This window comes from Stegodyphus dumicola, chromosome 1 (assembly GCF_044657685.1).
Source record: "Stegodyphus dumicola isolate Sdum_Otavi_A_Nest chromosome 1, ASM4465768v1".
NCBI lineage: Eukaryota > Metazoa > Arthropoda > Arachnida > Araneae > Eresidae > Stegodyphus > Stegodyphus dumicola.
The window spans coordinates 90,396,694-90,540,872 of NC_140768.1; the positions used below are offsets into that span (position 1 = coordinate 90,396,694).

Consider the following 144,179-nt stretch of genomic DNA (forward strand, 5'->3'; position numbering starts at 1 on the left):
ATCACAACAAGCGAAGACATAATTCCACTACATTTTATGGTAGAATAAATCAGTTGGAATTTAAAATAGATATAAATGCAGATAATATTTGAGCACTTGCGGGAGACTTTTGGTGTAAAGTTTCGTGTAACTTCCATTGCTTTTAAAGCATAAAAGACTTCATATTAAAGAGACTACTAGGACATCTCTTCGGGGGAAGAAAAGTCCTAGTGTAAATACGAAGTGTAAGATATTTTATATTCTTCTCAATTTAATGTATCTCACTCACAAACTTGGCGGTTTTTAAAGCCATAAACGTGGTTTATTATCTCTTTTATTAATTACTGGCTGTATCCATGAAATTACACTAGCTAAATTTATTAAAAGCATTGCACATATAAATTTTCTTTTTCATTGTAACTATTTTAGGCATTTAGCGATGACAGCAACTTGTTATTTGAAAAGTGAAACAAAAGTATTTTCTAAGGAAAGCTGGCTCGTGTTCGCGTTAACATGGGGAACACCACAAGAACGCTAATGCAGTCAGACCGTTCAACTGGAAACGAACCCACATCGAGCTACCAACGTTCAACGACTTTACCACTCGGCGCCAGTTAGCGATTATTATGAAAAAATTTTACATAACATTAAAAAAGGAACACTGAATCGTAGTAGACGAGTTTGATAAATTTTGTGAAGAAATCAACATCAAAATAACGCGTTTTATGAGGCACATTTATTTTACAACTATTTTATATTCTAAGTATGCATTTTTATAACACATTTTCTCTTTTTTTTATCCTGTAAGGTATATTTTAATTTTATAACAGTTATTTTAATTTTGAAGTCACTTTCCTATCAGTTCTTGTTTTCACTTACAACTCCCTATCCGAATGAGTTTTCTAGAATCTCGTTGCGTGCAACGTAGTATTTAAGGGAGGTTTAACTTACTTCGTGAGAGAGAGCTAGGAATCCTGAGTAGCACATATTTGCCTTTGGGTTAAGTCTCTCTTGAAGCTGTTACGCTCGGCCGTATATCGCATGCCTTTTGATATTGCCGGGGTAGTTTAAATTCAGGGCTAAATATGTTAGATACTTGTGTTAGCTTCGACTAAGTCTCTTTTTATAATCTAGCTCTTATTTTCTTATTCCGAGTTTAAGCCCTAGAAAGGGACCAACTGTTCCTCTTATTTTGAGTGAAATAAAGGGTACTTTATCCCTTCTTTTAGTCTATATCTTTCGTTATTTGAACTCAGCGATAAGTGGCTCGACAGTTCACTAGGTTCCTCAACGTTCATTCTAGTACAAAAAGAGTGAGAAACCCTACAACCCTTAGTAGTTTAGTTTAAAAACTTGGCATTAAAATAAAACCGTTTTATATCGCACTATTAAATGAGTTTAACATTATTTTGTACAGATGTGTATGAAAACTGCATTCTTTACTGAACACTTTATTGTAAACGATTGTTTTCAGTCTTTGGTCCAGTTTAAAATTTTAGCATCAAAATGACTCTGTTTAACATGGCAAATTTATTTTACCACCGTTTTGTATTAATATGTATGTAGATTACATTTTCCATTAGATGGGTTTCTTCTAAACAAGTGTTCTTTAGCTCTTGGTCTAATTTAACATTTCAACAATAAATTACTCCTTGTCTGCGATATTGCAGTTAGCACATTTATTTTAACACTTAAAGTATTGAGTATGAAAACTAGACATTACTTAGACATTTTTCTTAAAAATAAGTGCTTTCTACCCTTCGAACCAATTTAAAATTTCGGCATCAAAATAACACAGTTTAATATAGCAAATTTAGTTTAACATTTTTTTGTAGTGATATGTTTTAAAACTACATTCTTTGTTATATTTTTATTATAAAAAAGTGTGTTTTAACCCTTGGTCTAATTTAAAATTTCCTCATTAAAGTAATACCGCAAATACTGTTTTGTATTGATGTATAAGTAAACATTTCATATTACATATTTTTCTTGTGATCAAGTTCTAAACAAATTCCTCTTAGTCCTTGGTTCAATTTTAAATTTGCGTTTATCTTTATTATATGCGGCTTAAGTGTCTGTTTGTCACCGATAGTTTATTGGTTGCTTGCGTAACTGTACTAGCCAATGGGGGGAAGTTGCCACGGCATTCAAATAGTCCATATACACTGATACCATACATGCAGTTATCATTGTTTTAATTAAATTAACATGGTATTTAAGAACATTTAAATATTTTTAATTAATGCAATTGTTGCTTATTATGCATTTAACTATATTTATACATGAATTACCTAGAAACTTACAAACGTTGAGAAATTAAAGGAGACGAAACCAACTAAAGAGTTGTGCGTATTCCATGTTACCAGGTAGATTTACCCAAACTCCTATGCTAAATATCTTTTCGCGTAAAGAGTTTAAAATTTTGCCCAATTTTATTCCGACATTGTATTTTAAACTGAATTTTCAGCTGAACGCAAATTGAGCGTGTCGGTGGGAACGTGAACATTTGCTTGCATTAGCAATCATCTGTTTTTGAAATGGTTTACAACTGAACGCAAATCATTTTAATTACAATTTATAATATCTAGAATAGCGGCCATTTCGTATGACCGCCGGGTTTTCTAGTTTATTATATATGCGGAGTTAGACCACGACTTAGGCACTTTCCATCAACTCACCTATCATATAACTTCAAGTTATTACTACACTTATTTATATTTAAATATCATTAAATAAAACTCATAACAACAAATTTTGCAGTAATATTTAAAGCTGAAATGATTTTCGGTTAATGTACAGTGCTAACTTTATAATAGTATGTAAATTTTTTAAAGCCTAATTTGTTTACAGATTATCATCATATCAGTTGTAACGATTAAACCGTGATGTGTTAATCAAATTGCTCAACACAAGTAAAAGCGCTCGAGATTAAAATTAATTTCAATAAACTCAGAAAATGTTTTCTCGCACATTATTCTAAATATGTGCTTACAGAATTCAAGCATTAGCGCGATTAAGAAGTCTAAGCGATATCATTTAATGAAAGGATCAAAATAACGTTGCTACTGAAATATAGTACATAATTGTATGTCTGTGCAGAGGTAACATTCCGTACTTCACACGCACCATTAAATTAATCGTAAAAATAACTGTAAAAGAAATGAGATTCGTTACGAAGAAAGTCTTACTTAATATACATTTATTTTACAAGTTCTACTTTTGCAGTTTTATTTAATATTGCGGAAGAGATAGAATAAAAATGATTGAAGGATTTACGTAAATCCTTCAAAGATTAAAATCATTTTTATACGATTTTTATTTTTTAGCGTTTAGTAGTTTGTTTTACTCACATTTCGTGAATCATAGCAAATTTTCTTTTAAGAATTTTAATCTTTTTTCAGGAATTTAGCTCCGTTTCAGATTTTTTTCTCAAATCATTCTTCTTAAATGGTAATTTTAATATTTCGTAGATCATTTTAAATCTCCTCCTCAGAAATCTCTTTTTTATAATTTTTTTCTGAAATTCATCGACTTTTCAAAGTTTTCTTTCATGTTGTTATCAATCTTCGTACTCTCAAGGCCTTTTGGTCTTAGAAATTATATGTGACATGAAATCAATGCAAAAATAGCAACAGTGTTTAAACAAGCTTTGACTAAAGTAAAGCCTCAAAACAGTCGTCACTCATTATAAAGGAAACGAGAGTTTTAGGTTAATCTTAAATCCACCAACTTCCAACCAGCCCCAGTAAGCATGTTTTCAGCATAAAAGTTTAGAATAATGAAGCAAGTAGTAACTAAAAATCGAAAGCAACGAAATTCTAATAACTAAATTTCGATTTCGATACCCATACTCTAGAGTGCTTTGGACAACTCTCGACATGTGATCTATCGCAGAGATATTCTGTATTTCTAGAGGATTGATTAAGATCTTTGTCCATTTAGAGGTAAGCCCTGGAGATAAGTCGGAGTGTTTAGAATGTCAGAATTTCACCGACAAGTTATCCATCTAAAGGGCGATGTGTACCATACCAATGTAGACTGAATACAGAATGTTTAGCTAGTTTGTTATAATGAACCGTTATTATATTCCAGTATTATGGGGATGCGCAGGAAAACTGCGCATTGTTACCGAGCTGAAATGCAAAAAATACAAGAAGAGAGATTGCAAAAAATACAAGAAGAGAGATGATTCCTAAATATATTCGAATCTGAACCCTAAAAAGTGCTCCGATTTCTCGAATCTTTCGTATAAGAATAATAATAAATCAGGAAAAGCAACGTTATTAAAGAATAAATGTGTTTGATTTAAAATCTGCATTTAATGATAAACCAATTTAAACAATACAAATTAATTTTTTTCCTTTTCCTCTTTTTATTACAAATACGGCAACATGTATTAAGGAAATACAATTAAAATTTAGTAAACTCAGTAACTTAATTTAAACTCTTAAATTTTGAAGCTCACTTTCACAATTTATTCTCTCATTCATAATTCATGTGATTCTCATATTCATAATTTAATACGGCATTTTAATTGAATGCTTGGTTCGTATATCCAACTAACGTGGGGAAGAGCCTTAGTTCTAAACTATGTTGACCCCAATAAATTTTTACATTTCTCTCATTCGAAAAATCTAATGACTAATCATATTGTAGTGCCTCAATAAAAACAATATTTGGCAGTTAATTGCTCCCCATATAGATTTATATCAACAGGAATTTATGCCTCTATCCAACTGCCCTTTAATTAGAGAAAACTATAAGGAATTATTGCATTCCTCCGTGGGTTTTTATTATAATATCTAGTACTTTCAGCTGTACAGAACTTGCCTACTTCAATGGTAAATTCTAGTCCATGTAGAAAGTTATTTCACCATCTCAATCTTGGAACGAAATAACACTGGACACAGAAAAACAAACCTTTCTGTCAGTTCTTCAACTTAACGACTTGCACCACTCTTGAAATTTACAGAAAAATTCCCCTCTTCTTACAGGATTTAACGTGAAATGAAAGGCAACGTAAAGCTGATATAATAGGTGAATTAAATTATAGTATAACACAATTAAAACTGAAATTTACATAGCAAAGTCTAGTAAGTCAGTAACGTAAGCTTTGTCTCAAGTCCTCAATCATAAGAATAAAATTATTCAAAGTATAGAATACAGTACTAAGAAGCTAGAGAGAATATAGCTAGGAAAATATAGGTAGGAAAATAGCTATCATGAATACCAATTTAGGTAAATATTATAGTGGCTTTCTCGAATGGAGTGTCAGCGATCGCTGCCAAAAACTTCAAAAACTCAATATGTTAACTAAAGGGTATTCTAATAGGAGCCGGCAAAAGTAAAAGTGACAAAAGAAATTTTTAAAAAAATATGAAAGCTTTCAGATTTTATATTACTCGCAAAGGGGCGTTTTTTATAATGTTTTGTGTGTTACCTTCATTTATTAAATATCATGTTCTTCGCACTTAAACCCCAAAATTCAGTTCAACAGCAATATCATAAAAAAGAAACCTCGCTAATAAACTATCTGTGCTTGAAGATGTACGCGATGTTAATCTTAATGGAACGGTTTGAAATCGTTGAGTTTATGAATCAAAAATTTGTTCAAGATTTACAAAATTTGCAATAAATAATAAAACAAGTTCCAAATTTGGGCTTTCAGATACCCATATTTGCGTGGAGGACTACGTTATTCAAACTTTGATGTCTCTAAGTTTTGTTGTTTTTCCACAATGCGAGAAACATACATACATTCATATAGATTCTTCATTATTTAATTTCTTTAAATATAATGATGCGGGGCTCTAATATTGAGTGGCGACAATTTAAAAAGTGATTCAGAGTTATATAGTGAACCAACATAAAATGCCAAAACGAAATTAATAGCCCTTGTGGGTAAATTGCCTCTTTGGGCTAATACAAAGTTAATAAACATAAAATTCTACACAGCTAACTACTGGAATGTCCGTTGTTCGAATTTCGACAATCTTTGACTTTTCCTGTTCTGTGCTTTTGAATAACCTATTCCTGTCCATAAACTATATTTTTGAATAGAGATTTTTTATCTGAAATACATCCAAATATTTAATAAAAATAGGACGCTTTTAATAGAGTGTCCAGAGCGAAAGAATTTATGGTGTAATTTAGATTAAAAGGAGAAAATTCTTAAGGGAAAAACTTAATAAAAGTTCCTTAGCCCAAAATTCATACGAATTTCTCCCATAAAAATAATAATACCTCATTCTCTTGGATATCTACTAATTACACGCCGAATGAAAGAGGAGAAGTAATTTCCATTCTACCTCTAAAGAAATGGGTTGGCAAGAACCTACTCTACAGTGAGAGCACTCTAGTTTTCTTTCATGTTTTTCTTCCCTTTTTAATGACTGCACTTTTCTACATCAATGGAGCCTTGTTGCACATTTTCCTCTTTTTAATAAATGTTTTTAAAGAGAAGAGATAAAATTACCACTACTTTGTATCTTTTCTTGCTTTAATATCAGAGTTTTTATTTAATATTTAGGAATCTTGTTCTATGAAAAGAAATGTTCATTATGATTATTAACATCAACATTACCGGGAAATCTTCAGCGGAATATTTTACATTTTTTTCATTCAAGATTTTGGTTTCAGGTTTTGATTTCCAAGACAGTAAAAAATATTCTTGTACCTTGAGGTTCCTTCTGGTGGCATTTCGTTTCTATTAAAATTGAGATTTTTATCGGATTATGTAAAACCACATTTTCTTTGCTGTAATAAGAGTAGTTGTCTGTTCTAGAATGGGAATTTTAAGAGGCGTGTGTAAAATAAACAGATATTTTTTTTCAATTGGGTGTTTTTGGCTCAGTTCAAGTAAGAGCTCTTTGCATCCTTACGCGTTGAATATTAGTTCTCTTAAACCCGATTTTTCTTAATTGTAATTCGCGGTTGAGTTACCTCAAGATTTACCTGGGTGTGAATTAATGAAGCCTTCTCTCCATGAAAGTTAAGTCGTTAACTGATGAACTGCTGTCACAAGTCATCATTATCAAGCGAAATTACAAAATAGAGACGAAGTTGCGTGACATGAAAGGTATGAGAGAAAAATATAATAATAGTATTTAACAACTGTTTTTATTCAGAACAGTACGTAATTTGATTGCATATAATTTTATATTTTCTAAATCCATGATACCTCTGATTTTCAATAGATCTAGTTCTACCGAAAGTAGTGACATTACCTAATTTGCCTAAGGTGACATTTTGCCTAGTTTTACTGCATTCGAAATTAATAGACGTCAACTCAAGCAAATCCATGATTGCATATTCCCAATATTAAGGGTACTCGTACACCTTAAAACCCATAAGATCTTCGAATATATGACTATAGCAAGAATTGGGATAACTTATTTATTTTAAAAGCAATTACTTCCATATTTTTACAGCTGACTACATAATATAACTACTTTCTGAAATAGTAATCAGAAAATTTGTATTGCTACAAATATTTTTATAATTTAATCCGCTTTCTGACAAAAATTTTCGTTATGTTGTCAAATTGCGCGCACAGTTTAAAACATTCTGTTGCATAATTTAATCCATATTTAATATATAGCTTTTATAACATTTGGAAACGACTGTGAACCAAAATTTCTAAGAATTTCATGTTAAATTTTTATTTTATTTGGAGTTGAGTTTATAAAATGAATTTTATTAAAAAAATCTGAAATGTTTTCGTGCATAAAATTTTTTAATATTAAAATATTCATCCGATTTTTGGCTCGGTTAGAAAATAGTGCCCATATAAAGAATTCCATCCAATTTCAAGTATGTACGATTAGCCATTTTTAAAATATCATGCGCGCAAGGTGGTAACATGACGAAAAATTTTGTCACAGAGCGGATTAAATTAAAAATATTTGTGGTAACACAAACTTTCTGGTTATTAGTTCCCAAAGCAGCTATATTACGTAGTCAGCTGTAAAAAGTTGGAAGCAATTACTTTTAAAATAAATAAAATATCCCAATTCTTGCAACAGTCACATACTCGAAGATCATAAGGGGTTTAAGGTGTATGAGCCTCCTTAAATAACTAAATTCGAAGTTGATGAAGTTTTATTGAACCTCCATGCGAAATTAAGGTTTCGCTTTAAAACGTTTGAATAATTAAGTTCGAAATTAAGAGCGTTGTGCTGAATAGCCGCGTGAATGTAAAGCTGTACTTTCGGCAAATTTAATAACCAACCTCGAAATCGAGACAGGCGTATTGAAAATAAACGGCCATCTGATATTTTTGTCTAATTTTAATAAATAAATTCAAAATCGATACGGTTTCATTGAAAACCCACATATACCTATATACCTAAGGTTACTTTTCTGCCTTTAATAGCCAAGTTCAACAGATCTTCATTAAGAATCTATACAAATCTAAGGCTGCATCGTTTTCTATAAGAGAGTTTATTAAAAATCTACATAAATGAAAGGTTACATTTTGTCTTATTTTTAGTAACCAAGTTCAGAAATGACAAGGCTTTATTGAAAAGCTACAAACATCTAAGGTTACATCTAGGCCTAATTTTTAATAACCAAGTTCGGAATCGATAAAGTTTTATTGAAAATCCATGTCAATCTAAATTTGCTTTTTTGCTTAATTTTAATAACTAAATTGATCAATAGGCAAAGTTTCAGGTTTTCATATTTCTTTGGGTAAATGTTATAGTCGCTTTCTTGAATTAAACCTTTCTTCTAATGCTCAAAATGTCTAATAGAAATTCGAGACATTCAGCATAGGGTTTTTACAAGAAAAGTTTTTCATTCAAGCTTAAACACCATTAACAGAATTCAAAATGAAAAGAGAAAATGCTTATGAGAAATAAATTTTAAAAAACACCTTAGTCTAAAATTCATAGAAATTCCTTCCATAAAAAAATAATATTGTACCTAATTACGTGTCATGTTACTCTAGATTACCTCTAATTACAGATGAAACGGAGGTGAGCAAATATTTTCCATTCGACCTCTAACGAAACGTGTGTGTACGAATCCACTACTACACTGATAACATTCAAATTTCCTTTTTTTCTTTTGTTTTCCTTTTTCTTTCATAATAATTTCTGCAGTTTTGTACATCAAAGGAATTTTGTTGCAGTTTTTCCTCTTTAAAAAAAAAAATGTTTTTGAAGAGAGGAGATAATAAAATTTCCACTCTTCTCTGATTTTTTTTCTTGCGTTAATACCAGCAATTTTATTTAATAACTAGAAATCTTGTTTCATGTAAAGAAATATTCATTACGACTATTAACAACATACTCGAGAGACCTTTCTTAAAATATTTTAGATTTTACTTTTTTCATTTCAGGTTCTGTTTTAAATTTTGATCTCCATCTTATACATTACAAAATTTAAAAAATATTCTCTTGTTTTGAGCATCTTTATGGTGGTTTGTCGGTTTGCATTAAACTCGAACCTTTTATTAGATTACGGAAAGCCACATTTTTCTTTGTTATAATAAGATTATTTGCTGTTCTAAGATGGAGATTTTAAGAAGCGTGCTTGTAAAATACCAATAAGTAATAGAAGTTATGTTTCAGGTCAGTTTCTTTAGTTTGGAAAGCTCGAGTAAGAGCTCTTTGCATCTTTTATTTCTCTTACATTAGCTCTTAAACGAAGGAATCAGATGAAAATAATGATTTGTTTATTTAAAATGCTTGTAAACAATATATATTAAAATTTTATGTTGATGGCGAATAAAATAATGTATTTATTTATTTTGTTTAAAACGTTTTAATATCTAGAACAGGAAGTAAAAGAATAAACAGATTATCAGGGCTATTCAAATAAATGTGCAAAATTTCACTATCATGACCAGTTAGTTATAAGATCACTAAACATTAAAATGCGTGACAGTTGCCATACATTGACATATTATGAGTACAAAACCCCTTACGAAGTTATTTTACTCCAGTTATTACTGCAATCTAAAGTTCCTTACATACGTCCGTTGCCTAAGTTTAGACCGTAAATGTTTTATGTTCTTTAATCCAATTTGACCGTTCCCGAATCCAATTTGACGATTCTTTTGGCGGTACGTCTGTATAAACAGATAGAATAAAATATTTTTTTTTCTCTAATGGATTGTAAAAGGGGTTTTAAGAGTGGATTCAAAATTAATTTTGGTTCCTAGGTACCAAATGGTTAAATAGTATGTACCTAGGTAGGTATGTATGTATTTATCTCGTATAACTCAAACACGATTAGCCGTAGAATACTGGAATTTAGTACATGAGACTGCTATATCATCCAGTTGTGCAGAAATGAACCTTTATTCTAGCAATCGTTGGTCGCAGTCATACACTTCGAAATACAAATGGAATTGTTTTAAGTGACGTAAACATTCATATTTTGGCCCATTAAAAAGAAAATTGTGATATGGACAACAAACATCAAAATTAAAAAGAAAGATTTAAAAGAAAATTTTGATATGGACACTACATGATTTCCTTGTACGGCCTTATTTATTGTTGCCCTTCATTTAAACTTATTTTCTCGCTTTTCATTAGAAATATATTTTTGATTCGACAGTTTAGTTCTAACTTCACGGTGAGGCAAAAATATGTAAAAACTCAAAAAAACTTCATTAAAAATTGTAAAATACAGAAAACCCTAAGATACCAAATACAGTTAAAATCAGTTAAAACAATTCTTGCAATTAAAATTAGAGTTTCTACTCAAAAACAAGCAATTTGGCTAACGGCAAGAAAGACAAAATTTTCGGTGCACAAAATTTTAAAGTTAAACGTTTGGTCCCACTGGGGAATAAGACACTAAATTTTTGTACCAACTAAATTAAATTCACTGTACTACTAAAAGTTTAAAATCTGAATAGTCAGCATCTACGTTAGGCCAGCCACCACTGATAATTTTAAAGTTTTGATAATTCTACAACTACTGCATGATGATTAACTCATGGCATAAAAATCTTTAACCGGATAAGAAAATAATTCAATCACTTTAAAAAAAATGCACAATTTACGAATCTAAAAGTATAAAAACACAGGTATCACCAAGCCGGGTATGAGGCTTGGTTTGGTTTATTGAATTACGACAAAGCACTAAAGTGATATTTCTCGAAGAGAAGGGATGACTTCTTTGAAGACTTTTTAAGGGGAACTGGCTTGTATACACGTTACACATGGGGAAAACCACGAAAATGCCCATGCAACCAGACCGTTTGCCAGGATTCGAAACCCGGACTAAACAACTAGTTTTCAACGACTTTATCGCTCGGCCGCTGGTGGGCCTTCGATTTCCACATAAAAGGATTTCCACGTAAAAGGAGCCGCACAGTTGCCTGTTATTAGCAATCCCATACACAACATTAAGACGTTCTACAGCCAATCATTTTTAAGTTATGCGAGATACACATATACTTACATATGCTACGCACAGACGTAACGAAAAGATCCCTTTTAAGTCCACTTTTAATCCATTTTGCAATTCGTTTTGGAAAAACAAGTCCTTTATTTTACCTGTGCGTACAGATGTCAAGCAACAAAAATCGTTCAAATGGATTCGAGAGCTGTCAAAATGGACATTTTCGTTGAAATATGATACCCTAAATTGTTCATAATTGCAATACTTTCTTTACAAGAAAGTTAAAAATTTAATTTTGGGCAAATAAAGAAATTTCACTTTTAATGTGGCCTACCGGTTCCTGTACTTGTATTTGAGTAACTTTTATAAGCCATTTTAAAAAATATTATAAAAAAAATTAAAGAAATTTGACTCCCGTACTATTAAAACTGACAGGGATATTTAATTTCAAAATTAGCAATCTTTTGTGTCTGAGGGATCGTGTTAATTAAGTTAGCATATTCCAGGAAAGAGGTTAAAATAAAGTGTAACAAAAATGTATATAATTTAATAGCACGTACAAGGAAGTCATTGTGGCTCCTATACAATTTTTTTTAGTTTCACCGTTCCAACTCTTTATTCCAAGTTGACATTTATCGGCATTTATCGTGTTGATCGTTATTAGCATTTATCGTAATTTTAATTTATTTTTTTTAGAATTTACTTATATATATGCACGTTAACAAACAGGAAATATTTTAAATAAGAAATATTTAGGAAAATATCTGAAGTCACCCCGGAAGCTGTTGTTAGAATTACCAAGGGTAAAGGAGAATGACGGGAAAATTATATGAAATTATTTGGGGATAGTATTACAGACGAGTAAGTTATTAAACCCATAATAAGTTTTTTATAGGTTGATTATTGACATTTACCGTGTTTTTTGGCCATTGTATACTTTATTTGCTTTTTACCATAATAGTGACAAAATTATTTATTATACTCTCATTATGTTCATTTGACATCAATATAGCAAACATTATTTAATTGCTAATTCTTTCAGCCTGAACAAGGGTGAAACATCTTTCGAATATGAAATTTTGCTTTGTTGATCACGTTTCTTTTTAACACGGTTCCTTTGTATTTTGATTGCATCTGTGTTTTTGGTATTAATATGTACTTTATTTTACTTTGTGTGGAACCTGTTACAAGGAAAATGTAAAATTAAGTAAATATTTAAATTCTTCTAATTGCATTAGTGTTTTTGATGCATTGTTGTATTGTTCTGTTAAGTTATTTATTGATTTGGTGCTTAGACTAAAGTATATTTTAGGATACAATGTTTCGGTATTTTAGGTTGTATAATTTAATTTGTGGCTACACATTTTGTTTAAGTAAAATACCGACATATGAACTAAAATGCTCCTAACGGATTTAATTTTTGTTGCAATTCTGGCGGTTTCACACTAACTTGGCGAATTTCTAGATGATTCAGAAAGAAGCATTTTCGAAGCCCTACGACCGATTTTGCCCGAAGCTTCCAAAAAGCTCATTCCAGATTGTTAGCAGAATTACGTCTTAGATTTTCTGTATGAGCGTTTTTCGTAATTAATGACATTCCTCCTTCCCAAACAAGATAATGCTTAACAGCCACGTTTTATTTCTTCAGCTTTTTAAAACTATGTGTTTTCTTGTGCATCATTAATTTTCATAATAAATCGACAGTCTAATAAAAGATATCAACGGACAAGTAGCTACCAACAATATTTTGACTTCCTTGAACTAAGTAAAAAGGAAGCATTGTAATCGCAAAAAATTTCAAGTATAATATTTCAACGAAAATATCCATTTTGACAGCTCTCGAAAGCAATTTAACGATGTTTTTGCGTGTCACCTGTATGCAAGGACAGAATAAAGGACTCTTTTCTCCCAAAAAAATTATAGAACTGATTTAAAATGGATTCTAAAGAGAATTTTTCCTGGCATCTGTAAGTTTGTACGTATGTATGTATCTCGCATAACTTGAAAACGAGTAACCTCAGAACGTGGAAATTTTGGATATAGAACTACTATATACAAAACATGTATACCTCCCATTTTAGTTGCGATCGGCAGCACCAAAAGTATACAAATATATATCCACTCTGTTACTCGGCTCAATGAGCTCAGTTTCTTTATTCTTATATGTTTGTAAATTGTGCATTTTTTTTTTTTTGCTTTAAAAATGATTGAATTATGTTGTTCTTATCGTCCGGTTAAGGATTTTGTGTCTTTAGTTAACCTGCATGTTATAGTTATAGAATTATCAACAATTTAAAAGTTGTTTAAGTGCGGCTAAGCTTAATTGGTTTACCATAGCAGCCATATTTGTTTACATTTGAAACTTGGCAGAATAGTGTATTTGTTGTCAATCTAGAGAAACTAAGCTTCGCAACAACAAAGTAACATCTTTTATTATTGCAAATTAAATTATGCTTAATCCATTCTGGAATTGTCCCTTAAGTTATTAAATTATCCTACATATTGACTCAATATAGCATCCACAGCAAATTAAGTCAGTTTCTACGCCTTCACTGTCATTCTGCCGAGTAAAACGAAAAGTAAACTTTTAGTTTTTTGCACCGAAGAATCTACCTTCTTACACGCTCGTCGAATTGCTTGTTTTTGCATAGAAAATAATTTTAGTTGTAAAAACGTTTTTAATTGTTTTAACTGCATTTGGTGTTTTATGTTTTTCTATATTTTTCATTTTTTAATATAGATATATTGAGTTTTATGTATTTGTGCCTTGTCGCGAAGTGAGAACTGAGTTAATTGAATGATAAATATATCTCTAATGAAATTCGAGGAAATAAGTTTGAATGAAAGGCAGAGAAAATACGCATAATTTAATATTCTGTACAAGGAAGTCATGTGGTGCACACATCAGATATTTTTAATTTTAGCATGAGATTTTTCTTCCATTTTACTCTATTATATTAAGTGGGACAGCTGCTTTTGTTTATTATAGAAAATGCAATGTTAAGTTTTTTAACATATATAAAAATACAAATTTAACACAGGAAAAGTGAAATAGAGAAATCGCAAAATTCAAAAATATGCATTACATCTTGCATTTGTAAGTTAGAGATATGCTAATATATGTTGCAAAAGATGTTTGGAATGATTAAAATGCACTCCAGAGTAATTAGAAGCTTTTAATGAAAAACATTTAATTCCTTTCTACATCTGTCACGTTTATGAGAATTTAATCTTATATTAAGATGATTTGCGATTTCAAATTATAGATGGTCGCAAACTGCGAAGAGATATGTATTATAACATCGTGTCTGCAAAAGTACTCACTCTACTTTTATTTACGCCGCTGTTGGTCGCATACATATACCACCATTTACAAAAATCTTAAAGATGATAAAAGATATATGTTTTCGGATTTTCAAATTTAAAAAAAAAAAAAAAAAAAAAAAAAAAACTTATATAAGCATGAAATTTAATTTTTATACGTTCCCCAGGCTACGATGCTTAAGAAAATTTTGTAATCCCAATAAAAAGTGAAACAGAAAAAATTTGATTTCCATACTATAACGTGACCGAGATATTTGGTATAAAAGTCGCAGATCACATTTAGAGACAGGATCGCACTCAAATTGAAGATCTAAATATGTGCATGTGTATGTAAATAAAGATCAATATCAGTTTAAAAAAGGTTTTTAATATTAAGACACTGAGTGACGAGCAGTTCTATGCGGATTATTGCGAAAACTATCGATCACTATAAATGGTTTTAAAACCTGGAGATCGTAATCGCTAATAGCCAAAGGCTAGATTGAGTATTTAACGCCAAGCTGTTTCATAACGTCACCGGCACGACTTTTAACTACCAGCATTTAAAATGCAAGACCAAAGACAGGAATGTTTAGCCGGAATAGCAAACCTAATAACGTGGCCTACAAAAGGCAGAACACATTTCGACTTAAAAAATTCAAAACCTAACTATAAATACACGCAAATTCATTTGCATTCCGGCAGGAAAACGGAAAGAGAGAAATGAAAGTAAAGACTGCAAGCATAAATCAACTGGTTATTCAAATTAAAGAAACCTCCCGCATTTATACATATATATATATGTATGTCTGTATGCATGGTACTCAGAGCCACCAGTCTTTGAATACATGTCCTCGTCTACCCAAACATCTACATCTCAAAGCCTAAATTTAGAATTTCTGAAGTTTTTCATTTATTTATTTTTATTTTGTGTGTATTTAATTAATTTTTGCTGAACAAACTTAGCCATTTAAAAGCAGCTCAGACTAAAATATTTTTCTACCTCCGCTCAACATTTTTTTTGCTATTCGGTAAAGTGTAAAATATTTATCATTTAAATTTAAAAAGCTATTTTAAATACTACACTCAGCTATCTGAAAGCAATGTGTTGCTACTACCGGGAAATAAAATGATTTTTATCTTTTTCATGCTAGTATGTTACCATTTGACAAAGCATAAACTATTCATTTGACTTGCAAATTTAATCTAATGTCGGTTGATTAATAAATAAAGCCATTTTAAAGCAATAAATACAGAATATTTTTATCTCACTCATTGAAATCAAAATGTGTTTAATTCATGATATATCTAGATAATATCTTTATGGACATTTTTTATAACTTATCAAAGATATTTCTAATATAATACGTATATTACATAATTGGTGTAGAATTCATTTTTACAGGCTCTAAATTTTTAAGATTTTTTTCTAGGTGATGTAATATGAAGGCTTTAGACGCAATTGTCTTGTCTAGTTGGACTCGTACTAATAATTCGTATGGAAATTCTTCTATATTCATTATATTTAGTTTATCCAATCTCTCCTGTATCTTGTGAAAATATAGTTTTTAAATATAGCTTTGTGAAAATATAGCAATGTTGTGAAAATATGCTCTTTTTTTTTTTTTTTTTTTTTTTTTTTTTTTTTTTTTTTCGGGGTACTTTGAGCAAGATTCTCTAGGATTCACTGCGTAGGTAGAAAGAAAAAGATATTTTACTGCAGAAATAATATAACGATGACAGTTTCCGAACGCCATTGTGTTCTCTATCATCTGAAATATTAGCATTAAAATTAATATAAATATATGTAAAAAACGTTTGAAAAAAAAGAAATAAGTTGATAAATATTTCGGAATTCGGAATTAGTTTTTAAATAATGAGCTACTTTAGTGCACTAAAAATTCAAATGCTTTAAAAGTTTCCTTCATTGAAGACTGTTTCGAAGCACAATTAAAATTATTGTCATTATTTAACTTTATAAATGCATCAATAATTAATTATTTAATTTTCCTATTAAAGATCCTTTATAATTTCTATCGCATCTGAGGTTTAGAATCGTTAGACTTGAACGATTGTTTAATTTAGTGTAATAAAAAGGCAATGTATTTGTTTTTGGCTTTAAAAATCATTAAATATTTTTGTCAAATTATAGTAGCTTGACCAGCGAAATTACACTAATTATAGTCATTAAATATTTTGCCTCTTTCAAATTTAACTGTTTTAGGTAGTTGATCGCGCAAACGGCTTTAAAAAAAATACAAACGTTAATATTATCAGGTAATCAAGAAAGTTCGTGCGGTTTTTAAAAACAATTAAATTCATTCTGATGAACGTCATATGTTTACATTAATTTGAAACATTATTCAGTACAGAGTTGTTCAGTGTGTCTCAAGTTTTGTAGGAAGCACACTATTCGAATGAGCGTGTCGTTGGAAAAGGAAATGTTCAAGTCTATTTTGCTTTATGAGTATAAATTAGGAAACAAAGCTGAAGAGAACACTAGAAGAACACGCTCCACGTTTCGAGAGACATCAGTGCGTGCGCGGACTGCTCAAAAGTGGTTTAACTGATTTTCTTTAAAAGACAAAAGCCTTGAAGACAAACCTCGTGACCCTTGTCAATCCACCCTCAGCAAAGTCCAGCCGGCAGAATCAAACATAATCTTTATCAAACTTGCTAGCAACTTGTATACAAGTTTAGAGTATCTCACGAAACCATTCGATCACATTTTCATAACCTTGGTATGATGTCGAAACTAAGCAAATGTATTCCTCATATCCTGACTGAGAAAAAAAAGCTCCACCGGTTGAATATCTGCTTGTTGTTGCTGTCGTTACCAACGTCGTTACCAATGTCGTTATAAAGCCTCGTTACCAACGAGGTTTAATATGGCGAAATCTTGACATGTTACGAAAAATAGGTCATGCATGATAGCCAGAAGAGAAAAAAATCTTTAGTTGACTTCTGGTTCGGTCTCACAGACTGCTAAACCGGACATTCACCAAAAGAAGGTAATGCTGTGTGTTTAGTGGATCAGTGCTAGCATAGCCTACGAGAAATATCTATAAAGTGGAAAAACCTGTAGAGACATTAGGTATTTTTGGAAACAGGCAAGATGAAAAATTAGCAACGCCTTCGTCGAGAATCGAACCGCGGACCTCTCAATTACGCGCTGAGTGTGCTGACCACTACACCATGAAGGTTCGCTAAGAAGGCGTCAGAAATACCTTATATACTCCCCCTTCTAAAGGGCGACTGGGCGTTTTAGGGGACCCAGTCGCCAAATCCTGGGTGAGGAGAATCATCATAGGTAAAGGTAAAAGTATGGGGGACACCAGCGATGTAGTCAACTGGTAATGCCTTCCCATACAAACTCTTTGAGAGAAAAAAAAAGGGGGGTAATTGCAAGTTTTATAAGAATTTGCATAGACTGAAGCTTTTCAAAAGGTCTAAAGTTTGCCTATTATGGTACATCGTGCAATTCCACAGTACGCCTTGCATCCAGTATTTATTAAAAATAATGGTGTAGGGCATAAGTAGATTACAAAATAGTAGGAATACAATTTGAGATTCACAAGATAAATTGAACATATGATTTGGTGTAACAAAAATAGGAGATAAACATAATTAATAAACAAATAAACATAATGAGATAATTATAATTAGTACTGGCAACACAATGTTAAATAACTTGTTATAATAATGCTAAAGAGGTGGGTGTCCACGGGTTATTTCAGATATATTGGTTTATTGCAGTTTATAACGGATCCATTTTGTTCATAATCACAGCATGTAAAAGTTTACTAAGTTTAAACTGTATGTGGACTTACACTTGACAGAGATCTAGGCCGTAGAAAGAGAGTCGTTGCATAATTTTCTGAAACTTTGGATATTGATGTTTATCTTTAATTAAAAACCTTTGGAATGCCAGGAGGTCAGTTCTTGGGGATTTTATGTGAATATCCTCAGTTAAGGGGCATGAGAAAACGTAGTGATCAGGAATCATCATCATACAACATCCTTACTCTTTTAGTTCGTGCGTCTCTGTAGGAGACATTAGGATATTTTGGGAAAAAACTGCGGACCTCTCAATTACGCGCTGAGTGCGCTGACCACGAAAGTTCGCTAATAAGGCGGGAGAAATACCTTATAAACCATAAGAGTCGAGGTCTAGTCGTCAGAGTAGCAAAGAATTATAGCTGCACTGCATTAGACTACCTCCGGTGCAGTGTCTTGGATAACACTGCACCAGAAGCCAGCATTGGTAAACAGAAGAAGAGTCCTCTACGATAATGTCAGATCTCATACGGCAAAAGCGACCAAAGAGGTGATTAGAACAAAGGGCTGGGAAGTTCTACCTCTGCCACCCTATTCTCTCAACATTGCTGCATCGGACTTTTACCTGTTTTTGGCCATTGAAATCCACCTACGGTAACAGCAGTTCCGAAAATGAGACGATGTCGCAAAGGCTGTATCAGAATTTTTGGATTCCAGAAAAAGGATTTTTTCAGAAAGGGCATTTATAAGCTTTTCTCTCGTTGGTAATATGTAATTGAAGCTAGTGGTGATTATTTCGAAAAATAAAATGGGTGTTTATGGTTTTTGTGGGCCGTTTTTGATGAGTGACAGAATGCGGGCGAACCTTTTTGGTTACCTTGTAGTTCCACGGTCAGTTTTATCAGGTGCATAACAACAAAGATCTTCAAAACCATTAAAGACATCTATCACAATTCCAAAAATCTTTTCCATTTTTGAAATATAAATATCAAATCAAAATGCACAGGTGCAAAATTAAAGTTTTTATATTCACAAATTTACCCGTTTAACATGCAACTCGTTAGTCCTCAATTTTTTAATGACTCGAACAATATTTTAAACCAAAATACCTCGATCTTTGTTTTCAATTCCCAATGATCCGTCTCGAATAACTATTTGGTGTGTTGATACTGGCGTTTACTCGTTGAGCGCACGAAGACAATTAAATTTTTCTAAACATATAATATTCGAGTTTTTTATTTAAACGAATTATTTCCGTGTCTTGGTGAACTACAGAGTTTTGGAATGATTTTAAACAGCCTTTTTACTAAACTAAAGCCTCAACATAAGAGCACGTCTTGTGCTTAACAGAACAACCACCACTTTTGGCGATGAAATTAAATAACAGTGAAATTTAAATTAAATTGTAGGCTAGTAGTCCAACAGTAGACAAGTAAATTTAAATGGAAGTTGGCTCACAACTCTCACTGGAGTAAAGGTTTTAATGACGGCAACTATAACGCAAAGCCGAATAACTGCAGAGCTAGCGAAACTATGTAATGTAGCCTAATTTACGAATCACTGCCAGCCACAGTTTCAAAACAAAGAATAATAAACTAAGTAAGTTCATGTCTTCCTGCGTTTCCGAATACTGAGTTAATATTTGTGTTAACAGTTCGCATAGACTTTGTGAATACACATGCCAGAACTGCGAACAAAATTAACCAAAAATTTGGAATCCGGAGCAATTCCAGATAGTTTCATCAATTTCTATTCCAATAAATAGTATAGCGAATATAAAAACATGTGGCGCACTTGCGACTCTGTAAATGTGAATAGCTGAGTGCATTCACAGCACACATATTTTTCTCCCTTCTTTTCTAACATAAGATCATGCCCAGATTCTGTTCACGGTTTTATCGAGCATGTAAATCAAAACATTTGGCACTTTTGAATTCAAGACAAAAACACTTGAAAAGCTTGAAATACATGAATAGAAAATAACGAAAAAAGTAGCGGTTATGTAACGATTTTCGTTTATGTAAAATAGCATTTACCAATAATGCTCATTTTGCAAGAGCTTAAAAAGTATTTTTATTGTTAATATGAATTATCAGTTTATAGCATGGAATGAAATATAGCGAACTGTCTCTAAGTAATAACCTTTATATATTTTAAACTTAGAATATTAAAAATTCGGAACCGTAAGAAAACCATTTAATTCGTAGTCTCAGTTGATTTGGATTTTCACTGGAGGGGTCATATTACAGAAGCTATTTCTGTAGCACACATTTTATTTTTGCTGTCAGAAAAACTGATCTGTTTCAGACATGGACATCTTAAGTAGATAATCGTGATGAAAGAGTTTAATTTAAAATGAAAATAATGGAAACGTTAATAGTGTCTTTTAAAGGTATGCGTTTGAACTTAAGTGGGAAAATGTACACTCCTAAAAAAAATCGGACAGTTCTATATCTTCCGTTCTACTGGGCAGATTGACAAAATTCAAATTGTGTTTTTCATGTCCAGAAAGCACCATTTAGGATATATATTAGATTTATATATAGAACACAGGTATTTTGACACAAAATCCGACATTTTCTAAAATAACATAACACATTTGTTTTCCATATTTTGCAAAATCTACGGAGAAATTCAAAAATTTATCTTGGCACAATTTTCTCAGTTTGCGCCAAGAGTAATTCACTTGGCGAACTTCTTAATATATAGCAATCAATTTTCCTTTCCTTTCCATTATGCTGGACCGGAAAAAAAGGCACCTTGTTCCTATTTCCCCCCACATAGCACATTTTCCCCCCATGTAAAGTCTGAATAATGAAGATTTAAAAAATATTATCTATAATAATAAAAGCAAGTGTAATGTGTCTGTCTGTCTGTCTGTCTGACCGAGCTCTCCAGCCAAATCTATCGCACGCAGGGACCTGGAATTTTTTATACGGAAGCACAAAGGGGCTGGCCACCAGACCTCGAAGCCCGATTTTCGATTTTTGAATTAGAAAAATTTTTAAAAAATTATTTATAATTAATTAATCACGGTTTTTTTGACTCACTGATATTATTATTTGTTTTCAAATAACGTTCGATTGTAACAATTGATTTCTTTATTCTAGCGTTAGTTTGCTGTTTTGACGATACATTAAATCGATTAATTACAATTCATTTCTTTTTTGTAGCTTATTATTTATAATTAATTAATCACGGTTTTTTTGACTCACTGATATTATTATTTGTTTTCAAATAACGTTCGATTGTAACAATCGATTTCTTTATTCTAGCGTTAGTTTGCTGTTTTGACGATACATTAAATCGATTAATTACAATTCATTTCTTTTTTGTAGCTTATTATTTATAATTAATTAATCACGGTTTTTTTTGACTCACTGATATTATTATTTGTTTTCAAATAACGTTCGATTGTAACAATTGATTTCTTTATTCTAGCGTTAGTTTGCTGTTTTGACGATACATTAAATCGATTAATTACAATTCATTTCTTTTTTGTAGCTTGTGGGGGGGGAAGAGAGAGAGACAGTCTACATGTCCTACACTACTATTCCTGCGCTATTCACTTATCTGCATTTTCTAAATGCACGGGCAACGCCGGGCGGGTACAGCTAGTAATAAATAAAACAAAAATCCATTTTTAGGTTTTATCAGTAGTAAACATTTTTAAAAGTTCAGTCAGTTTGGTTATGTATAAAATAAAAATGCATAATATGAAACATTTCTTTCTAAATAATTATTAAACAGTCAGTACTTAAATAATATGGCTTTTGAATTCGTAATTTTTAATCAAATCATCTATCTTACTATTAATTCTTGGAGATGAAAACAAAAATTAGGTGTTTCGGGTGCATATCAGTTAATCTTGAGCAATATTTTGATTTTAATATATTTATAATGAAAAACATTTTTTCATAAACATATTGTTGCATTTCTCTGGGTTCCTGGATTTGGAGTGATTGTTGACAACACTTAATGAAAGAGTCGAAACACAATTTATTAGCCAGTATTACTCGGGACAGTTCCAAAAACACGTTTACAGTAGTCGAAAAACTACTTCAAACACGCTGAAACTATCAGCAACACAGCCATCAGGCGATACAATGTAGACAGCTTCATGGCAAAGCACTAGAGTACAGCTCCCGACTTGGTTTGGCCACTCTTGGAATTCAATATACTCTCAGTGTACTCCACGCTACAACTTGCGATACACTCGATGACCAATTCGACACTAGACTGCTACTCTGCATACAGGCAGGGTTTATATAGCTTTTGGCCTGCCTTCAAGAACATTCTGGGCCAAACCAGTAAGAATTTGTTCCAGAATGTTCTCCATTCGTCCATGGCATACTGCCAATTTTGTCACCTTGTTCCTATTTTTATATTGTGCATGAACGCAAAAAAAATTCACATCGTTCTAACTTTCAAATAATTTTAGCAAAGTACATAAACCGCATTTGATGTTTTATCGCTTTCAACAAATATGCCAAATTGCAAAACGCGCCAGTATATAAATTCACATAAATCTTCGGAAATTTTGAATAAAAAACTGTAATTTTTTGCAGGTATGCTTAGAAATGCGTCTACTTTAAGATAATGGTAAAATGTTTATAAATTATAATTCAAAAATGTTTTTGAAAAATTTATAAAAATTATTTAAGAATAAAAATTGTAAAAATAAATCATAAAAAATGAATGAATTTATTTGGAATGAACCTGAATTTCGAAATGTGAAAGGAAGAATCAAATAAGTTTAATAAGAAAGTGAGATTAATAAATATATAAACCACTACGGAGCTAAAATTTCGAGAGTTATTTTTTAAAACCTACTCATGCGATTTTTACAAAACTTGGTAGTTTTGTTCTACCAAGTCTGTTTGTTTGTCTGCGTAATCTGAGTCGTAGAATCGAAATATGGAAAAATATTGGTATGTTATTTCAGAAAAAGTCCGATTTTGCGTCAAAATACCTATGTTAGAATAGTGTTATATATAAATCTAATACATATCCAAGTCGCCCTTTCGAGACATGAAAAACACAAGTTGAATTTCGTCTATCAATCCAGTAGAACGCGAGGTATAGAAGAGTCCCCCCCCCCCTTTTATTTTTTTAACTGGTAGGTAAGAAAATATTAAATATTAACGAAAGGGGAAAAATTTAGTGCAGTTTGAATTTTAAGTCTGTGTTCTTTTAAACATCATAACTGAATATATCCCTTCTTATTTATACACATGATGCTTAAAAGGAAAATAATCTAAACTGAATGTCTTAAGAAGGTGTATCATCTTCTGCATGTTTATAATTAAATAAAAGAGCAAGTTTAATTGCATTTTTTATTTCTGAAAGAACTACGCAGGAATCTCATTTCAACGTAAAGAATGGAATTACTACAATGAGCATAAACGAATAATTAAATGAAAGAATAATTAAATTTAGAAGCTTCTCCCACTCATTTATAACATTCTTTACTTATTTTATAACATTCTTTTTACTCAGAATTCTCTCGTAAGTGGATTCAATTCCATTATTTATTTACAACAGCTTAACATCAACATTCTTGTAATATTATATTATTTACTGTTCATTGATTTGTCAACGTAATAAGATATCTGGGTGAATGAGATCTAACATGCTGCATAGAAATTTCTAAAAATGTTTTAAATGACATGACAGCATATAGTGTGCAACTGAAAAAAATCCTTTAATTTCAGTAAATTTATATTTTAACCACTTGATCTAAATTCATCACATAACGACAGATACTTTCTTCGATATATTCCAGTGAGGGTCGACAATGCTGAATAGGCTGTAACTGCACAAAGTAAAATAGGGAAAGAGAAAATAAATGTTACAGTTTTTGAACTTATCAGTTTTGCTTTTGCAATAAATCTTTTATTAACTACTAAAGTCCATATATATTTTTGCACCCTACGGTACTTTAATGCCTACGCTAGAAGTGAAAAAAGAAGCTGACACTTTAGAGAACAGAATTATCGTCTGAGGGTCCATCATTTTGACCAAATCACCATGAGCTTTCATTGAACTGTCGTCAATGTAATATTTAATGAATGCTTCTTCTCTTAGACAGTGGTATGAAGCTACCATAACAAAATGTTCAACGACAGCAGAAGAATGCAAAGAAATAATACCAGAATTTTGCATATTCTATATGGAAGCAGACAGCAAGCAAATACGGGTTGATGCAAGGGTCCATATGTTTTATCAATCACTCTGAGTTTTTATGGAATTGTGACAGCCTAAGTAATATCTCATGAATTCTCTTCGTCTCGGAAAGCGATATGAACTTACTATGCCAACGTACTTAACGGTAGCAGAACATGCACTTTGAAAGAAATAGCTTTACATATTGTATAAGACAATAACCAAAACTAGAAACACAGGTTGTTGCAAGACTTGCTGTTTTGACTAATTTTCTGAATTTTGAGTTTTTCTGAATTGTTAATCACTTACTTAATGCTTAACATAAATTCTGAAAACGGAAGATACCGAGAGACCAGGAAAGAGGAATTCTTGAATCTAATAACATCAAGGTTTTACACATCATTGCAAGGCATGGAATGCAGTTTGAAGCACTTTCCACCATTTCGATGAATTTACCCTGAGCTTATATTAAATTGTGATCACATATGCAGTACTTGGCAGATTCCTTTTTCGCCTGATATAGCATGAGCTCGCCAGAACAATGGGGTTAAAGGTAGCAAAATAGGTACATTGTGCAAAGAAAGAACACAAAGGGTTTAAGTATCCTGCAAGGCAAGCGAATAACAAAGGAATAGAAGTTGATGCAAGTTGCAGTTGCCACGGATGATTTTTTTCAAGCTTCCTATAACTATTCAGTTATGCAATGGGCCTAGGACGCTTGACTCCACTCCACATGTTCATGTTGCCAGAATGCTCCGTACGGTATTCTAAGCGGGCTTCTGTATCATCGACCAGCAATCGATCTGAGAAATGCAACCCAGATAAATTTTCATTATCTACTGTATATGACGCTGCTTGACTGCAATCATATTCTACAAAGTGACTAAAATTTTTGGACGTACCTGAAAAGCACATCCAGCTAGCATCCGGTCTGGAATTCGATTCCCTGTGAGGTAATATTTCGTTATCCAAATTTCCTCTAATGACTCTCTAAGTGGCGGCCGAACAAAAAAGTGGCAGATGATAATTCTTCACAGTTAGTATTTGGCAATAGATCTCCTCATCTGTTGCCCTTTAAGTGAAGAGGACTGTAAGGTTCTTCTCCATTCTTACTACGCGTCTTCGTGGTGTAACTGGAAAGCATGTCCGACTAGCATCGGAACGTCCGGAATTCTAGTCCCGTCGAGAGAATAGCTCGTTTTTCATGTTTTCGGCTTTGGCAAACCTAATGACTTTATAATCTCCTTTATGTTGTTGGGTATCTGCTATGTTGCCTTTCAGAGCACTGTTATAGTGGCTTCATGCTATTATCCGAGCAAATGAGAATTTGTCAAATATCATGAAAGAGATTTGTAATTCAGTGAAACCTCTTAATAATTGGTCAAACTAGTGAGCCTTTAAACAACTTGTGTTTTCCGTCTTGTAGAAAGTATAAAGCCTTGACGTCACCTCTTTGCAGAATGCGTCTATCCTGCTGTTTTGTGGCACATTTCTATGGTGGTTTATCCGAGCATAAGATAATTCATCAGATGACACTATACTGGTGATCACAATTCAGTGAAAACTGATAGTTGTTCAAAATAGTATTGCAACAATTTGAGTTTGCTCCTTGTTTACTGTGTTGTAGAATTTGTCAACCTTTGATGTTATTTATTTCTAAAATACACCTGTTGTATTGCTTTTCAAGGAAATGTTATAGTAGGTTCATACTGTTATCCGATCAAAGGGAATTTGTCAAATATTACACTGGTCACAACTCACTTATCAATAAAGAAACATTATTCGGTAACAATCTATTGGTAATAGCACAAATAATTATTACTATATTTCATTTAAATTTTAATTAATTAATCACTGAACATGAGTTTTGGAAATAAAATCGAGAACTGAATGTGTTACTTTGGCTTGAGCAATTCATCCATTCACTGTATAACATACCCTCATATACTTTAAGATAACATATCATGGTGATTGTAAAAATGGTTAAAAATGTACGAGTATTTGTCACGTAACTATCATCTTGTGACATTAAAAATAGCTATCAAGATATTTCATTTTACTTACAATTATTTAAACACTAAAGTTTTGACCTAAAATCGAAATTGGAAAAAAATAAGATTTCCACTTTGGCTCCACAACGTTTCATTCTGCAACAATCCTGCATATATATTTAGCAGACATCGCGTTAATTTAGTTCTTTACTTGAAGGTTCATGTTTCCAGTACCTTTACCAAGAACTTCTGCTACCGTATCCTATTAGAGGGTTTTAAGCACAGAAAATGGCTCTTGATACTGCAGATTGAGATAAATGGTAGATTCCGTAGCCGTTAAAGCCAGAATCTAATTATAAGTGAGTCTTCCTTGAGGTAAAACTTTAGCTCCCCTAAAGATTTCTTCAGGTTGGACAAACTTGAAGAGAACTTAATAGGAATTTTTAGATCTATGAATTAGCTCTAATTAGTAAATGAACTTTAGTTCTGTTATAACAAAATGTGTGTATTAACACATTAGCTGCCACATTAGTTATAACCGACTATCCGGATTAAAAATCTGCCGTTTTTTCACGATGATCATATAATGATGTTTTTCATGACAGTTAAAAAACGAAATATGGAATCGAGACTTTAATTTACTTTTAACCTCTCGCATCCTGTATAGCAATTTCAAATAAAAAAAGTTTCACTTAAATTTAGATAAAAATGTGTCCAAAAAAGAATATTTTAAACCTGTAAATAGTAGAGCGGATCGCTCTACTATTTACAGGTTTAATCGATAAATAAACAATCCCTTTTGTTAAATTTAAATTGATAAAATTAAATTCCGTTTTTTAAAATTAACAAAGAGTTACAAACCAAATGTACACACAGTAAAATTGTAAGCAATAATTGTATTTAATACAAAGCACTTGTGACATCTTTTTCCATCATAACACCAATTTTAGTATACCTGTAAAGATTATTTTTATGTTAGTGCTTTAATGTAATTTCTATTTCTTTCCACAGCAACGTGCTAAGAATTTAATATTTCCTGAGCCACCCATCTATTAGCTTATTTGGATATGGTAAATGATATCATCTATTTACAGGAGCTTACGCTTATAACTCGCGAATATCTGGACATGAGTTATTTAAACATTAATCTCTTTGTTATGGTGTATGTATTTATTTAAGCATTTATACTATTTCTAAGGCCTTACAAGGAAAGATTTATAATTTTCCCTGTATAATGTACCTACAACTTGTAGTTGAATACAATTTTAATTATGTTTAATTTTTGTCTATGTACCTAAGTATTTTAATTGCGTTTACCTTTTGTATTTACTAAGTTTTTAGAGTTCTAGATCAGCTATTCTCAACCGTTTGAACGCATACCACTGGTGGTACGCAAGAGAAAAATAGGTAGTACAAAAAACGATTACGGATTTTATATTTAGTTAGCTACTTTTACTATAAATATACCTGAAATTGCTTTATTTCCCCGTGCAATGCAGCGCGAAACGAGTTCTAAGAGAAAGCTATGCCGGAAAATTAAAAAGATAAGAGCACGTGCAATTAACATTTAATAAATAAATAATTCTTTTATTTGTATTTAATATGAGTTAATGTAATTGACTACTATGTTAGCTGTAACCGTAATTTTACACTTTTGGTTTCCAGAAATCTCGAGAAGCAAATGAAATTACTAGAATTCTCTCGGGACCGACTGAAAGCTTTAAAAGGCCGGAGAGAAACATCTTACCACAGTAAGACCAATAATGACTTATGCCTGCCCTGCCTGGGCCGCTGCAATGGAAACAAACATTAACCAGCCACAAATCCTACAGTCTAAAATCCTAAGATGCATGACAAATGCGCAGTACTTTGTGAGAAACGAACAACTTCATCACGATCTGAAAATTGAATATGTAAAAGACTATCTCCTTTTAACAAATAGGAAATTCTTCAATTCTGCCAAACAATGCGATTTCCATACTTATTTTGAAACCTTCCGTTATGAGTTAATGAATGAGGCTAGATATCTCCGACCTCTTGCAGCTCATATGTTTGCTGAAAATCAGAATTTTCCCACCTAACTGAATTTATCGGGTATTTTCCGGATTAGATATGTCGTCACTGCCTACCATCAGTTTATTATTCCCACTCCAGGACGTGCTCCCATGTTTTATTATTTCTCAGACCTGTACTGTCTTGCGGTCTCCCCTTCTCATCATGAAACCTCGCTTCAGCGGCACTTGTGTGTCTTACCTCAGTTGTTTAGTTAGCTGTTGTTTGTTATTGTTGATCGATTTAGCTTTCTTTGCGCAGTGGAATTCGTTCTGTATAACGTTTTAGTAGTTTGAAAGATAACAACTGATTATTACTACCTGATATTGTGAACACTTGTATAAATATTTCTGAGAAAATTCCAGCCTTTTGTTATGTTTCTTTCTATAAGAATGAATTTATTCTAAACAACAGTTTCTATCTGTTAACCTGACTTGAGCACAATCTTTTAACCTGACTTGAGCACAATCTTTTAACCTGACTTGAGCATTCAATCTATTACGAATCCGTACGCACTCAACACCGTGAAGAAAAAAGAACAATTGACATAAATTTCCTGTGATCGAACTCTAACTGAAGATTTAAAAAATAACGCATTTGTTAACTTTTGGCTGAACCGAGAAAAAGAATTTAAAGGATTTTCAAGTGAAGATATAAAATTTTTATTTCGTTTTGCACAACCTGTTTGTGTGAACAAGAATTTTCTTCCAATTTATATTTAAAAAATAAATGCAGAACAAAATAGAAGTGAATTCTAATTTACAATTAAAACTAAGTGAAATAAGACCAGACATAAAGAAATCGATCTCTCTTAAAGAGGGCCAAATTTCACACTAAATTTTAGAATTGAATAACTTAAATTTTGATAATTAAAATGGTAACCAATTTTTAATATAATATTTTTATGTGTGATATTTAGTACAAATAACTAATAGGTTGCGCAAATAGCAAAATATGTTTTTTTAATATTTCTATTACGAAACTGAAAAATAAACATTGTAAAATGTAGTGGTGATGCTAAAGTTTTTCAATTTATGTTTAGATGGTACGCGTTAGTCAAAAGGTTGAGAACTGTTGTTTTAGACTATTAATTAATTCCGAAGGTGATAAATCATCCAACACACGGAGAGGATAAGATGATTTGTTATCTATATATTCATTAAAATATCGACGTTTTTTAATTTGCTTAAATTTCTGTTGCAATGTTTCTAAAATATAGAGAGGAAACCTAAAAAGTGCACATTCACTAGATCAAAACTCCTTTAGTTTTTATATCCATTGGCAGAAATTTAACGAAACAACCTCTCTGAATGGTTGCCATTTGCTAGTGTCATAGCTTGATGGAATATTAAATTATTTTATTTCTTATTATCTAAACGCGTGAATGAAGGGAAGTGATTACTGAAGTGAAGCGAAATTTAGACCGGTGACTGAAAACTAGTAAATTGCAGAACTGAAAACTAAAGTAATTTTCCCCAATGTAAGTAATTTCCTTTCTCCTGCGCTAGCTTTTTGCGCTGCCAGTCGCTTGAAATATTTACCTTAAAAATATTTATGTAATGATTTTAACGCGACTAGAAAGCGTAATCATCTTGGTAGAGCTAATAATTAATAAAAACTATCCTCGTTTTTATAAGCTTTTACTGAACTCTCTCAAGTGTTTGTCACTGCCATCAAAACATTCTAATTCATTTTTAAAGTATTCTTTGATAATTTTCAAGTTCAAATTTTGCACATACATACAATCGGGATTAAAATACAATGTGGCGCAGAAATTGTTTCAAAACATAGCTTAGATTTTCTTAATTATTTTTTTAATTTAATGTTGAAACAACTATTTGCACGTGTCTTCGTTTAACGAACAAACTAAAACCATCAAAATTTTAATCTTTGCACCATCAGAGAGAGCAGAAGAAATTTTTTAAATCATATGAGATTTCATAAAGTTCATATGAGATTTTCATATGTTTCTTAATTTATTATTTTAACCAATTGAAATAGCATTAATTGTTAGAGTAAATGATTGATTATTTATTGCTCAAAAATGATTTTTCAGCTGCATTATTTGATTATTATTTTTAAAACGCTTAGATTCTTAATCAATAATAAAGAGATTAAATTTAAGAAAAAAATCAAATATCTTAATGCTTTTCTGAACTTTAGCATACTGTTACGATGATGATAAAAATATTTTATATCCGGCAGTAGCAACACATTTCTGTTAAATAACTAAGTTTGTTGATTGAAATTCAAAGACAAATATCTTACGCTTTTACAAGCGGCAACACACTGCTTTTAACAATATCTGCTGTTAAACAATATCTCATTAAATTCGTACAAAACTTAAAATAAATTTTTAAAAAATTTTTAATTCGCCCTTAGATGTGCACATGTTAAAGAGAATGAAGAAAAATTCAGAATCGGATACTTGTACTTATCGCGATATTTTCACAGAGTGAGGATGCATACAGATTCTTCGTTATCTAATAACAGAGATGAAAAACTGCATTTATTGCTTTTAAATCGCTTAATTTGATAATCAATAAAATGCATATTAAATCTGGAAGAAAAAATCAAGTATCTCCTGCTTTGCTAAATGACAACACAATGGCTGTCAGAATTTTAAATATTTTATTTCGGGTTGTAGAAAAACATTTCATTGAAATCGATGAGTTTGTTGATCAAATTTGAAAGACAAATATCTTAAGCTTTGCAAAGTGGCAGTATGTTTAAATAATTCAGATTTCCGATTAAATTGGAAGTATAAAAACCTTACTTTTTGTAAATGGCAATAAATTTCATTTAAACCGCTCAGTCCATTATGTTCACCCAAAAGTAAATTTTAAAAAATACATGTTCGGGCAGAGGATTATGTATCTTTCAAGGTTCGTGGTTCTAGTTGCCGTCATTTTTCCACGATGCGAAGGTTAAATATACATTTATGTAAGATACAAAAATATTACAGAAACGTATTAAAAATTTAATTTACTTGGAATAAATTGGCAATACTTTTTTAAAGTTTTAGTTTTTAATCCTAATATAAATCCTTCAGCTAATCTACATATAACCTCATTGAAGTCACCCTTTCCATGCAATTTCTCTGTTTGCCCAGTCGCTGTCCAAAACTCAAAGGAATCGAGATTATAAATACCTCCAAATGCTTAATACGCTTCACTTTTCTGCCTGCTGCTTCCAGAATAAGACACGTCACTCGATTCGCTGTACTATCTAAAATGTAAGCTGCGTATACGAAATTGTGGGGTGCCTATTGCACCCATCATCATGTGTGAAGCAAATATTGTGTCTCCAGAACTGCTTTACGTATATAATCATACACTTATGCTGAATTCGCCCACGTCTATTTGTATGTCTAACATTCCATCTACGCAATAAACATTACCATTCCGTTGCAACTATCACAAGGAAAATTATAAGTGAATTGGTTTTATCTTTCCTAGCTAACGAGCCCACTCTTTACTATTTTTTTATTGGTTGGTATTAATATTAAGTATTAATTATTCTTTATTGGTAGGTTCTATCAACGTACCAATAAAAATATTGCACATACGCATAAACATACACACACACAATATATATATATATATATATATATATATATGGGGGTGTCTTTCTACTTTACTTTAGGAATGACACCAATGTTAAGATTTAGTATTTTAATGAAAAAAAAAGAAACATAGAAATATGAAAAGCAGTAAGATAAAAATTTAGCTCCATAGCATAGGGTGGCATCACAATAGTGGTAATCCTCACGCCAAATGGGGATGTTTGACAGTCTCTTAACTACTACGTAATACTTTTTAGGATCCGTTCACCACGTTGCTGTCGCACCATCTCTCACGCGCAGAAGTGGAGAAGTTAACTTATCACACAGCTTCGAGAATCATCTAGCTGCTGATGCGGTTGCCAGGTGCAGGAAGGCGAAAGGTCGATACGTTGTAAAATCGAATGTCCACACGGCCATTCTGCCTTGCCAGGCGTCCTCGCCTGGTGGTTGATCTGAAAAGAACGAAAAAAAAGCAGATAAAGTGAAAAAAAAAATCAATGTCCAGGTGGTGAATGTTAGCTTTGTGCACCACCAGTTCATTTTATCAGTACAGGTTGATATCATAATGGTTCCTTCATAGCGTATCTTTCGTACTTCGTAACAATCAGAGGGATGAACTGACTCATAAGGACCGAAGAATTTGGGACGAAGTTTAAGTCCAAGTTGCAGTTCAAGTCGAAGATTCAATCCAAGTGGAAGTTTCAGTTCAGGCTGGATTGGCATTTGGTGTCCAAGTTTATATTTGCAGGCAGGTTTTCGACGTTTCTTATACTGTCGTATATGTGCTTGATGTAAACTGAGGAGGTTCCGTTGAGCTTCAATGCATAATGCAGCTTTTTCATCTTCATGCTGTGTCAGCAATTTCATTGTCTTTGAAGTTCGTTTAAATTTTCTTCGTTTATACTTCCAGGCTCTCTTCTTGCGTTTCTTGGGGTGTGAAGTAGATAAAGTGCATGAAATTGTAATTTTTCTTCCAAATATTTCAGCATTCTTTGTTGCCTCAAAAGCTTCAACTGGAATGTCAGAGGCAAGTTGTTTCCTTAGATTATTTTTCTGTTCTTTGGGAATTTCTGCACTTTTAGCAGGTGTTTTCTCGTTTGCTTGATCAGCACATGCTTGTTCCAACTGATTCAGTTTATTTGTCGCAGTTTCTTCATTATTCTGCACACTTGGATCATTATCAACATCATCATCATCATTAGCTTCATGACTGTCATCATCATAATCTTCGTTGTCATCAACATCATCTTCATTGACATGAGCTTCTTCAACAACAGCAACGTCATCTTGGTCAACATCATTAACATCATCTTCAATAGCTTCAGAAGTGCCATCATCATCAGCAGCGTTATGATTGTCGTCATCATCAATATCATGATCTTGTTCCATGTCGTCGTCTGCGTCATCACCATCTTCATCAACATCATCGTCATGAGCTCCATGATTGGTAGCAGCATCATATTTGTCATCGTAATCATCCAAATCCAAATTGGTATCATCTAAATCCAATTCTGAATCGTCATGTGCAGCATCATGATTTTCCTTACTTGTTTTCTTCAACTGATTTTCATTTTCTGTTATTTTCTGAAAATCTTCCATAGCAGTGTTAACTTCGTGTGGGTTGTGAGGAGTAATGATATGTTAGTTCAAGAATTTCCGATTTTGAGATGTGTGAAAGATCAGGTGGAAATGTGTGATCATGAGTAACATTAGCAACAGTAACCAAAATTTCATCATTATTATTGTTGCATAAATGAATACCATCTTTATCAAATGTAAATCGAGTTTGTTGCAAAAAGTCAATTCCTATAATCACATCAAGATGTTTCAAAATATTCTAAGATCTATAAATCGACATCAATCGCTTTTAAAATGTAACTTTTAATATGTACAATATTTACAGATCATAGATCAAACATGGTGGTTCAGTTGAGAAATAAATCTATATGCTTTCATAATCGAAAATCGAAATCAAATAGGAACCGAAGTGTTCCTAATCAAATAGTGTGCGAACCATCAGACATCCATCTATCGAGCTGCCGGTGGAGAGTCTATGGAAATTCAGAAGGCACGTCGCGTCGCGTTAACACGCAACGCTAGCGCCATCTATCAATTAATCAAAATAATTTCTACACACTCCCCACCTGAACTCTTGTCAAGAGTTCACATCAATCTAACAACAATTAAATTTATAGCAATAAGTATTTTAACATATAATTATAAAACAATTGATAAGTATATTAAATGAATAGAAAATATATTCAAATTATAATCACTATACTAAATTCTAAAAAAGGTATGTTATCATCAAATATAATTTGACACTCAGTAAATTTAAACGATTCTTAATCTAATCATATGAAACTAAATTATCAAAATAAACAATTGCATAAAATATATTCAATCATATTCATATTATTAAACAATAAAAAAAATTTTTAATGTTCTAAAGGATATAATAATTGAACTGGTCGTTTTATTATTGTTCCATCAGCAGTTTTTAGTTCACAAGAACGAACTTTGTTGTCGCGACCACGAAAAACGTTTATCACTCTACCACAATTCCACAAAAGTTTGCACTTATTGTTGCCTTCAATTAATACAAGATCATCAACTTTTAGATTATCATAAACGTTAGGATTTTTTTAATTGATGAGCTGTCCGAAGATCCATCAAATATTGTTTTTTCCATTTAATCCACAATTGCCTAACCAATAAATCTTGATAAATCTTTCTTTTAGTCAGAGAGGACTTGGTAGAGCCCTCTTTAATAATGGAATTAAAGTTGATAGGTAATGTAGAATCTTTGTTTCCAAAAGTCAGAAAATTGACTGGCTTCAGTGGCAACGGTTCCTTGTGCTCATTGTATATATATGTCAAAGGACGAGAATTCAAAACAGCTTCCACTTGTGCTAAAACTGTTGACAATTCTTCAAACGTTAGTAAAGCTTTACCGAGAATTTTTCTTAAGCACTCTTTCACTGATTTCACTAATCTCTCGTAGAAGCCTCCCCACCAAGCCCCTCGTTCTATTATAAACTTCCAACTGATTCTTTCGTTCGACAGAAAATCTTGGAATTTCTCATTCGACAAGAATTTAGAGAAATGTTCGAGTTCTTTTTTTCCCTTTTTAAAAGTTTTCGCGTTGTCCGAATAAATTACTCGACAATTGTCTCTCCTAGATATGAATCTTTTGAATGCCATCAAGAAAGAATCTGTAGAGAGATTTGGTACAAGTTCCAGATGTATGGCTCTAGTGATAGCGCATGTAAATAATGTTACATAGGCTTTTTGACTTCCTTCGATGTTTTTTACATAAATCGGTCCAGCAAAATCTATGCCAGACACGTAGAATGGTGGTGTCTCATTGATTCTATCTTCTGGAAGTTGAGAAGTGGTCTGGTCAGCAGATTTCAATGAATATCTTTTACAAATAAGACATTTGTTTATTATTTTTTTGATAAATTGACGTCCTTTTGGGATCCAAAAGCGACTTCGAATTTCAGCTAAGGTCGTTGCTACTCCTCCATGCATCACTTTAACATGTGCACTTTCTACTATCAAATTCGTTAGCCAGGAGTCTCTTGAAAGAATTGCCGGATGTTTTTCATCATGTGACAAACTATAATGTTTTAATCTTCCACCCGCTCTAAGTATCCCGTTCTGGTCTAAAAATGGATTAAAAAGATATAACGATGATTTGTTTTCGACTTTATTCGCTTTCTTCAGAGACTCAATTTCTTCGGGATAAAAACGTTCTTGTTCAGATCGAATCCAATAATTTTCGGCGTCCACTATTTCTTCAGTCGTTAATGGACCTGTCAAATGGTTTGTTTTCCTAATTTTGGCCAATGAATCGCTTCATCCAACCAGTTATTCTCAACAATTTTCTTAAATTACTATATTTTGAGATGTCTATAAGCCTTTCTTCAACTGCTGTGCACACAAATTCATAAATACCATTAATGTTCTTACGGTATTCTAATTCTTCTTCAATGACAGGTTTCTCTTCATTCTGTCGAGGCCACAACTCAGACGACATTCTAAGCCATTCTGGTCCTTGAAACCAGATAGGATTGTTTTTCAAATCATGAAGTTTAGCTCCTCTCGAAGCCAAATCAGCGGGATTACATTTACCGGGGCAATAATGCCAATTTTCTGGAGATGTCAAATTTTGTATTTCCTGAATGCGATTTTTAACGAAAAGCTTAAATTTCTTTGCGCAGTCTTTTATCCAGAAAAGTGTGATTTTCGAATCAGTCCAGAAAAAACAAGAAAGTTGTAACTTCAAAACTTTAGTGATGCTAGTACCCAGTTTAGCGGATAAAAGAGCTCCCATTAGTTCCAACCTAGGTAAGGTGAGCGGTCTTAAAGGCGCTACTCTAGTCTTTGAAGCAACAAAGGCCGTAAATATTTGTTCATTGCTAGAAATTATACGCAGATACGCTACTGTACCATACGCCTTTTTGCTAGCGTCAGAAAAACAATGCAGTTCAATCTTTTTCACATCACTGTTACCAATTGCAGAAAAATAATATCGTGGAATACCGATTTCGTCTTCTTTGCACCATGTTTTCCATACAGAACATAAATTTTCTGGTAGTTCATCATCCAAATCTAAAGCAAGTGTCCAAATTTGCTGCAATATGATTTTGACTCTAAGTACAAACGGTGATAATAGACCTATAGGATCAAAAATTCGTCCTATTGCTTGTAGGACAAAACGTTTAGTATTAACTTGTTTTGAGAGAAATGTTATCAAATTTTTTACATCAAAGTAAATTATGTCACCTTGGTTGCCCCAAGCGACTCCTAACACTTTCAATGGAGGATTTTTAGCTTCCGAAACATGAGCAGATTCCTCGGATTCAATGCCTTCTTTAATCCATAATTCACGCAGTTCTTGAAAATTGGTGTGACATTTATGTAGAATCATACTAGCATCTCTAAAAATGTTAACGCATTCTAAACTGGTATTGAAAGCAAGTTCAACGTTTTGGTGTCCTCCAATGATGTCATCTACATAAATGTGATCATTTAGAAATTCGCAAGTGGCAGGGTAGGTTTTCTCATATCGTTTCAAATGGTGTTTAATGATTGCAGCCAGTAAAAACGGACTGCTATTTACGCCAAATAACACACATGTGAACCGATAAATTATAAAATTTTGTGGATCATCGAATGGGTCTTTAGTAAACAGAAAACGCGTTACATCTCTGTCCTTCTCGTCTACTTCTATCTGAAGACACGCCTACTTTATGTCACTTGTAAATTCTACAGGATGAAGCCTGAAGGCCAACAGAAGTTCAAGAATGTCAGGATAAAAATTTGGACCAATATGCAAGCAGTCATTTAACGAGATTTCACCAGGTCCATGTGAAGACGCGTCGAATACGATACGTAGTTTACTAGTAGTTCGATCACTACGAACGATTTCTCTGTGAGGCAAATAAAATGTGATTTGAGATTCACTATCAACAGTGTCTGGAACTAGTTCGATGATGTTTTGTTGTAAATAATCTTGTAGAACTGTTTGATACGAATAAAAGAGTTCAGGGTTATTCTGAAATCGCTTTACAAGTTTCTCAAATCGTTTCAGCGCAATCGCTTTATTGTCATGTAACTCATATTTCCTATCAGACTTCCATGGCAGCCTAACCTTGTAACGAGAATTTCTGTATAAAATTTCCGGTTCGAATTTTTCCATTATGGTATTGTCTAATGGGTCGGATGATTCAGTTTCAGGTTTTATATCTAAACTTTCAAGCTTCCAAAATTTCTTTATCTGATCAGATATTATATCTTCCTCAACTATGATATTAAAGGCTGTGGACGTGTGTGTTGTACCTCAGTAGTTACCTTAGCTGTTTCCGCATTAACTTCTCGTCAGTAATTTTGCTTAGAAAAATTTGTTTTTGCAGTGTTGACTCGAGCTTTAGGCCGTTCATCGTAGAATCATCGTTACCTGTCATCATGCGAGATTCTCTCTCCGAATACTACACTTTATTATTCCTTTTTTATACAGAACAATATGGGCTTGAGTCTTCACTGAAGAAATTAAAAATAAAGCAGAGTAATTCGTCACTTTCGAACAAAGACTTAAATGCCAATAACGAATTCTCCGACTAAGGCGAGCGTCGAAAGTCCCGTGCTTTGCCACGTAACATTAGAAAATCCTTAGCGGATCTTTAGTTTTTTGCCGGGTAGGCTTTCAGCGTTATAGAATGCCTAGAAAATACGTTAAAAATTAATCATATAATACTTTGACACCCAAATTTCAGCCTCCTATATATCTAGGTATTCCATATAATGCCTATTTGCATGTAGTGCTAGTAAAATATGCATCTTGGTTTATCATAAATTTTTAAATATGTTAATTTAAAGTTGAACGTTTGTTCTAATATACCTATAATTCAGCCTTATCGTTTCTTAACCAGCTAATAATTCAATAACAGGAGGATACTATTTTGCAATGTAAGCCATCCTTTGGCAATTCTGGCTGTAGGATAAAAAAGACTATGACAAATAACCCAAGAATACTATTTTTACGAAATCTAAAATTATAAAAAGTCATTCAATCCCATACAAGAAGGGCACGAACATGTCACCCTTGTCTATTTTACTTCTCCACACGTAGAATTCACAAGCAGAAAATAAAGCGAACTAGGAATGACGATGAAAGGGCTTGGAAATTGAATTTATGGAGTAATTGAATTTTCTCTTAACATCTCACTTTGCGAGAGGAAATGATTAGCCAAAGATGATCGATTTCTATCTCCCATAGATTACTGACTTTTGCATTTGATTAAAACAAAATTACTTAAGCCTTATGTGATGTGAATTCCTAAATAAACACAAGAACATTTGAATTTATACTTAAAATACGCGAATACTCTCATAATTGTCACATTTCTAAGACTTGTATTTATCAGACTTCTGAAATTGATCAATATTTATCAGGACATGCTTAAATACTGGCATCACGAGACCCTACCATCATCACCTTTAAGATGGTATTGGCATCGTAAGAAGTTATCACTCCTAAGATGGTATTGGCATCATAAGAAGTCATCACTTGTCTAAGAAGATAACCACCACAGAAGACTCCAAAGGAATCGTAAAAGTCGCCCTAATGAGTGGTTTTACATAAGAGAGTTAAAAAGGTGGTGTTTTCAAACTATAGGTAAGAGTGTTGAGCATTAAGCTACTTTACAAATTATATAGCCGCCTACCCTTTATGTTGCTTTTGAAGTTTTGAAACAAATCTACAATGGAATTCGCACGAGTAATTAAAATCCAATTGATTCTTTTTAACAGCTGTTTGCAATCAACAAAGGGCGATGTTGTCATAGAAAGCTTAACAATTTGATACTTTGCACCATAAACGAGGGTTAAAATAAAGCCTTTGAAATCTCGTAGTTAAAATAACTTCGCATATTTTGACTCTTGCACATTGACTTGATATGACGTCTTAAACTTCCTACTATGGCAATAGCCATAGTATCGCTATAACTTACTGTGTCGTTACTTTGTTGTTAATTGTTGACTTTGTCTACATATGCCCTAATCGTCATGGCATACTATGACGTTCTGTCGCTTTTATTCTTTGAGTAGACCCAAAAGCTGTTCGTATTTTTGAAAAGAGTATAAATATTTGCGTAAAGTTCATAATATATAGTTATCAAGAATTATTGTCAACATATCTTTAATGGCTTAATTGTTGAAACTCCCAAACATAAACACAACACTTTTAATGCCTTTTCAAACTAAAATGTCAGATAGTCTAGGAGGATAGCGAGGAACGGAGTCACAGAACACGTTGAGATCATTCCAAAAACAAGACAGCACTTCGCCAAAAAAGTATGAATATCTAGCAAAGAAATCTTGTAGTTGTTGAAAAATGATGTTTTCTGCATATGAAAGTATGGAATACATTGGAAAAATATCGGAAATTGACACTTTCGGTATACAAATTATTGAATTTGTTGCAATTAATCCAAAACCAACGCAGTATGTCATGGCGAAAATATCGCATTCTATGGAAATATTTTTGGAGGTATTTGAAACTGGCATTTTGTTAACATCAAGCTATTAAGCACATGGTGACAAATCCAGAATCGTGCCAGATCCTAAGTATGGCATTCTACATGAATATATTTTCAGTTATTGGAAATTAACGTTTACTACACATCAAGGTATCAAATGCTTGGTGACCACACCAAAACTGTGGCATCTCTTTAGTAACATGTATTTTACAAAATTTAAACAGTTACTTGAGACTGATGACTTCTGTACATGAAGTTACTGAATACCTAGTGACCACTCCGAAACTGAAGCAGCACGTGTTTGAGAAAACATGCTTTTCTGCAGAAATAGTTTTGTGGTCATCGGAAATTGAGGATTTGCGTTTCATTTAATAAAACCAAATGAAATACAAAATATCTCTTCCCCTAATATCCACCAGTGAAGGATCTCTCCTTAGTCTTTTATACCCATATTATGCTATAGTTAGCTAATCAAAGAAGATATTCATTTTACCAAGAATTTCTCGTACATAAAGGGTTAGCCAATATTTTTGCCTCCGAAGAATTTCACTCGTCAAATTACGAATTATCGTTTAACTAACCTATTAAATGATATCTGGTTACATTTGTTACTGTAATATCTCAACTTGCTCTTCCTAAAATATCATCTAATTTCGGGCAGATATTTTTTTGCTGGTAATCGTTTGCTTAACTCCTGGGAACAACGATGACATAGATTCGAAAGTTCAGTGAAGAACAGCAACAACAGTTTTCTGTAAAAGCGAAGAAAGGCAGCAACAGAGACGTTTTGTTTGTTGTGCAAATTATAAGGAGATTTATTATTAGCACGAACCGATGATTTCCATAGGTACAGATCTTTCGTGACGGACTCAAAAATATTCGCCTTCCATTGCTTCTATATGTGAGGATATCGAAAACATTGCCTAAAAATGCTTAAGTATAGCGATTTTTATGACTAAAATGACTTAAAAATGCATCAATTAATAACTGGTATTAATAAGCTTTTAATATGGTAACAAGGACTTCCTATTTACACAAGATATTTAACAATCCTTCGATGCACCACGGATGTGCTGTCAATCAGTACAAAATTATTACCACAACAGAAGGAAAATATGTCTTTCTAAGCCATAATTCTACAAATCCTTTCTTCTCCAAACATTTGCCATAATCAGTTGAACAAAATCAGTTAACCAACAAACTTACGCTAACTAAAAAAGTGCCTAATTTCTCGAAGTTTGTACAGTTTGTTAGGTTTTTTGGAGCAGGTGATATAAATAATCAGCTGGCTCCTGCACAGGGACTTAAATTCTAGAACTTTTTATTGCTAGCCGGAGATGTTAACATTTAAAACATAGTGGGAAAGACGAATATGTTTCCTATTCTGTTACATTTAAAGGAAGACTGGGAAAAGAAGGCAATTACCAAATCCTGGTAACACCGAACTATCATCCACTACATTTTGGTCGGAAGTTACTTGTAAAGATTTTAGACTTTTCGGAACCAAGAACACAAGAAATCAGCTACGTCCTACTAAATATTCGTTCCACGAACTTTCCGAAGTTATTCATATATTGTAATGGACAAGTTACACTATAAACAACGTTGGGAAGAGCAGAACTTCCTTACAAGCTAATAAGCCTTGGCATCAAAATACAGGGCTGTCTATGTATATGGTCATTTTCAGTTTTGCTCCTACATGAATTTTACACCCGCCTGATTAAATATTTTATTCCCTCAGTCCATGAGAAGTATTCATGGTGTAAGTGAAGATTGTTTCCAAAGAGTTGGAAAGTTGATTTACAATACGTGCTACAAAAGATAATGGAGATGCTACGTATCAATAATAAACGTTTCAGCATAGAAATAGAGCCTGTAAATACAATATTTCTACTCCTTGAGGATAAAATGTCTCGAGTTTATCTGCCTAAAAATGGTTAGTTGTTATATGAAGCATGAATGCAAAGTAGACTTTCACGAAAATTTAGGTTCCACACTGGCTTGTTTTCCACACCCATTTATTATTCTTTAAATAAGATTGCTAGATGTCCGTAATTTTCACGGACATTCTTGGATTTATTATTATGTCTGCAGTTATGTCCTGGATTGGAAATATTCAGGACCTTTAAAAGAGAAAATCATAAAATTGAAGACTAAATTATTAACTTACACAAGGAGAGAAAAATCCTATAAAATATAAGCAATATTTTGACTGAAATGCAGTTTGTTTCGAATAAAATCAGGTAGTTTGGGGGGGGGGATCTTAAGTTATTTCATATCTTAAACAGTTATCTACATCTTTAAAATAATGTCTCATGTAATTTTATATTTTGAGTAGTTTCGTATACTTGGGTGTAGTTTCGTGTCTTCTTCATCTCGACAATATAATCTCGAATAATTTCATACTTTGAGAAGTTTCGTCTACTTTTATGTCATTTACATTTTCACAATAACATCTTGAGTAGTTTCACATCGTCTAAATCTAAATCTTCATAATAACAGCTTGAATATCTTCATAATTTGAGTAATTTCGTATATTCTTCAGCACTTTCGTATCATTTACATATTCACAACAAAATCTTGCTACAGAATGCACACAATTTACTTTTTAATGTTTAGTTGCTAAAAGGCCATTACACTGTCATACACTTTTATTTTTATAACGATAATATAAAGAAATAAAACAGTTATACGATCGATACTGATGTAGTATGCTATCCAGCGTTTTATTAATTTATTTATTTCTTAGATGGTGCCAGTAAAACTGGTTGTTTTAATCATATTTTTTACCTACCATTTTAGAGCACATTTGAATATTAAAGCTATTGAATTGCTTCATAGAGTAAACTTTCAACCTTCATAAAGTAAAATTTAATGAAGCTATCATTTTTTGAATTATGAAGCTAATGAAATTTAAATTTAATGCAACTAAAAATTTTACGGATTATTAAATGAATAACCTGAGACATTTTCATTTAACTATTTTTAACTTTTTACATTAATTTTAATATTTTGTAATATGTACGGTTGAACGATTCATAAAAAAGGAGCTTTTTAAGGGCTACAGCTTCTTTTGTTTTGCAACACTACAAGGAATTTATATTTAGTAGAATTGTATATTTAATAGGTTGTTAAATTCACTAATGAAATCATTTTTATTTATATACTAAAGGGCAAGTCCGTCAGATGAGCAGGCTGATGCCAAAGCGAAATTGATAAGTTCTATGTACACATGAAAGGAAATGTATAAAGTCATGTCAATATGAATGAAATCAGATCATTCTTTCCAAGCAACAGCTAGTTCGTAAGTAATTTTTTTATTTCCAAACCAGGAAACAAAAACTTTTGACACTTCAGGTTAATGTCATGATTTAAATTTAACGTAATATTACAACTTTTTATTGGTGTGTAATTAAACGAATTAACGTGACAATAATATACCGTGTCAATTATCCTAACCTGAAGTAAAAATGTTGCCAAGAGCAGCTCTTTATTTAAAATGCTGACATTAAAGAAACATTTCCGACATACCAATTACGTCACATGCAATGGCATGTTTTCTTCAAGTCAGAATATGACTCTGTATAATAGTAATATATGCTTGACAATGCCATTTTTATTTCATATTTTGTAAAACTTACAAATGTTTCTTAACAAACTACGATATGAAAGCAAACAATAGCAACATGTTTCAAAATAATAAAGCAGATTTTTATCTCCAGCGTGCGAGACTGTTGCCACTCGGAAAAATGAATGCGAGAATTAGCGTTTTCAGAGTTTTTAATTAATATCGCATCTGATTAAAGCCGTACGAAGATGAAAATGATCGAAATGGCTTCCTACGAATTTTTGGAATCCGACGGTACCTCCCTCGAAATACAAGTCCCCGTCGTTCTGAAGGATGATGGCACAAACAAACAGACGCGCACAGATTTCAGTAGAATAGATTTTAGTACTATAGATTCTTAAGTATTTGTATTTATTTTCAAGTTTAAAAATATAGAAACTGTATACCTTATACTACATCATCACCGTACAATTTTTATTACACAAGCTCATTTCTGTATAAGGCTTTGTTCGTCTTGCAAGATGCAAAACGTGTAACTTACGATTTCATAAGCGGTTTTACTATTAAAATAATTTTTCAGAAAATATTCTGGATTATCTTTCCTACAAATTATGATGACTCTAAGACAACTGTCTGGCAATTTTTCGGACTTATTAGAAATTAAAAAATTGAAACGCATGTACGAAGAATTTTGTTCCATGGAAGGAATTCATTACTAAAGAAATCTGTCTCACCCGTCACTGGCTTCTTTTCTAATATTCTTTTCTCTCTGGTTCTATGGAAGTATTTTTACGAAATGAAGATTTTAATTCTGAGTTGAAAACGCTTTGTCCTAAATTAAAAGCTTCTAATTAGATTAGAAATCCATTCCAAGCAGAAGAAAAAGTAAAGACAATACGCTTCTGGCGAAAAATTTAAATTCTTAATTTTTCCGCGATTGTGAGGCTAACGTCAACATCAGCAGCACGTCGCCAATTAAGAAGCAAAATGAGAAATTTTCTTCCTCGAATTTAATCCTTTTTGAGTTTATTTTTTCTGATCTGTCTGGACTGCTTATTTTTTATTTATTTTTTTCTCCTAAAGTATACTTCGAAGATAATGTTTTAAATAAAAGAATTTGTCAGGAATACACGAATTTGTTGATTCTTCATGGAATTTGCGAAGGGAAGTAATTGAAATAGGTGTGTGATGAGTTGTCTCTATCGTATTGTTCTTTTGCTGTACTTGAGAAATAATTTTCTAGAATCCGAGAAGATAAATTAAAGCGTGTTTTCTTTTTAGGATTAGATAAAAGAAGCATTTTCATCTAATTAATATGTTTTCGATTTTCCAATGAAAAATTGTGTAATATCGACATTTATTCAATTACTTTAAAAGACAAATCTAATTTATAATTTTATTTTAGATTTTGAACAAACCCCTGTCTATTTCTGTCGCGATGAAGCGCAGGTTTCTTCTACTTTCGGAGCAGAAAGGTTTTGCAGAGATGGGAGCATCATTGAGCATTTCATATGAAGCACAGTGGGCAGTACAAAGCAAAATAGTATTTCATCGATTTAATGCAATGCAGTGTCATCTGTTGAAGTAAATAATAGTCAGATTTGAAAAAGCAAAAAATAAGAAATTTGAAAGATGTTAGGAAGCTTCTGGTTAACGCAGTAAAGTAATGAGGATGAATTTTTTTAATGGTATAGGGCTTCAAGGAAACCCTATTCACCACTTGAGGAAACTTTGCGCTAAATGTTCGCAAAACTTTCGGTTTAGTTAATAAATAGACTAAAAGTAATAGATTCACAAAACGTATCATTGGCTGCTTGAAAGGATATAAATAATTATCATTGGATTGTTAGCTCTACAGATGAGAGTTGTAGAAATTTCAGTTGTGTTTCAGCCAAAATTGTGGTTAAGTGTCCAAATACCCATAGTATCAAAGATTCCTTTATTTTTCATTTTCGAATACAGGATTTGCATTCCTTGATACGAAGTTTTACAGCTGTTTTAATAACTGATATGTATGTAGCCATACTAGCAAGTGTGATAGGACATATTCTCAGTCACGCGCACATTATCAAACGGCCACTATTCATTATCACCAGTTACAAAATTCCTCAAATTCTCTGAGATTTCCGCTTTGAAGTCAATATCTTTCCTATCAGTAAAATTCTTTGATATATTGTTAAAGATGCTATGTTTGATTTTAATTCTTGGAGGGATTAAAACACATTATGCCAATAGTTACGTCGTGCTGCTGCCGACCACCAGCTTTCATTCTATTAAGCCTTCCTCCGCAAGTTTTAATTTAGCAATATTCCAATGTTACAAATTCGCAATTGTTTTGTGTCGGATTATATATGCGAATCCTTTTTTAGGGTCTCATTCGTTCATAGTCTTCTTTGCATATTCATTACATCCTGTACTTGTCAGCTGGACGTTGGTAACACTGTAAAGCATTATCGTATTCCCCCCCATGCATTCTTTCCCGGTGTATGGCTACTGTCCCTGCCTCGAATCTCTGCATGGACGATGTTGGGTTTGAATGTTCCCCGCTTTAAAAAAAAAAAAAAAAGCTTCTATAATGGAGCCAAATCTAAAGTATCGAGCATAACAACTTGTCACTACTTCTATTTGGTCGCTTGGGTCTAACGCCTTTTAACAATCGCACTTTACGTACGGCATATTGTAGATGCATTCTGCCGTTCCTATTCCTACTGGTTCGATTCTTTAGCACATATTTCTTAATCTGTATCCGTGGTCAGTGGACCACAACTGGTCGTCGAAGACTACTCTTGTGGCCCTCCTAGATATACAAAAAAGGCAAAATATAAATCTTTTAAATTAACTAAAACAAAGAATTTTCTACCATTTCGAACTTAATATCCTTTTTAGCAGAAAATTATACAATTTATTAAAAAATATCATATAATGATTTATGTCCACATCTCGTTACTCTGAGATAAAACGAATTTTCATTCGATATTTTGATACTATTTCCATAGCGATATTGAAAATAGTTCATTATCATTGAATGAAGTGGAACAGTTAATTTACATCGCGAATGACACTGATTTAAAACAAAAGTTTAAATTTCTGGACCTCATTGCCAGTGAAATGGGATTATAATGAACTGTATAACAGGGGTTTAACAATTATAAAATTCTATTTCAGCTTGCTTCTACGTATCTTATGAGAACGCTTTACCATCGTTAACTCAAATATAAACTAAGTACCGAAAGCGAACTGATGTATGTGTTCATCTTAGTCTACCAGCATACATCTGAACCTAGGAAATTTGTGAATAGGAGGGCAACAATCGGCAGGCTTATCCATTTCATGATTATGAGAACCGACATTTATTTTTTTGGTTAATAAGATAAAGCTTATTCAAATTCTCTAATAGCCTTGAATTACAATTTTAAAAGCCAATGAAAATTGTTTCTATCTACTTAATTACTTAATACCAGTACACAATTAAACGGGTGCCAATCAATTGTATTTTAACACTATAAATGTCTGGTGTATGCTAATATATGCTAAAAGATTGCTTTCGAAGAGGACAAGAGTAAGGTTATAAGGTATTTCTCCCACCTCCTTGGCCTGCCTTCATGGTGTGGTGGTCCGCACGCTGGGCGCGTATTCCAGATGAGTTCCACGGGTCGATTCCTGGCGAAGGCGTTGCTAATTTTTCATCTTTTCTGCTTCAAAGAAAAACCTAATTTCTCTACAGTGGCGCCCGAACTAAAAAGGGTGGTGGATGACCATTTTCCAAATCCAAGATTTGGCGATTCGGTACCCTAAACCCCAGTAGCCACTTTAAAAGAGGGATTATATAAGGTTTTTCTTCCGCCTTCTTAGCATGCCTTCGTAGTGTAGTGGTCAGCACGCTGGGCGCGAATTCCAGAGGTCTCCGGTTCAATTCCTGGCGAAGGCGTAGCAAATTTTTCATCTTTCCTGCTTCCAAAAAATACCTAATGTCTCTACGATGGCGCCCGAGCTAAAAGGGAGTGCATCATGATTCCCCCCCCCAGAATTCTCCTCATTAGAATTCTCCACACTAGAATTGACAAAGAAACTAGAGGACCATACAACACTTCCTTGCATCCAATAAAATAAAAGAAAGTCTAAAATATTCTGAAAAAAATTAATTCATATACAAAATAATCTTTGCATGTACTCAGTATACACTCTCTTACATATACAGGCAAAAAATGGCTTTTTGCATTTATGTATATAATCATGCTATATATATATGTTCGTAAATGTATTATTATATGTATATCATTATGTATCAATATGTTATATATTTACCTGTATGTTATATATCTATGTGCTCTTATGTTCTGTAGTTATCATTACGTTCTATATTTACCATTATGTATTCGAGTATGAAAGGCACCATATGTCACAACTACATAGTAATCATATGTAAAAAAATGTAAATATGTCAAAATTCTTCAAAAAAATTATAATATTCAAATAAAGAGATAGTGCAGTTGGACAATACCCACATTACCAATGGTTAAACAATGGGTGTCCGCTCCACTACAACCTGAATCTCATTCTTCCCACCCGGGATTTGGCGATTGGGCCCCTTAAAACCCCAGTCGCCCTTCAAAAGGGGGAGTATATAAGGTATTTCTCCCAACTTTTTGGCATGAGTTTGTGGTGTGGCGGTCTGCACTCTAGGCGCGTATTCCAGAGGTCAGTAGTTCGATTCCCGGGGAAGGCGTTGCATATTTTGCATCTTGCCTCCTTCCAAAAAATGCCTAATGTCTCTAATCTGGCCAAGATAAAATATTTTTATCTTCCAAGCGCTATAGGCTGTTACTTTAAAACAGAAATTTCAAGATTATTTTCCGTCGCCCGATTTTACCCGTAACTATAGGAACAAAAGCTGCGGAAAAAATATCGACTCGTTTGATTTTATTTCCCACCACTTTCAATTCCCTTTAGCATGTTTTGATTCCGAACTAAATAAAAATTTATATTGAATAATTACTTAATTAAGTAATAATTGGGAGCAAAGAATAAAAAATAATACATGGCATAAAGTAATCATGTCTAAATTATATGAATGACATAAAAGACAACCAAGTCAGCGCAGTGAGTCTGCGTTAACCGTAATAATAACTAGGTATTAATAATAAATAGTACATTTCTACTTTTGAGAGTAATCTTATTTTTAGTTAAGCAATTAATTAAGAAGTTTGATTAATTTGATTTGACAATTAATAAACGTAATTGAATTTTTCTGCTTTAAGTCATGTGCTTAGAAAATTTCATTAAGATAGCTGAATAAATTAATACCATTTACAGAATTACAAGTTTACATATTTTTGTTTTTGCTTAGCATGTTTATGTATATTAAACGTGCGTTTAATTAATTATCGGAAGACTAATATTTTAGTTATTCAAATGTAACTTGAATCAATGATTCTGTTTTTAAACAAGGTCAAATTAAAAATTCATTCTGTTTCCATAATTCTAAGTAATAATAAATTTTGAAACACTAGTTGTCTGAGTTCAATTAGCATTCAATTGGGCGCAATAAAAACTGACAAAGCACGTGAAAGCGAGCTGAAGTGAATTACAATCACAAAATGCTGTGCAATGAAGGGACAGGAATTAAAATGCTGTGGAATGAGGTGACAGGAATTGCGATCGCAAATGGGAAGGCAACGGCCTTGAAGTTCCTACTTTAATCTACGCTGAATTGTCGTTCTGCAAAGCTCAAGATATTTATTTTATTTTATTTTCGAATTTAACCTATCTGTTAGTGATTAAAAAACTAAGCCATTTAAATTCAATAATCGCAGCTGTTTATGTCTGTTGTTATAATTTACTAACTGGACCTATACAATTATACAAAAATCACTAAAATCATTACACATTTCTTATAATTTTTCATAACAACTGTTTTAGGCCACTGAGGCACAATGGACTAATGTATCAAAAGAATCTCCCATTTTTTTCCAGTATCTGAAATATTCAATCGCGCGTTACAAGCCGTAAGTTAAATAAAAGTAAACGAGTGGCCTTTGCCGACGACACAGAACTCCTTTCAACGTATTTTTCTGCAAAATTTCTTTCCTTAATTATCGGTGGTATGGCTTCTCTTCTTCCGTAATGACATCACCCTTTAATTATGAGAGACGACGTGGCTTGCACCGGTAATGGAAAAGCAGGACCCGTGCAAATGATAGCATAATTACGCATTCTGCACCACTTTCTCCTATGAGACCTAGATTTTCACTTCTTGTTTGCAGAAGGATAAGAATTTTTTTTCTTATTCCATTCCTTAATGAGGTACGGACCTTCCTAAATATGTTCCGGTTTGTATTAAAATGTAAATTTCTCGCCTCTGCCTGTGCTGAATATTTGCATTGCTTTAGTTAGTTTACGTTGGTTTACATTTCGATGAAACTGATCTTTATTATTCGAGTTGAACTATTCATACTTTAGTCAATTTATTAATATTTTTTGTGGGCTTTCTCTCTATTTCTGGAAGTAATTTGTCAAAATATAGTTAAATCTTTGAGGAATTTGCTCTTACTTTAGAAATATTTCCTGAAATTAAAAACATTTTATTTAAAAAATAATTATCTTCTCAGATCATGGTTATTTCACCAACAGAAAATTCATACCCGTCGTGTTGGTAACTAGTCGTATTATTAACTGTGCTTGCATAGAAATTCCTATATCCCGAAACACCCTGCAGCAGAAGCTGAAATTTCTGGATATTTTTCATCACAAAATAATGCTCGCCGGAGAATTTTTTACAGAAATATAATACACCGATATTGCTTATAAGACGATGTTAAATTAAATGCAGAATCATCAAAATGTGAAGATCATCGAAAGGTAAAACACTATGGAAGTTTCAAAAAGGATATGTTAAAGTGCTTCAGCGTTCGACATCTTTATACAGGTAATGTATCATTAGTAAGTATCACATGTAACATATCAATTGAAATTTCATTTGGATTTTATGTGATGAAAACGAAAGATAGAGAGGATTTTTTCTAAATGGAAACGAATTTTTATATCTGAGCATTACCTCTAAAACGCATTCGTATGGAAACTTTGCTGAAGATTTTTAAACAGACCTTCTCGTATATTTGTGAACTCTTGGTAATCCGATTTCTAGAATTTGCAAGTATTTATCGTAAGTAATGAAGTGGCCACCCGTCTATTCTAAGTTTGGACAAAATAGAAGTCGAGAAGAAAATATTGCAGTCACTAACAAAACGTATAAGAAAAGAAAGATAGCACTGCAATCAAACCTTTGTGTTGCTAGGTAATGCTCAATTATAAAAATTCTTTTTGCTTAGGTAATACTCATCTCCATCCTACCAAAAAAAATTGTTTTTGTTGGCAAAAAACTCTAGGGCAACCTACGAAGAGGAAGGTATGCCTTTGTGGAGGACTTTCAAAGGGAAACTGGCTCCTATACACATTACACATGTGTAAAACCACGAAAAATGCCCATGCAACCAGCCCGTTCGCCTAGATTCGAATCCAGGTTGGAACCACCAGTGTTCAGAGATTTTACAATACGGCCGCAATTAGCTGTTATAAATAGTCGGCATGCAACAACTACGGGAGAATCTGTCTTCAAAGAAGTTAAGAAAATGGTAACACAGCATAATTTGCAGTAGAATTAGTTTAAATGTGTCGCAACTAGCGGTCGTAAAAATATGTGGGGAACAGAGAAAGCATTAATTAAACAAATGGTAAAGCTTGTGAAGAAGCTGAATGTTCTAAACTTCTGGTAATTTAACCTATTATTCGCAAACAAGCTGTTGTAAGAAGCACCTTAATCTGTCATGTGTTAATGCACCGTGTCGGAAGCTGTGTTAATTTGACTCGCTGTCATGGACTTAATTATCACCAGTGACCACTGTCATGATTTTTAAAAGGTTGAAGCCGAATATCTAAACATGCTGTACCATATAGCAGTTCGATGGCTGAGTAATGCAAACGTTTAATCGGAATTCATTTAACTCAGAAAATTAAAATAAATTTTAATGAGAAAAACTGCCAACAACCACTATTATAGAATAGTAAATGACTGTGAAATTTAGAATTTTCAGGCATTGCGAGGTATCTGAACAAATTTAACTTAAAATTATACGAAAAACACAATTCTAATATGTGAAACATATTCTATTTTTAAAATCATTTTCATTGTTTCAAATAAAAATCACATTAAACAAGTTTGGGCATTCTCAGAGCTTCAGAATTTCAAATATTAGCGAATTCTGCTATTCGCGATAGATATATTTTCTAAAACTTAAGCTACACTAACAACAGTATTATACCGATCTTGATGCAACTGGAAAAGACATTTCCATACTTCAAAATGCATTTTCATGTACAATTCAGGAGCTTGCATCAGACATTCAGTTGAAGGGACTGTTCTACAAAATTATGATATGCTAAATTTAGCAGGATGAATACGTTTAATTAAATCACATGTACTAAATGTCAATATTTTGGAGTTATTACCGATGTGAAAGGAAATTTTTGAAAATGAACTCTGTAAAGTTGCAATACACGTCATTATTTACAGACCTTTTACAAGGAAACACTAATTTCGAAATCCAGTACGGTGAAATATTTTCTCAAAAAACAATTAAATTCTCATTAGTAAAAAATTTAATCTCTTCTACAATACGTTTATTAATATATAAAAATAATTTTGTTGTTTTTATTTGTTTTTGTTTCCCTAAAATATGTGTAAATATTTTGTAAAAATATCGCTTTCTAACATGAATTTTTTCATCCTTTGGGGAGGGGGTATTGTTGTTCTACGAGTAGAATTATTACACGTGTAAATCTATGAGTTTTCATCCTTGCACGCTGAGCCTGGAATTTTTACGACTGTCCCTTTTCAAAAGACATTTGCGGAACTTGTTATAACAAGCCCTTGTTTTTAAAGTAAATCTTGTTCCTGAAATGATATTAAATAGTATCATTAAATCTTGCTTTTTTTCTATTCAAGTCAATACCCTCACAGATCTATATTTTATGCTTAGAAACATTTTACCATAGCTGAACTGAGCTCAATTGAGTTTATATTTTCGCGCAGGAGATATCAAGCTGGTACGTGGACATTTGTAATAAAATTGCTTAATGCTCGTTTATTCTATAACGGAGACTATCGGGCACAGTTTAACACAAATCAGTATTCAAATCATCAAAATAAAACACAAACAGAAAATTATAACTTGTTAATAAAATTGGAAATTTAAGTTTTATTTAGTAAATTACCCCAAAATAAACTGATTCAGTTAATTAACTTAGGAAATTGCATATTAACTGATTTAGTTAATACACTTAGTGCAGTTTAATTAACACACTTAGCAACCTTAAAACAAAGCACTAATAGTCTTAATCAGCTATTAAATTTCTTAGTACTTTTTCACCCTGAGTGCAGTCTCAAAGATCCAACAGCTGAATGGAAAAAATCTACTCAACGCTAGTAATTCATCCCGAGTTCTGTTCTTGGCGAACAAGTCAGTGTTTTTAGATCTTCCCTCCTCGTTAAAAAAATATGATCCAAATTCTTTTAAAAGTTCTTTCATAGAATTTATCCATCATGAATCAGAAAATTTCCTTTTTAGGCCTTACCTTACCGCACGGCTTATGATGTTTATTTTAATTAACACACTATTTATGTTGATGTTTCCTGCCCTTCCATTCCTTTGTCTGCTTCTCCAGAAAATGAAATTTAAATGAGTTTAAATAACGAGAAATAATCTACTTTTAGAGAAAGAGATGTGGAATATGAGACTCGGAGACCTATAATTCTGACTCTACTTGTTTGAGTGCTGTGCTGAGTGTTAACGATTTAACTTTTCACTTTCAGGTTGCGTATGAATGACCAGCTAGCAAAAGAAGCAGGTTCTTAGTCTTTAAATATTTGATTTGAATATAATTGAGATAATATATTTTTTGGTAGGAAGCAACAAAAGCTATTTTTTTTTAATTTTCTTAGCTGTAATTTCAAGCTGAAAGCCAATGAATGTCTTCGTTGTTTTGCTTTGATTTATATGATTACGGCAATGCCTCGAGGGCCTAAGGGGAAGGGATGCTCTTGTGGAGGACTTTCTAAGGGAAACTGCCTCATGTACACGTTACACATGTGGAAAACCACAAAAGCATCCCTGCAGCTAGCCCGTTCGCAGGATTCGAACCGAACTACCAGTGTTCAGCTACTTTGACCTCTCGGCCGCCTGTTGGGCCCTTAGTTGTTTTGATACGTTCGATTGTTACGAATTTGATTTGCAAGAATCTAAGTTAGAACGGGATGAAAATTCTTCACAAAATCTACTAATATTACTCCGCATATAGATCAAGCACATTTGAAGAGTAAACTTTACAGTTACGACATTGTCCCCATACTTTCCTCTACTCATGAATGAGTTACTTTGAAAAGAGGAACTATTTTCTCTTTCCATGCTTAAAGTTGATTATTTCAGTTTTTGAACACAGCATTTTTTAAGACTAATAACCGACCAGCCGCTTTAAACAATTGCAGGTAAGCCATTCTTAACACGAATCTCAAATGACCGAAAAATCAAAAGTTCATGTTTAAAAAATTCATGTTAACTGGGGACTCAAACTTTATTTTTGGAATATTTTTGCTACACATTAACCATTTACTGCATATAGTTAATTAATACGACAATATATTATTTATGTCGCCGTAGAAAACTCTATAGTGTTCATTAATTACTGTACAATAACTTGAAAAAAATGTGCTCACTCACCAAGAATTTCGATCATTCCATAAAACTAGCGGGCAATTCGGATGTTGCAGCAAAACATTCTACAGTGTTCAAGGCGTGTAACACTTCCACGCCGGTGGCGGAATGATATAGTCCACCTCACTTTCTTCTGGTGGCATTTGTTGCACCCTGGACAAAACTCCTTGTACATCAGATTCCCCTGAAGCCCACACGACATCGTCGTCATTGCACTGACAAACTCTTCAAAATTCATTGTTGATGCAATGATCGCTATCCTCGAGCAATGCAACTCATGCTGACTGTGTTTTAAAGAATATATTGTATTCTATAAAGTTTTTCAGTTAAGAGAAACGGAAAATTTCTGAACGCAGTCCCAGCAGAGAAAGAACGGGATAAAATGTGTAGAAATTCGGACCCTCTATCCAAATTAATGAACTACCTAGAGAGTAATAATTAGATTATTTTGTATTATATTTTATTAAACTTTTGATCAGTTAGAAGCATAATCAAAGTTCATAAACAATTAAACTGGCTGCGCAATACGTTTTTCTCTTAATTAAGGTTTAAATTACATTCGAATTCCTTTTAATCACTTAAATTATTAAATTCAGTGCTATTTTATAAGTTTTCTTTCAGTTCACTCATGGTGTTTGTCGCTATGGTTTAAAATAAGAAAGATATGGATTTAAAATCTTCTACACACACTGTTCGTGGATCAAAATGTAATATGGTGAAGCGATGTTTTTTAAAAAAAGTCGATTTATAATATTTTTAATTTAATTTTTAAAAACTTTTCCACGTACCTTCGTTTAATGAAGAAATTAAAAATCTCATAAATTTATTGTTTGCTCCATCGGACAGAGAAGAACACAATCTTCTAAGTAATATTTGTATCAACTTCAAATTTTTAACACCATTTCTTGAAATTTTCAAAACCGCTGGGCTTTTTAGACTGTTTGGCGTTGATGATTCTTGAAATTTGAACGTCTAAAGATGTATCAGTTGCAAATTTTGAGCTTTTCAGAGATAATAAAACAACAAATCTTCGCCCTCTTTTAAAATATGGAAATTAAAAAATTACCGATTTTCAACATTTCCTAAAAGAACATGCTACAATGTGAAACATAAATCGCTTCTTCCGCATTGTTGTAAAACATAGTTTCAAGGTTATGATATTGCTGTATCAAAATGAAATTTACCGCATTCTATTTATTTTTTATTTTTATTTATTTATTTATTTATTTATTTATTTTTTCATTTCAGAAATTTATTTACATTTTTCACAGCATTTTGTTTTTAGGGCTTACTTTCTTAATTTTATTGCGATGTATAATATTTATTCTTTTATAGAACTTTAAAATGCCAAAAAAATCATCTGCCATAAAGATTTAAAACTGTCATTGGTTGCGGAAAGAAACTCTTTTTAAAATAAGAACGTTGAAAAACAAACTATTAAATGGGCGACTTTTTAGAATTTTAAATATTTGAGTTTTTATAAACTTTTATTTAACTCAATTGTGCTATTTGTCACTATGGTTAAAATTTTGTCATCCGTTTTTAAACCAAACCTGATAATATATAGTGCTGACATTTTACACACACACTGTCAGTGGATGATAATATAATGTGGAGTTTATAATTGTCTTTTACTAAAAGTAAATCGTAATATTTCTACATAGTTTCAATTTTGAAATGACGTCATACCGCAATTGTTACGTTCTCGCTAACAGTTCTTACTGAAACAGTTGTATGTCATCTTTTACATTTACGCTTTAGAACAGTGCAAAATTTTTAAAGTAGGTTTTAAATTCGCTTCCTACCATGTTTTCGCCAATATTTCGAAAAGATGAAGAAATCGTCCAAAGTAAATGATGATTTTCTGAAAGCTCATTTCCAATAAAACTTAATCGATCCCAAAGCTAGTTCTTAATAAAATTGTTACTTGTCTCAGTGTTTGCTCTACACTGTTCTACACTTTTATTCGAGTTTGGTAAAATTGTGTATAATTCAGCTTGAAACAAAATAAGAGTAAAATCACTGTCTACCTGAGATTTCGAAAAAGTTTCTCAAATCTTCTAAATGAAGCCTCTGCACTCTGCGGAAAAGCCCATTCAACGCCGGAAATTTCAGATAGTATTTATACATTCATGACTGCGTACAGTCCTTAGGTATTCTTGTTTGGGGCCGATAATTATGATCGTAATTTTCCATCGTTTTAAAATAAACAAACTGAAGTTGTTAAATCCGCAATCTGGCAAATCCGCATCCAGGCGAGAGTTGACTATATATCATTTTCGAATCTAAGCAATATTAAAAATAGCTTTAATAACGAGGTTACTTAAGCAATTATATAAATATATAAACATCCATATACTTGTAAATAACTATTTCCGAAATCTGGAACTGAGAAAACTTTAGACTATGTTTGTAAAAAATCTAAAACTCTAAGTAATTTACAAAAAATTCCTAATTTGAAAACCATTATTCATAGCAATAAAACAATTCTCAGCTCATTAATTTGAAGTTTTGCTCATTTTGATTCACTTTCAATGTAAGCACGAAGGTAGTACATATTTTTCTTACCACAGCTAAGAGATTCAGACTGTTTCTGACTATCTAATATTTAATACTCATTTAAATGTCTTCAGCTAAAAAGATTATAATTTAAATTGCGTTCTTTAGTCACAGAATTTTTCCAGTTAGAAATATTTCCTCAACAACTCATCCTATTCTGCAGCTCTTAATATCATTGTCCAAGTAAGAAGGTACAATAAACCAAGTATATTGCATAAATCTACACATATTACGAGCATTTTTTTGCATTAATTAAACAACACACGCAAATTAATTTAAAGAAACATCTGTCGGCTGCTTTCCATTCGCTTAAAAATGATCGATTTCTTGTCTCAGCTGGGCGAGACTATCTTCAAACTCATTACGTCTATTTTTAGAAAAATTTTAATCAAGCAAACGGTGTGTTAAAACCCCAACTTTTAATTAACTGCCGAAAATTACAAGCTGTTAATCTACTTGCTGAGACCAAAAAGACTGGAGGAGAAAAAAAAGGACATAAACTATTTGGAAAACATGTGAAAGCTTGAAATATTTCTCATAGTCTCGCTGTATGCGTATGTTTTTAAACGCTGCATATGTGTTTAGATGTGTAAAAGTGCTGTAATATTTTGTAAATGTTTGTGACTACATGTGTGTTTTGATATGCTGTATAAGTGTATGGAATTTTATTAATTTATTTATTTACTTTTAGATCCAGGAAGAAATAAGCGATGATTTCGCTAGCATTCGAATTCAAGACCCTCCGCTTAGTAGCCGGCACACTTTCATTTATACTATGAAAGCACGAAGTTGCGCCAGAAAAATTTCCTTACAAGTGCATTATTGCAAAGGCATGTAATGCATGTACACAGTGTCAGAAAAAAAAATGGGACAGTTTCATACCTCCCGTTCTCCTGCACCGATTGATGAAATTCAACTTGCGTTTTTCCTGCCTTGAAAGTGCGACTTACGATAAATAATATTGTTCTAACTTCAGTATTTTGACCCAAAAATTGGACCTTTTTCTGAAACGACATATGATATTTTGTCACATTTACATTCTAAGCTTCGAATTATCCCAAAATGAATATTTTCCTGAAAATCTCTCAGGTAGTTTATAAAAAATTAGGCCTCCAAACATTAGTCTGCAAAAAATTCGAATTTTTTATTCAAAATTTCCCAAGATATACGTGAATTTATATATTGGCGCGTTTCGAAATTTGACATATTTTTATAAGCGATAGTAATAACTTTAAATGTAGTTTACACACAAAGTTATAATCTTCAATGATTTGCAACAGTTCTTTTGAACCTTGTACTTCTAAATAAACTTTTACTAAGTATTATACACTACGCATTTCTTAAAGTTTAGTTTAGCTATATTTTAAAAATATTTCATGTAATTTTGTTACGAATAGATTATAGATCTTATTATTAAAATTTCAATCAGAAAGTTTACTTTTAATTAATGGATAGAGCCCTATTTCAAAGAAAATCATTAAGTGTACGAACACTTTTGGGAGCCACTGTATACTTGAATGTAACAGCTTGAATGTATACTTGAATGTAACATAAAGATACTTTTTTTCTGAAGGGTAAAGGAAATAAACTATTATATATATATATAATAGCCGTAAACTATTACATATATATATATGTGTGTGTGTGTGTGTGTATTGTATGTTTTCATACATATATGTAGGCATGGGCACATGTATATGTGTATGATATCTATATATATAATTTTCATATTCTGTATATGTGTATCATGGTAAAAAAGCTTCAGATTTTTGGATGAAATATCATTGGGCAATTCGAAGCCTGGAGGAAGCTTACACTTTAGAAAATTACATTCACTGCTAATAATTTTGTGTGAGAATGTAGTCCTTTTCTGTTTGAAAATAAATTCTGTTTTTCATTAAAATCATCAATAAAATGTTCATCAGTATTAAACAGTTTGCCTGATTCAGCCGTTTTGAAAACTAGAAAATCACTTATCCAAAGAAAAATCCCTTCTATGGCTTGTTTGACTTCCGCTTAATTCGGGTAACGGAAACTATACCTGAACTCAGAGGATAATCTTCCTATAAACATAGGGGGAAAATATATTTACAGAGAATAGTTTGCATTATACTATAATTCTTTTAGTTAAAAAGGAAATGTGTATTTGATTACAATGTGTAATAAAAATTATTGAGTAAGTACTTTAATTGAATTAGTCATTTTAAAATAAGAAAATTAATTACCCTAACAAATCCACTTTATGCACTCGCTCCAGTTCCCCTCAATTAATCGGATAATCATGACGATATCTGAACTGAATGGCTATTCTCCCTACATGCAATGAAAGGTTATTTTAATTTCGTAAAGCACATGAGGATTACCTACTTAATGGGATGGATGCCTCTGTAGTTTAGTTGAGGACACTTTAAGGAAACTAGAAAATTTATTGTATTAATAAATTCCCTTTACGAACTTGTTCTGATCCTCTTCTGTTCGGATAACCATGGAGATAGCCAAATTAATTGGTAAAATCTTCCTATATACGATGAAAGGTCATTTTAATTTGGCAAAGCACAAGAAGGTTATCTGCTTAATGGGATGGATGTCTTTGCAGAGGACATTTGTAGAGGAAAATAAGCATATGTACTATCACGAACTTGGTCTAACCCCACTCAGTTCGAATAACTATGACGATATCCGAATTGAACGGTTAATGTTCCTATATAACAATAAAAGGTTATATAATTTTCCTATTTGCTCAATAAGGAGATGTTTTTATGGAGGATTTCCTGTTAGAAACTTGCTGTATATAAGATGAAAAAAAAATTTATACTTACTGAGAATAATTCAACATAAAAGTGTGATTTTCTTGGATAACCAGTAAACTTTCCACACTAGAAGAAATAATGCAGGAGGATTTTCCTGAGATGCTTACAAAGTTCAATAAATATTATTTATTTATTCCATTTTTATTAAATTCTGGAAACAGCAGATTTGTTCATAATGTGCCTGCTTTCCATTTATATGTCTGTGATATATTTTTTCATTCCTGGTATTCGAGCATAAAATCAATAAAATATCCACATAGACAACATCTTCCGTATTCAAGCAGAAAAAAGGAATAAAATGTACTGAAATTTTGACGCTTAGATAAGAAACCAGAAAAATGCTTAGAAGAAGGATTACTGACTTGACTTATACGACAGAAAGAATAAAAAAGGATTCACGATGACAAGGCCTTTTTTCAGATTTTCCGCAAAATATTTTATTTATAGATATATCACAATTAAGATATCTTAACTTCTGTTTATATAGCTTTTTCAGTTTAAAGACGAATTTACAGAGAAATTTAAACCCATATGTTCCGTCCTATTTTCGGAAGAACGCAAAACGAAACGATGGTCTTTGGCATCGTAGTAATATAATTACAAACCTAACATAATTTATAATGTTTATTAAACCAAATTAACATAATATGTATTCTTATTAAACAATTGTTTATATGATAAACGCTCAACTCATATCTTTGTAATTAAAAACTAGCATTTATAAATACATAAGAAATCTAAATATAAAATTCAGAGAATCTAGTTTAAAATATATCTGAAATCTCCATTACTATACAACGGAGAACCTGGATACATTTGTACATATGTATGAATGTATGTGTTTACTTCTCGCTTTCTCTAAAAACGGCGACATGAGATTTTAAACATATATATATACATAAATGTACCTTAAATCGAACTTCTTGAAACCTGAATTTTGATTTTGCTGTTATTCATTCCATGCTGGGCGAGTTTAATGAATATTTGATTAATAGACTCATTTAAAAGCAGTGTGATGTCACTGCCCAAAATAAGCATTTTTATCTCCCGCGGGCCAGTCGGCTACCATTCGTCAAAAGAAGCTTGTCTTTAAAGTGTAATAAACGAACTAGTATTACAGAAAAAAGCTTAGGTTTTGAAATTAAGTAAAAGATTCTATCTTACACATAGATAAACTAATACATGAAACACATTAATTTCCCCAAGCATATATTTTTGATTCAAAAACAGTTTGTGGAATGAACAATGAAAATGACAAGAAGTATTCTGATATGCGCTTAATTTACAGTTGGTATAGAACAGTAAAAAAGTATCGTAAATATTACTTCGAATATACTAATATTTTAATTAACACGAAAAATAAAAAATTATCAAACTGAATTAAATGAGTACTTTCTGATTAAATTTACCTCGGTTTGAATATTCGGTAGAAATGCATAATGTATTTATAAATTTTATATTTTGTGATGTATATAAAAGCGGCAACAGCTAACCCCGCACCAGTAGATTTGTATGCATTATGCTAAAGTAAACAGTAACTATTATTGTAAAAATATAAATACCAACCATGCATATTTTTAGTTTCTCGCACATGATTTCTTTTCGCTTAGTAAAATTCTTCATTTTTCTTACTTAGTTATGCTCATAATAAAATTTATAAGATATAAAAATTGCTAAATAAAAATTTCTGGGAATTCATAAAGTCGCCAATAAGTTGGAAAACTTCCGTGGCGGTTGTCGATAATCGGAAAGCGCCAATAAAGATATCACAATTACCTGAGCATTTTTTAAAGATGAGATTTTATTTAAAATTATTTTATTTTTTAACATACATGCATACTATATGGGAAAATATGATTCATATTTTAGCGGCACATTAAGTTTCCTTTTCAATATTTATGAAATTATTAGTATTCAGTAGTGTCCAAATTAATGTGAACAAGAGGAATTCTCACATAATTTGATTTCTTATGTTTCACAAGCTTAATTTACAGCTGCTATTTAATTGCGATTAAGCTCACCAGTTTACTACTTTGTACTGCATCACTCTTAGGTGTTTCAATGTTTCTGTTGAGGTAACTTTTGGCTGTATCATTTGCAGAAAACGTTGTATTACAAATTTTGGTACTATTCCGTTTTGAGGACTGTAAAAAATTACAGCGAAAATGTATGCGCAAAAGCGCGAAATCTAGCAAACACGCGGATTTTACAGCGCGCCAAATCTATCGTACGCGCTGATTTCAAATTGCGTAAGTTTAGATAGTTCTGTATTTCTTAAGACGCCATTGAAATACTAGTTTAATTTTTAAATCCTTTTTTGATTTTAAATCCTTTTTTGATATCCTATGGATTTAACAATTTGGGAATCGCCCATGACGAAAAGTCTGCAATCCATGTACAAATCGACCTATTTTCGCTTTAAAAAACCCCAAAATTGCACCAAAATGGCACTGCGCACACCCTTGACTTTATGTAAGTACACATCGACCAATTTTCACTTAAAAAGTAAAAGAAAATTGACAAAAATCCAATTGTTTTTACCCATGTAAAAAGGGCCAAACAAATAAGTGGGCGATTCTGCACTTTAACGAGAATTTTTTCAAAGAAAAGGCATCATTCATTATAGAAAATTATGTTTGAACTACCAACAAGATGAAATTACGCTTTAGCGATAACTCGGTAGCGAAATAGCGATGCAGGAATCCATTAGGTTATGTTTAGCTTTTTATTATATAAATTATAATAATGATTTGAAATAGTTATTTCCTCTTATGCTTCCATTCAGTTATGTTTAGCCTTTTTTATATAAACTATAATAATAAAAAAGTATTATTTGAAATTAAAATAATAATCTTTAAATAGTTATTTACTATTATACTTCCTTTCTTGCGTTAGGGTTGCCGCAATACATTTTTGGCAGTACTGGCATCAACAATAGTTTGACGATTTTTCACGGTCCTCAAAACGGAATAGTACCCAAATTTTAAGTGATGTATCTTACGACTAGTTTATAAAAATCATCTTCTAATTAACAAAAGACTATCGTGTGCAAATAAATGTGAAAAATAATAGAAGAACGTGTTATTTTTACATAAAACGCATTTTTTTAGTCCAAAGGGATTTGAATCCCGAAGGACTATTAGTTTCGTTTTGGCATTTTGCGTCGGACTCGTAAATGTCGGTTCACTTTTCAAACTGTTGCCACAAAATGTTAGTCCTGCATTATATTTGAAGAAATTAAATAATGAAAAATCTGCATAAATGTATGTATATTTCTCGTATTGTGATAAAACAACGGTACATAGAGTCATCGAATTTTGAATAACGTAATCCTCCAACGAATATGAGCATGTGGAAGACCAAATTTGAAATTTGAAATTTGTTTTATGATCGATTTCCTATTTTTTAAAACTTTGACGAATTTTTGATTAACAAACTCAAGGATTTCAAAGCGAGCAATGGCAACGTTGTGCAGAAAAAACATTTTTATCTCCAGCGCGTGAGTCTCTGTATCGGAAATTCTAAAGATATGCTCGTTTTAAAACTGTTTTGCGATATTGCTGTTGCACTGGATCTTATGGTTTAAGTGCGAGGAACATGATATTTAATAAAGAAAGGTAACACACAAAATGTTAAAAAACGCCCCTTTGGACGTAATTTAAAATCTGAAACATTTCAGATTTTGTTTTCTTTTTAGTTATTTTTTTTTTTTTTTTTTTTTTTTTTTTTTGGGGGGGAAGGCCAGAGTTTTTGATAGGTCAGAAAATCACAAAGCGAGAAATTTTCTCCTGAGCATACCGACCGGTACGTAACATATCCTGTTAAGAAAATGTTTTGGGGGTACTTTTCTGCTTATGGACCAGTATCATTATTGCCAATTTATGTAATGATGAATTCTGACAAATATATTAAAGTTATTAAAAGAAAAATAATCCCTAAGTAGAAGAAACTTGGAACAATAGCCACAGCATTTCCTAACAAGATTTTGCTTCGTACTACACGCCGTAAAAGGTAAAACACAGATTATACAAGAAAATGATGTGAAGCTTTTAGATTGGCTAGGAAATTTGTCCGACCTCACACCAATCGAAATTTGTGGATAGTTCTTAAGGAAAGTATGCATAAAATGAATTTCTACGAGTAAAGAAGGAGGATTTCTTCATTAATCTAAGTGTAGATTTACGATGATGATGTAAAGATAATGTACCAAAACCTGAAACAAATCTATAAAAATCTAAGCCCAAACGTGTCAAAGAAGTCATGTAAGCCACAGATGGTCGTATTTCATACTAAATGTAACATAGTAAGATAGTTTACAATGTTTCAATAAAAATACCAAAAAATCAACTGTGCTCGCATTAATTTACACACTAATGTCGTTTTCATATTTCGGTAGTCTTAACAATGTAACATGGAAATGGGTCTTTAAAAACCACTCATTGTGTTGTTCGCACTCGGATTTGAATCAAAAATGTATTGTTATGAATTTGGTATTTAAAAAGCTAATGTTAGTTCAATTATAAATTAAATGGTTTTATTTCTCGCGCAGTGCAGCGCGTGACGAATATGAAAAGAAAGCTAAGCCGGAAAATTGAAAATACAAGAGCGCGTGCATTAAATAAATAAATATCTCTTTTCGATTTCGAGAAAGTACTGGAAAATTCTAGCGCGTGATTTTAAAATCTTATAAAAGGAGGAAAACATCTCAGTTTGTAGTAGTTGCTTAGTTTGTTGTTGTTTAGAAAACTACTGTTGTTGATTGTAGCGAATTCGCGGATTAGCGTTCTTTAGCTGTTTTGAATTACGTTCTATTGGACATTTGAGTAGTTAAAAGAAAACTACTGTGAGATATTGTAATACTGCGTGATAATTTGAGAAAATTTAAGCATTTTTGTTGTGATAATAATAAATTTTTGTTCATTTTTTTTATCGGACTTGTGCATTCATTTCATAACGAACCCGTACGCACGCAACAGTATATTCTGAATACAGAAAATAACAATTGCGATAACTATCATTGGGTTTTTTTGCTACTGTCATGGCTGATGCCAATTTTCTAACTGGCATCAGGTTTTGCTGAACAATGCGCGATCTGTTATTATTAGTAAGTATACTTACTGCGTGTTATTGTTTAACAAGCCAAGCAATTAATAGCAATAAGCGCAGTTTTTACTTCTATCCATTATTAATTACTAGCTGGACAGTACAGTAGCGGTTGACGGTGCACGGTTGACGGTTTAAATTACAGTAGCGGTTGACGGTGCATGTGACTAGTACATTAAATTATATAACGGTCAGCTAAATATTTTGAATATAGAAGCAATGTTAGCATCAACGTTTAAAATAACGCATCATTTCCGTTACAGAACAACAGATGCCAAATATTCTACGGAAAGATAAATGCATCAATATAGCCCATTGACCCCTGTTAAATTAAATGTTTTATTCGTATTCATGGTAATAATGTTCTTGCTTCAAAGGTAAACCTTGCCAGTAAAATTTCCTGAATTTAATCAGCCCATATTTTCGTTATTGGAATAATTAATCTAAAAACATAAATTTTCTTGAGCAAAAAACAGTCTCACCATTTTTTCTCTTTGGAAGTATTAAGTTAGCATATTATCAACACTCATTTAATCAGGGTACTACGAGGACAATGTTTATGATTAGATTATTTTAAGTTAAATCAAAGTACATTAGGGCTGTCTATCTGAGCATAGACGCATTCATGGAAGAATTATGAAGTGATCATTGTTCATATTCATTCTGTGATGAGGAAAACCACAAAACATCTCATGCAATCTGCCCGCTTTCTAAGATTTTGAACAACTAGTTTTAAGCGATTTTAACCACTTGGCTTCTGGTGAACCATGTCCACCGATAACCGAAATTCATGGTAAATTCAAGACAGTTAAAAAGCATATGAAAGATGAATAATTCATCTTATAATTAACAAAAAATACTGTCAATATTTACCTGTGGTTTTTTAATCAGTATTATTCTTTTACCAATTATTATAAATTATCAAAATTTCTTTTTATCGTGTCATTCGTATGGTAATGTATCAAAATGCCATATCGATGTTATACCGGGTCGATCATATACCTGCAATGACACTATGCAAGTGATGAATGTGTAGTAGTCCTCTTATTATTATCTCAGACTTACCCCAAAATTTCAGTGCCCGAATGGTTCATACCGCTGAATGCTAGGAGTTTGATCCCAGGCGAACATCCTGGCTACATGCGGGTCCCATGTGTAACGGGAATACGATCCAGTTTCCCTTAGAAAGTCCTCAGCAAAAGTATCAGTTAGCTTAGATATATAATCCTTCGAGTATTTTAACACACTCAAATACCCTAACCTGCCGCCCACTCGGTATAGTGGTCTGGGAAGCGGACTGCGATACCGAAAGGCCTGGGTTCGAATCCCGGAGAAGGCATGGTTGTAACTGTCCGTCCCTTCATAGGAAAGGCGATAGTGGCCCACCTATTAGGTGCCTCCATATTAAAGAGATAACCACATATGGCCTTGTATAGATTAATGGACTGGGTTACATTTGTAATTGTTCACTATCTGCCATTGGAAAAAAAATACCCTAACCTAAAATGACCAGAATTTCTTTTTCATCATGCCAATCATATGCCGATGATTAGAGTAGGTCTTATGCCCATGTCGATCTTATGCCTATGTCGACTATGTGCTTGTGATAACTCGATGTAATGCACAAATGTATACTACTCCTCTTGTTCATTATTTCATCATTATCAGAATTATTTTATCGTAGACATGTCGATCTTATGCCGGTGTCGATCATATACAGGTGATGACGCTATGTAGGTGACGAAATGTGTATTACTTCTGTTACTTATTACTATATCACTGCCAAAATTTCTTTGTACCCCAGTGTATACGAGCCAATTCTCTTAAAACGTCCTCTACCAGATAGGCATCCCTTGCCTTAGACATATAGCCCTAGTCCGCTTTGCCTTAATAAACCAACTAAAAATATCTTCGTAACCCGATATTCAATGTCTGCCGTATGCCGTTGTAAACCACATGCCTTGTAATATCACTATACAGTTGAAGAATTTGTATTAGTTCTCTTACTTATTACTACATCATTATCAAACTTTCTTTGTTAATCGCGCGATTGTTATACCGCTAACCCGTATCGATCATATGCCTGCATCGATGTTGTATCAGGATCGATCTTACGAATCGATGCAATACCAGTTCTACGCAATGTCGATCATATGAGTGTAAGCCTTCGAAACAGCAATCACTTTCTGTTTTATTCATCTGAAAATTTAGCAGAAGGTTAATAAGCTCTTTCAACAGATAGTTACTCTTTACTGGAGCGACAGGTACTCATTCCTTTCTTTGATTTCATTGATATTTCAGCTGTGCATGTTTATTGAATATATGGATTGGGAAGAGGGAGGAGGAAGACACAAAAAAGATTTTGTTCTTCTCTCTGTAATTCCAGGAAATGAGTTCCTTTATCACGAGAAATGAAATCACGCAGAAGACAAAAATTATTTTTAGATCTCTGTTGGGCGTGATCCTCCTTCGTTTTTGACTCCCTCCCTCCGACATCGGATGGACATCTCGGAGGCCCATTTTATTCGGCAAGAACATGAATGGATCTGAAAAAGAACAGAAGCGCACAAAATGTTCCGTTTGTGTTTACTGCAAGAAGTAGCACGTAGTTACCTTTGATTCGTTCCTGGGAATTTCTCAGAAGAAATAATAGTTTATTGGCTGACGAGAAAGGGAATGTTTGTAAAAGGCAACCGCTGTCTTTTGTTTCGAACTGGCGAATTTGCTCCTTGGATGTGAATGTCATGGCTAGGAACTTCTGTTACTTAGCAATTTATGTATATAATAAAAGTGCATTCGTGTGCGCAATAATCCATGGTGAGATATTACTCGCGATTAAATTTGTGATTTGGTATGAAATTCCTTCCCTTAAATCGTGACAAAAATATGGGAATATATGATATATATATATATATATATATACTGTTGCAAAGATATGGAAAGAAGTATGGAAAACGGAAGGAAAGATTTATGCGAAATACTAATTTAAAATTAGATAACTAAGTAAAACTATAAAAACTAATTAGTTGAGAACAAACAAAACGCAATCGACTCCCAATTTATTGAGGCAGATTAATCAGACTGTGGATTAACTAGTAGATGTCTTCAAAAAGATATAAGGTTAAATTTATTTAGCGTGGAATGATGAGAAATTTACCATCACGAAGCAACGCCATAAAGATAAACTAAAAATGAATATCTCTGAAGTAATCAATGCCTACAGATATGTCACCCTGATCCGAAGAGTGGTTAGTGCATTTGAATAGTGGTTAGCGTATCGCCACTATTCGTATCGTAGTGATCCGAATAGTGGTTAGTGTATCGCCGGCCACGGGTTCTAATCCCAGAGAAGATTTGAATGTTTGTAAATGTATAGGGAATACTTAAAATACTCGGCAGCCGAAAGTTTTCTCGAGAGTTTGGGTGGTAGAAGAGAATATAACAACCGTCGAATCTGTTCGCCGAGTTCAGATCTCTTGTGATGAGAGGCTAAATGACCAATGAGTATTAGGCATTTTCTAAAAAGAAGTAAATTTCAACTGTCTCCGCATTTGGAACAATAACTGTATGTCTATAAACATTATATCTGGAGTTACGTATTGTATGTATTATATCGCAACATAATGATATATAAATACCAAACGAAAATTAGGCTGGGAGTTATAGTTGGTATGTGACAAATATAAAAAGAACAAAAAAAAGTGCTTGAGAAACTAGCAATGATTAACAGACTACTTGAGAAAGTAGCAATGATTAACAGACTGCTTGAGAAACTAGCAATGATTAACAGCAGCAATGATGCCATAGCATTTGGGACTTATTTTTTTCCACATTAGTGTGTAGTATAATTGAGCATAATTCGTAATGTTGACCGCGTGCACGGTCGGATAAATGTCCATTGCATTTATTCGGCATTTATCAGAACCGTTGGTGGCAAACATAAACTTCCAGTTATAAAAACATTTTCAATGACGAGATTCGTGTTTTGTCATTTTTTTAATTTAAATGAATTGGTTTTTAATAATTCTGAAATCTAACTTTTTTAATATTCTTCTGATTCTATTCTTATATCAGGAAACATTTGTAATCGTTATATAATAAATAAAATACAGAATATTTGATTCCCGTATGACATAAATTGTCCGAGATACTTCATATGAAAATCGTGTATCATGTTCAGGGGCCTCACACAGTTTGATAAGCGAAATCTTTGCATTTGTGCGTAATTGAGAATAAAGTATTAGTTTAGAAATCTCGATTATGCGTAGTCTAACGTGCTTTGCATGATAGACTCTTAGTAAGTAATTTATTTTTAATATGTAATTAATATATCTTATTGCTTTTACCTGATACCATTGAAAAATATGTAATTAATATATCTTATTGCTTTTACCTGATACCATTGAAAAATATGTAATTAATATATCTTATTGCTTTTACCTGATACCATTGAAAAATATGTAATTAATATATCTTATTGCTTTTACCTGATACCATTGAAAAATATGTAATTAATATATCTTATTGCTTTTACCTGATACCATTGAAAAATATGTAATTAATATATCTTATTGCTTTTACCTGATACCATTGAAAAATATGTAATTAATATATCTTATTGCTTTTACCTGATACCATTGAAAAATATGTAATTAATATATCTTATTGCTTTTACCTGATACCATTGAAAAATATGTATTTTATGAAGTAGTACATATATATATAAAATACAATTCGAGATTAAACCCAAAAAAACTACATACTAGTTCAGTTTACTGTTTACATGTTCGCTGTGTGGTTGAATTTATAAATTTATATATTTGCTATGCAGCATTGTGTTCTAAAACTTAAATGAAATGCATTGAAAAGTAATACATCATTCGGCTTTTTAATAATTTTTGACGAAATTATTTTTATCTTAAAAGAACTTTCTGAAATGGACAAATGGTGAAAAAGAAGAAATCGATGATAATAATGTCGATGTTAGCGATCAGACTGATGGGTCGACGCCCAGTACGAGTAAAGATGTTTCCTCCTGAAAAAAATAAATTGGTCATTGGAAATATAATGACGATTTCTTAAAATTTTTATTTACATCTAAAATGGAAAATGACATAGTTGTTTCCGAATTGTCTGGTATACATTACTGGAAAAGCATAATTAACTGCATTTGTTTGATTCGTTCACGAAAATGATATAATTAATCAAATTTTAAGCTGTCGTGAGTTATCTGATTGTACTACCTGAAAACTTATTTTCGATTTAATTAACTCGCATTTACGAGAAATTAAAGTTTCGTGAAATTTATGTATTAGCTTTTGCACAGATGGTGCTCCAGCTATGTACATATAAAAGGATTTGTGGCACTTTTGAAAGAAATGAATGTAGATATACTAGTTACCCATCGTTTGTTTTGGATCGGGAAGCACTTACTACACAATATATGCCATCAGAATTGAAAATAGTGCTGGAACAATGTATTAAAATAGTAAATTATATGAAATCGTAACTATCAAAAAGTCGCTTATTTAATAATTTATGCCAAGCTTTGGAAGTTAACTATGAATCTCTGATAATGCACACGGAAGTAAGGTGGTTGTCTAGAGGAAAAGTTTTATCTCGCTTGCTCGGATTAAAAGAAATATTAATTGAAAATATTTTTTAAACAAAATAAAAATGAATGTTTTGCTCATTTGTTGTAAGATAAACTATGGCGTGCTAAACTAGCTTACTTATCTGTCATTTTTGATATTTTTAATAACATAATTTCATGTATGCAAGGACCAAAAGAAAATATTTTAACTCAACAGATAAACTGGTGGGATTCCAACGCTGGACTTATTTTAAAATTTCTTCCCACTCATCTTATTTTGAATTTCGCAATGTAAGATAATGCTGAGATAATCGTAAACTCCTTATTGAAACTTTCTTTGCATTGACAAAACCAAGTTTGAACACTTTTCCCTCTTCGTCTTCGATAATAAACAGACATTTCTCTTGTTGCAGTCATTGAGGTAAACCATACTTCATCAAAGGTCACAATATTTATCTTCTGCTAAATAGTGTTCAAACAGGGTTCTAGAAATTCTTCTGCGTTGAGCCACATTACTCGGCAAAAGCTAATGAACATTTTGTGATTTAGCTTTTTTAAGTCGTAAATCTTAGTATATTACTTTATTTGCTCTTTCGTCATACGCATTTAAAGATTTTGCAATTTACTTCTGCGTCGGAGGAATTTCTTCTGTTATCAACGGTCTAACTTCAGAACAATTATAACTGTACGTTAAAGCCTTCCTTCCATGTAGAAGAGGTAACGGCTGACGGTTTTTTGGGCTTACGACCAATAATGTTGCTTATCTTGCATTTAAAAATTTTAATACCATGCATTTCACAGCGTTTTTGAATTATGGAATAGAAACATTTTTCTTCGGAAAGCAGAAAACATATCCCAGCTTGTTTTACATGCGATTTTAAAAGAAGAATACATTTAGAATTAGCAGACAATATCCTTCCTTTCAAATAATAAGCTGTTGCCATAAATTTTTATTCCAAAACATTTGCTTTGTATTTATTATTTATGGAAATCGTTTAAAAGTTGTCCGCCAAAAGGATCGCCGACGAAACGACGCGGAGCAAAGAACGCAAGGCGAAAACGACGTAGTACAAAATATCCTGGGAGAAAAGAAAGCAAATAGAATACACCGTAGTTCTGAAACATAGTGGCACAAAATATCGTGGTCGAAAATAAAGCGGTTCAAAAACTTCGCAGTTTAAAAACATCGTCTTCAAAAATACCGTAGTAAAAAATAAAGAACCTAGAAATCATCGCTTGAAGATAACATCGCACATATGCGTTTTTCAGGTTTTAAAAGTTGTAAGTGCATTTTCGCATAATGATTGGGGAGCGCAAGAAGGAAAGAAATATATTTTTGCTTCTATATTTTATAATTTTTGAGTGAACTAATAAATTATTGCCTAAAATGTAAGAAGGAAATTTAAGCATTTAAAAATTGAAAATGAGCAGAAAATTAATGCAACTTACAGCACTTAATAGAATTTTTAAATTTACGTAGTTGATTAACAAAGGTTATTAATAACTTAAACTTTTTGAATAAAGTTTTACTGATACTTTTCATGAAAAATACAGACTAAAAATGTTTATAAAATGAAAGACAAATAACTGCATAAGATTACCTCTTTGCAAATTGCTTAGTTAACTATCAAATTATTTTATTTTACGATTGTTAATCTGTTATTCTTTCAGTGAAAATTATATTTTGTTTTGTTTTCTTTTATTCCTGAAGTGTCGTTAACACTTTCATCCTCTTTCCTTCTTGCGCTCCCACTTGCACTTAAAACTTTAAAATCTGAAAAACGCATTGTACGATGTTATCGTCAGACGATGATTTGTAGGTACCATATTTTTACCACGATATTTTTGACGACAATTTTTTTAAACTGCGAAGTTTTTAAACCGCTTTATTTTCGACCACGATATTTTATACCACGATGTTTTATAACTGCGAAGTTTCTCTTTGCCTTCTTTTCTCCTACGATGTTTTGTACCATGACGTTTTCTCCTTGCGTTGTTTTTTCCGCGATATTCTCGGCTGTAACCGTTTGAAAGTATGCAAACACTCTCTGTAGTCTACTAGCGAAATCTTTACAGCTTTAAAACATCAAAGATCCCTCTCTATTTTTTTATTAATCTGGAAGCTTTATTTTTCATTTGGTGATTTTACTTCAGCTTAGAGCATTTATTAGAAACACTTTTGAACATATTAACCGGCTTTTTGATCTTAGTAAGCAATGCATTTTTCCATGTTTTTCATACAAGTGGGCAGGACTTCAGCAATTCAATAACAATATTGAAATGATAACATCAAACGCGATCATAATTAAATGACGCCTACTGTATGCACAAAGCTTCAAATTTTACGTTTACGAAGAAAATGAAACAGTTATTCATTGTAAAGAGTCTTTATTTAATTACGATATAATTTTCTTCAAAACTCTGAGTCAAGATAGGAGTTTATATGTGTTAATATCAATAGATTTAATTTTCTTAATTACTTTTAGGCCACCTTTTTTTTTCCTAATTCAAATATCTAATATTTATTTAAACGTCCAACAAACCAGAAATAAACTGAACAAAAATGGAAGAAGGAGGAAACGAAAAAGGAAATGGTAGAGCGTTCCGTCATCTAGAGCACGAACGGTTATGAGTCGCCAGAGACTTGAATAAAAACTTCGCGTTCAAGAAATCGAACGCGCCCTTTTTTTTTTTTTTTTTTTTTTTTTCTTTTTTACTCTAATTTTTTTCTTTGAAACATTAGTAGCAGAAATTCCGGCAGTTCCTCCATTTTCTTCCTACTCCACTAGGAGAGGGTTAGTTGGAGAGGTAGAAGGAGTGTGGAATCAAGCTGAATCATGAAGATTAGAGAAAAGGATTTGTCTGAGTAAGACGGCCACTCTAGCAAATGGCAAAGATGACCTAAAAAGGGATGGCTGTGATATTAGTCGGAAAATTCCAGTTTTTTAATCCAAGATCGCATTTGCAAACAGAATGAATAATTCTGATTAACGTTATCCTGCATAATATTTATGAACACTGTAAGAAGCTAACCGCAACCTCCTAGAACGTAGAGACATACAAACGACTTATTGCCCAGACTTACATAGAGTAAAATAAAAACAGGAGAAGGTTTATGTTTAACTCACTATCTTAATTTTCAATACAAAGGGGCAATTTGCCCAGAAGGACTATTAATTTCGTTTTGGCATTTTGCGTCGATTCACAATAAGCATTGTTTTAATTTTCAAATTGTTGCCAACAAATATCATCGCTCTGTATTATATTTAAGGAAATTAAATAATGAAGAATCTGCATGAATGTATGTATGTTTCTCGCATTTAGATAAAACAACGGTACCTAGAGCCATCAAAATTTGAATAACGTAATCTTCCATAAAATATGGGCATGTGAAAGCCCTAATTTGAATTTGTTTTATTATCGATTTCTTACTTTGTATATGCAATTTGTTATATGCAATTACTTAAAAGTGCCCTATATACTCATTAATCTTCCCTCAAATATTTAGAAATTAAGTATTGAAACGTAAACCTTGACTCTTGTGTTAATGCGCCTTCTCACGTAATACTAAGCTAACTCGCCAAAAATTAGCATAGCATTCCAAGCGGTTTAATCAATATTAAAGCTCTCCAAGCCTAAATTGCTTAGGTTCTCCTTCCTAGCTTAGTTTTTTTTCCCCCTTATCATTTAAAGTCACTTAATTTACACTTTCCGGCAGAGTAGACAAAAGGGTAAATTGTAAGGAAAATTCAACATAAAAAATAACCTGCTGATTAAAATAAATGTTGGAATCTTTAAAGAATGATTAAATACAGAAAAATATGATGAAATTGTAAATATAAGTTGAATTAAATTTTAAAGCTTGTTAAAGTTAATTTTCTGCTTTCTAGAAATAATCGATCCTGGGTATAAAATATATTTTAGTGTAAACTAAAAAATTTCCTAAACATATAAATGTATGCAGTCATTAAAATGAAGTAAAATTTTATTTATTACCTAACTCTTATTAACAAAGTACTTAAGCCTATGCTAAACAGAATACTTTACAAAAGTTGACATATTGTAGAAATATTTTTAAATAAATTGAACTAATTGCTAGTTGAACTAATTGAACTAATTGCTTTAAAACCCAAGTTCATTTTAATACCCTAAATAAGAAGATAAATTTTAACTTCAGTTCATCTCAGTTAATAATTCCTTTTCATTATGTTAATTAAATTATAAACCCCCTAACGTTATTAGAAAGAAAATTGTATTATTTCTTTAATATGATTTATAATTGAAAAACAAAGCTTGCGAAAATGAACAGGAAGCAGGAATTGTTAGCATTATTTGCTCACAAAAGATAAAAATAAAAATATAAATTAATTAGAAAGAATTTCATTTGAAGAGAAAAGAATGAATAAAAAGATACAAACGCATTTAAAAGAATGTATTTTTATACGGATGACGCTTATGCGAAAGAAGAGAGTGGTAAACCAAAATAAAATAAACTGCAAAATTGGGAAGTTAATTATTCATTCGAAATCTCCATCACTTTTAAAAATTAAATTAAAACACTTAAAAACTATTTTCGACGACGTGCACCATTATTTATGAATAAAATGAAGGCAACGTTAATCAAAATGTTATGACATATTTTGGGTAACAATATAGTGTCATACAGGTTTTGAAAGGAATTGCTTGAAATAAAATATTCTGCTATTTGCTCGAGATAATGGAAATCAAATGTGAGGTAAAGAAACATAATTTCTGTACCCGATTTCTTTAGCATCGGGGAAAATTATCTCATGGTAGAAAGCAAAAAAGTTGTCTTTAAAAACGTAAGAAAAGAAACATCATAAAAAAATAAATAAATAAATAAATCTGAAAGCTTTCAGATTCAATATTAGGGTTTTCCCACCTAAACATTTTGCGTGTTACCTTTATTTATTAAATATCATGTTCTTCGCACTTAAACCATAAAATTCAGTTCAACAGCATTATCGCAAAATATTTAAAAACAGCATATCCTTAGAATTTCCGTTACATAGTCTAGCCCGCTGGAGATAAAAATGTTATTTTCCTTTTCCTACACTGTTGCCATTGTTCGCTTCGAAATCGTTGAACTTGTTGGTCAAAAATTAATTAAAGTTTTACAAAATATGAAATACGTTGTAAAACAAATTCCAAACTCTAAATCAAGGCATTTGTAAAGTTAAACTTTAAAGTAAATTGAAAAGCATTCGGTTATCAAACAAAAATCATACCATGTAAGACTTAACGTTAATTGGCACTGTGGCGTCACTGATATCGCAAAATCCTACACGTTTTTGCTCATTTTCGGTCCTATTCGCGATGTGCATACAATATAATGGCTTATGTTTCTGGAAAATATGTAGTCTGTTAACACTTATCATAAAAGAGCTATGTACAGCATGCAGACTTACTGGTGCTTATTTATTTGGTCAGTCATTCTTTGCTTAGTGCTCAGTTTTATTACAGTAAAATTGCAATTATTTGCAAGTTTTGTTTCTAGACCACTAGGAATACGCTTTGTTTTAAGTACACCTAAAGAAAAATTAATCAGATTACAGATTAGAAGGTATTTTCTCCCTCCTTTTCGCATGCCTCCGCAGTGTAACTGGAAACTTACTCGATGCGTATTCGACAGCTCCAGGCTTCGAGTCTCGGCAAGGGCACTGCACATTTTTCAGGTCTCCTGCTTTAAACAAAACTTAAGATTCTACAGTGGTGTGGGTAGCAGATTTTTGCAACAAAAGATACCTGTTAGAAAAAAAAATTAAACGAAATTCTAACCAACTTTTCATTGTAATTCAGTGTTAGGTTCTCTTCTAAATGTTATTTTATAATGACATTTACAGCATAGCTTCTTCATTCTTAAATATGTTTTCTTCTCCGTTGCTTGCTGTGTTTTTGTTTTGCTTTGTTTTGTATCGAATACTCATCTAATAAATTTGCAGCGGTTTTACAATTGGAAATTTGCCATAAATCACATTCGTGTCTATAGTGTAACTACGAAACGTCACTAAAAATTAAATTTTAAGTATAAAGTTTTTGATAGAGTACATATTGTTCTTGAACATATTGTTTTCGAATCGCTAAATTTGCTGTACTATGCGCAATGTATTCTTATAATTTGAAAGCTTATAAATCTTCTGCCCAAATTTTACGTCAAGCATTCTTGCAAATGCGAATATGCCATAATTCAGATTCGTAGATAGTTATTATGAAACATAATAATATTATTAATCAGATTTCATTATTAGATCACTGTTATTATTCAGATCCAGCGTAGTTATTATTAAACATGATTCAACCAAAAAACAAGCCACAGAACTTTTGCCACAGAACTTGAGCTCATTTTAAATTGGAAATTTGCCAAAATTTAGATTCAAGTTTTCAACAAAGTGCCTAAAATTCATCAAGACAAAATAATGATAAACACATATTGTTCTAGTGTCATTCAATTCGTTATTTTATGTATAACGTATCTCTATAAGAGCTTAAATTAAAACTATTCTGCAACAAAATTTATAGCAAGCTAACTTAGAACTATTTGTGAAAATTTAGATTTAATCCGCTTTATGCATTGTTATTGAAAATACTCGGTTATATTGCGAAGATTAATAAAAATATTTTAAAACTAGTTTTCATGTTAGAAACCTTTGTAAACGGTCGTTTCACCTCTTTAAACGATTTCTTGACCTATTACGTTACCTAGATTCTTTGACCTATTACGTGTTATTAGCAAGAAAAGTAAATGAAAGAGTTCTGGCCGCCGCAACAATATGAACTTCTTTGAGCAAATGGATGAGGTATCTGTATATCCTTAAGGTAACGTAATAGGTCAAGAAATCGATCAAAAAGGTGAAACGACCGTTTAAAAAGGTTTCTAAAATAAAAACTACTTTCTTAAAGCTTTGTAATACAACCAAGTATTTTCCATAACGCTGCAGAAAGCTGATTAAATTGCAATAGAAAGTTCAGATTCGTGTTTTCAGCGTGGTTTCTAAGATATGCCATTAACAAATATGAAAAGATAAAAGTTGTTGATGCGTACATTGTTCGTAAATAGCTCAGTTTGTGACACTATACGTAACGTATTTTTAAAACTTGAATTGCAGCTTAAAAATATGCTGCTCCAACATTTTCAGCAAACGTTCTTAGAACTGGTAATCTGCCAAACTTCAAATTCGTTGTTTCAGCAGAAAAGCCAAATTAAATACTTTTCCCTAAAATTAGCAAGACGCTTACTATGCCGTATGTAAGCTGTCTATCGTAATATAACGCATCGAATAATTAAGTATTATCTATGTTTCTCATATCCTAACGATAAATCGATTAACGTTTCGCATCGTGACCTGACATGAGAGGTTGAAAAAATAGAACGATGCTTCTAGCGTGAAAAAATATGTTTGGAGTTTTTTAAATGCGAATATTTTTCATTTAATCTTCATATAATACAACCGATTTCTTCAATTCATTTACAGTACAAAAAGTTTATTAAAATATATCGCAAACTCAGAAATAATCGATTCCAGGTATATCCACATCCTTAAACCAGGAAAACGCAAGATACTTTTTTTGCCCTCTAGCACTCCTTCTCTGCCTTCGGTCAATGGAAGACGAGGCACCTCTTTTCTAAAAATAGAATCTCCCGCCTCTCGCCATCCAAAAGGGAAGTTCGAGAGCAATCAACAGAGGAACCCTTCTCTTTCATTTAAGACTCTTTCATTCACTCTCCATCTCTTGCAGGAAGGGGGAAGTTGGAAAAGAGAGAGAGAGAGTAGCAGCAAAATGATTCGGATAAGAGTTTCTGGGGGGGGAGGAAGGAATGAAAGTTACATGTTCGTGCAGAATTCACTCGCAGAAAGGGCCACATTCTTAAGCTAGAGTTTCGAATCTGCAAAAGATGTGAATGGAAAATCTTCTAACGTAAGGTATTTTTGTAACGGAGGGGAGGGATATCAAAAAGATACGATTTAGGTACAGCTGAAATGCTAGGCATTTGGACGACTTTGTAGATATGTAAAGATACTGTGAGGAAGGATAGAAAAGGGTAAATAGTTTTTGCAACACTGGATGTATTAGTCTGTCAAATTAAAAATGGTTGAAGAATGAGCTGGATTAATCAGTGAAATGATTATTTGCTTTGCCAAAAAGTATTTATTCAGAAAAAGTATTCAGTCTATTAATTCTGGCTTCTTTATTGAGATCATTAGTAGCAGTAATTATTCCTCTTAATTATAATATAAATAATCATTACCAGTTCTACTGCAGATTCTCACTCTCCTTTTATAAGCATTAAGTTTTGAATATACTTAATACATCCTTTTAGTATTTAGTCTATTGCTAGTTGTAAAAAAAGTAAATACCATTATACTTTTTACAACTAGCAATAGACAGTTACTGATGATCAAAATGACACTCTCTTTTCAGTTTTCTTTTCATAATGAGGTTATTCTTTCTTTCCTCACTCCACAAAATTTCAGTTCTCAGACTTTCTCTCTGTGAGTACGTACTTGTGCGTATATGTGTGATACGTACGTGTATCTAATCAGCATTTAAAATTAGACAAAAAGGCCAGCCTAGTTTGTCATATATTTTGATTAGAACTGTACCGATTTCGAGGGCTATCACGTGCAGATTCTTTGTTCAAAAAAAGAAAATTCACAGAATTCAAATTTTAACGGTCATTCAAGAGGGTTTGTTAAGATTTTTATACGTTGTCGATGAACTCGCAGTCTTCTAGTCTGCTGTTGAGCCCACCAGCGGCCGAGCGGTAATGTCGCTGAACACTGGTAGTTCGGTCCGAGGTTCGAATCCCGCGAACGGGCTGGCTGCATGGGTGTTTTCGTGGTTTTCCCCATGTGTAACGTGTATACGAGCCAGTTTCCCTTAAAAAGTCCTCCACGAAGGCATCCCTCCCTTAAGGCAGATAGCCCTCGAGTGCTTTGCCGTAATCTAATAAACCAAACCAAACTAGTCTGCTGTTGCACTAACTCCCGCTAACCCATTACTTGTCTTTTTAGCTTTATTACTAAGCATTATTTTCTTCAAACGTACACCATATACTATTCAACAGCAAAATGACAAAATTATAAAGTCCGCTTAGCAGCATGTGCTTCAAATTTCCAATGCAACGTTAAAAGTTGTCATATATTTTACTGCTTTGTTGAGACTTTCCTCAGTTCATCATGTAAGACTGCCTGCAAAACTTTTTTTTTTTTTTTTTTTTTTTTTTTTTTGTCTTTTCTTCATTAACATTCCATGCATTAAATTTACAAATTAAATATATCCTTCGCACTTACGCCACATAAAATTCAATGCAACAGCAAAATCACAAAGTACTTAAAAACAATATATCTTTAGAATTTCAGATAGACAGTTTAGCAGGCTGGACATAAAAATATTTTATTCCGTATAGTTTTGCCACTGCTGGCTTTCAAATCGTTGAGTTTTTCTACCAAAAATCCATTAGACTATTACGAAATAGGAAATAAGTAATAAAACAAATTTTAAAAGGAACATTTGAGCTTCTAGATGCACATGTCTGAGTGGAGGTCTACGTAATTCAGAATTTGATGGCGCTAGGTACCGCCTTTTTTCACATTGCGAATAACATGCATATATATATATATATATATATTAATTGCTTTAAAAATAACTCAGGGCGACAATATTCGATGGTAACAATTTGAAAAATGTTCCGCCGTTTATAGTGCATAAGATATTTCCCCCGCCTTCCTAGCGTGCCTTCGGGGGGGGGGGTAGTGGTCAGCACATTGAGCCGGTATTTCAGAGATCCGTGGTTCGATTACCGGCGAAGGCGGTTGCTAATTTTTCCTCTCTCTGGCCTTCAAAAAAATCCTAATGTCTCTACAAGTGGACGACGCAAAATCTGGTTTCGAAATTAAAAGTTCATGCAGGCTAATGCCCTTTTAGGCTAATAATCATTTGATATCGAAAGCAATGAATAGAGCCGAGCAGAAATGAAGGTACTGCCAACTGTCAAGGAAAACAATAATAAAACATGAAAAAGTTTCATATTATAATTTCTAAAATATTTGAAAGGACAAGACTGGAACTACTATCATTAAACATGGATGAAAATTTACCATGAATATTAGATATTTAATATATTTTCCAATACTGTAAGACTTTCTTATGCCATTCCTTTAACACATCAGTACTTGTTTTTAGAGAAAAACTCTTGAAGGTACCTTCCATGTGAATTATGGGAGCTGTATTCTTTTCCATCAATGAAACTTTGCAATTTGGGGGCCACGAGTCACTTTTTATTAACAGTCACTTCATGCTTCAATAGAATGAAAATTTTTTCACGTAAATGAAAAGCACTGCAGGTGTTCACACATTCTCTTCGATTAACGTAAGCTCATGCAGAGCCCTCCCGCCAAGCGTATGCACAATTCCTTCAAATGGGGATGGACAGTCAATGATGATGAATATATCTAATATGTCAGTTCTTCAAGAGTTTCATGTGGATTTCTTTCAAATAAACTTTCATTACATCCTTATCAAGAACAGGACGCCCACAGAAACTGACATCTTTCGAGTAAAGTATCTTATCGAAATTTACCGAACCGTCGTTGCCATTTGTGTATATTCCAAACATCTTTGCCAAACACTTCCTTCACAGTTTCACAGAAATTGCTACAGCATTGTCTTTTTATTCTCTCAAAGTCTAACGGATCTGATGTGCTCCTCTGTGACCGCCATTTTCATGAGGCTTCTATTAAAACAGCAAATTAGTATCCGCTATCTTGGTATCTAGAATTTATCTAAATGAAACTATCTCTATGAAAATCTCCTTTTCACAGAGAACAGGTTAGAACATGTTTGAACAAATCCTGCCTGCAAAACGACATTACTGATAAAATAATGTGACACAATCACTGCCTAAAAAAAAAATCTCGATATGACGTATAGGAATAACCACTAATAATCATTTCGAAATTTTGCCTGGAACTCTCAGAATAATGTATAGAGGAGATAGAGAAGTATTCTGAAGATAAAGATGTAGTAGAATATTCCTCACCTGGGAAAACTAAATAATTAACACACAATAACACACCGAATAAATACTAATTCAGAAGTCCTGTGAAAATTTTGAAAATATGACGCTGATTTTTGTTGTTTGAATTCTGAATTAGTAAGTTAAATAATGTTTAATTTGTAGCTTTAGAAACGGCGGGAATTGTCTTAAACATTCTGTCAAAACTGAGGTAAAAGTAAAATCAAGGAGTAAACAAGACATTTCCACAAGTATGCAAGCAGATCAAGACGACTTAATAGCACTTTTCTTCACCTTTGGAAACCTGATGAATTTTTCTTGATTACTGCCATTTTCTTTTTGATGTAAATATGAGAAAACATGATTATTCTCTTTTTTTTAAAGAGGTCAGACAAATTTTAAATTTGTAAGAATGCAAATGCTAAAATGTTCTCGAGCTTTTCGAATATCTTGTATTTTTCATTTACGAAGAGAAAGAAACGACTTCACTTAAACTATAAAAAGTTTTTAATTGAAATGAATTCTATAATGTAAATTTACTAAGAAAATATATTGGAGATTATAAAGCTATATAAGAGGTTAAACATAAGGAGATATATAAGAAATTAGAAATTACAAAGATATATGTATAGTGAGAAAGAGATCAAGAAAATACATATGCGACAAATCCTCCAAATCTTCAATACTAAGAATTTCCACACTGAATTTTTCCAGACAAATCCAAGTCTTGCAGATGCCGTAAAGAAGCAACCTACATCGAGTGAAGAACTCTTAAAATACATTTTAAGACTAAATTGTTAATATAACTTAATAGAAATTGTATTACCTTTAAAGAAATTTTTTCACCCCATGCCAACGACATTCTTCCACTTGCTGCAAAGAGGCTGTGCTGTCATCTAGTGGAGGCAGATGAAATCATTCGACAAATGCGATGAAATGAGTGTTTCTTTCGCTTAGAATTTCAGAATCAGATTTACAAAACTGGCTGGCTGTGGCAAAACATGTTATTGAAGCGCCTCTTCCTCTAACTCATATGAATGTGATAGATAACAATGATGCAAAGTATGTCGCTAAATATAAATTAAGCAAGTTACTTAATTAATGCATTTCGTAAACCTTTACATAACTTGAATTTTACGTAAGTAGAATTTGTAATTTGTTTCACTGTAATATTGTAAATATCTGCAGTAATTATCATCCAATATACATATAAAAGAGAGTAAAAAAAAGAATTCTTAAAATAAACTTTTTTAAAAAAGCAAAGAAATGAATCTGAGCTAACGCTGCCAGATCGAAAATAGTAAAACTAATAAAAAGAAAAGGAAAAGTCGGAACTTAAATGATAGAACATAATTTCTTCCCTATAAAAAACCTAACCAATTCTTTCTCACTGAAAGTCGTAACCAAAAGGAGTCCGAGCGAAATTAAACTTCAACTACGTATACAAAACTGAAAATAATGCAAAACAGAAAAATAAACAAAAATTAGGTATTAATCTCCTCAGTTTAACACTTGAAACGTGTCAAGGGGAAAAAGTCTTTTGAAGCCTTAAATCAAGTCGCTTAATGAGTTTCGAATTCATATTTCGTTCCTCTGAATCATTTGAGATTCAAAACCGCTATACTTGAATCAAATTTTCACTTTAAAACATTTCAGTAACTCTCAAATGCTCAGACCTTTTCCCACATGTATTCGCAACTCCAGAACAACAAAAAAAAAAACGCACAAAAGTAAAAACACAAATTTAAAATAAGAAAAACATTTTATGGAAAAAAAAACCTGAAAAACCTAAATGCTTAAAAAAAACCTGAAAAACCTAAATGCTTAAAAAAAACCTGAAAAACTTAAATGTTTAAAAAACCTAAAAAAGGCGAAATTAACTAATGACAATCATATACATCAAGGGAAACATATAAGTTACATTTTTTCAAAATGAAAAAAAAATTATTTGGTTAGTGTTTAAAGCCTAAAATAAGGGCGGCTCGAAAACGTATTAAATTACATATTTTTCGAATCAAAATAATTACCCAAAATACTCATAATAAAAAGCTGCAGAGAACTAACGTAGTTTTAGCTAAAAAGATTAAAAATACTCCTAAAAAGCTGCCGAGAACTAACGAAGATATTATTAAAAATTATATTATAAATATTCGAAACAAACATCTTAGAAAGCTTCCGAGAGCTAACGAAGTATTTAATTAAAGATATCCGTAACAATACCCTGAAAATTCTAAAAACAAAAGCTGCCGAGAACAAATGGCGTTTCATTAAAAATCTTAGAAAATGAAATTTCATCAAAAAGCTAAACATTTTTTAGAAAAAACTTGAATTAAAATTGCCTAAAACAGCCTAAGATGAAAAAAGGCCATATTAAATTAAAAATCAAACAAGGAAAAAGTGCAAACATACCTATCGGCTTCTGACCACTTGCATAGAAGGGGAAGTAAAAATCTCTGCCGAATAGAGTTGTTAGAAATTAAACCAAACTTTTCAATGGGTCCTACCATAAAGGTAAAACAAGGGGAAAAGGCTTAAATGTCAGAGTTCAAGGAAAAAGAAAAACGTTGATGGTTGCAAAGAATGGCTACGGCTCTATTTGCTCGATTTTAATGTAATAAGACTGTGCTATTATGGTAATAAGATGATTTGGTGAAAGTAAGTTGCAACGGATTGACGACGGTTCTCTGCAAACTTGAAGAGAATTTACTGCGTAGTTAGAATGATGACACTTGAAGAACACACATAACGGTAAATTCTAGACATAATTTTATTCCTTGATAATGCACATCATTGCTATTGGTGCACTATGCACTCCACAATTTTATACAGCTTACATCTTCTTATAAAATGGATGGAAATTGAAAAAATAAACTCTGCATGGCAATCGGAAATGCAACGGAGCTTATTGAAAAGACAAAGCAGAAGCAAAGAGTAGAAAGGTGCGACCCAGTTACCTTTTATACCATTTCAGATCACATGACAGATTAATGTCCAGATGCTGAGTTCAGATTTCACCGGTAAGCGCGCGTCAGAACTACAGGGAGTTTAGTCAGAAAAATTAAAGCTCTGTTATTTTTAGAATGAAAACAGAAGTTAAAAGACTATGATTAACTTATTTTTTCAAAGATAGATATTTTATATTTTACATATATATATATGTATGTATACGTATTTTAAGCAGTGTTACTTTATAAGTGAAACCTCATGCAGAAGAATTCACTAAGGATATAAGCTTATAATAACTAAGTATATAATCGTTGAGTTTCTTATTCAAAAACTCATAAATGCATTACAAAATACGAAATAGATAATAAAAAAAATTCCAAATTTGGAATTCCAGATGTCCATATTCGGATGGAGACGTACGTTATTCAAAATTTGAAGGCTCTAGATACCGTTGCTTTATCACAATGCGAGAAACATACATACATTTATGCAGATTCTTCATTATTTAATTTCTTTAAATGAAATACAGGTCTCTAGTGGTGGCAACAGTTTAAAAAGCAATTCGCCGTTTATAGTGAATCAAAGCAAAATGCCAAAACGAAATTAATAGCCCTTCTATCCAAATTGCCCTTTGGGCTAACAATCCCATTACCTTTCTAAATTTATACGACTTCTTTTATCTAATTTCCTTATCGACACGAATTTTCTGAGGAGTAAAGGAACGATTAAGCCAGTTATTCAAGTTCCAGTTATTCAACTTCAGTTCCAGTTATCCAGAAAGCCAGTTATTCAACTTCATTTCCACTTCTTCATCACTGGTTTTCAGTTATCCATGCCATTTTCTCGGATCTCCTGTTTGTATGAATTTAGATCTTAATTACTTTGACCAAATCGTCAGAACCTAGATCACAGACCGCAGCTCAGATTCGTCATAAAGCTTTTTCCCTACTTTCCTCGAATAATCCCGTGTACTATCGAACTTGTTACACTGAATAACAAAACGTGACAACTGACCATTGGCTCATTACAGTGAACAATAACATGACGTGAGAGTTGCCCATTGGCTTATTACTCTCATACATCTGATTTATAAGGCAGTTATTGTGAAGTAATTTTAGACGCATGCACGAGTGTCAGATGTCACCTTGTTTACAATTACGATCACTTGGCATTGTTCTAAGTTTATCTCTCATGCGTTAAATCTGTAAAAACGTGGCTATGAGTTTATCAAAGTTTGAATTTATCTCAATTAAACTTAGTCCTCGAGCGATAAGATCCTATACAGTAGAAAGAAACTAAAAAAGGCTGGAATGTCAAGACGTTTCCTGCAGCAGAATATTGGTCACAAATTTATAGGTAATGTTATTGACTTTATAAGGTATTTCTCCCGCCTTCCTAACGTGCCTTAATGGTGTAGTGGTTATGCACGCTGGAGCGGTATTCCAGATGTCCGTGGCTCGAATCCCGGCGAAGGTGATTGCGCATTTTTCATCCCTCCGGCCTCCAAAAAAAATCCTGATGTCTCTACAGTGGCGCATGATGACTCTCCACACCCAGGATTTGGGGATTGGGTCCCCTAAAAACCCCAGTCGCCCATTAAAAAGGGGAGTATATAAGGTATTTCTCCAGCCTTTCTAGCGTGCCTCCGTGGTGTAGTGTTTCTCCACGCTGAGCCGGTATTCCAGAGGTCCGTGGTTCGACTCCCGGCGAAGGCAATTGCTCATTTTTCATCTCTTCGGTCTCCAGAAAAAATCCTAATGTCTCTACAACTTAATAAGTTTATTTGATGTGAAATAATTTTAAAAAGGAGTACTGTTCTCTGTCCTTATCACATTTGAGATAATTTTCTTTTATATTTATTTTTAACATTTTAAAGAAAAGGAACGGATTACATAAGATAAAAGGAATATAGTAGATGGCATAAATAGAATACATTACATAAAGGAATCGTTTAAATAAGCTAAATGAAACATATTACATAAGATATCAGATAAGTGATATGGAAGAATTTATTTATGGTCATTAAAGTTTGTTAAAGTTCAAAGAAAACCTTTTATATACGTTAAGGATTAACGTGAAATTAAGAACACACATCATTTTTATCCGTTTAACGGCTGTTATATTATTTATATTTCAAATATTTATGAGCTCACAAGAATTTTCCAGTTTAAAGACTTTATTTCTATTCATTTCGAGGACATCTAACACAAGTCTTTCTTCACCAAAAAAAAGATATGGTATCGAAAATTGATTCCCTTATTGTGATCGATACAACTTTAAGCAAATTGCGAGCATAAGTTAGGTGATTTTTTGCTTTATTATGTAAGCGTTCATAAACGTTTTATATCATCATCAAATATATCAAAGATTAGAGTAAAATTTTAAACACGCATCATAATTATACGTTTCAATGATTTTATCGATATGTTTAAAGTATTTAAAAGCACAAAGGAATTTATTCCAAACAGTCTTCTTCGTTTCAAAACTAAATCTTGCTGACATATACAGGGTGTATCAGTACAGCGGTGACAAACTTTCAGAACAGATAGAGTATACCTAGACAATGAGAAATCACATGGCAATGCATGATCGGAAACGCTTTCCTTGCGCGGTAGTGACGATACAAAAGTCAAGAAAGAAAGAATACAAAAGGGAGTGAGAAAACAACATAAAGAGACAACTATCATCATCAAAGAAGGTGTTCGAAATTACGACCCGGACCGTGATGCAGGAATCGCGCGTCATGCATCTTCCATTCGTGAAGCGCCAGAGAAGACTTCCATGCGCCAAAGAAGTCAAGCCTGCATCACAGCCCAGGGTAGTAATTTCAAGCACCTTCTATAATGATAATCGTTGTTTGTTTTTCTTCTTATTTGTAGGTTTCAGCTGTACTAAACATAATAAAACATGTTTTGTCTCACTGTTTCTGCCTTTCCTTTTTTGAGTTTTGTGTCGTCACTACCACGTTAGAAAAGAAGTGTCACTTCCGCCCATGCGTTGCTATGTGATTTCCCATCGTCTAGATGTACTCTATCTTCCCTGAAAGTTTTTCATCTCTACTGATACATCTGTATAATATTTTCCTTTTCCGTGGGAATTACTCTCCAACGGAGCCGAAGAAACTTGTTCTCGCGTGATAACAGCTGGACAAAATAACTTTTTGTCAATAGATAGCGTTAGTGCTTTGTTTTTCTGTCTTTGTTGGAACTTCCTCGAATTTTTTGTCTACTTTTACTGCGGGATTACAAGTTTCTCTATTGTCATTTTCACTCTTGCACCTGAAGAAGCTTATATTTAAGCTTCAAAGCTGCAGTATTGCAAACTGAATCACGTTAACCGGATCCTTCTTGATAATTATTAGCATTAACTTATAAGGAAATTATTGTACTGCCGCTTGCATGCTCTATTGAGGTAACCTTTTAGCACATCCAGCTACCAATATGAAGTTCAGTAGACCGAAGTCCGGGAACAGCATAGCTAATTTTTCCCGTTTTGTGCTTACGTTAAATTTCTGTTGTGATGTTCGAACTAAAATATGGTAGTAATGGGTTGGTGGATTATGGCAAAGCGCAGTAGAGCTATCTAACTAAAGAGAGGGATGCCTTCTGAGAGTACTTTCTAAAGAAAAACGGCTCGTATACACAATACACATGAGGAAAACAACGAAAACGCACATACAGCCAGCCCGTTTACCTGGAATCGATCCCAGGTTTGAATTGCCAATGTTCAGAGATTTCATCGCTAGGGTGGAGTCCGTAACGAGTCTACGTTTATATTCGGCCAGCTGAGTATCGTGACTCTCTCTAATCGCCCTGTAAGTGGGAGATAATGTAAATAATTACCCCTTTCCTTGCGTTCGCTCGTTATGTGTGTGGTTAGCAGATCCTAGTTAACAACCGGAGGTTACAGGATGGCAGAAGAAAACGTCGCGGAGACTGCAACACAAGAGGAAAAGGTCTCAGTACACAGCATCGTAGCAGAAAAGAAAGCAAGGAGAAAATACTGCAGCCATTTGGTAGAAAATGAAGCGGTGCAGAAACTTTTGCGCTTTTAAAAACATCGTCCTAAATACCGTTATAATGCTTGCTTTTCTGCCACATTTTTGACTATTTTCCCTTGCATTGTCTTCTCTGCGATATTTCTGCAGACACCATCAAATTTCTCCTTGTTTTTTCTCGTAGTGTTATTACTTAGAAAAGAATCGGAAGTTCGAATCTCGTCGTTGGAGTAGGTGATGTTTATGAGTAGATGAGTTTACGTATTCTTACCCTAAATGTCAAATAATCGCCAGCTATGAGCGAAAAAAAAAGAACAATAGGAAGAAACGAAATAAAGAAAGAAACCAAGTTAGATAAAATCTTGTAAAAGCGAAGTACTGTAAACAACTAAAAAAAGTAAACAAGTAAACGAAATGAAATTTAAAAAGTAGAAGCTAAAAAATAATGGAAATAAAGCGCATTTTGTGTGGTTAAATTGGATCACTGATTTAGGCGGATAAAAGGAAGCCTTGGAAATCCAGCAACTGAAAGAAGCTTTTAAAAGTTCTAACTCAATAAAAAGAGCAGCGATATGGGTCTTAAAAAAACTTTCCGTTTCAACTCGAGACTCTCGTTTTTATAACTCATAAGTTAATTTCCCAATACAATACAACTCTTTGTTGTTTGATGAAGAAACATTCGGGAGTGGCAAAAGCATAAAAGTACAATCCTTCCATTCATCGTCTTATCGTTTCAGAGGCACGCAAGAAGGTGACACCCAAAACACTGATGCAGAAATGTTCACAACAGAAACCCAGCCATTGATTTCAGGGTAAAATCAGTCGATACATCCCTCCTTTCGTCCTACCTTTTGTGATTGCTTCTTCTTTTTTGTAATCACGAAAGGTGAAACAACAAAGGAGAAAAGTAGTTTGATTTTTTAGTATTACTGCAGGTTTATTTTGAGAAGAAGCAACTTGTATTTTCAATAGTTATTTTGCTATTGTGATTTGTTCTGCATGCCAGAACATAATCTAGATCGAGTCCACGATTTCATTATGGCGTCTGTCATCTAATTAATCGATATTCTAATTCTGATAATTTTGATTAAATCGATATTCTAATTTTGATAAAGGACACTTAGAAAAACGGAATGAAAAGACATCAGAAGTATCTTTTGCTACTACCATTCTCTCGAGAACACTTTAAGCTCAACGATTTTTAAGTGCCCTTAGGTCACAAAAATACTGTACATTTTCAAACATCCATACCTTTACTTAGCATGTAAAAATTTATAACCCGGGTACACGTCATTCCATTCCAGATCCTTGGATATATACCAAGCGAAATTTTCAAAAGAAAGGAAAAATAATTGATCATTTCTTATAAAAAAAAGCCTTTTGTTATCATTACAACACTGTTTAATACTAAAAGGAAATTATTATAATATATACTGCACATAAATGAAGCACTGCACATGACACTGTACATGAATGTTTTTGCTATGCAGATCAAAAGCAGTTTTTGAACATGCTCTAAAGTCTTCGATCTTTGTTTGGTAATCGATTTCACCCTGTTCGTAAGTTTAATCGATTTAATGGCACGTTTTCTTTTCACAGTCGTAGACACGATCATACCTGGCATACACTAAGTAGGCCCACCAGCGGCCGAGCGGTAAAGTCGCTGAACACTGGTAGTTCGGTCCGAAGTTCGAATCCCGCGAACGGGCTGGCTTCATGGGTGTTTTCGTGGTTTTCCCCATGTGTAATGTGTATACGAGCCAGTTTCCCTTAGAAAGTCCTCCACGAAGCCATCCCTCTCCTTAGGCAGATAGCCCTAGTGTGCTTTGCCGTAATTAAATACACCACACCATACACTAAGCAGTAGCCAAGTCCCAGATAAACATGCAATCTTCATACTTTTCAATAATCTAATTTTTACTTCCATGGTTATCCTAACAATTCTTTTCGCTGCTTGACTCTTCTGACTTAATTTCCTAAATCATATTGCTAATAAATTTACAAAAGATTTTGGTGAAAAATCTAAAAATTACTTGAAAATTCAGAGTTATAACGAGGGTTGGTTATTGACCAGGCGTACTGACGCTCACGGGCAGTCGTAGCATTATGTCTCGAGAGAAATCAACGATTGTAGTGTGCTCAGCAGTGGTTCACCGAACTCGAAGCACATTCTACACAAATGGCGTGTACAAAACAAAAATTTGGGCATCCGATCAGGACGTACACCAAATTGGATGTATTTCATAGCGGACACATACCGAGATACCCCTATATATCTGATCCGGAAGTCTCAGAACGAATCCGAAAATCTCTTGCACCTGAATTAGAACACTGAAAAGTTAGGAAACTGGCAAACGTTTTGATCCTGGAGTCTGTCGAATCCTTAATAAGAACATTAAGACATGGAGAAGGAAAAGCTTTTACTTTTTATTAAAGTAAAATTTAAGAAATGGATAAAATGTAAGTAAATTTGGAAATAAGATGGAAAATATTTGACTTAATATTCAAAAAAGTAAAATTCGGAACCTGCGTTTAATGAAAACAAATCTGAGGATACATGTTTTGAAAACACACCTATATCTACTATACCAGGACAGATGGTGACTAGACACCTAAAATTCATCAAATTCTCTTACAAGTAGAGTCCTTCCACATTATCTGCCCAGCTCCATACGAATTTTGTAACAGCATTCCCCAAAAGACGGATTCAAGGATCTCCCATTTCTGTTCCCCATGCACAAAACCACTCTAGAGAACTTCGGATCTATGACATTTTAAGAGCCCCTCATGCCGCATATACATTGTATAATTATAAAAATCCATGCCTTCTCTGAGATTCGAATCTGTGCCTGAGGTAAAGCAGCTTAGCATTGCTAAACATTATATCGATTAGAGTGGCTATTTTTAAATCAACTAAACTATCATGATAAATATAAGTAATTAGTAGTTAGATATCAGTAATTAGTTAAATTACTACAATAAATTAAAGATACGGTGAGATTTTAAAATTGGAAATGAGGAAAAAATGAAGAAAGTCGCCCTCAAATTTAAACCACTAAATTGGAAAACTGAGAAAATAACAAATATTTAAAATGTTTTCATAATAGTTATTGAAAAATAGCTATTATGAAATTATGTTGTTGTTTTTTCTCATCTCCGTGACCAGCAGAGCTAGATCAGGTCCATGAACCCATTAACCCTGAATGAGTCCAGTACAAAAAGGGAACCAGATCCTGTCTGGTCTGCCCCAGACAAGATAAAATGTGATCAGGAGAGGTCTGTGCGATAGAAGACTTAGTGCATATTTCAAAGTGTTTATTACCACCGACAAAAGTCATTGATAATAGACGGCCACTAAAGAATCTAGTAAGTGCAGTTTGATCTCGTCTATCGCTGCTCTGAACCAAGGAGCCACCAGGGCACATACTCTGATACCATGGGTGCACTGGTGGGACCATTCAAACGGCCTTATTCTTTGCCTTACATTTAGAAAATACACTGGGGAAATAAATTTAGAGAATTTTCATATTTTATCGAATTGCATAAAAGAACCGAACTGAAGGGAAAACCACTGCTTCTAGATAAAAATACAAATCTTGTACGGCAAATACGTAAGGGTACACGTGTGTGTAGGCATAGCCAGCAGAAAAACAGGCTTCATAAGTGCGTGGAGGGTAAGGCGAATTGCGTTCGAGAGCACACCTCGGCGAATTTCTTGGTGTTATCTTGCAGCAATCGGTTAAATTCACATCGGAACAGTAAAAATGAGTAACCACCAACGTTTAGATGATGGAATGAGGTGGCGAATTGTGGGGAGACTAGACGCAAGCCAATCGCAAGTCCAGATAGTCAGAGAGTTTAATTTAACGCCCAGTGTGTAATCTATGGAAACAGTTCCAGGATACTGGATCCATCAAGAAAAAGCCTGAGCCACGAGGGCCAGAGAAGATAGCTATTTGTCCATTTTAGCGAGGCGTAACAGAGGGGCTTTAGTTTCTTAGCTCTCTCGGGACCTGTATGCAGCCACAGGAACCCGTGTAACAAGGGTGACTGTTTCTAAAAGACTAAATGAGAGAGGGTTGTTTGTCAGAAGACCGGCTGTTTGCGTCCCGCTCACGTCTACGGACAGGAGAGTCCGATTAGCATGGTGCAGGCAGCATAGTGATTGGAATACGGAGCAATGGGCGACCGTTCTGTTCACCCACGAGTGCCCTTTTACCCTAAACACCGATTCTCGCCGTAGTTTCATATCGAGAGAGCCAGGGACCCGTTACCTACCCTCCAATGTCCGCGAAATCAATAATTATGGCGGTGGTGGTGTAATGATCTCGGCAAGCATAACGTTGAATGGCCACACACCTCTCCACGTCTTTGACAGAAGCTCTGTGACTGGTGTGAGGTATAGGGATGAGGTCTTGGAGCCCTATGTTCTCCTTTTTTGGGGTGCAGTGGGCCCGAGTTCATCTTACAGGACGATAACGTGAGGCCACATAGAGCTCTTCTGGTCAACGAATTTCTCGAGAGTGAGGATATTCGCCGGACGGATTGGCCAGCCCGTTATCCAGACCTCAACCCTATAGAGCATGTCTTGGACGCTCTGGGGATGGCAAATGCAACTCGCAACCCCCCTCCGAGAACCATCCAGGAACTGAAAACAACGTTGCTGAGTGAGTGGGACCAATTGCCACAAGCACTGATAAATTGCCTTATTTCCAATATGACATCGCACTGCAAGGACCATATCCCCTAATGAAAATTTCTGCTAGTTTTTAATATATATTTGATTTCGGTTTGGATGTATATTGGAAGAAAAGGAATCAAGGTACAAAATGAGAGATTCATTTTTTAATTAAAACCAAGAAAATACTACTTATTCACGACATTTTGAGGAACTTTGAATTTCAGGGCTAAACTCGTAACGCTCGGAAGGTTAACCCATTTCTTTTGTGTCTTCTGCAACCGCTGTTTCAGACTTTTAGACTCCCATGAGTGTTACATGCGAACATGTGTGTCTATTATAGCTGTTGAATGTTTATTTTGTTTGTATTATATGAACTTATGTTCACATTGATTAAAATCTGTCCAGTAGTTCTGGAGATCGTAGATCAAATATGAAAGTTCTCTTAATTTCTTATAGCAGTGTAGTTCCATATAAGTAAGAGGAGCGGCAGACATTGTGGTCTCGCTAGCACCAGCTCTAGCCAAATTGTCCCCAATTTCATTTCCAGCAACGTCGACATGGGACGTAATACACTGAAAGTGGATCCGATGAGAAGGGGAATGCTGTTTTAGTTTCCTGACGATGTCTGAACTTGTATTTTCCCTCACATTATGCCAATCAGCCAAATGTTGGACGGCACTTCTATTATCCGAAAAGATCCAGATATCTTTTAACTGAGGGAGCCACATGATGGAGTCCAGACCCTCCAGAATTGCAATAAGCTCGCTTCGAAATACCGAGCAGAAGTCTGTATTTCTTCTTTGAATTCTTATTTCTTGATCCCGAAATCTAATATAAATGCCACTGCCAGAACTGTCATTAACAAGTTTACTGCCGTTTGTATACATGCGGACAGCGTCCATAGGGACATTATTAATTATTTCAAGAGCTAACTGTTTCATGTAGCAAGGCAATTCCATCTGTTTGCTAACTTTGACAGAAAGGTTAACATGAAAGCAAACCCCATTGAGACCTTCAGAGGAGTCGATAATCTGAGATAAGCTGTGATGTTCTATAGAACTGGCAATAAGGTGGTCAGAAACAACCTGTCCAAAAGGACTACCAAGTTTGAGCTTCTGGTTGTTGCTCCATGATCCTAGAAATTTCGAGGTACGATTCTGGAGGCCAAGACTGGAGAGCTTATTGTAGTACGTCACTAAACATGCATTTCTTCTAAGACTTAAAGGCTGCAGATTGGCTTCATAAAGCCCAATATCTTTCGGGCATGAATTGCGAAGGCCAGTAATAATCCTTGCAGCACTAAGCTGTACACATTCAAGTTTCTATAGGTTTGAATCAGAGGCACAACAGAAGATGGGAAAGCCTTACTCCAAAATGGGTCGAATAAGGGAAACGTAGGTGTTTCTGAGGGTACTAGCATCGGCACCCCAATCACGGACCGAGATGTACTTTTAAAGATGTTAATGCATTTCCTAGCTCTCAAAACAAGATGTTTCAAGAGACTATTACCCAAAATCTCAGGATCCAATATGAAGCCCAAATACTTTGGGTGTTTCTCCACTTCCAAAGGCTGACTGTTCAACAGGATTCTTGGTCGAAAATTATATAATTTTTTATTGGTTGTGAAGAAACTCACAGTAGACTTTGAAGGGTTAAAACTTAATTTGGGGTCTACTGCAATCATATCAGTTAGAGCCACAACTCCAAAGAACAATGTCATCTGCAAATAGTTCAATTTCACAGTTTCTAGGAATGAGTTTTCAATTCCTGCAATAAAAAGCGTAAACAAGGCATTGATCAAAATCAAGCCTTGAGGAACACCTTGGCTTATTTTAAAACCATTTGAGATTGAACCATTGAATCTCACCATAATTCGTCTATTTCGCAAAAAAATCATAAATCCAAGGCAGTGGTCTACCACGTATGCCAAACTTATCACATAATTTGGCAATCAGTCTCTGCGTCTGAGGCCTTAGAAAAAAAGGCCTTAAAATTCTGTCGAAGGCCTTAGAAAGGTCCAAGATGGCAGTTATAGTGTGTTGTGTAGGTTTCTTGATATGAGCATCTCTGACTCTTTGGCTAAAATAAAGCACCTGGACAATTGTGCTGTGTCCTTCTCTAAAACCATACTGCTCCATCGGGAGAAGGTTGTGGGAATCTAAATAAAAAGCGAGTTTCTTTAAAATTATTTTCTCCATAATGTTACATGAGATGCAAGTCAAAGCAGTGGGTCTAAAACTCTCAGCAGAAGCAATGTCCCTACCATGTTTTCTAATAGGCACCACAACTGACTTTTTCCAATTACGAGGAAGACGACCTAGTCTCGAGGAGTCGTTCATGATGTCTAAAAGTTCCTATTTTCTATGTGGACCCAAATGAAATACCATTTGACCTTGAATACCATCTGGTCCAGGTGAAGAATTTAATTTCAAACCTGAGATCGTAGTATCAAGCTCCTGAACTGAGAAGGCTCTGCTGAAAATAACAGGGCCTACATGAGAATTACTACGACAGCCATGAGCAACATTACTCACCATGGTCTTCACATACTTGTCGTTGTCAGTGAAATTCAGACTACTCATTAATTGTAATGGTCCCCTCATTAATTGGTAATTACAAAATTAATTTATAAAATAACATTATAATAATTATTTTTCAGGCCCTATTATAAAAATAACCCAAAATTTTCGCAGTCAGTCATTTCGCTTCAAACAGTCGCCAAGTTGTAAAATGTTGCCAAAATAATCAGGAGAGTTTTTTAATATATCTAGGATTTCAGCACTTAAACGTTGTTGGATTCACAAGATCTGAAATTCTGTCCAAGCACAAAAGCATATACATAGCAAATGGTGTTTATATGACACATTTTTTACCAGGTCAAAAAGGCGTTTTTCCGAAAGTTCCAAAAAATCACCAATTAGGAGAAAAAGTGCCAAGGGTCGTGCGTTTGGAGATACCTAACATTCGATTACTTGAGTTACTTTTCACAATTTAAATGCTGTTGTGTTCAGAATCAAATCTACAATTCTATGCAAGAAATAAACATTTATATATAAAATATGCTGCCGAAAATTCCATTATACCAAAATGCAGTTTAAGATTAGTACCTAAAATATGGAATTGAAACTAACACGCATAAAAATAAATAAATATTTTTAAAAAATATGAACGGTTTCAGATTTTAACAGTCGCCTGAAAAAGATTTTGTAAGATATTTTACACTCTTACTGAGCCCATAACCTACTAATCTGCTGTTGCACTCACATAATTTTTTTTATGTCTTTTTAGCTTTATCAAGCACCGTTTTCTTCGCACTTACTTCATATACAGTTCAACAGCAAAACCACAAAAACTTTAAAAGCAGCATAGCAGCAAATTTATAGAATTCCTGACGCAGTGTTAAGTGTTCACATACATTTTTATATTTTTCCAGTCTTTTCTCAGTTCATCACATCAGTGATCAGTTTTCTTAGTAACATGGCTTATAAAGCTTTTTTTCCCTCTTTATTATTAACGTTTTGTGTGTTAACTTTATTTATTAAATAGCAGGTTCTTATCATTTACGCCATATAAAATACAACTCAGCAGCAAAATCACAAAATATTTAAAAACACCATATCTTTAGATTTTATGACAGATAGACAGTCTCTTAAGGCTGGAGATAAAAGCGTTTTATTGCGTATACTGCTGCTGCCATGCCCATTTTCAAATTGTTGAGCTTGTTAATAAAAATTCATTAAAATTTTACAAAATATAAAATAAATAACGTCATTCTATGAAAATATTGAATGTTTTTAATTAGACAGATCCTGGATTTATGCACTTTTATTATTAAATTCAATCCATTCAAGAGTAATAAACGAATATTCTTAAGAACTGCTTGTATTGTTTTCAAATAACTTAGGTTTCTAATACACAACGGACAGATTCACTTTGAAAAATAAATATCTTACATTTTGCTGAATGGCAACAGACTCCAATGAAAAGCGAAACTACGCATTTATAGTGATTAGACGCAAAATTCCATTTCGAGACTAATAGTCCCTTTTGGATTAAAAATCAAAACAATGCAATGAAATCGACTCAAAAGTTTACAAAACTTTACTACATCTTTGCGGAATTATTATGTGTAATTACATTTTCCTTTTTGCATAGATTCAATAATGGGAAAACAATAGTTTAGCGGTACTGCACAATTTTAAGCCGTTATTATGCTATAGCTTGGTTCGCTGAATACTGGTAGTTCGTTCTGGTGTTCGAATCTTGGCGAACGAGCTGGCTGTCTGGGCGTTTTCATGGTTATCCCTATATGTAATGGGAATACGAACCAGTTTCCCTTAAAAAGGCCTCCACGGTATATCTCTTTGGCGAATATCACTTTAATAATAATAATAATAGCAGTAATAATAATAATAATAAAATACTCTAGAGCTAAATGCAACGGATTACTGGAATTTTAGTGCATTGTTATCATCATTATTATTATTTATTTACTTAACGATAAAATCACGTGAGAGTTGTTAGAGTTGACCTAGAGCCTTGCGATATGAATTTTTTTCCGTGGAATTTTAGGTGTGATTTCCCAAACATAGTAAAATTCTCTTTTGAAGGCAGTAGCATTTGTCGCGAGATTTTGAGTTTGCATTACGTCTGAAGATTTTCCTCTATTCACAATTTACTTCCACATTTCAAACGTGGTTGCTCTTGCTGTCTCCGAATGCAGTTCACAAGGCAAGCCTGTTGGAGAATAGAGAGAAAATCTTAAAGGATGCTACGAGAGACTGAACTGGAAAAGTCGAATTCAATTTTCCTCTCTCTGTTAGAGCGCGGACTGGATGTCAACTCGTATTCACTTCCAACGGGTCAAAAAATTCTCGACATTTCCCTGAAGCAAAATAAAATGAAAGCGTCGTAGTAGATGAAAGCAATCTAAACTCTGCGGTTCTATGAAAGGAGTGAAAATCAGTAAAGATTATTAAAGTAATTTTTGCTAATACTATAATACTACTAATACTACTAATTTTTGCTAATAAGGCAGAGAGACAAATCTATTTTATCCCGATTATAAAAGTTTATTTTTTTAATCTGCACGGAGGCAGGCAGACTTTTGCTTTAATGCTGAAGATTTGGTAACAAAGTTCTGGTAGGCTGTAGGAGGAAAAACAAAATTTGTGGCAACTAAAATGCAATGAAATGCAGATAGGACAATATAAATGAGTGGGAATGTGACCCCCGATTAAGAGTGGGAGATAAACGGATCATTCCTGAAAGTAATATGTGTTACGATGAGGTAATGTGTGTGAAATGATGAAATGTGTTAATGGCAAGAGTTATGTTAACCAGGTATTCATATTTTATTTTTGTGAATTATTTCATGATTATTTCTTTACATATCTCCCTTTTAATATATACAGTTTTAAGCGGCTTGAGCTGTTTAATGCAATTACTATGTAATTAGATATCTCACGATTTAATTGTATATTTACTATTAAATGCATATTTATTTATCAATCGGATGCAATAATGCGTACTTTATTTCAATCAGAAAAGTGTTTCAGCTGCACATATTTCAGGCGCTGGAGACACATTGCATTTCAGTAGCCGAGTTTGTTGATTACATATAAAAGATGAATATCTAACATTTTGCCCAAGGTAAAAAATGCTTTATTTCGAACAGTATTGTTACTGCTCACTTTATGTCACTGAGATTGTTAAAGAAAAATTCATTTAGTTTGTACAAAATATGAAATAATAAAATTAAATTCAAAATCCAAAGTTTGGGCTTTGAACTACACGTAATAGCCTGCAAGACTATGTTAAAAATCTGATGACTTTATGTGCCACCGTTTCTCCACAATGCAAGGGATAAATAAATATACATGCAGAAATTTTGCTATTTAATAATGGAGATAATCCACCACATAATTCCCAGAAAAATACTGTTAACAATTTATGTATATTTTGAAGTAGTTTAATTTGGAAAATGAATTACAAAACAAAATAGTTTTATCTGGACGCCACACAAATTCTTATTAAATTATATATAATTTTTGCGGCACTTCATTCAAAGCAAGTTGAAAATGGCATCAAAAATTGATAAATTTTGTAATTAACTCTGGAGTCTGGATGACACGTGTCACCAATGACAATTTAAAAGTTTGTATATTCTGTTTTATTTCCCTGATATAAATGGCACTCTTTGTACCTTTCGTTGAAAGCCTTAGAAATCATGTTTCGCACTCACTGAAGGTCAGTTCTTTGTTTGGCGTTAAAGAAGTAGCATCAAACCACAATGGTTGACATCTGGCTCCCGCGCGACTAAACGCATAACAAAAATTGAAAGGTACGTATTATCCTTTTGACATTTTTTAATTTCTTTATAAGATTTTTCAGCCTTTATGCAGTTATATTTTTTTAAAAACTAAATTTAATTGAAATAAATGATTAACCAATAAAATACTTTCTTCTTTTTTTTAACATTTTTATGTTTTATGTAAGATGTTTTACATAGGTTTATAAAATATTTCTCCCCCCTTCTTAGCATGCCTTCGTGGTGTAGTGGTCAGCACACTCAGCGCGTATTCGATTCCCTGCGAGAGCACTGCTCATTTTTCATCACTCCAGCTTCAAAATAATATAATGACTCTACAAGTTCACTTATAATTTTTTTCGTGCAAAATATTTCTTACTTTTTTTTTTTCCTCAGTCTTAAAGATTATCAGAGAGTGAGGAAGGCACGAATTCTACTAAACGGAGGTGGGTGGAAAAAAGCAGAGATATAGAGCAATGGTTAAGGTAATTGAAAGTTCTTGAAGGTGAGGACGAATCTGAAAGTGCCTCAGACATTGATGAAAGTGATGGAGAAGACGATGAATATTTTATCTATCAAAGTGATCATAATTCAGACTCAAAGGAAGATGGAAAGGAAGTAGATGAAGAGGAAAATTTACAGGATACTGATTTAAAGAATGACGCCGTTTCTAGCAATTATGACACTGGACTCTTGATTCCCTTAAAACATAGTTTTCAACTTTTATGTAAAACAACATTAAAGGGTTTAAATCATAATTTTTTCAAATCCTTCATTTGGGATACCTGCGACTGGAAATGGAAAAGTGGCATAGGAGCACTGGTTCGATAGTTAGGCTAATTGCACAAACTTACGCACGTTATAACCGAGCTCTTTAAGTTACCCTTTAATTATGTTACAATCTGAGTTAGAGCGGATCCCTATTAACAATACTGTTACCGGTGTTTTATGTTTTGGATTAACTAGATAGTGCTCGAGACCATTTTCTAAGAAAAAAGAGCTTAAGGCTCAGTGATTCAGGCTCAACACGTAAACATTATCCACCGAGACGGCCATAAAATTTATTATCAGGTAATTGTCTGGATAATTCCTATAAAAATGCGTAAAAATGTAAACATTCTGCAGATTGACCATAATAGGGGGTCTTTAGAATTCTGCTGCTTACCTGCGCCCACTGGGGTATTATTACTAAGTACAGAATTAGGCAATTTATCAGAAATGTTATTTTCATCATTTATAACACTTTTAGAATTATCTATATCAGCATGAACACTTTTATCAACAAAATTATCTCCATACTATAAGAAACAACATCATTAGTAGTAAGTCCTTCAAATCTATTTTGCAAAGTTAGATTAGGTTTTGGCTTAACTAATTTCATATTTTTATCTGTACTAGCAGGTTTCTTAATAGCATATCATCATCATTAATGATGCAAATAACATCTTCAGTACTAACATTTTTCCTCGTATTTTTAGAATTTACATGAAATAAACTTTCTCTAATAAACAACAAATAACTACACTAACCCTTGAGCACTAACACTAAACCTTGAGCGAGTTAGAATATTCCAAAATTTTCCTGTAGAGGAGCAGTGTGTTTTGTCAGATTTTAGGTTCGTAATCCTGTAGCTCTTGCGACACAAGATTCAAATTTGTGAACACAAATACAGTTTGCGAAAAAATAGCTTTCACATACAATTCAACAAATCCCGTAAAATTTGAGATAACCGTGCATAATCCGTTACGATGATTTTCATGAAGTCGAGACAAGATAATTTATCCTGATAATCTGCATGGGAAATATTACGATTCACATATTTAATAATATCTGGAGAATCACGCACAATAATACTATTATCAGCAGTTTCACTAGACTCAATATCTAAACACATATCAATAACTTGAGAACACGAGGCATCAACCAATGAGGTAGGCTTTGTACCATTTTCACACGTGGTATCCATAACTTTCCCCAACGCGGAAAATTCAGCAGCGTTGAAAGAATTTTCTTCCATGATTTTTTTTTCCAATGACGGACATTTACCTATAACGGCACTGGCCACTACTAAGGCTAGAAGTGATGGTCATTTTATTGGGGAGGCACCTGATAGGCGGCCACTGCTACCTCCTGTTGAAGGGACAGACAATTTTATATCCTTCTCCGGGATTCTAACCGGTCCCTTCGGTATCGCAGTCAGGCTACTCTAACCACTGTACCATCTGGGCGGTTCTTCCATGAAAATAATCTTAGTAGACTAAAAAACTCAAAACGCAGTAAATAGATCATTCGTAAAAGGAAAGTAAAAAGCAGGAATCGCAACACACATCAAAAACCCAGAGAGCGCTTTCCTTGGATATGGTTATGTGGAGTAACTAACTCTGGGGAGATATATAGCGAAAAAAAAATGCATTCTTCGGCGAGTTGAAGAAAGTCTCGAGCTGGGCCCATGCGTATTAGCCAGAAAGCTGAATGCGAGTAGCAGTAACTGCGCATAGGCTATTACGGTCAGAGAAGCTATACCCATTCCGCTACACAACCATAGAAGATCTACATCCAGATGAATTTCAGAGATTCGTTGAAGTTTGTGAATGTCTGTTGCAACAACATGAAGCCGATGATGCTTTCCTTGCACATATATTATGGACAGATGGAAGCATATATCACACTGATGGAATTCAATAGTCACAATAACCATACATGGTCAGAATTCAAACCTCATGTAGTCCTCCTGCAAAGGCATCAAAACCACTTTCCTGTAAATGTGTAGGCCAGCATACTAGGCAGTCGCATAACTAAACCATATGTACTGCCTGAACGGATCATGGGGTATTCATACTTGGTATTCCTGCTTGATGTATTAACCGATTTCCCGGATAACATACCCTTGATGACAGTATAAGTCGTCAAGACCTATGATTATTGGAGGAGTAAAAAAAAACAATAATCAGCATAATGTTGTAAACGCTGATTATTGTTGTTTGACTTTTCCAATAATCATTATTCGGCATGTTATTTTAACCCAAATTACATGGCCTATGGTTCCAGCATGATGGAATTCCGATGTATTTCAACGCTGCTGAACGTGATACACAGGCTCCTGGGCTGGACGTGGGAGGTCTAGTGTTACTGCTGCACCAGATCTGACGCATTTGGATTTATTTCTATGGAGATATCTGAAAGAATTAGTTTATCGAAGCCTAGTTATTATAGAAAGTAACTTAGCTGCTCGTTTTTATGCTACGTATATTTTGTGGACATCACGCTGCTGCAATATACGCAATGAGCCATTCCACGGAGTGCGCATTCACACCTCAATATACGCAGTGGATATTTTGAACATTTTCTTATGTAAACATATGAAAATATAGATGATCATGCTTCCAATAACTTTTTTTCTTATATATGATATGAGAGGATATGATGTCATACTCTTCTTTAACATTTACCTTAGAAACTATGGGTTGTGCAGGTACAGCTCTTTGCTGATTTTTATATATTTCAAGCTAGGACTCTGGCCGTGAAGCTTGGGCAGTCTGTTTAAAACGCGAATGATTTGTTCGTCACTTAAAACTTGAAAATTTGTCTTGCCATTTTCTATGTCCTTCGATTCAGAATCATCACCTTGAATGAAGTCGAAACATCCTCTTATCCTTTGAGTTACGTTTATCAACTCAGTGTCAGCGAGTGTCCGATGGTTAGACTTTCTTCGTCTTTACCTAACTTAAACCACATCTTTCTTAATGCTTCACGCAATAAGAAGACAATTAAATGACAAATCAGTTATAAGAAAATCAAAAAGATCGACCATTCTGAAAAAGAATCCCGAATGTTAACTGTTTTACCGTCTGGGTAATAGAGAGTCCCCGTTAAGAGAGGTTCTGAAAGAGGCATGGCACACTTGCGACCCTTGACTCATTTCTCTATGACCATATCCGCAAAAATAACTAAAACCATACAATTATAATGTAAAAATAAAACTTGAGTTTTATTAGGTATGGAAGTGTATATACCATCCAACCTGAGATGCTGTAAAGGACTCTTGAGGCAGTATCTTTACAGAAATAATTACTCAGAATTAGTTGGGAAAGTGACAGCCCATTTCCAAATAGAAATAATAGTGCTACTCACATCTAAAATAAAATTTCAATGAAGCGTATATCCCCAAATTTTACAAATACTTGTCTGCGTGGTTCTCAGAATGTTGCTAATTTTCATCACACGTGATTTCCATGTTCGGTGGTATAAGTACCAGTGGAACAGATTTTTTTCACTTTGGAAGTCCCCAGGAAAATCCTGGTTGTCAAATTTCCATCTGACCTCTGTTCTGAAAATGATTAGGGCAAGCAGACATGTTTTCAAACATTCAAAGGCTGGCTGCTGTGAAAAAGATCCCAGATATCGAGAAACATATAATAGGTATAATCTACAATCCGAATTTTTTATCTCCAGCGCGCGAGACTGTACCGGAAATTCTATAGATATGCTCATTTTAAAATTATTTCGCGATATTGCTATTGGACTGAATTTTATAGTTTGAGTACGTAGAACATGATATTTAATAAATAAAAGTAACACACAAAACGTTAAAAAAACGCCTCTTTGGACGTAATTTAAAATCTGAAACCTTTCAGATTTTTGTGATTTTTAGCATTTTTTATTATTGTAATTTTGTGCTTATTTCTAGTATACATTTACATTCTTTTTCTTTAATAATAGTAGTAAACTTGCTCATTAAGCATTCATCGGGAGCATCCGAATCCATCGGTCATTTAGACCTCTCATCAACCTGATCTTGTGAGTACAACTTACAAGTAAGGACAGATATACATAACTAGAGTCGTAAGCACAGATATACAACTTATCATCCTGTAGTAGCTTCTAAAATATATTGAACCAAACTGCGATGAATATTTAAACTAAAGGTTTCCATTTGCTTGTTAACTGCACAAGCTAAGTAGCTAAGTAGTAAACGAAAATCAAATCTGTGCAGCTTGAAAGAAATTTAGAACAAATTAAAGTGAAATTAAATATTAAATACAAACTAAAGCTCGCTACCAAGTTTGATTCTTCTCTCAATCTTTCACGAAGTAATTATGCTTGGCAAAAATAAAGCCGAATTAAGTTATCCATTTGCAAAGTGAAGTAATAAAAGGACGGCCAATGATAGCTGGTTTAGATAGTTAGGTTTTCTAAAACTCGAGTTTAATATATTAACGAATTTGCATCCTGGTGGGAGGAAATGGAAATGATGATACAGACTAAATAATAACTCATTAATTGATTGACTAAAATCTTGAAGTGTAAAGAGATAACTTGTAACACTTCCAGTAATTTCGAGGTTAAAATAAAGCATACTTGGTTCTAACCGAAAGTATAGTTAAGAAGAAAGGGAAATACTAAACCTTCACAATTAATCATCAGATGCTGTTCTTACTTTACCGCCCCTTTATAACAGCATCGCCCAAAGAGGAGTGACCCCAACGGCACCCTTCCGGTTACCAGCTTTCCAATCTTTGGGAGCCTCTCATGCCATTCCAGGCAACCAATTTCCAACTTTTTAAAAACAACCGAAAAGTATAAATATATTATAAATAGGATTACCATTTCGAATAAGAAGTAATTGCATTTGTGCAAAGCTGTCAGATTATCTATCAGTTTATCAAGATATATTTAACCAACGCTATTTATATTTAAACTTCGAAGAAGAACCTTCTTCTTTAGATGCAAGATTCAAAATGACGAAGGGGTAGGATGGACTGATGCAATAACAACAAATGAGAATTTTGAGAAAGTTCCAGTAAAAGGGAGAGAAAAAAAATCTACTGATTTAAAGTTTAAAAAAATCAAATAATTTCTAAAAATTACAAACTAATCAGGATCATTAACTAAAACTTGACCTTTTTTTTTTCCTAACGTATATCTGATACTCTGGTCAATGTATAAATTCACATTGTTAAGGAATACTGATTATATTCCAGGAATTCATATCCGGAATAAAATCTTTGACAATGAAAATGCAATTTTATTGGTAAGTGAAAAAAAAACGGCTTAAACTAATTAAAATGCGTGCCATATTATAGCTAACCGGTAGAAACAAAGGAACGACTACTAAACTCTTACAATTGCTCAAAATGATTTTATTTTTGTTGAGATAAAAATTGTTTAACCACTTGATGATAATAGTTTCTCTTTTAATTAAACATATTCTGTTATTTGCAACTTCTGTTATGCAGGTAAGCTCTTGATCAAGAGCTGAGAAAACATGGGAAAATGATAAAATGAATCCGGCTTTAAATATTATGCCCAACAGCAAGCGGTGGAAGTAAATTTTGCTAATTCTTCAATAACTTCATTTTGGTGTTCAAAAAATTCTGTAGTTCTATTATATTTGTTGTAATTACTTACTATTACGGTACTGAAAGCTATACACGCCAGTAATTTCCTGGCTGTCTGTTTTTTTTTCTTTGTGTGTGTGTGTGGCATTACGCACTCTGTCATTTGATGCTGCACGGAACTGGTGGGATTCCGAATGGAGAACTAACTGGCTTGTATCCACGTTACACATCGAAGAAAATACGAAACCGCCCATGCAGCCAGCCCATTCGCCGGGACTCCAGCCCCGGATCCAACTACCAGTGTGCAGCAACTTTTACCGCTCGGCCGCTAGTGAGCTGTCTAGGAGGTTAAGGCAGATTTTAAATTAAATCAAACAGAATTAACTTTGTAACGACAAATAAAGTATCTCGCTCTCTCAACTTAAAGAAGAGTTGGGGAAATAAACTCAGTTTAGAGGATTTAGAGAAGAATCAAAGCAGATCATCTCTATTATTAAATAATGAACAGTTTGTTTGTCTGTTTATATGTATGTACGTTCTTTGCATTATGAAAGAAATCCGGCACTTAAAGCCACCGAACTTCGAACATACCATATACCTGAATTCGAACATATAGACCTTGAATCCTGAATTCTCAATTTCAAGTTTGTTTTATATTAATTCATATTTGGGTCAAATTTAATTACTTTCTGATTAAGAGATTCATGGATTAAAAATCAGTGCGTTGCCACTTATCAAAGCTTAAAATATTTCTGCTCTAAATTTAGTAGAAAACACAGCAAGTTGAAATAACTATGTTGCCACTTGACAAAGCATATTTGTCTTTCCAATTTAATCAGCAAACTCAGAGATTTAAAAGAAATTTGTTGACAATGTCCAAAAAAATATACTTTTAATCTTTCAAGTGCCCGTGTGTTGCTATTCGAGAAAGAGTAAGTAGTTCAGTTCTTCTTTCAAATTTAGCCTGCCTTTATTATCAATGTGTTTATTAACTTTATTTTAAAAAGTGGCAGATTTGATAGCAATAAACACAATTTTTTATCTCCAGTACTATTAATTACTAGTTAGACTCATAAAAATTATTATGTATTCTTATTCTTTTTTAACTATTTTAACTATTTTAAGCGACTAGTCTAATAAATAATACTGAGCTCAGAATCATTATCAGTAAGTGATAAAATATCCTCATGCACAGTTTCTACTCAAGGGAGCACAGCCTTTGAATACACGCCACCAGATTTGATAACCATAGCGAACTGATGACTTTTTCATCACCGAAATGATCCCATTACTTAATAAAGCGCATTCCATCCTCGTCTAATCAACAATAGAAAACGAAGAATCATGGCAAATAAGTTTCTGGCGTTAATATTTCTCGGTTTAACCCGTCTGGGGTCATTATCACCTGTACACCTCTCGAGCAACTAGTCCCAGACCGGCATTTAATCAAACCCTCTCTTTTGGAGGCTTCGATAGTTAAGGCGTGTTTCGAGGCGCTCTAACTATTTCCCTCCCGTCATTAACATGGAAATGCATCTGGCTGTTTGGGAAAGGATCATTCATTCTCATTAAGGGCAAATGGTTTCTTTGGCGAGACAAAAGGGGCAGCAGCAGCAGCCATTCGCGCTTCCAATACCATTATGCCTTTAACTGCTTTCCCCTTTAGGCAGTAACCTTAAATAAACAAACCTTGTTTCCTGATTCATTTAAAAAGGAAGGCTTATCGGCAGAGCACTCTTCTTCTTTTTATTCTTTCTGGGTACCAAGACAAATAGATGATTGGAAGGATGGCAAACATCGCTGTCGCTGTCTGTAGCGCTTTACGCAATAATTAATGTGAGGGTTAAATATCTTAATAGTCTGGAGGTATTATCGCATGCTAGCAGATGCATAATATTTACAAGATCTGCTAGCTTTTCTCCAATTTCTTTGGCTAGTAAAAATGGACGGGGAAAATATTAGAGGAAAATCTTCAAAGTTATGTTTCTACCATGATCGTTCTCGGGATTTCTTGCTATGATGATGAATGCTAGTTTACTGCGGTATCAAAACTTTCTGTCAGTTCGTTTTAATTTTGCAGGATTATTAGATTAGATTTAAAAAAAATGGCAAAATACAAAACGGACTAGCTGCCAAAGTTGATACACTTTTTCGTGGAGACGTTCTTAAGGAAACAGGCGTCTTCCGCGCAGAAAATCAAGTTCTTCAAACCTAGTGCAGCATTTAATCTACAAAATGATTAATGAATGTTTTATCAATTCAGCGTATCAGAGATTTGAAAGTAAATCTTAGTGCTTACAGAAAAAAAAATCCTTGCAATTTATTCCATGTGTGTTCAACAGCCTGCGAAATATTTGTTTGGGGGGAGCATCCCATCCACTTCGAATATCCAAGTTTTAATTTGCGAACTATCGTTTTGCCAACAACTTATCTAAGTATGCTAACGACTTACTTGATAAGAGCGCCTATAGGGTAACACGAGAACTCCTATTTAAATAACAGTGGAAAGAAGTACCAGATCCAGTCCTCCAAATTTAGGTAGTGAAGAGTTGTCGTACACCATATTTTTGCCCTATAGCGTTCACTTTATGTATCGGACTAGGAATCATGAAACCAGAACTTTGCACTCGCAGGAACTCGAAACATGGTTCTTCCAACTTCCAGCTGCACGTGCTAAATCACTTAAATCTCAAGAACATGCACAATGGAAGTGTCTTATTTCCTTTAGAAAAACGCCAGAAGGAAAACGAATATGCATTCTGGGATGGCAGACATCTTAATTCTTTGTGAAAATGTAGTATGAATGTCCTCAAGATGTTAAATAGCAAAGACTTCATGACATCTTAGAATCAACATTTTCGGGGCATCATCACACATGCCTGAGCATAGCGGCTTAAACGAGACATACTTAGAATATTAAATTATGGAATATACTCAAGACATCTGTGTATCAACATCTTCAGAATATTTTTACATACTCCGGGACGTTGAACACGTGAAGAATACTAAAATGTAGTTAGCAGTTTAGATGACACAATAGCTCAGTCATCGTTTCTCGAGAAGGCGCTCTTCCGCTATTAAAGACACCCTGAAGATATTCTGTATTATGGGAAGAGCCATAAGAGATACAGCTCTCCCACAACAGTCTTTAGAAAACACATGCTGCTTCAGAACGAATAAATGCCAAGTAAATTATTAAATTTCTGCACTTCTTGTTTGCAATGCTTCAACTTTCAAATAAAGGACGACACACCTCGACAAAATCCAGAACGTTACCCTCGAAGCTCAGATTCTCCTTTCGCTATACACCAATTAAATGATGAGATTCAGTCAGAAATCGAACTTGGGTCCATTCTCGGCAGACGAAAGCTGTGCAATTGTGTCATTCAGACTGCTGCCTACTGGTTCTTAGTCTGTATTTAAATTTTTGATTGCGTATTCTTTATAAATATTAAAAGTAACAGTTATTAGGAAGCGGAAATAAAAAGAAACATGATAAAATTTCATGTTCCATTCCATTACTTTGCTCTCATCCAAAGGTATCCCGGAAAAAGTCCTCAGAAAAGATTATAAACATTGACTTTCTTTGGAAGCATAAACTAGTTCCATCCTCTTAATAGACGTAAAGCGGAAATCACTGAAGTAACGAGACCTGAAAATATGTAAACAACCTTTTTATTGAAACAGAACTTTGAACATAGATGTGCTAACAGAATCAACCACCACTTGTGGCGATGTAACAAAGGCAACATTCAAATTCAAATTGAAAATGTAGACTAATAGTTAAAGACTATATAATTAATTTAAACCGAAGCTACCTCAAAAATCTAGTCGGCGTATCACATTGAAATGTCGGCAGCAATAACGTAAAGCTGAATAATTACAAACTTATCAGAGGTGGCAGAAACTACATAACGCGGGCGCAAAATACGCGAATTGCTTAAAGATCACAAACAGGCTCTGTCATACAAACCAAAACCTCAACTTAAATTTAGATTTTCAATTTGCATATTTTTTTCAATTTGCATATTTGTTTTAATTATTAGGTTACTTAATTCCGCCCTGTTATTTTACTAAATTTATTTAATAACTCAAATGGGTAGAAATAAAGATTTTTGAGTTTTGTAATTCAGCTGTAGCAAAGCACGAAAGGGCTATCTGCTTAGGGGTAGAGATGTCTTCGTGGAGTAATTTTAAGAGAAACTGAGTCATATTTACCTTACACATGATTTCAATTAACCTCATAAACCAAAATCACAACGTTTCAGTCTGGAAGTCTAGAAGACTGAAAGTCAAAGGTTTAATTATTTCTTTTGAGAAACTTCTAAGTGAGAGAGTTGCAATTTGTATTGATTATCCATCCATTATGCATGCCACAAAATCCAGTGCTCGTATTTCTGTCACGTTTTACGAAATAATAACGTCTTCGCTCAGAGATGCTTTGTTCACCCCAAAATATGAAACTTCGCTGTTACTTTTAGGCGCATCGGCATTAAATCTGTGAAATTATGTGGATCGTAAACATGATCGTGTCTCTACGAAATCGGAGGATCTACAAAAAGAATCTTTCATATATAAGAAAATTACTTACTCTTCTCAAAGTTTAAAGAAATTGACTGATTCATTTTAACTTGTACATAAACTACCTATTTATATTTTTGAAAACATTTACTAACTTTTCTCTTTCTAAAACTAGAAAACCAATGCAGAAGTTGTTTCTGACGCTCGTATTTATAATAAGTGAATTAAACAAGTCCGTGCAAACACAAGTGATACAAATCTGAGCCTCCATTGCGAAGCTCCAGTACATGCCTGCTCAAGCGTTGCTATTGCTGGTAGGTGCACAGTGCTTTACTACTGGTATCAAATGCGCAAGTTTTTACATTTTACAAGTACTGTGATCACAAAGGAAATATGTACCTTCTTACACAAGTTTAATGAAATATACTTGATTAATATATAATTAGTTAATTTATATGCCTATTATATAACAAAGTATTATGCAAGAACATAGGTAAAATCTGCGTTAGGTGCATTATAGCGTTTACGGAAAGCCTAAATTTTGATGATAAACCGCTTAAATGGGATCCAGTCTTGCGGACCCCTATTTACATCTTATGCAACACCAATTTTTCTTTTGAGGACATCGACCTCTTATAGGTCGGAGCAGACCCCTTGGGTTCTATATAGATCACTTGGGAGTCTATGCTCTAGGTTGTTTATCCATGTTTTCCTGCTGTTTATCTATGTCTCCATAAAGATCAGCATTTGACAACGGTTTGTATAAAGCAGTATCTTATATTCAGGATTAGGCTGTTCAACCTATTCAGGACTATGCGGTAGTTGGTATAACTGAAATTAATAAATTTACATAATACATTTTCTTTTAAAATAAACCCTCTATTTCATGTATGTATTTCTTTGGTAACTGCGTTATGATGCGTTATACGTTCAATGAAATACCAATTTTGTAAATACTCACAAACTTTTAAATCACCTTGTGTATATAGCAAAAACTATGGCTTTGTTACTAGCGCCCTCTTTCAATAATTCTTAAATTCTTTCAGGGGTTTTAAAGTGTAATATCTGCTTGTTAAGCTTTCGGTGTGATACAAGAACTAAACGTAAAATTCAAAGATACTAACAAAACAGTAGAATTTATCCCCAGGATTCAGATAATCCTGTTACCTAAAAACGCGTCGAAGTGTTGTGGTCAGCATATTCGAGAGGCCTGTGGTATAATTCGGCGCGTTTTTGAGAGGCCCGTGGTTCGAGTCTCGGTGAGGGAATTGCTCATTTTCTATGATTCCTACTTCCAAAAAATCTAATGTCCCTACAGTGGCGCCCGAAATAAAAAATATGATGGATGATGCTTCTCCACCACCAGGATTTGGCGATTGGTTCCCTTAATCCTCGGTCGCTCTTTAAAAGAGAAAGTATATAAGGTATTTCACCCACCTTCTTCACATGCTTTCGTGATGTAGTGGTCAGCACGCTCTGCGCGTATTCGAGATGTCCATGTTTGAAGTTCCAGTGAGGACGCTGCACATTTTTCACGTCTTCTGTTTCAAAAAAGAAAAGAAACTAATGTCTCTACATAAGGATTAAAGGTATTTTGCAAATTTTGCCTATTTTTGAGTGTAAACGCAAATTTATTTAATATTGATTTTATTCTGATGCATCAAAACCAATTTCGCAGTCCCTAGAATAGTGAGTGCACGTTTGAAGAAATTTACTTCAAACTGATATTTTATTTTTCTTAAAATCTGAAGCAGGACAGGGAATTTCATTTAATTACTAATTAATTAGCAAATATTAAATTTGTCAGCCAAAATGCTTAGGTGTAATTTACTATACTGACAGCCATTTCGAAGATAGCTAATAAAATGTGTATCGAAAATGTCCACCATTCAATTCTTAAAATAAAAAAATAAAAAAATTTTCTTAAAAATTCAAGTTAAAAAGATTTCCTTTCAGGAGATTCCAAAAATCCTTTTTTTTTTTCCTCCGCAAATTCATCGATCGCTTCGCTGGATTAAATTCCATCAAGAGATTTTTCCCCTCCGCCAATTTCGGCTTCAACAAACACCGTGAATGCATTTCTTTCCCTCTGCCGAATAAGTTTTTAAGGAATTATTGAGAGAATTCTAATCTGAAATAATTTTTAAAATTTCCAAAGAAAGAAAGGGAAAAAAAATTAGTCAGAATCTCTTTGTACTCATCTTTGAACACTTTTTACCAGTTCTTCTTCCCTCTCTTTCCCCCCTCCCCGAAGGACATGAAAGCTGAAGAAGGAAAATGTAAATTTTATGCACTCATAAGCAGCTTCCGACTTTCATTTATAACTTTCACTATTTCTATAATATTCTTTCAAATTCTTTCAGCTAAAGACATTTTTCAGATCATTATATCTTGTGCATTTCCTTACAATTAGCCATTGAAACAGCGGTTGTTTATTCTTAAAACCAACTTTAGATTAACGGATAACGCACGGCTTTAACAGAGTTGTAAATAAACCGAAATCATTTTAACTATTTTATTGATTAACCGGAATCGTATTAATGGCGTTGTGGGTTAGCCTAAAACGCATAAACTAGGTTGCGAATTAACCAGTTTCCTTCAAAGGGTTCACAGATTAACCGGCCCCTGTTGTAGATCATCGTCATTCCCGGATTCAACGCGTTGTAAAACTGACATTTTTGAAGCTTTTTCGAGCATATAAGCGCGATAATAAAGGTTATTTTACTAAACAGTATCCACCGGCTAAACAAAAGTAAATATTGACTATATAATTTCCCTGCTCTCTCATAAAATTTTTTGCGACTCATAAAGTACTTCCCTTTTTTATTATTTACTAGCCGCTTGAGCAGCCAATAAACTAAAACAGTTATGAAAAAGAAAAAATATAAAATAACATCTCATTTTGGTACTTAACGTATTGACGCAACCACCTCGGTGCAGTCTGGTGATATTTTACAGATGAAAAGCTAAAAATTACTTATCGGGTGTCAGCTGATTTTCCCCATTCTTAAAATTATATCAAAGTATCTGTACTAATTTAGAAGTCAAGCAACAAAAATCACCGTTATATTTTCAAATTTTCACAGGACTAGTTTCGATGGTTTTACCGAACTATCATCCTAAATTGCAATTATTAAATAAGTATTATATGATACATTAAAAAATGAAACGCTCCCATTTTTCGAGAAACCTTGTCCTAATTTTTTGCGTTGCTTTTTCTCTTTACATAAAAAGCTATCGGTTTGCACTTTAAAAAAAAAATTAGAGAGTTGCACCAACTAGACATTGCACATCGACTATCTACCAAATGTATCTCATTATTGTTTCCTTTACCGATTTCGTAGCAAAATACTATATTCCTGTAGATATTTTAACAAAGTTTCCTTCTGACAGACTCCCCATGTGATAGTTTAGAACTGAGTTGAAGGCAAAAAAATAGCGATTTGTCTCTAAAACCCATTACATCTTGGAACTCAACGAAAGGAACTAATACGAAAATGACGACGTTGCTTATTTGTAGGGCTGTTATGAGCATGGTTGCCAGAGTTTGGCCCATTCTGAAAATCTGGCGACTTCTAATAAGGTGATTGAAATAATATAAAAGTACCTTTACTTGTTTCCCAAATAATAATAATAACAACAAAACAAAATCTAAAAGGGTTCAGATCTTAATGATCACCCATAAAGGCTCTGTTAAGCTTCATATAGTTTATCAGTAGAGATTACCAATAGGCATGGCCCACGTGGAACAGCAACGCATTTTATAGGATATTACATGAATATGCATTTAGGCTAACATTTTTCATAATGTATACTAAATTTTTGTACATATAGGTACAAAGTCTGGAGAACTGTGCAGAAATTTAGATTTTGTAACTAATTTATTGCTTTAAATTTGAAAATGCCAATTATGAATTTTAATCATTTGAAACACTTTTGTAACTGGAAATATATGTCTAAGATGAACGGTTGAGAAAAAAAAGGCCAGATAAGAACTTTGAATTCTTCAAGCGCGCCGTTTTTGACAAAGGAGACGCCTACAGTGAAAGTTTAGTTCTTGCCATACTTTCGTGACACAGCTTAATCAGCTGAGTATTTTACTGCCTCTCCAAAATTTTAATTTAATAAAATCAATTAGCATTGCGAATAACCTTGTCCTTTACATGCTTCCAAAAAGAAAAAAACTAGAAGGCGTTATATGGGCGTCCAAAATATCAGCGCATTTCATTTGAATCAGCCTGACCAGTTCAGCATTCTAGAAGATCCTGACTGAGTTCATTGTTTATTTGCAGTTCGGAAAGGAACAATCTTGCAAGTAAATGAAGCTGAATATCTCTTACTCCAACTGGGACATCAGTCTCGAACAATATATGTCTACGTAAGGGAAACTTGCAAACAATGGTTCTGCGCGTAGAAGGAAACTCAGCATAACGTCGTCAGTTCGATCGAGTGAATTTAAATCACAGATAAGTAAATCACAGATAGAATAGACTATCTGTGATTTACTACGGATCTACTTCAAACTCTACAGAAATTGCAAAACAGTATCTTGTCTTTCACATACCTTAAAGGTAAAAGATGGTAAGGCGGATGATCTGCGGATCAGAAGAGCAGCAGCTCATAAATTCCTATTCCAGCGTTTCTGATGTTGGTAATCGCTTATACGTATTATGGGCCTTTCTTATATATATTGTGTATGTCATTTATACATATGTATGGACGTTAGGCACCGTTGGGCTGCAAAGAAAAGTAGGTACTTCTTCCTCCAGTTGGAAAAAAAATTAATCGAACAGCAAGAAGAGGTAGCTGAAATTAGCAACTGCAAATTCCGAAAACAAGAAATGCCCAAACATGTTGCTTGGTTATAGAGCACAAAATCTTTACTTATAGAAAATATCGTTCATATTCCACTGCGACATGCAGATTTTCTATGCCGCAAAAGTCTCAAATTATGCCTTTCTTCTTTGCCATATAAAAATATGGCCTGTCCTCTTCGCCATATAAAAATATGGCCTTTCCTCTTTGCCAATGAAACATAGCTTCTTCAGCGAGCATGAGTCTCAGTGTAGAACCAAATTATTTCCAGAATTCACACAGAACTCTATCCGTGTTGACGTTTTGGAAAAATTTTAACGTCTGCACCGTGTGAAATTTCTTGAACTGCAAAAGCTTGTGTAATACGCGCCACACTGTTGCAACTTAAATTGTCTTCTGGCATCATACGTTAACATGCTGGCATTTCGAAGGCAAATTACAAAAAAAACTCACATTGTAATGTTGTGATGAAAAACTATTTCTGCAACAAATGTGGTCTGAAAATATCTTTGAAAAGAATTAACTTTGGTTATTAGGATATCACAAAAAGCACGTGGAGTGTATACTTAAGGGGAAGGATGTTTTCATGGAGGATTTTCTAGGAAACCTGGCTGGTATTCACTTCGCACACACGTAAAACCACATAAACTAACCATGCTAGTCTATTCGCCTGATTCTGAACCCGTATCGAATTAATCCAACCATAGATTTGAGGCCTGAACACCGAGTTACAGTGTGATAAAGTCCTTGCACGTTTTAGCCCACAAAAGCTTTTGCCTCCCTAGAACCGCTCTTTAAGATATTAACACGTCCAGTGGACATTTTAAGATATTAACACGTCCAGTGGACATTTCGGAGGTAGCAAATTTTCAAATATGTTCCTCAAATGAAATTTGGGGAAGTTGTTTTTTTCATGTTAAAGCTGTATTTGCGAAATAAATGTTCATTAAAGCTGTCATAGATACATTTACCTTTTGTGCGATATGTTTTTAATTATTTTGTACTTTTACTAATTAATATTTCAAATGAAATAAGGTAAAACAATGTTTGTTATAAAAACTTGTTTTATAAAGTAAGCTTTTATTTAAAATTTATAAAATAATTAATGCACTAAAAGAAAAAAATAATTTATCATACAGTTTCATAGGAAAAAGAAATTAAAGAATTCTTTATACAAAATTCATCTACAGTTTTTTATGATAAATAATAAAAGCGTGGGTGCCCTTCATAAATTTTCAAAGATAATAGCTTATATTTTTATTATACAATCAATTAATAGGTTTTGCTTTTTTGGGTACCCATGCTTTTATTATCTCTGATGTAAAATTGTAGGTGAATATTTCAAACAGAATGATTTAATATCGCTTTCGCATTTGCTAACTAGCACCCTCGCTTTTACTAGCATATATTTATGTAATATCATGTGACCTGCAATTAAAACAGAAATCTGTGGAGTTTGGAGAAAAACGTTTACCTGCTTACACGGTAGTGAAAAGGTCTCAGCAGTTAAAGCAATGATGAATTTAAATCGCTAATAACCATTTCCGAAGGCTTTTTGAGCAATCGCATCTTCTCTGGCTACTAATGAGTCTAATTTAATAATGAGTTAGCTTATTAAATTTATTTAAGCGTATGCAATTTTAAGATAGTTTTATTGCAATTAAGAGGTTCACTTTTTATATTAGTACTATTATTGTCACTCCGGTTGCTAGAGTTTCTTTAATAATTTTTTACATTGTTATTATTGTAATTAATATCTCACTTAAAATCAGTAGAAAATAAATTCATTATGTTTTGTCTCTACTTCCTAAATAATGAAGAATCTGCATGTATTGTATGCATGTTTCTACCTCATGATATGGAATAACGACAACACCTAATCCACCAAATTTTGAATAAACGCAGTCCTTCACCCAAACATGTGTACGCCGAAGCCCTAATTTTTAATTTCGAATTTGTTTTTTATTTATTTCATAATTTAGGAGTACTTATGAAATTTTGCTTAGTATATTCAACGATTTAAAAGCAATGTGTTACTACTCTGTAAAACGTAACATCTCAAATTTAATCAACAAAATGAGAGATCTAAAAAAATGTGTTGTCACCACCCAAAATAAAATATATTTATCTCCCATGCGTTAGTATGTTAACGTACCGCAAAAAGTAAGGTATTTAATTTTTTTCTGATATAATTTGTTTGTGGCTGATAAAGGAACTAGATGATTTCGAAGCAATAAATGCACTTCTTCATCTCTATTACTATTAATTACTAGCTAGACTCATGAAACTACTCTGACTGAACACTTTAAAATCAAATCTGGTTTTTTAGCGCCACATGTGCTATTACTCTCAAAATTCCCATTTTGCTCATGTGAGTTTTGTACCCGACTTACTTTCCAAATTGTTGCCACCAGATGTTGTCGTGATGTATTTTTGAAGAAAAAATTAAGTGATAAAGAATCCGTATGTGTGCATGTGTATATTCTCCGCAATGTGGGTAAAAGACGGCACCTAAAGCCACAGAATTTTAATATACGTAACCCTCCACTCGAACATGACAAAGCCGGAATTTTGAATTTAGAATTTGCTTTTATTTTATTCCGAATTTCACGAACTTTTGTTTAATAAATTCAGCGATTTGAAAGGGAGAAGTGATAATATTTGAAATAAAACATTTTTATCTCTAGCACGCCAGACTATTTCCATTCGCAAAATGTAAGATAGTTAGGTATCTTTCAGATTTAGAGTAGCAAACCAAGCGACTGAAAGAAATAGACGTACTTCTTACAGATATTTTTCTAGTTTCTAATCTGATTGATTTAAATAAAAATGAATCATGAGATGTCTACTTAGAAAATGTTCAATATTTTTACGAACTGGCTTTACTTGGCTCATTAAAATCATTATACACATATGCAAAAAAAATTATAATTTAAGTTAGTAATATCCCCGTAATTCCTCATTTTAATTTAGGTATTTCCTCTCTCTGTTTTAAAAATAGAAATAACTGAAACTTATTCTGGACTGCATCATTTCTAGATTAATCCACATCATATGACTTCTATGTAATGATGACGTAGGTAATTCCGAACTCAAAATCTTAATTAAACTTCTCTTAATTAGCCTCCAAATTGGATAACTATACACTTTGCTTCAGCTCCTCAGCTAAGGTAGATTGCTGCTTACTGTTTCTCTTATTACCGCTAAGTTATCAAAAATGTAAAAAGTTTTCAAATGGGCACGATTAGAGTGCAGTGAATTCTTGCCACAAATATCGATTCAAATAAAAATTAATGTATCGTCTACCACGGCTGCCAGATTGCTGATTTTATGGATGAATATCTATGCAATCAATGTTTCTACAATAATACATCTAAATATACAATATATTACATAAATATATTATATTCTTATGACAAGTCTCTTAAGCGTCCGGTTGTTCGAGAGGCTTGTTTTAAAATAAATAATATAGCGTATATAAAAACAAACTTGTGGTTACTTCTAACAGTCTATCAGAAATTCTAAAGATATGCTGTTTTTACTCTGGAATTTTATGTGGCGTAATTGCGAAGAAAGCGATTCTCAATGATAAAACTGAAAAGACCCAAAAGAAAAAAAAAATGTGTTAGTTGGAATGAGTCTAAGAGCAGACTGGTAATTTGTTATGCTCAGCGAGAGCATTAGAACCTTAACAAATCCTCTGGTGGGACGTTAAAATCTGAATTCTTTCAGATTTTTTAATAGAATTACTTTTAGGGGGCTTGTAAATTAAATTAGTATTTGAGAATTAAAACAATACGACCGAATTCAAACCAGCATCAAATAATCAAGTAGATTTTTTTCCTGGAAGAGTGTGAAAAAGGATCTTATATTCCTGATTGTGAACAATTATATCACGCACTGTCACAGATAGCTACAAGTCCCAAATCCTACGACATCAACTTTTATTACCGCTGTTATCCCCACATTTCTCTTTTTTCCTTTTCGTTATTTTCACAAGCAATTTTATTTTTACGCCGCTGATTTATGATAACTATTTTCTCATCATTCTTCAATAACAAATTTAATTTGTAAACTATATTTAAAGTTTTATCTAGTAGATAACATGAAAATCCAGCAATAAACTCTCCAGAACTCGGACTTTCGGATTGCTGTCCAGACGTCCTTCCATTTACAGCACGAAAGCACGTTTATGTTGTTAAACAAACGTAAGCCTTACGTTGTGAGGAGGAAGACTTCCTTACATTCTGCTTATTTGTAGGATGACTGGGAAGGAGGGGATCCAGTCGCTAAAACAAGGTGGTGTCGAATTACACTGCACTGAACATTTTTGTACGAGCGCCACCTGTAGAATTATTCAGAATGGTTACAGTAGATAATGGGACAAATCATAACTGCTCTGGACAGGATTCGAACACTGAAGTGCGCCAAATTGCATAACAAAAGCCAGAATTGAGGAAGAAGAAAATTCCTTACAAACTTCTTTCAGATAGAATCGAATTAATCCTCAAATCGGTTAATACATCTGCGGTAACTCGAGAGTTGTTGATCGTATTAACAACTTCATTTATTGTAGCTTTTGCAACTGATGAAATAATTTTTACAGCAAATAGAAGGTAACACAGCTAGAAGGTTTTTAATATGGATCTTATCCCTTTTTTTAATGCTTCTAGAAAGCATGCGACTTTAAGACTCGCAGAAATTTGAATAAAATGTCCTCTAACTTGGACAAAATCTTTTGTTTACTCCTCGTAAATTTGGGAATTTCTTACGTCTTATTCTCTTTCAGCATTTCAGCGTGCATTAAGTAAGCTGTTGTTTTCGAACTGAATTCCTGCACCTTTTATTTACCATCAGCTACCAGCATCCCCCTCCGCCTGTTCTTTCTTCACGATAAAGGCTCCAGAGATCAATCCAAGCATCATCAATCAAAAGAACAACTGAGCGCTCAACTTCTTTTGTTTTGTGAGCGTGACGCCTAGGCAAGCATCCCCTTCCGTCCGTTGTTTACGGTCTAAATTTCGCTTACTAGCTATTGATCCACGCTTAAAGAACTTTTTTTTTTAAACCAACTTTGTGTTTTTCTTCGTTGTTCACTCACAAGGGGCGAAGGCTTAGGTTTGCTCAGTAACATAAAGACAAGAATTTTGTTTCGTATAAGCGAATTTTGTAGGAAAAAAATAAAGGAAAAAAAGAGAATGCAGGTACTGTGTCTGGTTTCGAGGATTAGAAAATAGTGGTATTATTTTGCTCATAGAAAGCGGCTGGGGAGTTAAAGCCATCTTACAAAAAAGAGCTTATAATTTAATCAAGGACACTTATAACGATAAATAATTCTTGAAAAATGTTATTTAAGAAGATTATTTTACAGAAGAAGATCTTCAATATTTTGAATACCGTTTTCTTCGCGCATTTTTCTCTCTGGGATTGTAGCGCCAGGTTCTGAAATTTTTTAAAATATTCGTGTAATTAATTTCTTGAGTGCGTTCAGAGAATGATCGCTCCTAAATTTTAAAATGGACTCACCCACTTAATGACTGCTTTCGTCTGATTAGCAATGTCTCGCAAACTACCTACGAAGGTCATCCAGAAACCTTTCTCTTTTAAGTGTTGAATTTTAAGGCAGCCTAAACAAGAATCGACCAATCACAGCAAAGCAAATACGAAATGACATTTATCTACGATTTCTTTGAGACGACTGCACATTCACCTGCTGTACTTATTTCCAGATGATATGAGGTCTAATAAGTAGCAGAGACAACAATGCGAAAGGATTCAAGTTACAGGGAAGTACAAACGAAGATTCTTATTAGGTATTGTAATGTTAATATTACTATGAATTCTTATTATAATGCAAGTTTTTTAAAGAAATAATATTGTTTACAGTTGCCTGTAGTTTATCCATGACTACTACACATTTTTTATGTTCTTACTGGAACTGCGTTCTTCGGAAACTGAATTATTCGCGTAACTTTCAAGTCTCAATTTTCGGACAAGAGAACTAGTAAAAGAAGTCGAGAGAAAGTGGGGAAACACTCAGTGGCGTAACGAGGGGGGAGCAAGGGGGTGCACGATGCCCCGGGCGCCGCTCGTAGAGGGGCGCCAAATGGTCTCCAAACAAGATTTTTCGGAAAATTTCAGTTTTTATTTTGATCTATTTTGGGAAAATATATTTAAAATTAATAACTATTGTAATATAATTAATTATTTATTTTCTTGATTTGTCCGATAAAATGTGTAATAAAATATTTGCAGTGCATCATCCAAGACGTTCTTTGTGACCGCTTTATTTCTCTAAACTAGAGATATATTTTTATTTTTTTAAACGAAATGCACGTATATCTCCCGCTTTTTATTTTAAAACGATAGCACGACCTTGTCCCGAATTTCTCAAACATATCCAGTTTCCACAATCCGATTCCATAATCTGGAAGTAACTCTCATGTAAACGACTGATGGCCTTCCTGGCTACCGATTCAACTAAGTCATCTCGCTGAGACATCGTATATTCACTGCTACGAAGCATTCAAATCATGTCAACTGTTTTTAATCTCCTATTACAAAAGGAATACTGCAGGTCGCTCCTTACTCCTTATCTAAAACGCATAGTTTTCGACGTAATTTGCATATTTCCAACTTTGTAAACGTTATAATTTGCCTTTATAATCTTTTCTATTTCCTTTTGTTCAAAAAGGTTATCGATTATATGGTTATTTCATACCGAACCCACAATATCCCCTAATTGTTTTGATCAGTGAATGTGACTGCATGACGTAACTCAGCAGTCGAAAAGAAACAGAACCTAAAACTCCACTACAGATCTATTGAGAAAATGTTTTTCCAAACCTAAGAGTCGCACTTCAAATACTACTTACTATTTCATTATCAAATGCTAGCTATGAACGTTCGTTCAGCAAATTAAAATAAATTTATTAAATTAAAATATATTTACAATCAACGATGGGACAAGATCCCCTAAGTAATCTAGCATTTTTAAGTGTGGAAAGAGAAAAATTTGAAAGGATCGACTTTGATGAAGTAAATGATTAATCTGCTTCATCCAAGGTAAGAAAAATGTATACATAGTAGTTAATCGTATTCATGTATTATATTAATATTAATAAATGTAAGTTCCCGACCAAGTCGAGGTGCACGTGATTGAAGCGAGATGAGGGCAAATTAAAATTTTTAAGTTGGCTGGTGGTATGTCTGACAATTTTAAATCTTTGGCACTCCAAGCACGAACGTGTCCAGTTGGCTATGTCCTTTTGCATGCTAGGCCATACGTAACATTGCTGTATCAGTTTCCTCTAGTTGCCAGGATGTCACAGACGATGTAAGTGTTTAAAAATGGCATGGCGAAACGCGGACGGAACATAAGGTCAAAATCTTGAATCCTGAACATCACAATAAAGTGATTTTCCAGGTGACAGCTGCATAGGCTGCAAGTTGAGATTGGTGGAAGATTTGCTTTTCAAGAGGGTTTAAAAAACCCTCTTGAAAAGCAAATTCAAGTTCTGAATCCCGGTGTTGTTAATCCGCAAGGGCAGCAAAGTTTGTCTCATTTGACGAGGAGAAGCTTTATCCGAACGTGGTTAAGGGTTTGTGATCTGTGAAGATCATGAAAACGCGTGCCTCTAGCATATGTCGAAAATATTTGACAGCTTCATAAATTCCTAATAATTCGTGATCGTAAGTGCTGTATCAGTTTGTATGGTAGCTTTTATGGTTTGTGCTGGTGAGAGTTTTTTAGAAAAATATGAAAGGGGTCTCCATAATTCTTGATCTTTCTGTTGTAAAACTGCTCCTATACCTGTTGTTGATGCGTCAAAGTGTAAAGACATTAGGTTATTTTTTGGAAGCAGAAGAGATGAAAAATATGCAACGCCTTCACCGGGAATCGAACCGCGGACCTCTGGAATACCGGCCCAGTGTGCAGAACCACTACACCACGAAGGCACGCTAGGAAAGCGGGAGAAATACCTTATATACTCCCCTTTTTAAAGGGCGACTGGGGTTTTTAGGATACCCAGTCGCCGAATCCTGGGTGTGGAGAAACCTCTTCCAACACCCCTTTTAGTTCGGGCGCCACTGGAAAGACATTAGGATATTTGGAAGCAAGAGAGATTGAAAAATTATCAACCGCCTTCATCGGAAATCGAACCGAGGACCTCTGGAGTACCGGCTCAGCGTGCAGAACCACTACACCACGAAGGCACGCTAGGAAAGCGGGAGAAATACCTTATAAACGTAGAGTGATAATGGTTTAGATGCGGAAGGATACTGCAAATTTGTTGCCGAAATTAAATCATTTTTGAAATTTTGGAAAGCTTCGCGAGATTCTGTAGTCCAGGTTATAACACGTTTATCGTTTTTCTTGTTTCCAACCAAAAAAGAATTTAGAGGTGCTTGTATGGTTTCTGCATGAGGTAAGAAACGTCAATAAAAATCAAGCATAGCAAAAAATCTTCTTAAGTCATACACTGTAGATACTTTGAGCATATTGCGGTGACTCTATCTGGAAAGGTTGAACGCCATCATCGGAAATTTCATGACCAAGAAAGGATACTCTTTTGGTAGGCCGAAAACGCATTTGGAAGGATTAAGACTGACACCGTACCTTTGAAAACGTTCAAAAACTGTTCTCTGTGATAGGTGTTCTTGCTCTGAAGAGGAGGCAATTAAGACGTCATAAAAATAAGGTACACAAAAGTTGAGGGCGTTTAACAGCTGATTCATGAAGCCTTGGAACATTTGAGCAACAGTGCATACGCCGAAAGTCATGCCCGGAAACTCAAATAGTCCAAAAGGCGTAATAACCGCAGTTTTTGGAATATAAGCTGGGTTAACGGGTACTTGGTTGTACGCTCTCTCAAGATCAAGGGTTGTAAAAATAGCTTTTCCCTCTAAAACTTGCATACAGTCTTGAATGTGCGGGACTGGGTAACGATCAGGAATTGTAGCTGCATTTGACCAGCGATAATCGCCACTTACCATTTCGTTTCCGAACTAGATGGAGCGGACTGGCCCATGAACATTTTGAAGGACGGCAATTTCCCTGTTCCATCATGTATTCAAATTTTTCTTTGGCGGCTTTAAGCTTGTCGGGGGTAAGCGTCTTGATTTAGCGACAGTTGGAGGTCCGGTAGTTTCAATATAATGTAGTACATCGTGCTTGGGTTCGGAAATACCCATAACTGGGCGCGTATTTGTAGGGAATTCTCTGAGAAGTTGATGCCATGGGGAGTTACCCGAAATCAGTTTAATGCTCAAATTTTGACTATTGCGAATTACTCCCGGATAAGTTAAGTTGGTTGTGGAATCTATCAAACGGCGATTCTTAAGATCGACAAACAAAGAAAATTTTTGAAAAACGTCAGCACCAATAATAATAAACAGTAACAACAGTAGCAATAATGAATGGCCATTGGAAGTTGCGGCGCAATCCTAAATCAACAGATATCAGGCGTTCACCAAAAGTTTGAGTACGATTTCCATTTGCTGCATAAAGTTGTAACTTGGTAAGGCGCTTTTGTTCGTGAAAATGTGGTGAAACGACAGAAACTTCAGCCCTGGTGTCTACAAGAAACCTACAAGAAGCCTGAATTCTTATCGATGACAGAATTTCGGCGTGCAAAATTTCGGCCGCTGTCGTTCCTGACTTCGAGCGACGGCCCTTCTCGTTTCCCTGATCATTATAACGACACGGTGGGCTGCGTTTGTTTGCCTTGTTTCTAAATTTGTGGTGGTAAAAACAAATACCCGAAGGAGGTCTTTTATAACTTTTCTTAGTGGGCTACCAACGTGGATTTCGACCACGTGAAGTGGAGCGGTTGCACTGAAAAGGCTCAGCTTGGATGGCTACTAACTGAACAACCTGTTTGGACAAATCATTAATTTGAGCCTGTAACGCCACAGTACCTGGACCAGGAGCCTGCACTGCCTGTATTTGCAAGCTCGTGAATTTTATCAGCGATTTCAGGTAGTGGCTCTCTACTGGCTGCTAAAATGGCTTGCATGTTATAGTCTATTCATCCATAATGGTTTAAGAATGTTATCCATTAGGTTACTGGCAGCTAATTCTGACATTTTAGACATCAACTGAGAAGGCCTCATATCACACAACTATAAATCTTGTAACAGCTGCTTGATTTTAACTGTCTCGGATTCTTCATAAACAGAAATTAAATTTTTTTAAAGATTTGTATTTGTCAGTCGCCAGTGGACTCAAAATTATTTCACGAGCTGATTGTAGTACCTCTGATTCTAATGCAGCAATTGCTGTATAAAATTGAGTTTCGTCGGCAGTAATGTGATTCAATTTAAACTACGCATCCAATTGAATGAACCATAACGATGGGTCCCGGTGACAAAAAGGCGGTGGCTTAACTGCCGCTCGCACCAATTGTGAAGCAGCATCATTATTAAACATTTTAGATCAATCAAATAAGCACAATAATAATATGTATAGAATATGCACAGTAATAATATGTATAGAAAAATAATCAATATGTATATAGTGACACAGTTTGTTGGTCCTTGAAATCGGAGAAATTAGCTGCTCAAATGCAGCAGACGATACATAGATCTGCTGAAATTATGGCAGAAATATGTTGACTCACCGGAATGCGGCACAACGCTTGAGATGACAGGTGAAATGTCTTACTAGCATCTCATCGCACTGGATAACTTACTGCTGCTCAGAATTTTGACATATAAACTCCATATTCGTGCAACATTGAAGATTGCTATTCGTAATAAATACGGGTTACCAATTATGGTAGTACAGTTTTTTGAGACAAATAATTAAATAATTATAACAATTGAATAGAATAAACATTATTTTGCCTTTGGTTGCTATGGGTTACCAGACCGGCAGAGTTGAGTTGTAGTAGGCAAGTTGCGACATATCTATTTATCTATAATGTATATTAAACTTTTAATTGTTTAAAAACTTTACTTTTAAAAAACATTTAAATAAATATGTAAAATAAAAAACACCTTTTTAACTAATTCTAGATCATCGCATGTCTGATTTTTCAGCCGACACAGATGCATTTCCGAATCCAAGGCTAGTGTAATTAGGTAGTGACTATTCTTAATATATTTTTGAGTATTTTATGGCAGATTCAGCATTTTATTATTATTTACATTATTTTCTTATTACGAATATATTCTATACATTATATAACTGAAAGTTTTTTTTTGAAGGGGGGCGCCAAAAAGGTATTTTGCCCCGGGCGCCAGTTATGCTTGCTACGCCACTGGAAACACTATAGATAGTTCTGGGTTGTAAAGTGAAAATTGTATTTCGAATAAATTGGATAACATAGCATATAAGCGTTACCAGTACATCGATGTTATTTTATCAGTAATTCGTAAACAAAGTCAATATAATCCATAATGCTTTTTTATTCCGCTGCCAGTGTGTTCGGTAAATTATCATATATTTCAAATAGAATAAAAATTGTACATGTAATTATCTAACGTGTTTCTTTGATGCAATATTAACGTTATAACTGGTAAGAATACAGAAACCCTCAGTTGCGCAGGCGCTAGTTTACTACATACATCGTGTTCAGTAAAGTCCTTACCCGAACTAAATGTTAGTAACAGCTGGTATTAGACATATATTTCTGGTTATAAAAATGTTTTAAGGAACGCAGGTATCCAAGATTTGGCATTTACAAATTTAAAATAGCCACTTTTATAGAACTAACGAAATCGAAGTGCTCCAATCCCTATATTTGTATTTCAGGACATTTTGTACTCATTATTAAATGTAAGACACAAGCTTGACTGTCATTCAACAGAATTTAATAGAGGTATTCAATTTCAAAATTTGGCATCCTTGAAATCATTGTCAACTTATCTTTAGAAGTTAGTTAATAAATTAATAATAATAATTTATTAACTAACTTCTAAAGATAAGTAAAAAATAAAGATAAGTAAAGATAAGAAAAGAGAGAAAGTTGATTTTTTACTGTTAAATGCTGTACAGTAATATTCGTTTGTAATTCACTGACATAAAACATTCTTTAATTTATATTTTTAATATGCCTATGGAATTTTCCTGTATAGAACTTATAAGTTTCAAAATCTAAAATTAGGTTATTACAATAATATTCTCATAAAATTTTATTATTTTATAGCCATTATCATACTAAAATATAAATTAAGAATCATACCAAAATTCATCAAAGTACAACTATTTCTCGTTTTTAGTTTCTGCAAATGATGTTTCGATTTAATTATGTGTCAATACTGAAGCCTGTTAGTGTTTTCTAGAACACGAATTTTGTGAGATACCGTGAATAAAATTTCTTTATTGACATAAATGGTACTAATCAATATTTTTCACTTTCTGTATTTTATAGTGGCCACGGCACAAACTTTGATGGAGCTTCTAAAATATTCTCTGATGCTAGACTTGCTAAAATTAAAAATGAATCTCTCGCAAAGAATATAACTTGAAAATTCATCCCTCCAGTTTCTCCTTGTAGCCGCCCAGACGGCATAGTGTTTAGCGCAGCCGACTGCGATACCAAAGGGCCCGGGCTCGAATCCCGGAGAAGGCATGGTTGTATTCGTCCGTCCCCCTCATAGGAGGTCAAGCTGGCCTTCCTATTAGGTGCTTTCATAACAAAGCGACCATCACTTCTGTTCTTAGTAGTGGCCAACGTCTGTGGACGGTTTGAGCCCGCCATTAAAGGAAAAAAAATTTCTCCTCGGTGGAGTGGCTGATGGGAAAGACTGAGAGAATGTTTTAAGCAGGTTTTCAGAAGAGTATTACAACGAGCCTCATTAAACTTTGAAAAGCTCCATACAGTCGTCTGTGATTTTTAAGGCTTGATAAATTTTCGAACGTTATTTACTCTTCATAAAGATATTGAGGACTTAAGTCTTTTGACCCATAACAAGTTAAAGGGATAAAAAGAACTGGACTTCCTGATTTAGACACTCTAGGAAAAATAGATTAGGAGAAGGTTTCGATATTGATAAAAATTGAGACAAGATTTTTCGAAGCATATCTCGAATCTAATCTCTGGGACAAATCAAAAAAGAAAAAGGCATTCCTAAGAACAAAAAGATAATCACTGTAAGAGACATAGTTCTATTTGGCCATGACAACCATAAAAGAGTTAACTGGCCCTTAGAGAAGGTTGGAGAAGTATACCCTGGTAAAGAAGTACCTATGCTGAAAACTGAAAATAGTATCCTCATCCGTCCATTTCAAAGACTATATGCTTTAGAGATCGCTTCTGTGGATGATGGTAATGGAATCCTAAGCAAGTATCATTCCAAGACTGTAACACCCTTAAAAAATTTTCATAAGAAAGTTTCTGAAGAATTTAAGGCGACAAGTTCTGCTAAAAAAATGATGCTGCAACGCCATCAGATTAGAAATAGTCAGTTTCTTAAAAGGCGGACTGATAAAGACTTCTGAGAGACTAAACTGTAAGTAAACTTTTTATTTTGGGTTTTTATTGATTTTTTATCTTATGTTATTAAATTTACTAATATGTAAATTTTTCTTCATATTTTTTTTTTTCGCCTTCTTCTACCAAAATCAAAGGTGGGAGAATGACTCGTCCTTGCCTCTAGAAGGCGGGTGTCCTTCCCTTTTTCCTCATCTTTTTCTCTGATTGAGATCAAGAAGTAGTCTGAATCCCAGTGAGCTCTGAGTAGCGAAAAACGAAAACTTCTGAGCTAAGAAGAGCAGCTAAAAATGATTATAATGGGTAGCTGTCTCAAAATGTTTGATACTAATATTGTATGCTTTTGTGTGTTTTCGATATATTTTGTGCTTAGCTCTGAGCCCCTCATCTGTAAATCCGTCCACAAGCCTCATAACTGTAGCCAGTCAAGCAATGTCAATAAGTCACCCCTGTTTGGACATGTAAACTCCTTTTGCGCTCTCAATAAACCCCCAGTGTTGCCTCGTGAGGCCCCAGGGAATTAATGTCACTAGATAGTGGAAAGCGAGAGACACATGCCTGTTTATCTCTGGTAGCCACCAGGCGTCCTCGTCTTACGTCACCTAGCTATTTACATACATACTTTAGTTTTCCTTTGAATAAATTAATGTAAACATACGTTTGCCTATCATTTATGAAGAAAACATCCGAAGTTTAATAGCGTTGGATGGAAAAGGGCTTGTCAGATAAGGTAATTTTATATTACTTTTTTGAGTAACTGACTTGATAATTTGCTTAGATTTTAGAATATAAGCTCCTCGTGTATATCTAAACAAAAAGAGTTACATGGCTTACTTAGATCAAAAGTCCACTATCATCTAAAAGGAACTTCATGAAAAATTTTCAAGATAAACTGACTCGTATTTATGTTATACTTAAGGAAAACCAAAAAAAAAAATTCCCATACACCTAGGAGTTTCACCAAGAATTTGAAGCCCGGTCGAATTCCTTCAGCCGGCACTGACCTGGCTTTGTTCGATAATCTTGCTTCTTAGCCACTATAGCAAATGAAGCCTATAAGCTTGTACAATCAGCTCTCGATTTACAAAATTGAATTAACCTGGCCTTAACAAAGCAATTTTACATGAGCACGTGCGCGTCTTATTGCAAAATACAAATGATGTCACATTCAATTGGCAATAAATTATTTTTTAAACTTATATTAGTCAGATGAAAAAGCAATGATGTATTTCGTTATAGAACTTTAAATTTATTTTATTCTTTAATAACTGTATTTTAAAATCCAAGCTAGTTTTAATATTCATCTGTTCTTTCATGTTGATTTATCATCGAAATAAATCTATAAATCCAGAAATAATCTTTTGTAGCATATCACAGCTCTTATTATTTCAATTCCAGTGCCATCACTTTAGAACAATTCTTTTGCATTTCAAGGTGTCCTTTTTTTTTATTCCTATCATGTATCTCTGTCTCTTGAGTATTTTGTCTTTTAGCAAATTTATATATTTATTTGTACATTCCAAAATTTCATCAAGCATATTTATATCAACTATTTTAAAAAATATTCCTATTTCATCCTTTATATCCTTGACATGGTGTTTTAGGCCGGGTATCGCCCACAATATTCCTCTTATTCGTCTTTGAGCAGTTTGCATACTTCTGTTTTCGCCACTTAGAAGATTTATCCTTACTAACATAGAATATACAATCATCATTTCTTTTTCCTATATCATTATTACTATCGTCACCCGAAATGTATTGTTCAGATATACTGCTGATATTACTTATCTCTATATTTTCCTCACTTAGATCGCTATTATTCTCACATCCAAAGGTTTCCTTGACTTTTTTCCTTCATCAGATAATTCTTGAAAAATGCGAGCAAAATCAGATAGTTGCACATATTTTTTTGCCATGAAAACCGATATAAAATTTATAGAGTCGAATTTATACAAATTAAAATATTACACGTCAATTAATAACATAAAATTACAAAATATTTGAGAAAAATATTTTCCGAATTTTCACCCAGGGTAACGCGCGTGTCGTAACTTTTATGAAGAAGCTGCCACGTAGCGAAAAGCCCAGTAAAAAAACAAAAGAGTCGTATGACTTCCTTGTTGGTACATTCCATGATGTGGGGAAAGGTTGAAAGGAGGAATAGAAATGACATTCAGAACGCAAAATACATACGTGAAAAATGTGCATTAAAAACCGAATTTGTTCTAAACTTTGTGCATAGCGCGCGTGCTGGAAGGTTAAAGTAACAAATTACAGTTACAGAAGGATCAACATTTTCCCTAGAGCAAATCAGGAGCCATTAATAGGACCAATGATTACTCACGTGATATTTTAATGACCTGCATCCTCCACATGACATTTCCGCACATCATGTAGAAGTAGAAGAGGCACCAATTAGTCACCAGGTAATGCCTTTGTGTGCTAACCATCTTGAGCGCAGCCCTCTTAGGTTGCTATGAGCATTCGCATTGTGCACTCAACCACATTTAAGTCCACGACAGTTGATAGAGGTGCCACCTCCAGTTTCCAGATTGCACCTCAGGAGCGATCAGTTCCAGTATCACATTTTTTCCAAAAGAAGGTTAAATTATTTACATTTACACTGTTGCTTTAGTAAAAAATTACTTAGTACATTGATCAAGTTAATTCGTTCTTACTTGTACAGTAATACATAGAATTTAGTCCTGAAACAATATAGTCCTAATTATAGTCCTAAACACTTTCCTAATACGAATATTTTCGAATACATTATACGATCTTAATGCAATTAACAGTAAATAAAATAAAATACAGCACTAAATACAATCAGGAGTACATGAAATTTTCTAACAGCCGTAACTAATCACGAACAATAAGTGAGATCTCCTTACAGCCCCTCAGGAGTAATCGCAGCCCCTGAATACCCCCATGATTTTTTTCACATCCAAAGTACAGCTACTGAAAATTTAGTTTCCTTGCTTCCAATGATGTTTTATATTTACGTTACTTCAACTGTTATATTTACGTTGTTTTAACTGTTATATTTCCGTTGTTTCAACTGTTATATTTCCGTTGTTTCAACTGTTATTTTGAATTCTGATTTAGTTTAAGTAACTAAACGAAATTATTCTCCAGTATTTCTCTTTTCTCAGATTATTTATTTATTCTAACTCTTCTTTTATTAGCGATGATTTTGTTTAATAAATCAGGTTTTTACTCTATATTTCTTAAACCAGTTGTGTAAGGATTAAAAATAGTTCTTGTTTGTTTGTTTGTTTTAATTAATAAATTGCTTATGTTAAGTCGTTCGGTAAACTTTACCAGAAATACAAATCAAATGAGTTTAAATAGCGACCTGAAATTAAAGTTCACTAACTGAGAGAGGATCGGCAATGTAGAACCAGGAGAGCTAGATATAGCTCTTATTCTACCTGCCGTAATAGTGTGATGATTGTTGATGAACTCGGTTTTAACTTTTAGTTACATTAGCAATTACGTTAGCATAGCAACCTGATTGTTAGTCCTTAAAATAAAGTTTGCTTTATAAATAATTTAACATTTGTAGATTCTCAGGTAGCAAGAGGCGGATATTAAGTTTCTGTTGACTATTTTTAGTTTATTCTAACTTTAAACCAAAATCTAAAGGCAAAGTTCAAGTTTCTTTTACAAATGAGGTGCAGTCAACTTCTAATGCACTATACTAGGGATTATGTGATGTAATGTAATATACGGGTATGCTGCAACCCTCCTGGCTGATACTAATCTGCCTCATGTTTAACGCAAGCACACCCAACACAGACAGACACAAATACAGTTAAAAGATGGACAAGTTATGTGAATCTTCTGCACATTCAAACTAGGAGTACATGAAATTTTCTAGTAGTCGTAATTAATTAGAAGCTAGTGGCATTTCTACACAGCTGATCAAAAAAATTCAATGAGCCCCGATTATTCGCATGATCTTTTAATAATCTCCATTCGGCGCTAACATTTCGGCACATCTAAGGTAAAAAACATGAAATTTTCTAACAGCCACAACTAGTTTCAAAATTTATATTTTAAAATCATGTATTATAACATGAAAAAATTAATTTTATTGCTATTTAAAACTGAAATAAATGTAGTTAATGAATGTAGGATACAACCTATTAACTACTGATAAATAAGTGTCCTCATTCATCTTCAACCGAACTGAACTAACAGCCGTAAGCAGTCAAAAACAATAAGTAACATCTTAGACATAGTAAATCAGCCCATAAATACTCACAAGACTTACACCTTTTAATAATCTCCATTAGGCACATCTAAGATAAGAGTACATGAAATTATCTAGTAGCCATAACTAATGAGGAACAAGAAGTGGCATTTCTTCACAGCCGATTATAAATTGATTGAAACAATCAATCAGTCAATGATTACTCAAATGATTTTAATTTAACCTTCATTCCTCTCGTGATATTTCCGCACATAAGGTAAAGATGCATAAATTTCCTAGCAGCTGTAACTAATCAAGATCAATAAGTGGCTCCTCACAGCCACTTAGGAACAATCAAGAGCCCAAGATTACTCACGTGACATTTCCATATGTTTGAGTATATGAAATTTTCTAACAGTCATAAGCAATCAGGAATAATATGTATCATTTCTGCAGAGCTGATCATAAGCAATTATCAGCCCGTGATTACTCAAATATTTTAAATATTTTTTTTAATAATCTCCTTTCCTGCTCTAATGGATGATCTTAGCAGAGTTCTTGCGTTTCTAATTCTTTGACTTCCATTTTCAGAAATGTATATGAAAAGAATTTCACATTTATTACAAAATATGTTACGAAATAAACTACTTAAAATCCACAATCGTTATCGATATCAGCAATTTCGTGTCAATCCAAATTCTGAAACACTGCTTGGAGATGTAATAAAAGCAAAATTGAAAAATGCAAAGAATACATTACGATGCAAAATCAAGTAATTCTAACAGAGCAAAAACAGAAGCTAAGTTTATAGTCGAATGCATGTTAAAGAGTTAGAGTGGATGTCTTGATACCAAAAATGTTTAGTCACGATAAAAATGTATATACGGAGGAAAAATCAAGACCCTACACTAAACCCAGAAAACATTGATGTTTTAATTGCTTGTACCGATTTTACTAGATTTTAGGCGATAACACCTTGATTGAGTTGTAATTAGTACTGGAAAAAGAAGACCAGTTTTGAAAAAAAGCAGACAAATTACTTCATGAATGGAATATAAAAAAGTAATTACAAGCAGTTTTCTTACTTGTACACCTGACACACAGATTTGCGTACCTCAGTGAACGAATATGAAGACGTAGAATGGTTGTTGACTGTTGACGGAGGTTGGGGACACCGTCTATTTACGATAGGTTAGTTGGTTTTGTCCCGCGTCCTCCGCTATCGAGTGAGAAAGCGCCGCGGAGAAGGTAAGCACCCACAGAATGCAAGTAAATGCAGCCGTATATGTGCAATTGCTTTTCCATTGTTAATTTGAAACCAGATAGCTATAACACTGTAAGTTACGTGCTTGCAATAAAGGGTATTAAGATTATATACGAAAGACTATAATAGCATACAAAAGGATATAATAACGTAAATATACAATAAAATGCGACAAAATTCACACAATAAAACAGATTATGTTATGCGCATTACGTATATACATTTCAGACAATTATATATGAGTGAATTAACAAATTAAATTTTTGATTATGCTTAAAGTGCTAAATTAGTATGACACAAATGTAGAAAATTTATAATCAAAGACGTGAAGCATTAGTTCGTATTATCATGAATCAAGTCACATCACTTCATATGTCTTCTGCGCTACGAAGGTGCTATGATACTATGTATAATATATCCATTAGCATATTATCCGCATAGGAAGCACTGTTATACTAAAAAAAAATAATAAATGCCATAGTAAATTATTGTGTCCTGAGTTATTTTATTACGCGGCGCGAAACACTTCCTCTTCATCGCGCTAGGAGAAAGTGATGACTTTAATATATATTCTGATGCGCCATAGAAAGAAGAACCTGCATAGTAAAATCTTTCAAGATTTCAAGAGGATTGGTTAGAATTTGAATAATTATTATAATTAGTTTGAACAAGGAGCAGTTACTAGTATATAGCATGCTTATTTCCTAAGATAACTGACAAAGAATATAAGTACCAGTATAGATAAGCACTTTGCAAGCACCAAATTTTTGGGATAGTAAATGTGCATCACGAAAATGGAAGCATTCTGAACAAGTCTTAGAATGTGCTCATCATTAGCGCATCTTTCTCAGCAAGTCGGTTCACTAGCCGACGAGTGGTTAATCGCTGAACATTGGTATTTAGACTTAGATTCAAGAGAATTCATGGATATTTTGTTCAATCAATAGCTAATTAACGAAAATGTTCTTCTGGACATGTGAAATTATAATAGTAGCGAAACGAATTATAATAGTAACGAATTATATAATAGCGAAACGTATTGTGGGAAGCTGTAATCACAAACTACGGCTTATGCTAAAATCTCGTCTGAAGCTCAGGCAGTTCATTAAAGCACTCAGAGGATGTTCAAAATGCAATGCATACCAAATCAACTGTGCAAATTTGAATTCTTACGGTACAAAGAGGCAAAAGGAACGCTTTCAGGTGGGCAAGAAAAAAAAGTTTCTTAATTAACTTAAAAACAACAAACGATATTAAAGAAAGTTTAAATACTCTAATTGTGACAATTTAGATTGATTTTAACTAATAAGTTTTTTTTTTTTTTAATTTGCATCTTTTATATCATTTCTGAGTTAATCACGCAGCTTGTTTTCTCTAGATGTTTATGTAGATTTTTGAGACGAGCGCAATAGCAGTACGTTAACTGGAACCATTTGAAGTGTTCTGAAGTTGGCTACTACGTTAAAATTAGATAGATTTGTGGTTCTTCCAAGAGAAAAATTAAACTGCACATTTTCATCATGAACTTAATATTATACAAGCAGACTGTCACCTGTATCTTATCTTTATGCTAATTCTCGAAGAAAGATTCATTAAAGTTTAATTGCTATTGAGTTGTAATTACGCATTTAGAGCATATATTTTATGTTTGTTTAAGCAGCTCTACAATAAGAATATATTTATAATGTTATACCTTAGAGAAATGTATTCTATATGCATGATCCTGCAAAAATCACTTTCATCACAATAACTCCTGCAAGTCAATCAGTGGCACTTAGTAATGAGAACCTACAGAGCTAGCTGTAGAGATTGCAATAACCCAAACTTTCACAAATCTAGCAGTAGGTGCCATATACTGTTCATTTCAAAACTGGAATATAGCTAAGAATATGTATTCAAAACTTGAAGGTAATAAAAAACAGTTATACTTCGAACACAAGAAACTCATCATCTCGTGATTTTTTAAAAAAAAAAAAGGTTTTAAAATTCCGTTTCGAAGCCCGGATACAGAATGAAGTGATATTACGAATGTTTTCAAAACAGGTTAAAGATATTTAAAATTTTTTACACAAATATGCCTTATGCATACATAATATAAATATTGCGCTAAAAACTATATTTATGCCTTTGAATAGCTAAAATGTAGCTAATGTAAATTAAAAATTAAAATTAGCATTTCAGATTTATGACAAACTAATCAAAGAGGGTGTTGGGTGCCTTAGTACCACTAAACTATGCAAACTACGATTACCCGGCCATTTAAATGACTATCGCCTTATGCGGAAGTAGCACTAAACCATTTAATTCTAAGCGAAAGTAGGACGCGAGAAATCATCTGGTAATCTAGGAAGATTATCCGTTGTTTAGAGCAAATGTAATTAAGATGTAACTTTATAAATATAGTCTTGTTGTATTGAGCTCAGTGCTGCTTCAACGAACTTAAAATATATGCTCTGGATGCGTTATTACAGAGCTGGAAATTTCTCAGAATGAGTAGTCGCCCACAACGTGCTGATGTAGACTTAGTAACCCTAAGGAGCCTCAGGGCAAGAACATAGTAAATCTGCTGCATGGTTAAACTCAACATTACCAGGTTATCTGTTTCCTCTGTTGGGGAGTTTAGCGTTTGTGGCTGTTGGAAAGCGGGGAATAGACGGTTGGCGATGTTTGTGTTCAGATGGTGAATTAGAATTAATGAATTTATCCTGTGCTGTGTTAGCGATTATTTGAAGGCAAAGAGTGGCCTAAGGGCGGGGAAGGCGGTGCGGTGGGATTCATGGTAAGATACAGTCAGCTTCAGATATGCACGGAATATTATGATAAGAGAGATTAACGAAGGGAAGGAGTAATGTTGGAGCGATTACCGCAATGAGATGCTTGTTAGGATGATATGGACAAATTTCAGTTATGCTCTTCGGTGTACCTGTGAATGACATCGGAAATCAAATTCAACTAGAATATTTTTAGTAACGTAACTTAGTTTCACTGTCATTCAAAGATTTTTTTAAACTTTATTTTGGAATAATTATTCTATCAGAATATTTCTAACAACGCCATTTAGTGTTGTTACTTTTCAAAGGATTTTGAAATCGTATTTGAAAATAATTATGCTGTTATAATATTATTAACAACGCCATTTAATATTGTTGACATTCAAAGGCATTTCTCAACTTGATTTTGGAATATTTATGCTATTATGGTATTTTTAATAATGCCCTTATTGCTGCTGCCCTTCAATTTTCTGTGCCTTATTTATCAATAAGTACGGTGCCAGGATATTTTTAACAACGCTATTTAATGCTGTTACCATTCAGAAATTATCTTTAAATGTAATTTTCTTTCATAAAATAATGAAAGAAATTTTCTTCGTTCGAAGAATTTAAAAAATAAGGCTTTTTTTAAAAATCAAGGTCTTTAGTTATTATCACCGCAATTTTCATTCAGATCATTTTCAATAAAGTATCTGGTAGTTTCAATTCAATGTGCAAGTCTTCACTTTAACAGGTCCATTTCATCTGCCATCCTCGAAATATTACACCGAGGCCGCTACGGTGAAACGTGTTTATTCGTATATTTCACAAATCCATGGGTTCTTTCCCTGTGTGAGAAGAAGCTCTGATTTCTCTTTCCTTGGATGGAAATCCTCGTTGGAGAAATAAGGTCAAGCAGGATAATCCGTAGAGATCAATAAAGATTATTTTTCTCGAATGGACATTGGAACGGTAAAAAATGTTGGCTGGCATAGAAGATGGAAATCCAGGGAAATTAAAACTTGAAATTCAATTTTTTATTTCCCAGCCTTGAGCTGATATTACCCGACCAAACAGAAAAACTCTGATGAACATGAAAAACTAGTTATTAAAAAAGTATGAAATTTTATTAATTCAGTCACACCAAATTACAATGCAAAAATTAAGAATATTATGAATATTTAGTTCATTCTATAGTGAACAAAATTAAAAGTATTCATTTGCGAACTATACTATGTATCTAAACCATTAGAAAACGTGAGTAGTTTTAAATAGGTGTATCACACTACTCCACAGAAAACATTGTTCATTCTGAAAAAATATTTTATAACACAATTTCTTATTCATAATATATATTGTAATAATTAAGGGGTTACTTGAATTAAAAACGTGTAGGGTTCGTTTTAGTTTTCTAACCAGTTATTTTAAGTTAAATGACTTTCCTATCAAGCCTTATTTCATTTCGCTGCCAGATTGCGATAGATCTCTTAACTGAAAGAGTACTTGACGAAACGAGGCATAAAAGATAGATGCAAATCGATATTTTTCACTACTGGTTAAATCAACATAAAATGTTGCAATATTACTTCTTTGATGTTTCAAAATAAAAATAAAGGGTTCAGGATTATAATATTTTTTAAAAAAATGGAAAGCTTGATTTTCATAATTACTTGTTATGAAATTACTTATTATTGAAAGGTAATTGTAATTTCAAAATAATTAGTTTTACAAAGTGAATATTAATTATTTTGGTTAGTGTTATAAGTGTTACATACTAATATTACAAGTTACTACAGAGTGAGAGAATAGCAAACAGTTGTAGAGACATTAGGATTTTTTTTTTTTTTTTTTTTTTTTTTTTGGAAGCAGGAGTGATGAAAAATGAGCAACGCCCTCGACGGGACTCAAACCTCGAACGTCTCGAATACGCGCCGAGTGTGCTGACCATTACACCGCGAAGGCATGCTAAGGAGACAGGAGAAATACCTTATATTCTCTCTCTTTTGAAGGCGACTGGGAATTAGGGACTCAGTCGCCAAATCCTGGTGGTGGAGAATCATCACCCACCACCTTTTATAGTTCGTGCGCCATTGTAGAGACATTACGTTATTTCGAAGCTGGAGACGTGAAATATGAGCAATGCCCTCGAAGGGACTCGAACCTCAGACCTCTGGAATACGCACAGAGTGTGCTGGCCATTACACCCCGAACGCATACTAAGAAGGCGGGAGGAATACCTTATACAGTTACAATTTAAGTGAAGAAATAAAGTGTTTAGGTTGGTTAACTGCATACGGCAGAGCTCAGGAAGACTAGCTAGGAGAAACTGGCTCGTATTTACATTACACATAGAAAAAATCACGAAAAACAGTATCAGGTATACTTAATTTGATTTCTGCAATAAAATCAAAAATTACAGTACTGCTTCATCTGCTCTTTGTATTATTTTTAATTATATTTACAGTGTACTATTTAAAATATGATCTTTCTATTATTTGATAAGGTTCAGCCATGCTTTTTTTTTATTTACATTCCCTCATATTTTTTTTTAAAGAATAAAATTTAATTTTCTAATTTTCCCTGATTTTCCAGATAATCGAGATCTCTGAAATGCCTTCTTTCACATTTCACAACTGAATATTATTTCTTAAAGATTAGTATTGACTCCTTAAAAAATATACTTAGTGGTAAATAAATAGGATGATAGTTTATTGCAGAAAAGCGCTAGATAGATCAAAGAAATGTCCTCGTGGAAAACTCTCCAATGTAACGTGTAAGGAATCACCGCATCTCCCCTTTCCCATACATATTCGCAGATACGCTAACATAAGTTCAATTCAATATATATTTCAGTTTTAAAAACCCGAATTTTACTTCCATGTTTTATTAGTGCATGTATGAATTGAAAATTATGGCTGAAAAGTATTTGTAAACCTCGGCCCCTCATATTGCTGCGCTTATCGTCTACAGCTTGTGCAGAGTCGTATCTATCGACTACAATGCTTCATAATTAGGAAAACAGAATGATATTCTTCAAAAGCAATCATCAAGATATTCACCTGTAAGTTAAGATCTGTAATGTGTTGAAGATGAACGAAATGTCTGTATATAAATATACAATGATTCACACAACCCTGCCTTATGCCTTGCAAATATCTAATCTACATTCATCTGTAATCTTAATGTTCTTTGCAAACATTTTATGTTACGTTTCTAAAGTAAATATCTTAACGTTACTTCTCGAACCATTAATATAGGAGGAAATTTTCTTCTATAGTGCTGATTTGCATGTGACTTAGAAGGAAAGTATTATTATTATTTATTTCGATGGTATGTAACTCTTATAAGGCTTGCATTATCATTATTCATTTTGAAGATAATAGCAATTGAAATATTAAAAATTACCTTAAGTGTTTGAATGACTGATTTTGCCTTAAGCCAATTTATAAAGAATGCATTATTAATTTAGAAGTCAAACAACAAAAATCAGCGTTATATTTTCAAATTTTCACAGGACTAGTTTCGATGGTTTTACCGAACCATCATCCTCAGCTGCAAAAGCGCAAATGAATGAGATAAGATAAGAAAGCCTGGACAGGAGATAAGCTACTGGCGCCATCTGTCGATGAAACCAGAACTAAAACATAATTTCTTTAAAGACAAAGATGGACTGGAATTTTATCTCGTTCATTTGTGCTTTTGCAGCTGAGGAGGATGGTTCGGTAAAACCATCGAAACTAGTCCTGTGAAAATTTGAAAATATAACGCTGATTTGTGTTGTTTGACTTCTAAATTAATATTTGTTTGGCGTGCTATTGTAGCTAAATACATTATTATTATACATTTCGTAAATAATAGTAACTATAAATGATAACTATTAAATGCAATTAAGTTATAGAAGGACTCATTTTGCTAAACTTGGGATACCGTTTAAATTGTCTGTTGCTTAATAAGTGCGGCCTCGTGTCAGATTAAAAATATTAAGATTCGGTAAATTAAGAATTTTGAGTCCCTCTATTTTCAGTGAAAAATAAATTAGCCTTTGTTACAAGAAATTAGTTATTGTAACTGAAAGCAGCCTTAAGGAGGGCTTGTGTTTACAACCAGGTCCAGCCCCACATAGCACAGAAACATCCTTGGGATATCCCAAGGATGTTGCTCGCGGGATATGCGCACATCCTCAGGACATCCCGGAATATCCCGCGAACCTCCTAAACACCTCCTCCCGAGTGCTTAATGTCACATCCCGGGATATCCTCAGGACATCCTAACCAAGTCCCATCGACAGCGTGCGGGATGTTATTAGGATATGAACTCCTACTTACTACATCCTCAGGACATCCCGGGATATCCCACAAACCTCCTAAGCACATCCCATTATATCCTAAAAACATCCTATCTATGTCCCATCGACAGCGTATGGGATGTTATTAGGATTTAAAGTCCTACTTACTACATCCTCAGGACATCCCGTAATATCCCAATTTCCTCCTAAACTCATCCTCCTGAGCTCTTAATGTCACATCCCAGTATATCCTTAGGACATCCTATCTACGTCCCACCGACAGCGTATGGGATGTTATCAGGATTTGAAACACTAGTTACAATATCCCTTTAACCTCTTAAATACATACTCTCAACTACTTAGTGTCACATCCCAGTATATATACAGAGGAAAATTCCAGTGAAAGTATGTGAAGGTGTGATGATCTAAAACCTACTTTTTTTACAAAGATAGTCTCAAATCCTTCTCCTATGGTTACTATGGAAAAATCAGAAATGTTGAAAATATTTATACAACTTATTTTGTTTTTAAATCTGAATTTGTGAATATATTAAAACTGAGCCTATATATGTGAATATATTAAAACTGACCCTATATTAAAATTAAAGTGAATTATTAATACAAAATATTAAAACTGAAAATTTTGCTTTTATTTTTAAGATATTAAAAATCTTTTGATCATTTTTAAACATCCAATAGCCCCCAAATTGAATTATTCATAATTAAATTATTTTACAAAATCAGTTTCTAATTTCAGTTAATTTGTATTAAAAATTGAATAATAAAATTAGCCATTTAATAATCTTTATATAAATGAATCATCTTTCTTTAAAACATGTAAGGAATTTATAGTGTTTTGATGACATTGTTGGGAAATTGTTAAAAGAAATAAATTGTATTTTTAAAACTAAATCAATTCCTAGCCTCAGAATAAATAAATATGTTTTTGTAACATGAGAATGCTGCAGGCTTCTTTATATATTTAATATTTAGTTGTAAAAATTTGACATTATGTTAACAATTCTTTATATCATTCAAAAGGTAACTCAAGAAGCTCTTCTAAAATTCTATCTTTCTGCTCACACAATTAAAAAAAAAATCTGAAAGGCCTCAGATTTTAGCAGTCACTCAAAGAGGCTAAAAGTTTATGAATGCATAGATTATCAATACAGATGGGGCAGTGGAAATAGCAAAACATTTTATAAGATACTGACACCAGAAAGTTATATATCTTCTATATATTTGAAAACTGAAGAAATATATCATGTAATTATGTAGAAATATTAAAATGTTTTCAATTAGATATATCATGAATTAAATGCATTTTAAATCAATCAGATTAAAAATTAAAAAAAGCATTGTTAAGAACTGTGTGTAATGCTTTTAAATAGCTTGGCTTGTTAGTCAATAATATATTAGATTTTAAAGGTAAATATGTTAAATTTTGCCAAATGGCAAGACTTGAATGAAAAGCGAAACAAGTTTACGACTGACGATATGAAGTCACATTTCAAAACTAATAGCCCTTTTAGATTAAAAAAAAAAGTTCTGAATATAATTTGCAATGGTTCATTGGTATTATTTTACGCAAAATTCAGTAAAATGAAATTTACCCATTGAAATCAGCACCAAATTAAACTTTGTAAATTCTAGCGCATGTTAAAGGTTGTCTCATCCAGAATTTTATTACTAACCATTCATTTCAGAGCAAAATAAAACAGTAATTGCTATTTATATGACAATCAATATCAAAAATTTAAATCTGCATTTTACGCAACATAGAAAAACTTCAAAAGATCTACTGTTTACCATGCAATTAAGGCATTTTATTCTGCTATCAACTCTACCAATTATTAATTCCATTAAGTATATTCAGTTCACTCTTTCTGCTCAATATATGCAATGTAAAATTTTCCATAAATTTATTAATTCATTTTATTTTGAGGTGAGCTTTTATTCAACTCTCAATGTCAACGAGAATGTTTAGTTCATTTTTTATTCGGTCTCAAAAGAGAAATCAAAATACGTGGATTTATGTACGTGTATTTATGAATCAAAATTCATGAGAAATCACAGTGAGAAAAGCACTGCTACCTTAAACTGTGATTATATATAACAAATGCAGTGAATTATAGTTAAAAAATAGTGAAAATATTTATATTTCTGAACTATTTCATATATAACATTTTTAGTTTCGCATATGTGACAATTTAAGAACTTTACGTATACCAATTTTTTGAAATATCTGCAAATTTTTGTATCTTCAAGGAAAGCTTATTCTTTCACCTTTAGTATATAAGTAACGGTAATTTATTAGATAAAATTACTTAATGGGGAATATAGAAAAATATCTAACCACTTACCTTTGTGACTTCATCTGCAGAGAGACTAAAAACGTAGTTCAGCTAAATCTGCTATAATAAATGTTTATAATAATGCTAAATTATGCAATATCTATTAATATGACAAATTTTTGTAAAGCTATTTATTTGGATGAAAAATAAACACATTCAGAAAGTTATGGCACTATATTATGATTAACAGAGGAAAAACACTTTTCAAAATTCAAAATAGTTTTTATTAATCAAATTTATCACATTTTATTTGAATTTATGAAAATCAATCTTATATCCATGTATTCTTATGTAGTATATAAGAATTCTTGATAAATTGGATCTCTGTCATTGCCTTTCACAGCACCTAAAATAAAAAAACACTCACAATTACTATATGTGAATATAATTCATAATTAAATTTAAACAAATGACTATTAGAATGCAAATTAAAGGAAGCATTTAAAATATTTTAACATTTAGTACCTATAAACAGAGTAGCAATTATTTGATTTTTCGATTATAGTAAAATAAACATGGGGGATGCCTTTTAAAATTTTTTATGTCAGAAAATAAACTCAAACCACCAGCTTACCATATGAGCAGTTTTATCAATCAGCCACTGGTAGGTAA

At 33.3% G+C, this 144,179-nt stretch overlaps 2 long non-coding RNA genes across 2 annotated transcripts in view; both read right to left on the reverse strand.

The window, feature by feature from the left end:
- Positions 1–32,292: 32,292 nt before the first annotated feature.
- Positions 32,293–82,682, reverse strand: LOC118188662 (uncharacterized). The gene is made up of 2 exons (XR_015039476.1): positions 82,499–82,682; positions 32,293–32,642 (listed from the first exon to the last, which is right to left on the reverse strand). It is a non-coding gene; the product is annotated as an uncharacterized LOC118188662 (long non-coding RNA).
- A 61,093-nt stretch (positions 82,683–143,775) lies between these two features.
- LOC146999147 (uncharacterized) overlaps positions 143,776–144,179 on the reverse strand; it is a 5,823-nt gene continuing 5,419 nt past the window's right edge. The window contains exon 3 of the long non-coding RNA XR_015039486.1: positions 143,776–143,913. This is a non-coding gene — a long non-coding RNA (uncharacterized LOC146999147). The remainder of the gene's footprint in view (positions 143,914–144,179) is intronic.